At 38.0% G+C, this 117,964-nt stretch overlaps 13 protein-coding genes across 17 annotated transcripts; 9 read left to right on the top strand and 4 right to left on the bottom strand.

Annotated features, from left to right (window-relative positions):
- Positions 1–3,698: 3,698 nt before the first annotated feature.
- Positions 3,699–11,765, bottom strand: LOC131793635 (PAX3- and PAX7-binding protein 1). Its single transcript, XM_059111068.2, is given in 15 exon segments — positions 3,699–4,099; positions 4,102–4,126; positions 4,754–4,905; positions 6,108–6,254; positions 6,602–6,668; positions 7,038–7,114; positions 7,547–7,665; positions 7,767–7,914; positions 8,514–8,713; positions 9,330–9,467; positions 9,470–9,526; positions 10,009–10,135; positions 10,458–10,930; positions 10,933–11,722; positions 11,724–11,765. Coding segments are annotated over 15 exon segments (2,655 nt in total). The 3' UTR covers positions 3,699–4,006.
- An 80-nt stretch (positions 11,766–11,845) lies between these two features.
- Positions 11,846–16,369, top strand: LOC131793580 (protein DGCR6-like). The gene is given in 6 exon segments (XM_059111002.2): positions 11,846–12,099; positions 12,650–12,657; positions 12,660–12,809; positions 13,321–13,427; positions 13,907–14,005; positions 14,889–16,369. Coding segments are annotated over 6 exon segments (681 nt in total). The 5' UTR covers positions 11,846–11,887; the 3' UTR covers positions 14,994–16,369.
- LOC131793579 (CTP synthase 1) lies at positions 16,267–25,559 on the bottom strand. Its single transcript, XM_059111001.2, has 16 exons — positions 25,252–25,559; positions 24,073–24,243; positions 23,379–23,476; positions 22,331–22,447; positions 22,010–22,093; positions 21,391–21,471; positions 21,150–21,304; positions 20,705–20,837; positions 20,450–20,538; positions 20,111–20,205; positions 19,729–19,791; positions 19,541–19,584; positions 19,167–19,266; positions 18,848–18,903; positions 18,548–18,644; positions 16,267–18,322 (listed from the first exon to the last, which is right to left on the bottom strand). The coding sequence occupies exons 1-16, from the start codon at positions 25,415–25,417 to the stop codon at positions 18,096–18,098; spliced, it is 1,776 nt and encodes a 591-aa protein (XP_058966984.1). The 5' UTR covers positions 25,418–25,559; the 3' UTR covers positions 16,267–18,095.
- Positions 25,560–26,806: 1,247 nt separating this feature from the next.
- Positions 26,807–36,327, top strand: LOC131793640 (cGMP-dependent protein kinase). 3 transcript variants are annotated; one of them, XM_066172304.1, is made up of 15 exons: positions 26,807–27,387; positions 27,678–27,767; positions 27,935–28,010; positions 29,258–29,321; positions 29,694–29,778; positions 30,192–30,268; positions 30,456–30,492; positions 31,023–31,086; positions 31,173–31,283; positions 31,705–31,728; positions 32,244–32,362; positions 32,783–32,871; positions 33,360–35,068; positions 35,256–35,361; positions 36,254–36,327. In XM_066172304.1, exons 1-13 carry the CDS (start codon positions 27,005–27,007, stop codon positions 33,488–33,490), a joined length of 1,350 nt encoding a protein of 449 aa, XP_066028401.1. In that variant the 5' UTR covers positions 26,807–27,004; the 3' UTR covers positions 33,491–35,068; positions 35,256–35,361; positions 36,254–36,327. The 3 variants fall into 3 exon arrangements, with proteins under 3 accessions (XP_066028401.1, XP_058967056.2, XP_066028402.1); XM_059111073.2 differs by having other exon boundaries at positions 33,360–34,885; XM_066172305.1 differs by having other exon boundaries at positions 35,256–35,306; positions 36,254–36,324.
- A 6,111-nt stretch (positions 36,328–42,438) lies between these two features.
- On the top strand, positions 42,439–55,317 carry LOC131793732 (lebercilin). The gene is made up of 5 exons (XM_059111205.2): positions 42,439–42,564; positions 45,296–47,382; positions 51,225–51,727; positions 52,548–52,685; positions 53,498–55,317. The coding sequence occupies exons 2-5, from the start codon at positions 45,390–45,392 to the stop codon at positions 55,070–55,072; spliced, it is 4,209 nt and encodes a 1,402-aa protein (XP_058967188.2). The 5' UTR covers positions 42,439–42,564; positions 45,296–45,389; the 3' UTR covers positions 55,073–55,317.
- An 800-nt stretch (positions 55,318–56,117) lies between these two features.
- On the bottom strand, positions 56,118–61,179 carry LOC131793655 (guided entry of tail-anchored proteins factor 1-like). Of its 2 annotated transcripts, none has more exons than XM_059111100.2 (6): positions 61,072–61,179; positions 60,424–60,519; positions 59,582–59,651; positions 58,315–58,382; positions 57,460–57,574; positions 56,118–56,675 (listed from the first exon to the last, which is right to left on the bottom strand). In XM_059111100.2, exons 1-6 carry the CDS (start codon positions 61,156–61,158, stop codon positions 56,611–56,613), a joined length of 501 nt encoding a protein of 166 aa, XP_058967083.2. In that variant the 5' UTR covers positions 61,159–61,179; the 3' UTR covers positions 56,118–56,610. The 2 variants fall into 2 exon arrangements, with proteins under 2 accessions (XP_058967083.2, XP_058967082.2); XM_059111099.2 differs by having other exon boundaries at positions 56,627–56,675; positions 57,460–57,539; positions 61,072–61,165.
- Positions 61,180–63,114: 1,935 nt separating this feature from the next.
- LOC131793672 (uncharacterized) lies at positions 63,115–67,209 on the top strand. 2 transcript variants are annotated; one of them, XM_066172768.1, is made up of 7 exons: positions 63,115–63,314; positions 63,571–63,899; positions 64,148–64,269; positions 64,787–64,825; positions 65,211–65,373; positions 65,574–65,800; positions 66,932–67,209. In XM_066172768.1, the coding sequence occupies exons 3-7, from the start codon at positions 64,164–64,166 to the stop codon at positions 66,985–66,987; spliced, it is 591 nt and encodes a 196-aa protein (XP_066028865.1). In that variant the 5' UTR covers positions 63,115–63,314; positions 63,571–63,899; positions 64,148–64,163; the 3' UTR covers positions 66,988–67,209. The 2 variants fall into 2 exon arrangements, with proteins under 2 accessions (XP_066028865.1, XP_058967104.1); XM_059111121.2 differs by lacking the exon at positions 63,571–63,899.
- A 5,420-nt stretch (positions 67,210–72,629) lies between these two features.
- On the top strand, positions 72,630–76,327 carry LOC131793744 (uncharacterized). Its single transcript, XM_059111222.2, has 5 exons — positions 72,630–72,727; positions 74,494–74,583; positions 74,681–74,737; positions 75,385–75,562; positions 76,023–76,327. The coding sequence occupies exons 2-5, from the start codon at positions 74,502–74,504 to the stop codon at positions 76,267–76,269; spliced, it is 564 nt and encodes a 187-aa protein (XP_058967205.2). The 5' UTR covers positions 72,630–72,727; positions 74,494–74,501; the 3' UTR covers positions 76,270–76,327.
- Positions 76,328–77,369: 1,042 nt separating this feature from the next.
- On the top strand, positions 77,370–81,613 carry LOC131793665 (uncharacterized). The gene is made up of 6 exons (XM_059111112.2): positions 77,370–77,454; positions 78,876–78,965; positions 79,059–79,115; positions 79,765–79,942; positions 80,411–80,637; positions 81,335–81,613. Exons 2-6 carry the CDS (start codon positions 78,884–78,886, stop codon positions 81,412–81,414), a joined length of 624 nt encoding a protein of 207 aa, XP_058967095.2. The 5' UTR covers positions 77,370–77,454; positions 78,876–78,883; the 3' UTR covers positions 81,415–81,613.
- Positions 81,614–83,464: 1,851 nt separating this feature from the next.
- LOC131793768 (uncharacterized) lies at positions 83,465–86,665 on the top strand. The gene is made up of 6 exons (XM_066172609.1): positions 83,465–83,561; positions 84,044–84,105; positions 84,473–84,526; positions 84,654–84,813; positions 85,695–85,921; positions 86,554–86,665. The coding sequence occupies exons 2-6, from the start codon at positions 84,051–84,053 to the stop codon at positions 86,583–86,585; spliced, it is 528 nt and encodes a 175-aa protein (XP_066028706.1). The 5' UTR covers positions 83,465–83,561; positions 84,044–84,050; the 3' UTR covers positions 86,586–86,665.
- A 927-nt stretch (positions 86,666–87,592) lies between these two features.
- On the top strand, positions 87,593–90,611 carry LOC136283570 (sialate:O-sulfotransferase 2-like). The gene is made up of 5 exons (XM_066172617.1): positions 87,593–87,673; positions 88,390–88,472; positions 89,227–89,398; positions 89,893–90,119; positions 90,522–90,611. The coding sequence occupies exons 2-5, from the start codon at positions 88,400–88,402 to the stop codon at positions 90,554–90,556; spliced, it is 507 nt and encodes a 168-aa protein (XP_066028714.1). The 5' UTR covers positions 87,593–87,673; positions 88,390–88,399; the 3' UTR covers positions 90,557–90,611.
- A 756-nt stretch (positions 90,612–91,367) lies between these two features.
- LOC136283319 (uncharacterized) lies at positions 91,368–95,384 on the top strand. Its single transcript, XM_066171917.1, has 5 exons — positions 91,368–91,491; positions 92,667–92,746; positions 93,855–94,017; positions 94,387–94,610; positions 95,260–95,384. The coding sequence occupies exons 2-5, from the start codon at positions 92,692–92,694 to the stop codon at positions 95,283–95,285; spliced, it is 468 nt and encodes a 155-aa protein (XP_066028014.1). The 5' UTR covers positions 91,368–91,491; positions 92,667–92,691; the 3' UTR covers positions 95,286–95,384.
- Positions 95,385–95,942: 558 nt separating this feature from the next.
- On the bottom strand, positions 95,943–115,459 carry LOC131793767 (uncharacterized). The gene is made up of 20 exons (XM_066171916.1): positions 115,294–115,459; positions 115,075–115,161; positions 113,728–113,961; positions 112,561–113,115; positions 112,253–112,282; positions 111,960–112,145; positions 111,398–111,427; positions 110,798–110,955; positions 109,960–110,335; positions 109,269–109,310; positions 108,536–108,753; positions 107,745–108,120; positions 106,979–107,377; positions 101,889–101,987; positions 98,472–99,143; positions 97,809–98,360; positions 97,643–97,678; positions 97,200–97,547; positions 96,601–96,736; positions 95,943–96,089 (listed from the first exon to the last, which is right to left on the bottom strand). Exons 2-20 carry the CDS (start codon positions 115,157–115,159, stop codon positions 95,966–95,968), a joined length of 4,656 nt encoding a protein of 1,551 aa, XP_066028013.1. The 5' UTR covers positions 115,160–115,161; positions 115,294–115,459; the 3' UTR covers positions 95,943–95,965.
- Between the last annotated feature and the right edge of the window lie 2,505 nt (positions 115,460–117,964).

Here is a 117,964-nt window from a genome sequence, read left to right on the forward strand (position 1 = left end):
CTTTGAACAGTAGGATACTGGCGCGGTATAAATCTTTTACTATTATTATTATTATTAAAGTTTAATTGAGTTTGCTGTTGTTTTGGCGGAGAATTTCCATAATTTCACAGGCAAAAGGTCAACCAATCCAGTACCAATAACAAGAAGCTGACCTTTACGAGCTCAAAAAACAAATCTTTTGATGCCGTAGAAAAATACAAAGCTTTGCGAACAGTCTGCCATCTCTTGGATACAAAAGGTGGATAGCGATATATTTCAAAATCACACTTTTGATTCTCGAGTGTGGCGTGACAGAGGTGTGACTACTATAAACTTCCGGTGTGAAGTCACTTCCGTTTTGAATGACGTCATTGTCTCCAGTAACTTAATTCCTGAAATTATAACCTTACGTCATTTTTCTCGTATCTCTGCGATGCTGAATCATTTAAGAAATTAGTGACTAGTCCATCAAACACACTCAATATGCGTGTGTCTCTATAATTCTTGACTCCGAATCAAGCTCAATGGTGATCGCGTTACCAATGCTTCGCGTTTAGGTCACGTAATCTAGCTTTCGTGCTATCAAGGATACAGCCGGATGTGTCAGAACTCTAATCGTGTTTCTTACAAAATAAAAGCCTATTAAACAAAGTTGATCATAAAATGAACACCATTCTGGCGCCTGGAGAGAGTCAGGAACATATTACCAAGAATTGCAGTGCTAGTTTTGAAGCCGTGACTGGTAATTCTGGTCCATCCTCTTAAAATCGCAATCAACCGAATCACAAAGGGGTCAATGTTTTCGTAAAATTTTTTTTCTTAAACGAAAAATTGTCGCTAGTTGAAGCTTCTCACTCCAAGAAGAGTGTGTAAATCCGATACCACCTTCTGCGTTATTAACTGCTTCTTTCAGGATTATTTTGAAAACCGAAAAAGGGAAAGGTTGGAAGACGGACTAATACCGATGATAAATAGCCATGAGTGATTAAAATCAGGCCAAAACTCCGAGGTCGAGAGTTTAGATGTTAAAAAAATTTGGGGGGAAAAAAAAGAAAACAAGAATAAGAAAAATATTATGTGATCGGACGTTTACCTCTTATAGGTTACAGCTCTTTTGTTGTTTCTTTTCATTTCATTTTTTTTGTGTGTGTGTGGCAAACTTCAAACTATCTGGCTCTTCAGGGCAATTCAGTATTATCAATCGAGTTGATAGCGTAAATTGGTCATGCAGTGTAAAGAGTTTCAAAAATGACATTTCGAGCGTTAGCCCTTCGTCATTCATTGCTTCTGACGACACTTGCATCCAATATCGAACACTGGTGTATAAAATACCAGACTGTACAGACTGTCGTCTGAAATCGGACATTAGTGTCTAAAATCGGAAACTAGTGTCCAGAATCGAACACTATTATCCTAAATCTGATACCAGTGTCGAAAACTGGACACTTGGGTCAAAAGTAAGGCAATCGTGTCTACATTAAAAAAAATACTGAGTGAAACGGAAACTTGTGTCTAAAATCGGACCAAAGTGTCCAAAAACAGACGATAGTGTCTAAAATCAGACACTGGCCTCTAAAATCAGGCACCAGAGTCTAAAATCAGACACAAGTGTCAAAAATTGGACACGTGAGCCTAAAATCAGGCAACAGTGTCTAAAATCGGACAACAGTGTCTGAAATCAGACTCATCATCATATCATCATCATATCATATTTTATTTGCCTTATTTACACAATACAAAAAATTTATTTACAGCAGTTATAACTATAAGGCGAGGAGACCCAGGAAGCCACCAGACTTATGGGAGAGCCACCTCACTTACATTAATAAATAATGTAAAGAAAAAGTGCTGCGAATGTGCGGCTAGGCCAATTCAGTAATTATTTAAGTAAAAACTCTTGCATTTTCGTCCTAAAACTAAGAAGGTTTGACGAACGAGTGACTGAAACAGGAAGAGAGTTCCAAATTTTAGGACCTTGGTAGAGAATTGTAAATTGCTTGAGATTTTAACGACACAAATGTGTTTGATAATTACCGGCTGTTCTGATACCATAATTGCGAATTTGGCTATTCGTTACAAAAGGATTGAGAAGCAATGGAGGCAATAAGTTATTTCTATAATAAAACATGAATTTGGCGATTTCAAACGTATTGACTTGGAAAATATCTTAAATTCCTGGTTTGGAGAATAAAGGAGCGGAATGGGTTCGATAGTCTGAGTTGGTGATAGCCCGCACAGCTCGCTTTTGCAAGTAATAAATTCTGTTTAAGTTAGATACGTATGTGGACGACCAGGCGCAGTTACAATAGACGGATAAATTAAGGTGTAGTACAAAGTGAGTTGGGTTGTAGAGGATAGGAAGAGGATAATTAGACTCTATAGTCTAAAATCGGACACTGGTGTCTAAAATTGGACGCGTGTGTCGAACATCGGACACTAGTGTCCAAAATCAGACGCCACTGTCTAAAATCGGACACTGGTGTCTAAAAAATTAAATCAGACCCTGTTGTCTAAAATCGCACATTAGCATCTAAAATCGGAAAGTAATGTCTAAGATCTAAAATCAGACACTACTGTCTAAAATCTGAAATTAGACACCACTGTCTTTATTCAGGCACTAGTGTCTAAAATCGAACGCAAGTGTTTAAACTCTAAAATCAAACTATTTATTAAATCGGACACCATTGACTAAAAATTCTAATATAAGACAGTAGTCTAAAATCGCACTCTACTGTCTAAAATCATTATCTCAGGAAGAGGTCCATCAACGGCTTACTTGTGTACTCCCTCCTTCGACCTTCACCGTTTTTCAGTACGTAAGAAACTTGGATATTTCTTGAAACCATTTGCGTGGAACTTACTCCCTTTATGCAGAAAGGGAAACTTTGCGCAATTTTGGCCAGTTAGATAAGGGTGTTTCGGTGTTCCCCCCCCCCAGGTTATAGAAAGCGCGGGCAGTTTGGCGTTAAATAATGTGAAGTGACGGCAATTAGGAAAACGATGTACAATGACGGTGAATGATGTCTAATGACAGAATCATGCAAAATGATGTCGGGTGATTTTCAGCGACAGGTAATAACAAACAATTAGTCACCGAAGAGGAAATGAATCATGATTTTCGTATATACCACACAGATACCAAAAGGTAAGTTTACTTCTTTCGATAAGTTTACTTCTTTCGATATATCGAAAGCTCGCGGCCGTTCATCCGAATGGCCACTTTTGAATTGGGTATGGGTGAAGAGCGGGGAGACCTCCACTCTCCCACCCCTCCCCTTATTTTTCACCGTCGACCGCCCTCTTAGTACTAATTTCTTTCTCTCCCCACCCTTCCGCTGCCATCAGATTCAAAGGTAGCAGCCGTAATTTTCGATAAGAAAACACGGAGCACTCGCTCGCCAAAATTACGCCTGCTCTGCTGGTTAGAGAAAAAGGTGCGATGTCCGATTAAGTAATGTTAAATGACGGAAATGGTGCCGAATTATCAACTTTCGCTTAAATCGGGAACCGCGGTGAGTATACACAAGAGACTTTCACTGGTCCAAGAAGTGTACACGGAAAATGTTTGCCTGGCTCTAGTTACGCAAAAATGTCGATGTATTGAGACCTTTTTTAAATCTCTTCGCATGGTATTATAAAGATTGCATGACTTCCGTGCGAAATGCACGTTGTGTGAATTGCCAGTGTTCTTAATAGGTAATTCATCGAGAAAGAATTGTTACTAAGAGTATTTTACCGAGAAATATACTTTGTCCTTATACACTGCAGCATCTATAGCCAAGAAAATGTTTGCCAGGGACAGTCTCATATTGGTGAGAGTTTTATAAATATCCATTTAATCCTTCCAAAATGTGTGTCATGCTACCATGTCATGCTGACTCGGAAACATTAGGGGCTCAAAAGATGCGTAAGCAAAAACGGCCGCAGACAAGTCGCGAAAGTAGTTTTAAACAACAGGTCCAATACTAAAAGGGATTCAATGTCCAGATAGTAAAAGTGCTCAAAGATGCACCGATTCCAGCCTTTGTCAGACATCTTTGACAACGTCATCCATATTGTGCTCTGCCAGCTATCGCCCTATCTTTGCGTGCTTGTCCACTGATCTTAACTGAAGAGCGAGATTTGTATAACTTTCTTGATGCCGCTTCTTGAAAACAAACACAGCCCAACAAAACACATCAATAGACAATCGAGCCTTCTTTAACCCTGTCTTTTCCCAAGGTCTCATTGGTGATTCTTTCCTAATTTTACGTCTGCCATACAATTCTTAATATGTTAGTTCAGAGAATTTAGTACTTGACAGCAACTAATAATCCCCCTATAATTGATTATTTCTCTTCCTTTATTCTCGTGGGCACTTTTTGGTTTTCTGCCTAATACTCGAATTTGGATATTGTAAGGGAGAAATTCGGTCTTTGGTCACATATTTGTCCATATTGCTGGTCTCGTTATAAGATTACCAGTAGTACTCAATTCACAATCCCGATTTTTTTTCAGTTACTCAATTCAAAACAAATTTTGTCGGTCAGATTAGTGTCAGTTTTGCTCACTGTTTGCTGAGGAAGGTTGATCAAATTCTCTGACGACAGTCGCAAGGGCTGCCCTTCCTACATGAAGTTTACTATAATGAAAATAATATATACAATTTCCGGTTTCATCAACACTCGTCGAGACTGAAGTTGTTCAGCCTTCAATATATGCCACCACTAAACTGAATTGAAAGAAAAAAGAAAGAAACCAACCGCAATCAAATCAAATCAAAAGCTGAAAGTACCTTGCTTTCTTTTTCTCGGCCTCAGGGCACCCGGCACAAGATCCGCTGTATATTGAGTGCTAAAGTTGCAGGAAACGTGCCAGCGCTTCTAACGAAGGTACTGGTGTCTGCTGCTGCTCGTTAAACCACTGTTTGGGGAACGTGGCTGTGATCTGATAGAGAGCAAAAATTTGCCCTTATTTCCCTATAATCTGCCCTTAATGCAAGTTTTGGGAATTTGATGTTTATATTTCTTCAGTTCTACAGTATCTTCTTGTTGAAGAATGTTTTCACCCTGTTTACTTTCTTCCTTGTTGGAGTAACTTTGTTTTGGATCACGCTTCTATAAAACCAACTTGAAGAGGCTTAAATCGAAATATATGCCCTTGCAGTAGTGTTTACTCGAATGCCTTAGGGTATCTGGTAACCTAGCAAGGACAAGGAATAAATTAACAACTATCATTTTCATTAAAGCAGAGATGCAAATTTTAGTAATCTTCAACATGATATAATGAAGAGGGAGACGGTAATTTGAAAATCTTCCAGCATAATTACTCAGAGGAATACTGGAGCACGAAAGCGCCTTGCTGGCGCTCGAAATCACCAAGCAAGTGGGATTCAGACTAGCTCGCGAGAGCGAGAGATCACGCACACGAAGGACAGAGGGCGGATCTCTCGTACCTGTACTCTCGTTCTCGACACATGCGTTTACCTAAGCTGTGATAGTTGTTGTATTTTGTCGTCATCAGCGATCATTTTGATAGGCGCTTTGGTAATAGAACCGCCTCGCACGGAGCGACCACAGCAAGTAAGAGGACATCTATGAATACCATCCTCGCATTTCAACTATTTATAGTCAGTAGTTGGCCCAAACAAGGTCAAAAGATGAGCGCACATAGAAGAACAGTCGACTCCCGATAACTCGCACCCTCCGATCTCGAACCAAATCGATTATTCCCTTGGATTTCCGTCATAAATTTACTGCAATTTTACACTCGCTGACTTGAACCTTCCCCGAACTCAAAGTAATTGTAGTTTCTCTTCAGGTTTTTCTCTATATATTTTACCCTTGATAACTCGAACCACGTCAAACCACGTCTGTCAATACGTGATGAATAAAAACACAGTGTACTGCCGTCCAAAAATTTACTGTAATTTATTTTGAAGCAGACTTGTAATCTTTGTCCCTTTTGCATTACACAAAACGTGTCAGCGGCAGTTCAGGTTTCGTTGGTTAAGGGTACATCTACCTACAGTGCCTGTATCTTCGACTCCCGATAACTCGAACCCTTTTAACTTTCCTTGAAGGTCCGAATTATCAGGATTCGACTGCAACTCGTAAGTCCACGGTGTTAAGAATGAAAACGATACTTACAGCTTTCACTTTCTCCATGCTGTCATAGTAAAGATGAGAGTGTTGTAGCGCTAATAGAAGGTATCTGTTCAACAAACCATCTACTGCCAGTTGCTGCAGTCTGGCGGAGGAAAGAAGGCCTTCCCACCTCAAGATATTTCCCATGAGCTACAACAGAGGAGAGAAAAGAATAAACAATGCAGGTTTAACCCTTTAAACCCTAAGAGTGACCAGCATGTGATTTCTCCTTACAGTAATGCTGCTGAATTCTTCATTAAGATCATGAGAATAAAGGAATTATGATCGCCAACGTTAAAAGCTTTGATTGTTAAGCAAAATTCTCCTTGTAAGTGACATAGGAAATGTGAAGAGAGGAGTATTGAGAATATGAATACTGATGTTAGGGTGTACAGAGTTAGACATCAACTTAATTTGGTAAAAACCGAAAAAAAAAAAATGAATACACTTCTCAAGCTGTACTTCATAAGTGGCAAAATAATTTTAAATTTTAATACCTTTACACAACTCCAAAATTGTCTCTGCAAAAATGCCAAAGCCCCAGAAGATTTATTGTCCAATAAACTGCTCAAAAATTAAGAAAAACAAACCAAACAAATAAGGATTATGTACAACAATAAGTCAAATGGTTGTCAGAATTTTTTGATAACATGCAGGTGTCTTTATTAGTTAAAAATGTAAGTAGGCACTCATCTACTGGTATATCCCCGAATGGAAAGAACCCAAGAGAGTAAAGTGCCATGCCCAAGAAAATACTAAAAAGCATCAGTGAGAGAGGTGGCTGATTTAACCATATCTGCTTAGAATCCAAGCAATATCCCAACACAGAAGGTAACCAAAAAGTCAAAGTGGTTAGTGATCTTTGCCAGCAACCAGCTAGTTTCCCAGTTCTCTTTATTTTAAGGATGTAATTAAGAGCAAACCAACTTTTACCTTTTGGGGTAGAGAGGAACATAAACGTCATCGCTTACACATCGTCTTAAGCGGGTGGTTATTGCAGCAAACAGTGACTATACAAACAGGAAAGAAAGAAGAAAGACGTTCTCGTTGATCAGTGAAATGAAATATCCATTGATGATTCACTAATTGACTGAATAGAAATTTTGCAATTTACTGACTGCTGCTTGTTTTAGATTTACCTAAACAATAACTTGAAAGTCGCAACAAAGCAAATCATTGGATTTGATAACTCAAAATTCAATCCAGTGATTTACTAGCTAATAGATGGACTGATTGGCTAACTTACTGGACTGATTGCCTGACCTAACAAAGATTAACCTGTCAATTATTCAAATGATCAATCAATCAGTGAGCCAATTGCATGAAACATCTTTTCAAAGAAGATGATATCCATGTATGAACAAGCAACAAAACTAGCCACATATCAACAGTCTAAAATGATTCAGCTTTACAAATTTTTAAAAGTACAAGCTTAATCTCACTTGTGTTGATTTATCCTGAGCATGAAAGTTTGGGTAAACTTCAGCCATTCCCCTTATTAACTTAATGGCCAGCATTGTTTGCTTCTGCGAAAGAGGATCCCAAACATGTTCAAAAAGACCTAAAAAAATTTAAAGGTGAGTTAACATGTATTAAAAAATGTATTCAATGTAAATAACTTTTTTATTGATTTATTGACAAGAATTGGAGTAATATTATTACCAGTTAGTTTTGGAATGAGAGCCTTTTCTAGCACCATTGGGATAAGTTTGACATCAAGGTCGTCAGCATCAATATCATAGGGATCATCTCCACATCCAAACATACAAGACTTTTGTACCACGAAATCTTCAATCTCTAAACATTTCACCTAGAGGGAAAGAAAGAAAAGACATCAAATTGTGTACTGTCATGAGCAAAATACTATAACCATTTTTTTTTATCAGATCTGTATTGATTGTTTAATGCCTATGCTGCCAAAGATTAGGTTAAAAAATTTTGTTGTCAGTTTAAGAGAAAATTCAACATTACTCATATAAATGAGCAAAACTCAAGCTGCTCAGCTCAAGGACACTTGCATGAAATCAAACTATGAACATTTTTTTTGGTTGTTTCTAATCACAACTTCTAACTCATTTCACCGCTTAATGCACGATATGAAGGATTAGCCCCCAAACAGCACTGCATTGTTAAGATTCCGCCATGAAATTTATGCCTTTTAAGTGTTAAGGAAATTATCCATACAAGGAGCAATGTATTGAGTTCTTGATTGTCTTGTGCCACCAAGAAGCCCACAGACCATCATCATAGTGAGCTACTTTAACCTTAAATCTACACCAAATGCACATCTTGTGTAACCTGTTTCAGAGAAACTTTGGGTGTGGCAAGGTGCTCAGCAGGTACACCATATCCTTGCCAAGTTCAGTTGCCCTTTGTTCACAATGTTCAAAACAAAGGTATCAATTGTACCTCAAATGGGTTCCAGTCCAAAAGTTGCAGTCTAATAAATGGAGCAAACAGTTTAGGAAGACAAAGTGAAATGTATGCATTCTTATAACAGTCTTCATGTTTGTTCTTCCATTCTTCAAATCTTGATTTTATGGAGTCAATGGAACTAAAATCCTCCACAACATCTTCAAAAATAACTTTCTCCTCTGACAAAATCCTCTCTGAGGAAAAAGAAAAGAGGCAGTGAAGGGATTGGGTGTCATTACTCACAAAGTTATCAAATTTTACATCAATCAAATTGTTCTATTCCTCCAAAAATAAATGATTAAAGTTAAATATAACAAAATTCACATTGCTGCTAAATTGTAATATTGTATACTATGAATACTTCAAAGGAAACACTGTGAAAAAGTGAAGTATCAACATTTGGCCATTTCATGCAGACAGCCTGTTACACAGTGATGCCAACAGCAGCACATCAACCCTGCATAGATCACAACATTGTGATTCATATTCAAAGTCTTCACAAATTTACCATCAAACTCTCATGATTAACCCTTAAGTTCAACAAGTGAACAAGACAGAATTTCTCTTTACAATAACAATACATTATCAAGCAGAAAACTGATGAGAATAAAGAAAAATAACAATTAGGGGATTTTTAGTTGATCCAATACCAGTTCTCCAAACTACATAACTGCATGTATACATCACCAGAATAATATATGACAGATAGAAAGGGGAAGTACTACTGAGATACTGGGAGTGAAAGTTTTAATACTTCAATGCACCATTCTTAGACCTGTCTGATGATCTAATTGCAAAAGAAGATCTTACTTGTTTCTGCCCTAAACTTGACAGCATCTGCCTCAGTTTCTTCATCATCTGTTGATTGTCCTTCATGATGAGTGTCTGGTACGGAAGCTTTGCCCTTCTCCTTTTCTCTGTGTTTTCTCCTCCGTGCTCTTCTTCCTCTCGTTCAGCAGTGCGTCTCAACTTCCCCTGATCTGCTGCTTTAGCTGAGTTTTGGCGCCCTACATGGAGGAGACAAAATTTTTTCTTAGGCAGGGAAACTATAGAATAAGTTTATTATGCTGGACAGTACTGTAAAGGGGGAATTGACATCTTTCCATGGGCAACATAATGTTTAAATCAGCAGAGAATAATTCATGAGCAGAAAGTACCTCTAGGTCTAAACCCTTACACCCTAACATCATCTAGAGTCTCCATTATGTTCTCCATACATTTCCTGAGGTGTTGACAGGTAGAATTTGTTTAACAATCTCGAGGTTCTTTAGTTGGTGATCAATTCCTTTATTCTTGTGACCTTAATTAGGGGTCCAAAGGTTACCTGAGGCTTCATGAATTTATCATATTTTCTTAACCTCGGCTTTTGCTATGAGCCTCATACATGTGTTTCTGTCATAGTTGCTAATGTGACTGAGAGTATTCCATGCACACCATGTGTAAGGTGAAATTCCAAGCAACCTAAACATTAGTCAAATTAGAAAATTACCAGCTTGAGCATTAAGAAAATCCTCTGCTTGATCATTGACATCTGTTTGCCTCCTCTGGACCACTAAGCAAGCTCGATTCTTCAACAAAGCATGCATAGATGTTTCTAGCTCATCAATTGCAGGTACCTGTTCAAAGCAACAAAGTAATATCATCATTAGCAGTTTAGTCTCACCAATAATGTTAAATGTATGTTGTTTGCTTTACTACACTCTGCAGAATGTAATGATTTGAAAACTCATCTCTGTCAAACAAACTCACTCAACGAGATATCAAAATAACCCAGTCGTGACTTGACCATTCACACTTTTGTGTCCTTGAGGAAGTTTGTATATATACACCAGGCAGGCTGTAGTAATTTTTCTTTAGATAAAGGCAAGGTTTGGTTCAGCGACTTTCCAATAACCAACCAATATTGCAGCTCTGGTAATACATGCTTGTATCACCCACCTTGTTATTAAGGCATTCTATCAAGTCCCTGACATACCCCCTCATCTCTTGGAAAAAACTAAATCTCTGCTCTGCATTCCTTCCCTGTCGCTCTAACTTCTTGATGTTACTCTGAGCAGTTTCCAGCTGAGATGAAGCTTTCTCATTGTCCATTCTATGTTGACGATGTACCTCTTGAAGAGTCCCCAACTGCTGTTTCATCTTGTCACAGATCATATCTACAGTAACAGCATGTCGACTTTGTAATGAATTAGTTGTAAATGCAGGTCCATAAGTTTGATTTCCATTTGTGTGTGTATCATTATATCCAATTCCATATGTGTAAGGCTGCTGCACAGTTTGATAACTTAACGAGTTCTCTTCAGTGAATTGTTGTTGATACAATGAGCTTGTTGCCTCAGTTGTTTGTAGCAACTCTGGTTGGACCACAGGTCCTGAAACCCCTTTAACACCTTTGCGAATTTGTTCATTTTCCAGAGTTTGATCTCTTCATCATCCTCAGCTTCTTCATTGTCAGAATTCTCTTCAAGTTCTTGATTAGCAAGAGCAGCTTCAACCTCACGACGACGATCCAATGCAGGAAATCCTCTTTTCTTTGGAACAGAAAACGAAATTGGTCCCTCTTCCCCCTCATCATCACTTACATCATTCTCATCTTCTCTCACTAGCCGGCCTGTGGATGCAAAATTTCCCTCATATTTCTGTGTGTCATCCAAAGGGATAAAGTCTTGCTCAGTTTGTCTTGCCATTTCTCGCCGTTTGCGTGCTGCATGAATTGTTGCTGCATCTGGTATGCCAAAATCAGTTTTACTTCTTGAAATTATAGCTGGCTCTTTCTTGATAGGTCCTGATGCTACTGAATCAGTGTCATCTTCAGCTTCCTCCCCGTCATCATCGCCTGCAATTTGACACAGCTCAGCTCTCAGTGCAGCCAATCTTTCGTCGGTATCATCTTCGCCCTGATCAGTATTTAGATCATTCTTCTTCACAACTCCCCCTTTGTCAAATTCCTCTTTCTTTTTCCTCTCCTGTTCCAGTTTCTTCGCCAACCGACGGCTTTCTTTTGACTTGCGAATCTTGAAAACTTCACCCTCGTCTCCTCCTTCATCATCGAAGCTGAGCAATGAATTAGACGACGCGGTCTTGATCTTTGACTCGTCTTTCTGTTTTGGTTTAGAATTTTTGACCGCGGGTTTTGAAATCACAGGAATGTTCTCTATTTCCCGATCACCGCCAGTTTCGTCGTCTTCGTGGTCGATTTTTTTTCCGAAAATTTCGTTTGGAGTGTTTCTTGAACATGGTGGCCATGATTATGACAAGCGCGTAAAGTGTCACGGGATGCTATTCCCAGTGTCGCTCTTCCAATTGCGTTTTGCCTGACTGTTTTCATCTCCCTCTTGACCATCAAAACTCCATATTTCTCTTTCAAAATGTCCTACTTTTACGGCAGTAGTGGGGGACAAAGGCAACCAAAATGGAATTATCAAACAAATTTAGATCCAAATCTACTGGCCACAGTTCGAGATGAAATGCTTCGAAAAGAGGAGGAGTACCGGAAGGAACAACAGCGGATTGAAGCGGAACAAAAGAAACTAACAAGTTATCTGACCCAACTTCAAGCCATGGTTCGAGATCTGCCTGGGTAGAAATTCCCCCTTTTTGTATTTTTAAAGCTTCCGCTTTATTTAAATACGTTTACAATGACTTGTTTTCTCATTTGCTTTCCGATAAATAAAAAAGTCTTTATCATAAGACATTATAGTACATGAGTACACTTAGCTTGCCATGAAAAACTTTTTCGAGAAGAATATCCTCAAAACCCACTATAGTCTCTCGTAAAAGTTTCTCGCCAAAGAGAAATCTTTTGTGTAAATACGGCTTAATGTAACGATTTTATTCTCTGATTTAAAGCGCAGTGACCCATAATTTGCTTTGAAATACCTCGGAAAAACGGAATTGACCTTGTGCTCGTTCACGTCTTGGTCACCTTGTTCGAGTTGGCCTGATATGATTTTAAAGGAAAGCTTAAATTAAATATTCAATTAACTAATAACTCTGTTTAATTGTATTTATGCCATTTTTTGTTAAGTTTTTATGGCTATGTAGTAAAGGGGTGCAATGAAAGGAAATAATTTTGATGACCCGTTTACTCTAAATGTAATAAAGTAACCTGTTTTTGCCTTTCATTTTAGTACCTACAAAAACAATTCACTTATGATGTACTATCAGGAATTGCAACTTGTCTTCTTGATGGAACAGTATTTGAGATTGTAAAGGGACTGGAAGACATACAGCAACTTACTGAAAGAAACTTACTCAACAAAAGAATGAAATTAGTCAATTCGCAGAAAGGTAGATCACAATGTATATTTTGGATCATAAGAATTTGTATTTGAATTCTAGTAATTTTTATTTTGCGCAATTGTTGGTGGGAATTGTCAGTTTGTGCATGGGTGCACCATATAACAACTATTTTAACTGGTGTACCAATAACTAGCAATCGGAACACATACAATACCCAAGTGACTTTGGCCAAATCAGTTACCAATATTCTGGCTGAATCCTTTATTCTTTATCAGTCTGTTGGAGTGTGAGCATGAGTGGTCACACAGCATCTAAATATATAACCTCTTGCTCAGAGCAGCCTTCCGATAATAGTAGAGTGTAGTAAATCTTTGGATGGTTATCAAGAATTGTCATGGAAACCTGACTTAGGAGTATGGGTGGTACTAATCATAAAATTGAATGTGAAAGGTAATGACAAAATCATAAACATATATTACAATCATAGAAATATTATTATTTAATAGGATAAAATGTGTTAAATTATTGGTCTGTATTTGTTATTTACTTTGATCCTCAGCTCAGAGGATGCAGATGGCCAAGAAACATAAAGATGCCATTCAGCAATGTGAGCAACGGCCTCATAATCTGCCTCTGGTAGAGGCATCAAATACACAAGAAAAGAAAGTAAGCTTTTTTATGTTAATCACAGTGCTTAAGATAGCATTGAAAGTTTAATTTTTAACCCATCCCCTAACCTGCGATCATGTCCATTATCATCACTCCTATCTTAAAGGGCATCAAATACACCCTAAGACCTCCTTCAGCCTCACCTTTGTATCTTCATGAATACTTGATTGGTAGTGGCCATCACTGACTGCAACTTTCAGTGAAGTGCAGACTCTAAGGCCTCGTTTCTTACTTGCAGTTCAGCTCCATGCTACCATCAATTATTTTGGCAACTCTCAATTTACAGCAGAAACAAATAAACTGGAGCAAACTCCATTCTTCTCTTACCAGGTTCCTGAACACCTCTTTAAATAAAATAAATTCTTCTGATCAGTTTGCAACATAACTGACAGCAGAAAAAAATTGCATATTTGATGATGCCTGCATGTCCAACTCCTTAATCTGCATGTTGTTGAAAATAGTGCTAAAATTTCTAGGCTTTGGAAGAAAAGTTAGAGACAGAAGTGCTTCAAGTTGATCAGAAAGTAGTCCTTGAGTTGGACCAGATTGTTTGTGACCAACAAGCAACCCTCCAAGTAAGCTGTATTTTGTGCTTTAAATTTATTTTTCAATTCTAAGAAAATGGTTAACCCTTTAAAGTCTGATTGTTAATTCTCCCTTCTAGCTGCTACACATTTCCTTTTAAATTAGTTACAAGAATTTGGTGTTAGATCAAGAGAACAACCTTTACCTGATAATCTTGAGTATTCTCATTACCTGTTTGTTGTATAATGTATGGATATATAGCGGAGCCCGCATAGCCCCATAATTATACAAAATAGTAGTAACCCATCAAGCTGAAAAAATTTGGATGTACAACTGTATGACTGTACGATCGTATGACCGTATAAGGTGCTACTTTTAACGTGCATGGTCAACTGTAACGTGGGCATGCCAACGCCATGGCTTTGTCCAGTAGTCCAGTGGTCAGTGCACTGGGTTCTGAGTTGGACGACCTGGGTTCTAGTCCTGGCCGGGGCAAGGCATTGTACCCTTGAGATGTGTGAGGAAAAAAAATGCGAGCTCCGCTTTTAGGCTTGGCTAAATCTATATATTAGGGAGAAATTAGGTATCAATCACCTCCAGGAGTTAAAAGGTTAACCTCATTTCACAACAAGTCCATGCTATGTGGATGTTCTGGGTGCAAGGACAAATTTGCTTCCAACCCTGTCATTTCCTAAAGCACAATTTATCACTCTTTGCACTGCCTTCCTTACATTTCCTATTAACACGACATGCTCCGGTTGACAAAAAAAAATTTTGTGCTTTTGCAACTGTTTACTCAAGAATGCATTAATATTAAAACACATTTGTTACTCTTGGGGGTGAAAATGTATCTGGTTTGGAATAAATGGCACATTTCAGCTGTTTCAAGGCATAAGCCACTATGAAATAAAAATTTTTTTTTTCCTTGCACAGAGAGCTGGTGTGCCCATGTTTTCTATAACAAACAACCCTAATGAAGTTCGCCTTCAGATGTATATACTGGATTTTATACAGCGAATGGAACACACTCCCAGTTAGTGGCTACATTTCTTGGAAAGACACATTTAGAACATGTTTTCTTGGGATGACTAGTTGAGTTCAAGTTTTTCAAGTAGCAGTTCAGCTTTCTTTTTGCATCAGATACATAAAAGATGTTAAATTTTTGAGAAAACAAATGCTACCCACCCACACAGTATTCATTACATCTTGCCTGTCTGAAGTGCCACCATATAAAGCTCATAGTGAAAATCTTCTCATAGTGGTTTCCTTAGAATGATCTGAACATTGTAGTTCACATGAACTTGAAAGGAGAATTTCTTGGCTGATCTTTCTTGGATTCAAAAGAAAAAATTTGAAGCCTTCTTTCCTATACGTTCCTGTAACAGGAAACATTTTTTCCACTGCAAAATACACTCAAACTCACCAAATTTTTTTTAATAATAAGAAAAAAATGAGTGACCAACCTTGGACATTTTCATGACAACATTTCATCAACAACACTATTTGTATTTCGACAATATATTTTAATTCCAATGTAATGTAGCCTTTATACATATACACTACAGTGTACAAATAACTGCTATTGTTAAATTAAATAAATACAAATTAACCCTGAGCAAATTTACAAGTGCTTATTTAAGTAATTGATTTCAATTAAATATTGATATTAAAAAAATTTTTAAAAAAAAGCCAAAGGCTGTTGAGGCCACAAGGGAAAACATTCATATTGTTCCATAACCAAATTGTGATCTAGTAGAGTATAACTTTAGCAACAGCTCGACTAAGGTGTCTATAAGACATTGGAAATAAGAAAATCCAAGATGATTAGAGATTTCACTGTTTCCCAGCCATTTCAGATTTTGTCAAATATATCTGGAAAGCACCAGGTGTTTGTTTGGATGGATTACATATTCCAGTCTATGTGACTCAGGTGTGCTGGAGCTAAGCAAGTAGAAGAGCAAACTATTGATCTTGATCTTCAATGACTATTGAGCTCCGAAGAAAAGTTGGGTGCACCAGGAAAACAGAAACCCTTCCAAAGTTTCCCAATATCTTGCCAACCAGCCCAGACAACTGAGAATGTCTATAATTTCATGTTTTTATCAGTTGGAGAACTCTGGAAGGGTCTGGAAATGGTGAAATCAAAACTGCATGTCTCTGGGATTTTTTCCAAACTGAAGATGTCTATCATTTTGAGTTTCCATTAGTTGGGAAACTCTGGGATGGTTAGAAAACAGTAATGAATTCCCAGCTGACTGGGATTTTGCCAACACACAAAAGCCAGCCTTAGGTAGAATCCTTCCCCTGAATCTCAATGGCCCAAAATGTTATTTATTCAGATGTGGAGATTTACATCTTATTACTGCTACTTACAACTATTCTCCATCTGTTACCTTGTTGTTGTTGTTTTTTTTTTTAAAGAAAACCCTTAGCTCTACTTTTCCCTTGTATAAAGTAAAGAAAAAAATCACCAGTGGAACAACTTATCAAAAAGAATCTTGTCTTAAATAGAAATAAGGTACTTAGGGCAAGGAAAAAAAAAGATGTGGACTGTTTTCAAACTGGAATTCTGTGTCTCCTTTTTGAATGCTGTGATGTGTTCCTGTCCCCTTTTATATTTGCATGATCCCTTGTGGACTCTTACAAAAAAAAGAGCTATTGTCTGATGATAGTAGTGGCAACTGTAGAACATCATACAAGCCAAAGTAGTGCCTTTCAAGAAATTAAAGCATTAAATTACTTGTATTTGTTTTCAGTTTTTCTTTCCCAAATTTTAAAGAAATTTTTCAAATCTAAAAAAAAGACATTTTCATTGTTTTAACAGCAACTTATTCTACTGCAAGAGATTTCCTTTCACAACTTGTCCTCTTGGCATTACTGTTACACAAGAATAAATGGAGTTAATTTATTTTTTAAACTAAACTTTAAAAGATTCTTTGCAGTTTAAATTTTTTATCATTGCCTCTATTCTAGATTCTAGGTATAGAATAATCTGAGATGGCAAAATATTTTATCTAAGTACAAGATCATTTTTGTAAAATAGTTCAAATTCATTTCCATTTTCATTTGATCACAAGCAAGACCAAGAAAACTAACTTTTTGAAAAAGGAAATTTATCCTGTCCTATCTAAGTCTTGTGTGACCAGAAAAGGAAATTGAGAGATAATAGTCAGATAGTCTAGAGGTGAAAGATATATCAATTATAAAAAAATATATGAAAGTTCACTTGGCAACCAGGTGGACAATCAGACATGGTTTTATGCTACTCTGGTTTAAAGATTTAGTGAATGTAACCGAGAAGTTACAATTTATAGACCCAACATTTCAAGACTACTGTGTAGTGCCATCATCACAATTCAAATCGTGATGATGGTGGCTTACTTCCTGACACCTATTTACACCTCATCAGAAAAAAAGGGCAGCTAATTAGTGAGCGTATAAAAGGACCTCTTGTTGCAGCGTTTAGTTCACCCCTGAAGAAGGCACTTGACAGGAGTGTCGAAACATTGGGTCTATGAATTGTAACTTCTCAGTAACATTCATTAAATCTTTAAACCAGAGTAGCATCAAACCATGTCTAATTATAAAAACGTTAGTAGACCAGATTTAAGTTTTTCAAGACAACTTTTGTAGTGAACACTGAGGCAATACAAAGTTCATTAAATATCGCACAAATTGTAATTAAAAATACTGGTAAGTATGAAGGACCTTGTGTATGTAGATACATGATCCCAAAAGTCAGAGTAAAAAGCCACACTGTTTGTGATGTGGTTAACCTTCATCCTTGGTGTAATAACAGCATTCTTTGTTTTCTCTCCTTTTACACTACGATAATTTTTATCACTTGAGTATTTTAACAAGCAAGTAAAAATGGAACCAAGGATAAAATTAAATCACAACACAGAGCTTTAGAGAGTTGTTGTTATAAAATATTGTACACTGTTCAACTTAAACTTTAGATACAATACAATTATGATACTGATGATGCTATCAGTATGGGATATCCTTATTTTTCCTACCACATGTACATTGTATTAAGGACATAAATCTGCACCATTGTAAAGCCTAATAGCTTTAGTACAAAGACATCAGTTTCCAATGATAAAAAGAGTAACACTTAAGGAATTTTCTTCTCTTCACCTAAACATTGAAATCTGGGAGTTTTTCTGCTGCCATGTTTGCCAATTCCTCATCCTCATCTTCATCTTCACTGATGCTGCATCTTGGTGACAAGCGGCATCCTCTGGCAATATATGGGGTGAGTTTTCCTATGGCTGCCAAAATCAATCCCAAGTAGGGAGGGGATGGTCTGATTGGTCGACTTATGTATTCTGGGTGATACTGGACTCCAACAAAATAGGGATGGTCTGAAAATAAGTAAGGTTGCTCAGTTAGGTTAATTCAGTATGCAGGAAAATCCTGTCACCCAATGTTTTACTCACCTAAATAGGTTTACCAGCCAACTAATGGCAAACTATGGTAATCTAGTATTATCAAATTAGTTAATAATGTAAATGGGAAACCATAAAGAGTTTAAAAGTTGACATTTTGGGTGTTAGCCCGTCATCAGAGCAATTACTTCAACCATGTACCTTTGATCTCCATGATTTCCATTCGTTCACCTTCCACATCTCGGCCAACAAATTTCATTCCCTTTTCCTCAAATTGACTTACATATTCTGGATTGACCTTAATTGTAAAATAAAAAAAAATAAAAAAAAATAAAAAAAAAAACACTTGCTATTAGGGTACATTATGACTGCAACAAAAAAAAAGTGTCTAAATGAAAAAATTGGATACACTTACAACCATGCCATATAGAGTTTTGTGGTTAGATGCAGGAGTCACAAAATCACCATAAGTGATTTTCATTATTGAATAGCCTCTCTTACCTCATATCTGTGCCTATGTCTCTCTTCTACAAACTCTGCATTCTTGTAAAGCTTTCCTGAATAAAAGATGTGAAGGAACAAATGTGAGGAACTTGTAAAACTGCAAATGTTTACATCATTAGGGATTGTACTTCTCTTGGACTACAACACCAGCGAGGTAAAACCTCCTAAGGTTCATGTGAAAATAAGAATTTATCTCATACATTTAGATGCTGAGAAAACAAGTTACTTGTACTTCACTCTGTACAAAATAAATAAAGAAATAAATAAAATATACTAGACTTACACCATTTTGGAATAATATGTTACCAGTACTCACTTGTTATACTCTCATGCACCTTTGAAAACACTGTCCGTCGTCTTCCAAGCCTCATGGTCCCTCCAAGCTGACCTGGGTTGTGCTCAGGCATTTCAATAACCTAGTAATAATACTTATTAATTTTGTTTCAAGAAGCTTTTGTCATCTTTAACTCTTCAAAGAGGAAATCACAAATATAGAAGCCTAATTACTCAAAATACCAAGAGAAATGAGTGTAATATAAGTTTGAGATGCTGAGAAGTTCAGTTTGAATCTTTCTACAGAATTTAAAATTTTGAAATCATGGTTGTTAACAAACAAACAAACAAACAAACAAACATCTGGTTTTAGGCTTTTAGGCAAGCATTATGAAATAATAATACACCTGTACTTACCACTGGATTTTTGGTATCTGGTTCATTTTCTGTGGAGTTTGCATCTAAAAATTATAGAATGTTAGAGTTGATCAGTGATGTGGTTGAACCCAAATCAAGGAAGATCAAGACATGTCTGACCAGTATAAGATATTTCCGAGTTTAATTTCTTGAAGAAGACAACTTATATTAAGACACTGCACTCTTACCTTTCAATCCTAGAATGTTTCTGGCGAATTCAATGACAGCTAATTGCAGTCCATAGCAAACACCTAGTCCAGAAAGAAAAATGATCCTTTAAACCTTTGAATCCCTGAAGTGATTAATGTGTAACTTCAACCTTTAATATCCAATACATAATCCAGCAAATAGGCAATAAGAATACTCAAACTTATAATGCAGAATTCATTATCTTTATCTACACCAAACTCTCGTTACTATTTTACAAGAAAATGCGTTGTAGCTAGATGGAAGAATTAACAATCAGATCCCGGGAGTTAAAGGGTTAGGTCCCAATTCATTGCTAATTGAAAGGTCTAAAAAATAGATCACAAATTAAACTAAACTCAACAATCTAAGATAATAACATACCCAGGTAAGGTTTCTTCATCTTTCTTGCCCATTCAGCTGCTGCTATTTTCCCCTCTGTGCCTCTTTTTCCAAATCCCCCTGGTACCAATATACCGCTACAGTAATCATGAAAAACACAATCAGATTTTGTCTGAAACTGTAGAAAATAGGGATAGCACTATTCCTAAAAATTATTTCTTTGTTGCTGTTGTATTTTTCTGTCCTGAACATTCAAGATTTGTTACACCCGAGTAGACCTAAGAGTGTAGTGCAATTAGAACAGAGTACATCAACCACTTCTTAAACCAGAAACACACAATAAAATGTTAACATCAGAAAGATGTGGTCCAAGTTACTCACTCGCATCCACACAACCTTTGCCAAGCTTCATGGTATTTCACTGGATCTCTCTCTTGAACCTCCTTCTCAAGATTTTCAGACTCTACCCACTGAGGGATTAGAAACAACAAGAGTCCTTTACATCAAAAAATTCATCAAGTAGTTATACATGTATGCAGTCATGCAACCAAGTAAACGAGTCCTATAATTAAAAAAGTGCCTCTTTTTCAATTATTTCATACACCATAATTCTTAAACAGATTATAAGGTACCTACCACAACTTGAAGACGCCTGTTACAATGGAGGGATGCATGTTTCAGAGCTTTTAGAACAGAAATATATGCATCTTCTAGCTTTGTGTACTTTCCAACAAGAGCAATCTTAACTTCATCCAGGAGTCGCTCGTCTCTGATAACAAGAGAGAGAAAGAGAATTACCAAAATCTATGCTGATGAATAATTACCTGCCATATCAACATGATTAAATATGTCTGAACCCCTCATGAACTGATGACGTCACTACCAACTAACACATGGGTTACTTAGTCTTTCACCACAGATTGTAATACAATAGCCCGGGACTCTGGTTTACAGGGTTAAGTTCTTAACTTAAAGTTAAATTAAGTTAAGTATTCTTCCAAAAATATCAACATGGGTTTGTTTTTTTTGGGTCACTACTATATGTAGTACTTTGCACTAAGAGACAGTCTCACTCACTTACCTCTCTGCTAATTCTCTCCATTGCACCAAAAAATGTCTTGGTTTACGTGACTTGATTTCCAATTGAAGCCTTTTGGAAAAAAATGAAACAATTCCTTGGTTCGATAACAACACGGGAACCCTGTAAATGGATTTGCAGTCGTGGACATCTATCACCTGAAAAAAACAAATAAAATTTAAAATTTCCTGTTTGTTTAAAAAGAGAGGAAAGGAATCCCTAAGATTTTATGAAAAATTCTCACCTGCTCTGGAGGGACATGGCAGAACAAAGACACCTTCTGCTTGACAGAGTTTGTCACTGTATTCTTGCATCTACACATAATCTACAAAGTTATTTAAAAGAAAAGTTTCAAATTTATCTTGTGCACTGTACATACAAATGAAAAATCTGCCTTTCCCTTTTGCAAAGACAAAGTAGAGGAGATGGTCTTCTATAGAAAGATGTAATATAATAATCATCGTAAACATGCCACAAACATAGTAACATTATTGGTCAACAATAAAAGTGTTGTTACAGTTTCAAACTTTTGGTTTTCAGTGAGCAGGCTTGCACTGGTTCAGAGTAACGAGAATAACATTATACCAGCAGATATGACCCACCCACCTAAACCACAAAGCAGATCATAATACCTTAAGTATGGAAAATTTATCTAAGTTTTGCCACAAGTTAACCCTTTAACTACCAGGATGTGATTCTTAATTCTCCTCTCTAGCTGCTACACAATTCCTACAAGAATTTGGTGTTAAATCAAGTTAAAAACTTCTACTTGACAAGTTTGAGGATAACATATGGATATTATAGGAAAAAGTCACATGTTAATCACTTCTGGGGGTCAAAAGGTTAAGAGACCAGTAACTTACCAGATCAGGACTCAGGCCTAAACCACGCAGTTCTCGCACACTGTTTTGTGTAGGCTTTGTCTTCTGCTCACCTGTAGAATCAGGCTGAGGAATACAAATTTAATACAGCCTTTATTAACTTAAAGGAAAGAAATATTATGTTTATGCTTCATTTGAAATTTGAAATTGTTGCTTTCTGTTTTCCTAGGCAATTCGTTACAAGTCATGTAACAACTTAAGTTACATCTATCTTTGGTACCATCAACTCTCTGTTATGAAAACCCTTGGTGTACAAGAAAGGGGACTAGATATGTGCACAGATTCCTATGAAGTAAAGTATACCTCAGGCACCAAACTGACATGGACCACACAAAAATTGTCTCTTCCAACTCTAAACTGGAACTGACGGAAAGCTTCAATATAAGGCATACCCTCGATGTCACCAATTGTCCCTCCAAGCTTATAAAAAATACAACAGAAAAAAAATCCATCATTACCTAATGCTTGCATTCATTATACATTCAAGCATCTTATATTTTTGTAAGATTAAAACAGCAATTAACTGTCACACATTCATATACAATGAACTTCAGCCTTCAAACTCTAACCTCAAATTTTGTCTAGGAACAACATCGCTAACATTGTAATGCACATCTCAAGTAGAGACAACAGAGATAAATGTACAACCACATGTCAAAACTTCAGACTAATTGAACCTGTTTCCTGAAGAAATTGTAGAAAAATACATATCGAACTCCAGGGTCCACTTACTATCAAAACACAGTGCTCTGTCTCCAGCAGAGGTTACATGCTTTGACAGAATAAAACTCCAAGAAGAATTGTTCAGAGGAGTAAATGGGTCCCCTCACTGAATTTTGAAACATTTTAAAAATCTAGGGCCTCTGTTTCATTTGGGCTGGCTTTGCTCCTGAGAATTTGTCCAAGTTTTTTTTTGGATTCTTTTCTTCTTTTAAGCCAATTTTAGTCAAGGGATGTTGATACAAGAACCTTCGAACCTGATTATAGGCATAGGTACATGAAACCACATCAGAACAAACCCATGGCAATGGAATATTGACCTCTACTAAGTCTCAATTTTGCACTCTCACACTAAATCTAAGCAATGATCCATTGTTTCTCTGAGAACAATAATTTACTATTGGACCATTTTTCATTATAGTGTCAAAAAAACATACAAAAAAACAAGCAAATTGCTTGTTTTTGCATATGACTAAGTTGCAATTGTTTAATTAATTTGTTGAGATGATGGTGCAAATTTCAGAACCAATCACAGAACAAAGTTGAGGTTAACCAAAGCAATCACTGATTACTTTAGACAATCAGTTGGAAATTGCCCTAAATATAATTTGTTATTAGTAGATTACTATACCTCAATAAGACAAACATCAGCCTTGATATCCTTCTCAACAGGTTCAGCGGACACCTTTGTTACCCAGTCTTGAATAGCATCAGTGATATGAGGGACCACTGTAGATTACAAAAGAACAAATATCAGATAACATAGATCCATCACTTTATAGTATCAATTACACCACATATATATGAGTAAAGCCATATTTATTTTGGAATAAAAAATCTGATTCTAATTTCAATGAATACATATCATTATACAATAATTAACAATTATTCACCAAAGTGGAGGTGAATAGTGGTGAATATTTCCTGAACTATGAAGTGGCAAGGTAACTATCAATCACTATTCACCATAGTGAATAAATGTTACCATTGGTGTATACCACACAGATACAAAAATTTTTTTCTTTGTGGTGGTTTGTCTCTGCATAAGAGCCTTGGTAGCAGGAAGCAGAAGTCAAATGTGTAAATTGGACTTAGGGGCTATGAAAGGCATGTCCCCTTGAGATATATGGTTTATATAGTTATCTTTCTGAGATAATTGCAAAAAAGTTGCAAAAAATCAAAAAATATATGAAATGATAATATCAATGATAAAAATAATGATGATAATAATAACAACAACAACAATAATAATTATAATAATAAATAATAAAAACAATGCTTTAGTGATGCACGCTAAAAGTAAGAATTACTAAAAATTAACTCACCTTGAACAGTTTTACCCAGGTAATCCCCTCGTCTCTCTTTATCAATCACACTCTGATAAATTTTACCAGTTGTTATGTTGTTGCTCCGGTGAAGAGTTACATCAAGGAACCTTTCATAGTTCCCAAGGTCTAAATCTACTTCACCTCCATCATCCAAAACAAACACTTCCCCTGTAATGATGAAAGTTTAAAATATTGAGTTAATTACATGTAACTGTTACACAACAAAATAATTTTTAAAAATTATGATTTGTTATCACTGAAGTTTTCTCTGGCCCTTTTAAACTGTTAACAACAACATGCAACTGAAGCATGCAATTGAACATCAACAAATATTGCACAACAAACTTGTCATTATATGTTAAGTTTACCAGCTCATCAAAAGAAAAGCCAAACAGATGTCAAACCACAAGGAGGAATTTGTTTCTTTTCTGATCAATTTTTGAGAAAGGTTAGAAAAAAGCCTTAACTTTATGATATCCGACAGCAGTTTCTCTGTCCAACCATATCCATGAACATGTATAAAATGTGGACCATTTTAGAAACCAGGAAATAGTGATAATCAGATCTTGTATAACAGATTTGGCCTAGGACAATGGTATCATATAAATTTTAAGATGGAAATAAAGTAATGTGTTATTCAATGTCTCATAATCTACATTTTGAGAAAAATTATCTGCTTTTAAGCCTTGATTCGAATATTGCGTGAACCCACAGAATCGCCACGCGTGAAGCAAACTACAGGAAATCTGATTGAACAAGATTTAAAAGCACTTAAATTCTTTCCTGTTTAAATTCCTTTTTTATTCGAGGAAAGCATTTAAAATTGCAATGTATAGTGCGTACTTTAAGCCTTATATTTTCCAGTTACCAGTATGCTTGAAAGCAATTGATAAGTCATTCATTCACCATGTGCAGTTGTGACTACAACTTACGACGCATATTGCATTTTGGAATTTTTTTTTACGTAATGCTGCCAAAACTAGATTTCACAAAGCATCAAAATTCTCTTGCCACCAACACCTTGTAAACTCTCTCCTAATTCCAAGCTGATGTACCAACGAACTCGAATAAAAATGGCGGGACACGTTTGAACCATGCACTTCGCGCGCAAAAGATGTAACCGGGCGCTATCAGCCGCTCATTTGACAACAGATGTACGAAAAAAAAGGACTTTACCATGCTCGTAAGGAGAGAATGTCCCAGCGTCGATGTTCAGGTAAGGATCGATTTTAATTGAAGTAACGTGCAGTCCACATCCTTTTAATAGAGCTCCGATGCTGCTAGAGATAACACCTTTTCCGATCCCACTAATAACGCCACCGGTAACCAGAATATACTTCATCTTTGAGCAGAAGTATAGTAGCTTTTAAACCCAGTATCTAGGTTCCTCAAAAAATTGGAAAACAGGGGAAAACTTTTCTTAAAATTATTTTAACCCTCCGGGAGTAAGTGGCGCCCTGCTCTCTTCGAGAACTGCGCTATCAACTTACACGGCACGTGTTGGTTTTATGCGAACAATTGGCTCCTCATTGGTCAACGAGTAAGATGATGTCGATTTCATAAATTAACAAGTCATGACTAACAACTTGTCGGTCTCTCGGAAAAGTTCGGAAGAATTCGGAACTCGGCATAAGAAAGAGGTTGTTTCCCGGTGTCACAGTGATATGTGTACCCCCGTGATATGTGTACCCCCGCACACATATCACTAGTGATATGTGTACCCCTGGTAGGGATACACAAAACACTGAAGCTTTGCACCCGGGCCTTTTAGAGCTTCAAAGAAAACATGGTGGCTACGAGGAACAAATTTTGTGGTTTTATATTTTAAAGTTTCCGATCCAAAATATAAACGGAAGAAGATCACAATGCAACTGGACAGACAAAAGCGCTTGCTTTACCAAGGGATACACATATTGACTGCGATTGCCGCGATATGCGTATCCACATTGTATCCCCAAGATGTATTGGGGATACACATATCACTGAACGGCGATCGCAGTGATATGTGTATCCCCTGACTCGCTGTCGTCTGTCAATTTGGAATCAATGATACACTTACTAGCCATATATAAGTTAGCTAGTAATTTGCTAGAAAGACAACAGCGCTTGCTTTACCAAGGGATACACATATCACTTACTACGATTTCCGCGATATGCGTAACCCCGAGATATGTTGAGGATACACATATCACTGAACGAGAGATCTCAGTGATATACGTATCCCCTGGCTAGTACGATGTCGTCTGTGTACTTTTAAATTTGTCAATGACACATATGATTGGGAATCAATAAAAATTGCTGTCAGTTGGTGAAATATTTCATGCACTTACGTACTAGCCAGTAAAGGAGCTAGTAGCAAGTAATTTCAGTGCTAGACAGGCGACAAAGCCGATACGATTGTAGTCACCAGTGATATGTGAATCCCTAAGATATATTTTTGTTTAAATGACAATTTCGATTCCTTTATATTTCCAATAGATTGTTTGATGTTTGCTACTGGCCCATAAGAACTGTCGGACTCGCGAGTCGTGTCTTTACAGTTCTGATTGTGGAAGATGGTTCAGTGAACGATTTGCGTCCATTAACACAAGTTAGCCGTAATTATTTATTTTTTGGAGGGGAGGGGGGTGGGGGATACACATATCACTGGCCGCCATCTTGGAGGGGGTACACATATCACTAGTGATATGTGTGCGGGGGTACACATATCACGGGGGTACACATATCACTGTGACACCGGGTCTACGCGGTAAACACAAGATTAAAATGGCTGCTAAATTTTACCGTACCTGCATACGACGCCAAAGTTTATTAGTTCTTCTGTTTTGATTTCAATCATCTTGTGGGCAATTCGTTTATTTTGGGTTGGTTTAAAAACAGCAAAACTGACCTGATTGAACCACGTGGAAAGTACCCTGAACGAAAAGAAATGGGAAACAAACAGAGTTCCAATAGACGCGAAAGTCAGCTTGTACGCTCTAATTTAGCATCGTCCGTCAATCCTGCGCTTCCACAAGAAGCTGTTGTCGCACTTACTGGCTGTTTAAACAGACTGCCTCTCGTCCTAAACAAAAGTGTTCGAGAAGAAGTGATCAGACGAGTAGAGCTGATGGAAACTGGTGAAGCTCCAGAAATTCTTCTAAGTAAAGGCCAAGAGCCACTTGGAATATATGTGTTGGTGTCGGGTAGTGTGACTGTTTTCAGTGAAAACAAGAAATTTTCCCTGAGGGAAATTCAAGTCGGTGACTGCTTTGGTGAAGTTTCGGCGCTATTTAATATGAATTGCACTGCTGATGTGTGGTCATGTAACAGGTTGGTATTGATACAAAACGATCTCAACATCCAGATCTCAGTCTTAATTCTCCTCGCAGTCAGCCATAAATTTCGCACAATTTAAGCTCTGAGAATTTTCTGCATATCATTCAATAACCCCTAATTTATAATTCTGTTCATTTCCACTATGTGTCCTCTTAATAGTTTATTGGTATAATTTTGAGAAGAAATCAATCATTAGTCAGTTCGAGTTTGAAAGGGTTAACTTTTGGAAATGCCATGGAAGTAAATTGCATCTTCATAACATTTTTTTGGGTTGAAACTGCCAGGTGCATGTTGTTGCTTCTGAAGACCTCTGATGCCCGTCGGCTTCTCACATTTCCCAGTGAGGTGACGCTACTGCAGTGGTTTCAACAGAGGTTGGTGGAGGTCATGTTTAAATAATCACTCAGTTAAACCAGCTTTGTTTTTATTCCTCAAGCTTGTTTTCAAAGTTGCACTCTAAGGAATTTCAGTCTGTTCCTCTTAAATTGTTCAATAATGTGTAAAGATGATGGCTTTTAAAAGGAATTTTTTACTGTTATAGGAGATACCTGGACACCAGTAAGCTGTTTAATAACCACCAACTGTCAAGGGAAATTGCAGTAGATGTATTGCAAAAGGTTTGATTATCTTGCACTACTATATAATGATATTAGGACTGAGTGGAGTCCAATTTGGTCTGTAATCATTTAAGTGATCTAAAAAATTGGACAACTGCAAAGTGGGAGTCCAATTTGTCAATCATGAGTATGATTACAGACATAATTGGATGACATGAAGTCCTGTTACCAATTAATTAAAACTATGGCAAAATTTGAGAAAGAAACTAGACATCGGTTGTACTTTTTCATAAAAAAACAACAACAACAACAGTTTACTCAGTGAAATGCAAGACAACAGGGCACGCACAATGCGTTCTGTCCACTAACACAGGCATAACTGTCCCTTTAACTGTCCTATTACACTGTCCAATTACAAGCGCAATGTGTACACTGTCCTATTAGTGCTTAAATCAGGCTGGTGATAACAAATCACATTATTTTGAAAATTTTGTGATAGTTTTGACTAATATAGATATCAATAATGTAAATAGGCCACCATGAAGAGTTCCATGAGCAGAACTTTTGAGTATTAGCCCTTTTTTCACTTGCTCTGACGAAAGGCTTTGGAAACCCCTCCTGGTGGCCAGTTTATAATGATAATAGGCTCGGGTGGAATCCAATTCAGTCTGTAGTCATAAGAGTGATTAACAAAATTGGACAACCATGAAGGGGGAGTCCAATTTGTCAATCACAAGTATGATTACAGACAGAATTGGACAACAAAAAATCCTGTGAACCAATTAATTACAACTGTTACAATTTCTGAAAACAACAAATTCATTTAGGTCAAATATCTCTTGTAGAGACAATGTCTAAAGTGAAAAAATTTCTCCATTTTGGAAATTCCTCAATTTTTTTCAGGATAAGTGATTGTTGCTATGGTTATTGTGATCAATTCTGTGATTGGTGGATTTGGCTGAGTGGACTTAGTATAATTGGCTACTTCAACTGTCCAGTTACAGCCAACCGTCTGGTTACACTGTCCGATTACAGCTCTACAGAATGATTAGTGAAAAATAAAGCAGCTTATGCACCAATCACATTTGAGGAAATTGTAATGGTTATGATTAACATTATAAACTTATACCCCACTGATGCAACATCACAGTTTCTTCAGAAACTTACCCTCATTTATGTAGGTGTATTTAGTCTGATACACTGATTAAGTCAGGCAATATATATATAAAGTGCAACTGTGAATTATTGTTCTGTACTACTGTTTATGATTTATTTGTATTTGCTGTTGTTTTTTTTTGGTTTTTTAGTCTCCTATACTTCATGGCTGGGGAAAAGAATCTTTGAAAGCTGTAGTTAAAACTGTAAAGCCAGGTCAGTTAAAAGAAAACATGTGTGAAAGTCTCTTGATTTGGAGAAGAATGCTGTTCTAAATCAAACCAAACTAAAGCTAAAAATAGAGAATAAAGATGGAAGTGGTTGGTATTTAAATTCTTAGAAGGAGTCAACAAAGAAATGCATGGTCTTCAGTTTGGAGAATTAAATTTCAGATCTAGGGATGAAGGGTTGAACTGGTATTGTTCTAGGGAATTCTGAGGTCTATTCTTCTGCTGTATTAATAGTCTAATGTTCAGCTTGATTCAGTCCATTGGAAATTTAAAAAGGTTTTTTTTCATTTATTTGATGACTTGTTTGTTGTAATTGATTCCTGTGCTTTGTTATTTTATACAAGTGTTATTCTTGCAGCGGTTATTGTGTTGTATCCTCCCAACAGCATTATTTTCAAAGAAGGCTGGAAAGGACAGGAAATGTTTGTTCTAGTGCATGGGCGGTAAGTATGTTGCATTTTATTTACAGGCCATTATATAACCAAGTAGGAAGTGCAGAGAACTTTTATGACAAGAGGCCTGGGTTCAAGAGCCAGCAAGGTCTTTGTGTTGTTTTCTTGAATAAGACACTTTATTTGCACAGTGACTCTCTTCTTGAGGGAGTTCTGACAAAGTACTGACTGTGATGGACTGGTGTCCCATTTAGGGGTGTTCTAAGTGGCAATTACTTGCAGCTAATTTATGCTACAAAAACTGGGATAAGTTGGGATAAGTTTTCCTCCTAATTTCTCATAGTTATGTTCTCTTTATGAGTATGAACCCTTCCATTTTTGAAAGTTGAAGCTGTTTACCAATAATCTGTGATCAAAATTAATGGATGATTATAAAAATTATATTACTACTGTTCTGCATTTAGGGTAAACTTCTCCAAAAATAACCAGGATGTTGCCACATTTGATGCTGGAGAAAGAGGATTTTCCTTTGGAGAGGAAGGTATATTAGTGATAATGAGACACACTCAAACAATACCTCTCTTTCTCTTTTTTATTCAGTGGAAAAGTGTTTTGTAAGTAATTTGTAATGGTGCAAGATAAAACTATGTTTAGAATAAATCATAACTTAGTTGTAACACAACTTTATACGTCACAAATTTATCATAGTTCATTAATTCCCCCCTCAGGGTTCTTCACTGGTACAGAGAGAAGATCTACTGTAAGGTAGGCAAAATGTGCGCTTTTCATAGCTCTTAGTTAAAGAAAAATGAAGGAATTGTTGGCAGGTATGTTCTTCCCATACTTTGTCAAAATTGAATTTTGGCTTTCTCCTAAATCCCAGGGCCCATTTGTTTGAAGGCTAATTAGCGCTAACCCAAGATTAAATTTTAATCTGAGTTTCTTCATTCCTATATTCAAAAGCATTTTTGGAATAATTTCTTGTGTTCCTTTTAGAGCATCAAATAGTCGTATTCTAGACAAAAAGAATTCATCTGAATTTTTTTTAAAGCTATCAGATCTGAAATCAGATTTCACACTAACCCTGGGTTATCTTAACCCAGTTTTGAACAACCCGGCCCAGTTCTGCAATTAATCTTCCAACACAAATAAGTTAAAAACCCTTGTTTGTTGTTTGACTTCCTCCTAAGACAATTACAGTGAATAGTAATACATGTCTCAATTTCATTCTAGTGAGGGGCTTGATATTGATCTGTACACAACAGAAATTCACTCCTTGTAAATTATTTTCACAGGGCAGCTGGGCCATGCCAGATTATTCTCCTTCGTGAGGAAAACTTCCATGATGCCATTAACCAGGTTTATTTTTTTTTATCATTGAATTACGGGTAGTTTCTTAGAGGTCACTTAAAATTCCAAATTCAAGTTGAATTTTTTTTCCACAGTTCTCAGGGGAGGCAACATTACTCCAAGAGCTTAGTGTGAAATGGAAACAACATGTAAACCAGAGAGATAGCACACTGTATTCAAAGTACATGGGAGCATTAGATCTGGAGGTTTGATTCGTCTTGTGGATGTATGATACTAGTATCTGTATGTAACTTTTGTATCTTTCTCCCAGTCTCTAGCCTCCCAAACACAGGTAATTGTTAATACTGTTCCTCAGACAAGAGGAGATAAGTGCAAGCAGCAAGGTCTTTGTCTCTACTCCTCGAGGGGTCTTTCTTTTCACATATACCCTAACCAAGAAAAGCCTTAATGACTCATGGTATTGGAATTGACCTAAAAACCTTCGTGAACTTTGTTTTCAGATTTCTTTAAAGATTGATTCCACAGTATTAAATCTAGATGACTACCTACTAGGAAGGAATTGATTAAACAAGATTATCAAATCATTGTCTTTCACCAATAAACTGCCACAACGTTTTTTTTTTTCGATATAAATGAAAAAATTAAATCATTTTCTTTTCTCTTCAGATATTGAGAATGACCTTAAAACAGGTAAATGATAACTTCAAATTAGAGAGAAGTACTTTTACGTGTATAGTTTTATTGTAGTCCAAAGTCACAAAATATATTTTCCAACTTCCTGTACATAAATAAAATGAGGAACAGCACTTAGCTGTTAATAGCAGATCGTAAGATCTTTGTAACGAAAGCCCAGAGCCATAGATTTCTGTTCGAATTTAGCAATGCAGAATGACTGATGTTCAGCTCTCTCATCTGTCACTGATTTGCCAAAGGTTCAATGCTTAGGTAGATTCTCATGTGAGTTGAGATTGTTGTTGGTTGTAGCCCTTGTTGGAACTCTCCTTGCTGCGGTCCAGGTATTTTCCTCTCTCTACAAAAACCAACACCCCATGACCAAAATGCAATTATATATACCATATTTCCTTTAGCAAGTGCCTGGGTGCTTATTTAAATCTTCGGCTAAAAGGATAGGAGCTCGCTGGAAGTGAGGGAAATGCATCTTAGAAACTACTAACCTGAACTGATTCCGCTGATTCTCTCCACAGACAGAAGAGTTCAAAACATGCCCGGCAGGATTCCTTTACATTCTTGCGTTATCCATGACGATTAAAGAAGTTCCAGCTGGCGAGATTGTTCTTACAGAGAGAGAGTACCAAGATGGCAAGTGCGCTTTAGTATCAATGCAGCTTGATGATTTATATTAAACTAAGACCTGGATATCCGGTTGATTTTGATGATCCTAAAGGTGCTGCCGAGTTTTAAGGAATTCTCTTACTACGCAAACTTGGTTGATTTCAGGCATAGGACAGGCAGAAAATTTACGATGTTTTAAAACGCACGTGCAGGGCGCTTGTTATGCTCATCAGGCTTTTCGTTTCATCAAGTTCTCGTTTCCCTCTCTGTTGTAGTTTGAGTGAGGTCTCCAGAGTTAGGATAAGCAAGGAGCGCCAAAGAAACCACACATCTATCACTGACATAACTTGGTCTTTGCATTTTTAACGTTCACTTTTTAGATCGGAAAATGCTCTGTGATATCACGGCAAGATGGGCTCGACATTTTTTTTTCTTTGTTTTCTTTAGGTAGCACGTTATTTGTTGTTCTTCAAGGAAGTACAGTTGTAATGGAAGGTGACATGTCAACCTCTCACTCGGTGGAACTCAAACAAGTCTTTTGTAAGTGTATAGTTACTATTCTTTTTCTTTTTTTTTTTTTTTTTTTTTCTTTTTTCCTGTGCTACAAAAGGATTGTATAGAAATATTTCATTAAAATCATAGAACAGGCAGGATTACCATCCGCCGGTAGAGAAATAAGCGCACGTTACTCCCTCCGAAGTTCCTCCTCGGAAGGATCAACGTCAGAATCCAAGAAAAAGGCGTAAATCGAGCCTTGTTAAACCGCGGATCGAATGTTCGTGTTCGATTCTTTGCCGAGGATATTGTGTACTTGGGTACCAAGGACTATAAAGTGGGTACCAGCAAACCGTCACTGAAATCTTACAAAATGTTGAGGGAATCACTTTTGATGGTTGGCTTCTGATCCGGGGGAAGTTAGAGTGGTCTCAGTCGCTCCTGCATGAACTCAGTCAGTTAATATTGGCCAACCTTATTAGTGGAATTGTTAGAATAATGCTTTATCCTTAGTCTTATCTATCCTGCTTTAGGGAAGAACGACACAATGCCTGTGACTGGGTGGGTTAAGGCGGTAGAGTTATGCGTGGTGTCCTTTCTTCCAGAGGAGGCAGTGAGAGAAGCGCGCAACACTTATCCTGATGTAGCGCTGCTCAGACCTTGAGAGAAACCATTATGGCTTTAGAACTGGGAGTACACGTCCAGCTGTTTTCAGTCATCGTATGCCCTCTCAACTGCAAATGGAAATCATCTTACCGTTGTGACGCCAGCCGCGGTTTTAATTGTCTACGAAAGTCGGCCTCTGTAGAGATCCGTTGGACAATCAGCGCCCTGAATCGCGATCGTTCTGGTAGAAATAGCGAAAATTCTGGCGACTAAATTTGTAACAAAAGTCGCTAATTTTCCTCTCTCGCTTGATTTCCAGTGACAAGTGACTGAAATAAGCTGCTATGGCCACGAGCGTTTGGGATTACAAATCGTGTAATCGATAAATAGATTCTAAGCTGCGAAAGTGTTGGAAGAGACGCATCTGAGTCGGTCACTGATGTGCCAACCACATTTTGACTTCTCTGATCTATTACGGTACAGACCCGCAGCAACATGGAATCTATTTCTTTTATATGACAAAGAAGCAAAATTTGTAGATGGTGACAGCATCTATGCGTCTATCCTCTGATAAATCGTGTGTAAGAACCGATCAAAATGCGTACACAATTAAGCTTATACGGCTAAGTATCATTCGCAGACGACTGCGAGACACCTACCAGAATTTGCAAGCTGCGGTATCTCGCTAAAAAAATAGCTTAGGTAGAGATCTCGTTTAAATATCTACCAAAGTTTGTATTGTAAGCATAGATTTACACATGTACATATGAAAATAACGCGGTCAATATTTGTCATTCAACGTCATCACCTTTCATTCTTCGTCAACACCCATTTCTCGATTCCAGAGATTCCAACCCTCCCGGTTGGACCGGAACCTCCCATTTTTTTGAGATCTGTTCCGGCCTCCATTTTCTTTCAATATTCTCACTAAAAACGTCGCGATCAACATCCAAAGTGACTCCATCGTCAGACAAATGAGTAAAGTTCATCTCGTATCTTACACCACGATGAACAATAACTACATATTTTATTACAATATTCTCACTGTTTTTAAACTTTCTTCACAATTCCTTTTTTGGAACGATCTACTCTCGTTTTTCTGCAGTATCTTTGGCGCCCAAACTGCATAGGAGGCTGGCTAAAAAATTGAAGAGTAGCTGCAGGAAATCTAATTTAAGGCACAGCAACTACACCTTAAGCTAATTCGTATCCCTTCAGGAAAGCACATAAGTGGAGTACTTAACAAGTTTTTCTTATAGTTTGCTTTATTAGCCACAGCAGCGAAACTAAAAATCTTTTCAAGACCACCTAGCCCCTCTGTGGATGAAAAGGTTCTAGACAATGAAAAGGTTAAAATGTATACACTGAAAAGTAAAGATTGAAATTTTTAATCAACGAAGCCTCGAACCTTGACCAAACGTCTTTGAATACTTGTGCAACACTTCCACCACAAGTAAGTGCTATTATGATATAAGGGAGCCTCTGGCTATAAAAGAACAAAAGCCGCCATGCATTTTGCTGACGTTCCCACGCCAGTCACGCATAAAAACCATGCGTAGATAAGATGCGCAGTGCTAGATTCTGCTCTCTTGCAAATTTAAAGTGCAATCGAGAATTTAGACTATTACTGAATACGGTGAGGTGTTTTTCTCTTAGATTTTCCCTCAAAGATAATGAGGATCTCTGTAACAGCCATGCAGTTTGGATGGTGGTGGGGGGCGGGGGGAGTTGATCATGATCACAAAGTGTTATGATTTAAATCATGTGAAAGATGATTTGATGTTGATGCGTCTTACATGTGTTCTTTCAATCTTTGCCTTTAGTTCGACGGAACGTCGAAACCTGAAGGAGCGTGATATCACTACATCGTGAAGGTCAGGAAAATGTGAACAGATCAGTTTGACTTTCTGTCGAGGCTCTTTTAAAAAGGTAGAAGAGTTTTTGTACATTAAATCATTCTCTAATGTGCCTGCACATCATTTATTATGCATGCATGCAGCTAATTGTAGATTTGAGTCTGATTTGTAGATTTGACTGCTCGAGAGGAAATATATTCTCGTAAGTAATTGGGCGCAATAAGCTACTTAAACTCATAAGAGAAATCACTTTCTCCCAACTAGTGTGAGCCTCGTTCGATAAGTATGAGTGCGCGCTTGAAAAACTGGGTTAATGACAGTACAGGAAGTCGAGACTTGCTGGTTAAAGTTTCTGCTGCTTTATTTGTTTTGTTTGACATTTTTTTTGCTTCGATGCGCCTACCTAAAAAGTCACTGTAGTGGTGCGATGGAAACCCCAGAAACTACACATGAGAAAATAGGTACATATATGTCGGCAGATTGTTTCTTCGCTTTGCATCAGTTTTTTTTTATTTTGATGCATCAAATGATCGTTTCTCTACCGTCTATCGTTTACAACGATAAATATTTCGAAATATGAATATTTTACAGGTAAAATCAATAAAACTTACTCATACCCTGTGTATCCGTCATAGTTTCTGACGATTTCTGCCGTTTCAAGCTTGCTTTACTATCACTGTTATCCATGTCAAAAGACATGGATAACAGTGATGGTAAGTTTTATCGATTTTACGTGTAAAATATTCATATTTCGAAATATTTATCGTTGTAAATCGACCATATTTCGTTCCCCATACTATTCCTTATAACGTGTTCAAATTTTCAACGGTTCCTCCCGTAACTTAACACCGAGTCACACAACGCGTGACGCGTTCATGAATTCATCGTTGGCTTTTTCTCGAGACGTGAGCTTGGGCCGCCTGTGGGTGAATGATGATCTGATTATGTTGAGTCTTCAATTTCAGGTCACCTTTTGACAGGAACACGCTTAAACTTCCCGAACTCAACTGGGACGTGATACTGCTACAGCTTTAAGGTAAGGAAAATGCAGACAGAAAAGTTCAATTAACAATCGAAGCTCAAGCGACAATAGCCACTATTACCAGATGACACATACACAGATGTCCCCAAAACTAGGCTATTCTGGTTGAAGTACATTATACTGGTAATCATTAAACCTAATACAAACGTTGCTGACTACTCAGTGGAGCGGGGCTAGTCGAGTCTCGGGTTTTGCCTTGAAAACGCAGCTCTTGAAAAGTGACGCGTTTGTTTTCAGTATATTCTCTGTTCTGTAAGCTATGCCTGCGACTTTTTATGTTCCTGGATGCCAACAAAAGGGAGGAAATTCTTCCGTAGGAGAGAATGTTTGGTTTTTTAGATTCCTTGGTAGCCCATGGGGAGAAGACAGTGGATCCATGCAATTCGTCGATACGAAGGAAAGGAGTTTGCCACCGATCGTAGGGGGGAAATAAGTTTGTTCGCTACATTTTAGGCGAGCAGATATCAGAAAATCTTTAAACAGACGAGTTTATGTTGTCGCCGATGGTGTTCCAACAAGATTTTCTTAGTCAGTACCTTCCCCATAGAAAAGAAAAACTCCTCCTGAAAGACAACTTCAAAGTTGGCATCCTTCATTGAGGCCATTTTGTTGCTCCTTATACTTTCCCGGCCTGCTCTTCAGTGTAATGCTAAGGCATATTTTACGCGTTCTTATGACCGTATTTGGTTAAACGTCATAGTAGTGGAATAAAAACACATAGACGTCGCCCTTCTCAAAAAAATTGGCCTAACACATTCAATCATCCGAGCTCTACTTTTCGAGTTTTGGAGACTAAATTTGTCCCCTTGAAGTTCTATAAACGAAAACCAGAAGTATTTAATATATTGCGGCAAATTCTTCGGCTAAGGCTTTATCATCGTCGGAAATCTTGCAAAAAAAACACTGCCACTGCGCTTGCGTATCTCAATTTCCTTACATTTGCGTTGGATATGTGAACATCACTTGCAATTACATTTACGTGTGAATTTGCATCTAACGTGTGAACCAGGTTATATGATATATTTAGTCACCCTCTTTGTACGTATAATAATTATTATCATTGTCATCATTATTTCTCTATAGATCCTCGTTGCTCGCTGAGAAGGAATAATGGATCGTCCCTGGACCGAGCTACCGCGGTTTGAGGCCGCTCTAATGAAAAAGGGTCTCCAACCGAAAGAGTTTGAAAGAACTCTCCTTTCCAAAATTTCCAAGATATTTGAAAATGAAAGAGAAGTCGTAGATAGAAGTGTAAAGATATCTGTAGAATGTGTAAGGGAAAATGTATGTATTCGAGAGAATGAATCAAAGCCCGGTTTGGACCAAAGGTATAAAGTCGCCTTAAATAAATACGTCGATGACAAAATACTACCAAACAAGCAGACACCCCCAAAGAAATTGATAAAAGATACTGGAGGAATACGTAACGTAATTAGGTATGACAAGGAACTAATTCGTGATTATCACAAAGATCAACATGAATTATTTTCCGAGGATAACCTATTGGGAAGGGAATTTCGCAAACTTACTCCTGCGATCAAACTGAATGAGAAGGGCTACTTTATTCATGATAATGATGCACACTTCTCAATAGAAGATGCCTGTCGTGTTATCGATAAATTTACTTGTATGTTTCTTCAATACTTGATCCTAGTAAAGAATAACGGTCAAGTTCCTTCCGAAGAGTGGGAGCCGCAAAAACTCTTGAAGATTCTTTCACATTGCGAAAAAATAGTAAGGAGAAGGGTGTGTTTGGATTGGGGAATTGAAAATGATCAGCTGGACAACACGGGCTATAATGTATGGAAAGCTCACGTAATGATAGTCATGTCCTATGCAGCACTTGCAGTGGTTCTAGACATGATACTTAAGAAGCAACAGCCGGTGGCTCCCGTCGTAAAGTCACGGCTATGACCCTGGTGTGTGATGTCAGTATACAGTCTTTCCTAGATTAATAGGATTTGCCTTTGTTCATTACAGTCGTTATTAACTCATTGTTACAGTTCAATTTCAAGTTTGAATTGCACCCTTGTTGTTAGCGTTTGTGACGAATTGTCAGTGTAGAGAGGTGTCCTTTTTGTCTGCTTTATCCTTGTTAATGGGAACTTCAAATACATCACATGGGACCTCAATGCATGATCATAGATTCTAATGAAAAAGTTGTAATTTCTAGCTAGTTAAATCAGTTGCAAGCCATTTGAGAGTCGCCGGGTATTGAGGTTAGAGTGATATAGCGAAACCATTTTAAATTCTAATGTAATTTTGGTCAAAAGGGTCAACACGAAAACAATGTATAGCTTAGCGTTAGCTTATTTTATTTGTTCTTGGAGAAAAGACTGAGGAAATAATAAATTGTAGAATACTAAATAAAGTAAGGATGATTTTCGTAATCTCAATAGCCTTTATTTTTGTTCACATGATTAAATTGAGAAAGAGGGAGGACACAAAAATATCTTTCGTCTTGTTACGAGCGTGGGACAAAGAAAAAGTTCTGAGTTCCTATGAGGAATCGAACCTCAGATCTTTGGATTCCGCGCTCCGATGCTCTACCAAAATTAAAACAAAAACTTCTCCCCCTTTCTGTTAAGAACGTTTTAACGCTGAATGATTTAATAAGCAGGGCATGCAGGGCAACTTTGGCCTTTACTCAAAGAACATGTCTCAGTTTGCTTTGCTTTGTATTAGCTAAGTATTGTTTTCCTTAACCAGAGACAAGCTATTTCTCGATGGGAGGCGAGGCATAATGCTGTTTTAATGAGGGGTAAAAACGTTGTGGGAGCTTGAGTGAACAAAAATACCATAAAGGGCTAGGAAATTAGAGGGAAGAGGATCAAATCCGACTCATTGTTTGAACAAAGGGCGTCAAAATTGTCGTTGGTGACAAGGGTAAAGCAAGAAAGAGTTCTAATGGTCTCATGTCTCGTAGAGTATACAAATTTTGGTCAGTGTTGATGAAAACTTCTTCTTTTGATCACCGATCATACATGTTCCTCTCCTGAAAAAATTAAACGGCTTTTGACTGAGCTGTAAAATGAAGCGGAAATGTAGTTCACTTCGGTGTATTTTAAACACAATTCGTGAAATAGGAAATAGCTCTTTGTATTTGACAAAAAAGTGTTAATTTTTTGAACAAACAGAGTAGTTCTATAGTTACATAGAATGAATGGTTGAATGAGCAGCGATGACGTTGGTAAGTGTAAGTCCTGCTTAGCCACTGTAGAGTGACACCTTGAATTATGCAGCAAATTTGTTATCATTCATCGACAGAAAGTGAAAAGTCCTTTATAGGGGAGACCATACTCCAAAACCCTTTGCAAATGACAAGTTGTTATATTTTTAGGTAACTTAGAATGGGTAAAGGTACTCCACGAAGAATTTCAAAAGGCCTCAAATGAGCTGACAACAACCAGAATAACCCTGGAAAGGAAGTTTGCATCTCGCATTTGAAAAGATTGGCAATCGCGCAGGAAAAAAAGAGAAAAAAAGAAAGGTGAAAGAATTAAAAAAGAAGATTTTATAACAAAGAGCATAATTGCTGCTCGAAAAACTCACCTTAAGAGAACTAACTGGAGAAGTTTTGGATGCAATCAAAAATAAAAATAGTTTTACAAGCATCGCAACCATCAATGCTAAGTTTACCAGGAAATTGGTCAACATCTTCATCTCTACACTTTTCGATAGCTGCCAGAAAAAGGCGTTCTTGATAAAAACATTGCCCATAGCATGCAAGCAATGGTATTCACTTAAAACGAAAAAAGCACTAAATAGTCATCCTTCTGTTGTTGCTTTTTTTTCTTTGATATGACGGTGTGCTGCTGCGTCAATCGAACGTCCTCCTTGCGGGGATGCCTCCCAGTAATTGTAGAGATTTTGAAGCGTTGAACTTACTGAAGACTTAAAATTTTTCGAGTAGCACGTTTAAGACACAAGCACAACTATTGATAACTTCATTATATTCGATTGGGTCTGAATAAGAAAAAAGCTTAAAAATACAAGATCATCAGAAAAGTAGTAAATTTATCCCACCGCTTCAAAAATAATAATTTTTTCATCCTTTATTTTCATGGTTCCCCCCTTCCCTCCCTCCCCCCTCAGTGCCTGTCAATCAGGGCTGATCACCCCGTCTGTTCACTTGAAAATCATGTTCCCTCCCCAAATTTTTCTGCCTTTTCCTTAGTCTTCCTCAAAACGTTTGTTCTTGATGTCACGCAAGTCATTCTCTACCACACCAATGCTCTCTAGTAGTGAAAATTTAAGAATTTGTTCATGCTTAGCATACGTGTATCGAGTTATGGATGCACGCGGGAAGTTTGAAGTGCACGAAAAATGCGTAAGAGTAGCTCGAGGCGCAGCCGAGAGCAACTGTAGCTTTCTGAGTGCTCTCCAAACTTCCCAAGTGCATCCATAATTCGATATACGCACAGCTAAAAGCATGAGCAAGTTCCTTTATAACAGAGCGACAATGAACAGAAAATGCTCACGTCATCTTATTTACGCACGGGCGTGCGTAAATAAAGATTTTGTTCATAGCGGCTCAATGGGCCTTACATAGGGCAAGCACGCGCGCTATGTTATAAAACTTGTTTTCTTAATAGCTCGTTCCGATTCTTGCTCGTTCCTAAACAGTGCCTAGAAGAGGCTCTGGTAAAGCAAACACAATCACGGTCAATCAAAATGGATTTCTACAATTAATGTTATTACTTCGTTTTGAAAGGAGACGATGGTAAGTGCTATACTATGTTAACTGCTTAAAAAATGATTTTTTTCCTAGATTTTTTCAACAAACTATCAAATATACAATAGGTAAAGGCGAGTGGAAAAGCTCGACTACAGACCATCTCTGAAAAACGTAACACGTCACTGAGTAAAATGTATCTTTAGTGACGAAACTGAAAATCATAAATATGACTATTCCTATTTTTTTATTATCTGGACCACTCAGCTCAGTCCCCAGGAATCTGGATAATCAAGGTTGGACTGTTTTGGGACAATGCTGCCAGAAGTTTTTGACTATATCTGCACAATGCTGCCAGTGCTTCACCGCAAATTTTGTAAAAAGGGTTCAAAAGTTTTCTACGAATTTTCCCAAACCCCGAAGGACAGGCTTGGCTAATTGTTTGAGGCATCATCTATATTCTTCCACCTGTACTTGCTTTAGAAAAAACCTTACGGCTCACCGAAAAAAAAAGGAAAAAAATTGAAAGAAAAATAATGTGACGAAAATTCTTGAAATAAGTTCACTTTGAGTAAAGCGCTAGAACTAAATGCATGCTTTCGTTGATATGTTGACAGTACAGGATGATTCTAAATACTGATCAAGCTAGGAAATATTCACAAAAAATTAGACAAAAAAAATTATGTGTAGCATCTTTTCCGTAAGAACTATAGTAGCTAACTATAATGGTAATTAGCAAGATTCGAAGTCACGAAAGAGTGTGAACTGAATGACAATGGAACAGTTTATAAAGATATTTATTTGAATTTTTTCTGAGATTCCGTTCTTTTTCTTACATATAATTAAAACTACATTGAATATTATTCAAATTATGTTCGACTTTCGTCGAACATAATTTGAATAAAAGTCATGGTGCGGGTTAAGTTTAGAACTCTAATCTGTGTTTGTTATAAATTATTTATCATAGTGTTACAACAGTTCCATTATTAACTAACATTCGGCGCGTATTAAAGCCAGCATAACGAAAAGGCAGTCATTGAAAAGTTGCTATTTCAAGAAAGGCATACGTACCAGAAAACTTGTTTTGGCCGCTGTAAGCAATCTCATTTTTCGTCTCTCCTTACAGAATCTTTATCCGATTTTGCAGCATATTTTCTATTTTAATATAAATAAACAACCTTTACAACGTATCTGCAAGAGACATTGGTAAAATTATCTAAAAAAGAGTTTGTGGAAAAAAAACCATCTGCGAGTATATTTTGAACTAATGAGATTGGTTGTACGTTGGATGATTGGCATCTGTTAGCTGGCCAATGGCGGCCCTCGATTGTAATAAGGTTTGCACATTTCTCCGCTCCTTTATGTTTTGTTGGGTACCCTGGAAACTCGATTGAAACCCAGCAGCACGATTTTCAATAGATTTTTGCCGCAGAGGTGAACTGAATTATTAGATTCGGTATCAAGCTAGAAATTGAATTCGATAGCCGATCACAAACGGCAAGGAAACTCTAATTCTTAGAGAATTCATTTAAAATCAAAGACAGCTGCCTGGAAGAAAGGTATGAAATATGTTTGTGTTTCGAAGGTTAACGATATAATACAGATATTTCGCTTCATTGAAAATATCTTCATTTCGGAAGAAGTCTACACTTGATTTAGCTTGTACCCGGCAGTTATGAAAAAAAGCACTGGCAGGCCAGCTGGTATCAATTCGTTGGAGTAAAATCTGTATTTGTCAATCGACTTTCACTATTTTGTATCATGTATTCCTCAGAATTTATATAAATGATAACAAAGCATAGAGTTCGTAGCACATGTTTGACATATCAGTCAAAGCCGAATGGTGGCGACTTCTCGAATTGTTTACAAATTTTATAATCGTGTTAAAAGTAGTAGCAACTGGATCGGTGCAATCAATAAGTGTACGATTTATTTAGATTCAGTTCTTTCCATTTGTTTCTATATGTCTTTTTTAAACGGACGTTTGAGACAACTGAGAACTGAAGCTGATGTATAAGACAAGAACTTTTCACAGCAGATAACGTGTGGCTCCCGCAAACGTATTCCTATAGTCAATTTGAGTTCCCTTATCGACTTTTTAATCATTCACCGTTACACTTATCACATCGATTCAGTGGAAAAAAATGTAAGGTAGTGTTAATATTATTTTTGTACGCACTTTGCTAAAGTAACAGGTTAGTGTTTGGGTTAGTTTTGTGCTGAAAGCAGACTGAGGTGAATTTCACCAGTAGTACAAAAGCGCACACAAACTAGGATTTTTCGTTGCTATAACTGAGGACGATGATAAAGAAGTTTCCGTGGTCTCGTTGTCACGATTACTGTGTAATGATTTTAATTGACGCACTAAGCCAAGCGATTGTTTGAAAACTGAGCGGAAACCAGTTTGTTTCGAATAGAAAAGTCCAGCCACACCAAAATTTTAATATGAAGTCTTCACAGCGGGTAATACAGATTTCTCAGAGGGCATAATTCCAATTCTAAACTGAAAAAAAATAAACAACTGAATGGGAGAAGGAAAATACGAAGTTTTAGAACTTTTTTGTTGAAATGGTGTTTAGTTTCAGGAAAATTTTTTCATTATGCATTGTTGTTTTCAATGAATCATGTTTTGCATACAAAAGTATTTCCGGGAAGATTTTATTTAAATGCATTTAAATAAAAAAAACGTTTTAGAGTCAGTAGAAATAAAGTAGTATTTTGGTTTTGTTTTAGATTTCTAAAGGGCACGCATATATTTACTTAACTAATGAAAAGAATTTTTGCGCCGGGATTCACATGTTTACATTTTGAAAGCAATTTTTGTTAAATTAAGTCATTTCTAAACAGAAACAGAATGTTAATTGACTTCATTCTTATTCATGAAAATGCAGCAAAAAAAGCTGGGAAATAGGAGAAAATAAAAAATAAATTCGCTTTATCATAAAAAAAGGGATGAAAAGGAATTGAAATTTAAAATAAAATATGTGGAAAATTGCTCATACAGCCAACTCGAATATTTCACAGTTACCAAATTGCACTTCCATGAAATGCATTGTTTCACCAAATGTTTTCAATTCAGTCTTAAACTGAAAATATTAAGCGACGCGTGTTCCATTTAGTGAGCTATCACTTGCTCTGAATTTCAATATATAACTGGTGGATAATGACGAGATATTCGCAATTAAATGTCGACTGTTCGCAAGAAACGATACATTCACCACTCGGAAAGTTATCACACGGTTTATATCTCTCAATATTGAGGATATCAATATATCCATGGTGACTAACATTACAAAGAAGTTCTGAATAACATCTTAAGCTTCTCTTTATTCAGAATTTGGGAACACCTTCGAAAGTTCCTTTTGTAAGATAACCCGGTGACTGAAAAGACGTGTTCTTTGGTATTCAACACTTCATTTTTGAAAAATACCTGGTGTTATCCAGACTAATACACATACGTCATTTGTGCAATTTCAAAAAGCTGTATGATATATTGCTAAATTCGAAGCACGTAAATCCCAATTCTCGTGCATTCAGCTGAGAAAAAACTCAGGGGAATATCATTTAAAACCCCATGTACCTGTAGGCTTTTTGTTCATTTTAAGTTTTGATCAGAGAGGCACTCTGGTATGTCTTTAAAAGCTAGTTCATTGTTATCGCAGATTACGGCCTTGTAATATCCTTGGTAAATAGAAAAAACGCATATTTGATAAATTTCCGGGATTTGTTGATGGGATATTTAAAACGATCATCATGTCAGAGTGTAATTTAGTGGACGTATAAGCAATCCCTAGACAATAAATAGCGAACAGAATATTACCTGACAGCATCTGAAGCTGGCAACATCTGTGATTTTTGTTCACGCTGTGGAAGCCGAGCAGTTTGAGAGATCGAAATTGACCGATAACTTTTTTGATAAAATTGAAGCTGCTATTTTAAGCCAAGTTATTTACAATACAATCATCTTGTAAGAATTCAAGAGGAATAATTTTGCTATTGCTTTAATTTAGCATCAATCTGGTTGGCAACCTGTTAAATGTTATTGGCAACCATCGTGTTAGCGCGCGGAAACTTTAGAGGTTAGTTGCACGTTTGTCTCGGAGGATTCATTGTTTCGTCGACTTGTTTGCGCGCTTTACATATATCTGCCACGAGAAGTTCGCTTAAATCATTCTTTAAGTCAGCTGTCCTCTAGCATATAAAGTTAGCGAGCGAGGAAATTTCCTCTGTGCTTTAATGGGCACTGTATTCTTCTCATTTCAATTGTATGATATTTTCATCCTCTAATAGGAGTTCCCGCCAATGCCCAACAGAGAGATGTAGGAGAATGAAAGGGCTTTCGAAACGGGAATTCAGCTGCAAAATATAATCTATTGACTGAATTATGCTGACTCAAGTACACCCAGTTCCTCTAACGGAAGAAAATTTGAAGAAACACCAGAGAGAAACGACGTCAAATAGGATATCTTTGAGGGACACCAAAAGAAGATCCAAAAGTGGAAAAAGCCTTCGTTCTGCTGGCGACGGTGAGAGTATCAAGTTTTATAGGGAAGAAGCGCTAAATGCCTCACTTGATGAAAATCAAGGTTGCAAAAAGAAAAAAATTTCAGCAGGGGAATCACTAAGCGATTCTGCGACGAATTTTGCTGAAGACATGAATGAAGAAAGGAAGACAAACTCCAAGCCGGAAATTGCCGCCAAAGAGGTAGAGATTAAGCCAAAAGCTGATAGTTCAGCTCTAACTGAAAAGGAAGAATTGTCCGAAGGAGAGGAAGGCGATAAGCCTTCTGACAACATTGCTGCAAACGAGGCAGAAACTAATCCAAAAGGTGATAATTCAGCTCTTACTGAGAAGGATGTATTGTCTGAACAAGAAGAAGGTGTTGAGTTTTCTCAAAAGGAGAAGGGAAGCCATGAATACGACGGCGAGAACGCTGATGAATCTGAGAAGGAACTGGGTGAAAGCGAACAAGAAGGTGAGGGTGACGAAGATGATAATTCTGATGAATCTTCTGATGAATCTAGTTCGCTTGATAGCGAAAGCGATGTAGTTACGGCTGTAGCCAAAAATGACATTAAAAACGCTGAAGACACAAATGAAACAGGTACATCTACTCGATCATCTTCTCCAGTGGGTGATGAAGATGACGAAGACGATGACTATTCAGTTGATGACGACGATGACGAAACTGAGGACGAAGAGGAGGCTGAAGAAGCCGAAAAAAGTGAAGACGAGCTGACTCACTACAGTAGCAGCTTGAACGCAAGCGTAAGTAGCATCCCTACTCTTTATGACGACAGGGAAGAGAGTTCTGAATCACTCAACAGTTCCGCAGAAGAGTCACCTCGAGAAAGCCCCGGCCAAGAAAAAGGCGAAGGTGAAGGACAGGATCAAGAGACTGAAGCTGCCAGACATGTGGTAACTGAAGGAGATGAGGTGAAAGTAGATGAGGAAGAAGACCCTGTAGCTGAAGATTTACATGCAGATAAAGAAGAAGAAAGGAGTCATAACACCCCTCCGGATAGTAGACAGGTCAGCGGAAGGTCGGCAACACCCCGGACTGTTGCGGTAAGCGAGTTTGATGATGTAGAGAGCACGATATTTTATCGCCGAGAACTGAGCCGACAGGGCAGCAGCTCACGGAATGCTTTAACTTCATCTGCGAACAGTAGGAGATCTGATGTGTCAATCAAAAACTGGGCTGAGTTTGGTGAGCGTGGCCGTGTGACTAGTAACGTGGAAGAGGTGACAGAAGTTGTTGATTGTTCGATGAAAGACAACGTTCGCAAACGATTGATGACCAGAAAAATGCGCAATGCTAAGCAAGGAAAGACGAATATAGACAAAACAAAAGTAGTTAAGCAGCAGCCTGCTTTACAAAGAACGGGGAAGAAAACTGGTGATATTCATTTTAAGGGGAGACCTCAGTTAAAAAAACAGAGCTCGCACACCAGTGATAATTCCGACGTGTTAAACACACGACAACAAAAACTTATTCGCAGAAAACGAAGACCAGTGAAGCAGGTTTCCTTTGACAATTTTAACATTCAAAACAGCACCAAAATATCTACAAGTGATTCTGCTTTCTTTGGAAGTCGAACTGAAAGTAGGGGCGACGAAAAATCAAGCACAAAACCTCCAGAAAGCGAGCACAGTGGCAGAGTTAGCAGCCGGTGGACTGGTGCGGAAACCGAACGCGCTTCGTCTACAAGTACACGGCCTGTAAGTACGGTCCAGTCTCCACGCAGTAATTTATCGACAAGTCAGCGCTCTAGGCAGACATCTATAGTTGATGTAATGACAGCTGTCAATTATCCACCGGCTGTAATCTATGGAAAGAAGTCGCATCTCCCTTCTATGCGTCCTCGGCGACATGGTAAGGGGGAGACGTTTGATCCTTTTGATCATTAAATATTTCATCGGGCCAAGAGAACATGATTTGCTAGAAGTTACCCCTCAAATATACTCCTGTCTCGATTAACTCAATATTTTGGGATAAAAAAAATTAAAAAAGGTCCAAAAAATTGTCATGGGGATCATTTCTCGTTCCATGTTCTCTTGTTCTGAACCATTGACCATTGTTGGAACGTTGCTCACTTTTTTTATTCAGTTCGTCAGTCTCATTTTTCAATTTGAAGAGTAAGCAAGAATTAGAAAATACTATAGTATGATAAATATTGAATATGGCCTACAAATGGTTCTATTTTTTGTCTAACAAAAATACAATACAAAGGGAAAAACTATTCTCTCAGAGGTGCAACGATGAATTTAAGGATAAGCTTTCTTAATGCTGAGTTCGAAGAACTGAAGATATTAGGCGTAATACCATTTTTTTAGAAATTATTCCAAAAAAATTGTCGGACCCCTTTTGAAGCAACTGAAGCATCTGACCACACACACACGCGGGAAAAAAACAGTTGGTGCTAAAATTATAATTTGAGTCTTTGAAAAGATTGGTTAAGTTTTTTTTATCCGCAGTATCTATCAGAAGGTCACAAGATTGACCCCCGTCGAGAGATCTCGCCATTTGCAATCGCTTGTGTTCTACTACAGTCTCTTACAATCTCTTGTATGTTACTGAAAAAACCGCCTTAACTTAAGCGTTTGTCATAAACGATCAAGATTCTATGTGACTCTTCTGGTTTCTTCGTACGATCGAGCTTTAGTGTAGATTTGGTATAGGCTTAGTATGTATTTATTTTCCAAGCTAGCAACTAAAAAAAAAGGAAATAAAAACACTAAATTGAACGATACAAAAAGCGAAATAACACAAGACAAGGCAGGCATCTTAGCGGTTTTGTTTGGAACCGACAGAAGCCTGAGCACAAGTTAAGTTGTTTTCGTTTCCGTGACTACGCGGTGTTTTGGCAACCTGACGTCACGGACTCATAACATTCGACTGCCGCCATGTTTGTACTGCTCTGTTAACTACTCACTTAGTGACAGTGAATTTGCACGAGATTGCTGTCGATCGATCGAAGAATTTGTCCTTAAAATACTACAATCGGAACTCTAGAGTCCTGTTATGACTCTAGAATTTGAAAATCTACCGCTTTTGTCAAACATCGCTTTGAATTCGTCCTATAATAATGAGACAGATTTCGGAGCGTTGGATCGAGTGAGATCTAAGAAAACTTCAGTGATTTCTGTGACAAGGAGAGAAAGTCTCCACGCCAAGGAGAAACTACAGGAAAAACGTGAAATGTCCGGCGAATATTCTGACAACTATGATAGTTACGAGGATGATTTTGACAGCCCGAGTCCCACGAAAAATGCAACAAGATCTCGGAGATATTCTTCGAGACGCGAATCAAGAATATCAGAGAGGGCTCGATCAACTTCGAGATCACCGTCTGATTCACCTCCTAAACAACGATCACGATCGAAAAAGGCATCTACAAGGAGGGACTCATTTTCTTCGTATCGAAGTGCATATGGTACAAACAGAGGTAAATTTCCAGTATCCAACTTTTGTTTTCCTTTTTCGGCAATGTGTTTGATGTGGTTTTTAGTCTTATGAAGTCTTGATTTTTGTTTGACATTACTCATAACACTATCGAGTCTCAGAATATTGTGGAAAGTTATTTTTTTTGATTGTCAATACCTGCTATTCACAAAAGGTGTAGAAATCAGTATCCGTTGCAGGCTCTTGTCAATTTCTTGTAATTCAATCGATGTCTGGACGTAAACCAATTTTAAATGGTCCTGGCGAGTTTTTGATATCGAGACCATTAAGTTTACTTATGTTCGCAACTATAATAAAAGCCTCCATGGAACAGCGTTTTAAATAAAAAGGCGCTGAGGGAAATTTGAGGTGGAACGAAAAGCATACATTTTTGTTTGTTTGTACTCAGTACACAGTTTCTACAACACGTCTGACACCTTGCCATACAGTTTCAATATAAATAATTAATTGTAATCAAAGGAGAAAAAAACTCACAGTGTTCAATGCGTTCACAGCTTTTATTTTATAGTTTATAAGTGGCGATTTCATCCTTTCAGGAGACTTTTTGTGTTGAAATAAATTAACTGGTCATTTTTTAGTCACTTTTGTTGATTTCTTCTGTAACAAGGATATTTTATATTTGTGTGTACGAACTTGTCTTTGTCCAATATTTTTTACCCAAATTATTCTATACCAAGTTGTTTTAAGTTTTGCTAATCAAATTTCCAAAACACAAGCTTTGCTATAATGACCTCTGCCATGTGCCAACATACAGTTATACTCATAACTAAATTATTGAAGATTAAGGGAATTTTCCCTTGATCCTCTTACTGTAGGCCAGATCATATCATATTAGGTAATTTTAAAATTCTAGCATAGAAAGAAAATGGAGAAACTGACACAAGGCATCAATGGAAGAATATTAAAAACTTACATGTTGGTTTATCTGATAAAAATCAGGCTAAGTTTAAGGTTGATCAAATTGTTCTTTACTTAAGATACATCATGTACAAAAACCTGCTGATCTGTCTCTGTAACAAATGGTAAATTGAATATATCTAAGGTGTTATGACCTTTCCCCTTTAAGAACAAACTTGTTGTTTAGGTTGAGTTTTTACCTACAAATTTTTCATACATGTATCTATTTTTTTCCTAATGAATGTACATGTATAATTTTTTTTTTAATTCATTGGGTCTCAGCCACTTTTACTGTACCATGCTGTGATTAAAATTTTATACCAAGCAGTTATTTGCTATGTGAGCTATGTTTTAAACAGCCATCTATGCAGGTATAATCATCGAGGCCACAGGATTGATTTTATAGTACATCAAGAGCCTATTTTATTTCTACTTTCACTGAGAAGAGCTGAGTGAATTGAATCTATGACTTTTGCAAGATAGTGAATGAAGGGTGATGTTTTTCAGGAAGCTAACCCTAACCTCAGATTAAAGGAAGTAAAAATTCCAAGACAACTGTGAGAAAGAAATCAAGACTTTTAGACAGATTGAAATTTAAATCTGTGAGAAAATAAAAATTGAGGCGATTGGTCCAAAGTTTCAGGCTGAAATAGTAAATAGCTTAACTTCATTCCCATGCTTATTTTTTGCTACTCTGCATCCAAGATCAATGGTCATAGACTAGCTTGATTTTGTCATTTCAAATGTCAGATGAGGCCTTTTTTGAAATGGTAGTTACCTTCCACTTGCTTTTTTTTTTGTTGTTCTTTGTTTTGCTAATACGAATGGCTGAAGTGAGAAGAATTAGTATTCAAATAAAACCAGGCACTAACATTACTGATGTGTTGATAATGAATCCATAGAAACAAGGGTTGCATTCTATGATTGAGAGGTTGTTGTGTAGGAGATGGGATGTGTGATGCAATAAAGAAGATTTTACTTGACATTTTCGCGTTTACTCACATATTAACTTTACAAACCCCTCCTTTAAATTTAAGTCCTTTTATTTTAAGCTTAAATGGAACTTATCAAATCTTGCTCTTTATCTTGTTATTAATTAAGTAGAAGTACAAAATCTCTGTCTTCTATAACCCATAGACCTTTAAGAGTGATTAACATCTACTTTCTCCTTGTGCTATCATCCCTGAATCAAACATTAAGACACAAGAATAAAGGAAATGATCACCATCTAAAGATGCTCTTGATTGTTAAAAATATTCTCTTAGACATCATCTTAGGTAATGTATGGTGAAGAGAATGGAGAATATGCACACTGATGTTATGGTGTAAACATATTTTTTCTTTGTGTATTTTAGGTGCACCCAAAAATAAACCTAAGAAGAGCCAATCGGCTAGCTCAAAGATGACAACCAAAACCACTGGTGGGGAGAGTTCAATGATGAGACGCGTGTTGTCTGCTAACAAACACAAAGTTTCAAGACTTTACAATATTTTGGAAGAACTACAGCAAGAAGTCGAAGAACTAAAGGACGAGAATAAATCTCTGAAAAGAGTGAGCCATCGACAAGAGAAGCAAATTAAGAAAATCGACGAAGAGGAAGCAAGTTTGCCCATGTTGCTTCAAAGGCACAGCGCAGAGATGCGAACTTTGAAAGAGAGAATGAGAAAAAACCAAGAAGTTTTGCACAAGAAAGAGAGGGAATCTAAAGAAAGAGACGCCGAGATTCAGAAATTGCGTGACAAAGTCAAGAGTTTTCGAGTACTATCACAAGACAGGAAACTTGAAGAACGAGCGGCTTTGGCGAAAAAGTTAGATAACGTCCAGGACGAAATAGCGACAAAAGACAAAAAGATATTGGTAAGTTAGTTTTGAAGACTCAAGGGGAATAAGAAACGAAGGGGGCTTATCAGTGTCGTAAAACCGAAGTTAAGTGATCTAGAGAAATAATATTAACGAAGGAAAATGGTCGGCGTATTATTTAGATGACAGTCGAAAGCATTAGTTTATTCCTTTTGCCTCTCTCTGTTATTGGTCTTTAAACTCCCGCCACCTTCTTAGCCAATCAAATGCAAAATTAAAACTGATTGCGATTGGTCGCGCATGCTTTCCCGCGCTCTAGACAGTTGGCTTGTTTTTGCTTTCGTTTCTCATTGGTTCCCCGTGACATACACTATACATTCCTTCTCCCGATTGGCTGATTCGATCACTTGGAATATGGTTTTATGACTCTGGTTGTCATTGGCTCCTTGTGATATATTTTTTCCTTCGTTCTGATTGTCTGGTGTAGAAAAAAAAAAGAAAAGAAAAAGAATTCACCATTGAAGAATCTTAGTAGTAACTGTTAAGGTTTAAAATGCATGAAACCCAAATTACAATGTCCCTAAATATAATCAAACTATTAGTAATCTTAAAATAGCACCACTTTTATGCAAAGTTTGTTTTCCAGGTGCTTCTGGAATGTTTTTGTAAAATTCACATAGCAACTTTTCAACCTTAATAAGCGTTGGATCGAACAAATGACAAATCATGTCTCCATGACGAAGCTTTTGACAGACTAACTGCCCCCTAAAGCTTATTATGTCAATTGAATTTCTCCCTAAAAACGTGCTGTCATGAATCGTTAATAAATTAGCCATTAAAATGTATTACTCAGCTGTTTGTTTCTCACGGTTTTTAGGATCTAGAAAAAGCTATCGCTCTTAAAGACAAGGCAAGACAGCGAGAGATGAAGGACCAAAGAGAGCGCTACAAGCAGGCGAAAGAAGAATTAAAACGGGTCCAAGACGATTTCCGCTCGCTGCGAGAAAGATTGAAGGTAATTAATGTTTTTCCACATTCACGTTTTTGTCATATGAAGGTTTGCAGGAATTTCGCCATGTTTTAACGCTCTTGTCAGCTTGAATGTATGATAAAATTCTACGCCGCATTTCTCTCTTTGACTGAGAGCGCATTGTGGCAAAAAATATCATTTATGAAAATAAAATGTGTAGCATTTGGTTCATTTTATCAGCGTTGTAGACTTAGCACAAAAGAGGACGGCTTTACAACTTCGCAAAAAATAATCGTCATTAATTTGATGTATTTTACACAAGGAAAAGACCTAGGCAGAAAACTAACGTACAAACTAATCAAGGAAATCGCAATCTGTATGTGTGAATTTTTCGTGCCGCACATGTGGTGTTGAGAAGTGCTTTGTAATTTATTATAGCATTTGCCTTCGATTTTCTTAGCCACTTGAAAGCACTGAACTCTCACTTTAAGGCGGAAGTTGTTGTCGTTCTTAGTCGGCCTTGGTGATATACATGTAGATCGAACTAGTCTGTATTCAATATTCTATTTATCTTCTTCCTATTCTTTCTTTCCGAGGCATGATATGGTAATTGTTATGCAATCGATGCAACAAAAACGTGATTTCGTCAACAAATTTTTATAAGCTTCTGAGAATGGAAGCATTTTTTAAACAGTTGTGTCCCTGAGAATCCTTTTTCTTTGACATCTGAGACTTCATAGGTTTGTTCAGTGATGATGCTTCCTTTGTTTCTTTGCTGTCGCGTAGCTCCACGTGTCTTAACGTTGAGCAGTCTATTTTCCCAGTTCACGTGAAAGCTTTTTTTTCCTCTTCACTAGGAAAAAGAGAGAGAATTGGATGAGAAGAACATCTATCATCAACATATTGTACAGAAGAAGAAGAAAGTTCCAAATTTACCAGCACTCCCTGCGGGCAGCCAGGGCATTCATGCACCCGCTATCACTGCTCCAGCGGTTCACATTGAAAAAGCGCCAGATACGAAAGAGAAAAGAACAAATGTATTTTTGACAAATGCGGCAAGCGACTCTGGTTCGGTTGTAACGGATGAAGGGAGGGACACAGATGAGAAGTCTGAAAAAGTCAGCGTTAATCATGAACTTCCCGTGGTTTCTGAACAGACGAGACATGGTGGGGTCCTCCAAGTTGATGGAAAGGAAGACGAAGAGAAGAAAAGGAGAGAAGCTAAGGAGAGAAGGAGACACGAGGAGGAAGTGGAGCAGAGACGGCGCATAGACGAGGAAGAGCGCAGAAGGAAAGAAGAGCAAGAGAAACGAAAGGAAGAAGAACACGAGAGAAGATTGCGCGAAGAGGAGGAACAATTAAGGAAACAACGAGAGGAACAGGAACGAGCCATGAAACAAAAGGAAGAAGAAGAAAAAAAGCGGTTTGAAGAAGAAGCTGAGATCAGACGGAAGAAAGATATGCTGCTGGCGCGCATGCGAGCGATTGATGCAGGAAACGAGAAAACAGACACTGTTACTGCAACCGGAGGGACTACTGGTCCCCCTGTGGAAGACAAACCCAAAAAAGTTCCGATTTTCCTTCAGAGCGATAAACCTATGAAAACAGAGCAGGAGCCAGTGAAGCCTCCAAACGCGGCAAGTTCGGATGACGATATTCTGTCCGATACCAGTGGCGGCAGAAAGAAGTTCAGCGCCAGCTCGAGACAAAGCCGCTTCTCGTACGATTTCAAACAAACTGTAGAAAATCTTCATCATGGTCTTCCTGCGCATGCTGCACAGGAGGGCGTAAAACCAGAGGCCCAAAAATCGGACAAGAAAGACTCTCTGTCGGACGATCTAAGTTTTGGTACTTACAAACCTACACTGGGCAGAAGGGCTGCCGCCAAAAGAGACAATAAAGACGATTTGAGTTTTGGAGGGTATAATCCTTCTTTTGGTTCGAATAAAGAGACAGCTCGCAAAAATAGCGGTCTTAACTTTGGCACCGGGAAGAAAAACGCTACTGAAAAAGAACAAAACGGTGTCATCTTTGGGGATTATAACCCTTCTTTTGGAGGGTCGCGTGAGACAGCAACTTCCAGCCTACCAAACGGTGACATTGGTGGAAAGTCAAGTCCCCCACGTGGTCGCAGACCAAGAAATTATGGTGGTGGAACAGCATCTTTGTTTGACGACGATCTTTTTACAAATGAGGAAGTCAAACCCTCGGGTAATCCTCTGTTTGGAGACAGCTCCATAAAAAAAGACAAATCATCTTACCCATGGGAAAACAAAGTAAATGTTACAAGATCTAACGTATCTCAAGAGGATTCTCTACTGCCTCGCAGGAGACATTTGCAAAGTATCGGAAAAAGCACAGAGAAAAATGTACGCGCTGTAGATAATGCGCTGGATGATATTGATGACGAGATTGAGGAAGTTATTCTATAATAAAGAGTTTTACAAATTATCTAAATTATAATATACATAAGTATTTAAGAGACGCGTTACCTTCGCGCAGAAGATCTTCGGACAGTTTGAGAAGTTAGCCATGACATTTTTTTGTTGTTGTGACATCCATTTATAAGAACCTCTATTAATTTTCTCAAGTACTGTCCGTTATTGAGGCTAAACCCAAACGATGTCGTGTTTTAATCGATGACGCAAATCTTACTAATAAAAATATTTTCTCATCAGATGGGTCTGTCTTTTTGTAGCTTGACTTGGCAGATGTAGACTCGTTGAGCCCTTTTGCATGTGTGGCTGACATTTATGTCGAAGTGTGCTTTTAATGCGTTTACAATATCCAAACAGCAACGCTTGTCAAACGAACTCTTGATGGCTCTTTCCGTATCGTATCATTCAGGTTACATCACCCCTCCCCCTCTCCCCACCAGTTTATAGGTTTCGTGAATGTATATTCCTTATGAGAAGCCTTTTCTAACGAATTTTTGCCTTCATAACATCTCCAAATGAAATACTTGAACAAAAAGCACAACAACAGTGACGAAGATAAAGAACTTTGTTTTGTCTCCTCAATTGCTGTGTGACTGCAGTATTTTTTCCCATCCTAGTTTTAATTGTTTGAAGTTAGACTTTTTTCATTTGTGATTGTATGGAGATTTGGAACATTTCCTTCTCAGCCTCTTTTAACATATTTCTATCATTCTGCTCTAAAGCCCATCCAGATATATTCCAGCAAACACTACTAACACCATGTCTGTAAGTTTGTGGCTGATAACCAGGGTGTGTACAATTTGAATTCCAGTCCCAAGACAAAAGAGGTCAACATGTTCAGACAGGATCCACGAACTTATTCAATGATTGCATCAATTCTTAATCTTCCTACAATGCCTTGAGGAAAAAAATAAGTTGAAGTGCTCTAACACGCTCAAATTTTGTTGTTCACTAAATAAACTTTGGAACTTATTTCCATACGCTTTTAGTGATCTCAATCAAAAATTGAAGGGAGCACTAACAATTCAAAATAAACATTTCACTTTAATTGTCCATGAAAAAGAGCAGTCCTTTCTCAACATTTCAGCAATATTATTACTCTTTCTTATTAAATTTAGTGGCTGTGAGCCATTCCTCTTCATGAACTTCTTCAATGATTTTCTCACTCCTAGCAACACCTACAGCCAAGAGTGAATTATCATCTTTACTTGGCGATGAACACATCACAAATGATGGTTTTAGTTTTCTTATAAGGGCACTGTTACATCAAGATAGTATATGAAGTTCCCCTACCCCCCTGAATCTGGGTTCACCTCTTTGTACTTTCACTATTTACTGAAATTAGTCAGACTCTGTTGTTCTGGCTCTGGCTGCAGTGCATTTTCTCCATTGTTAAGCTCCAAGAAGACAGGTTATGTTTTCTTCCAATCTGATGACAGCCATGACTAGGCCAGCAAGTAGAACTGACATCTTTGTGGTCTCAGTTTTTAATGCCTCTTGCCACTGTCAGTGCAGGTATGTCCTTGCTCATCTCAAAACAGCACAGTTGAGATGATTTTATTTGATGTAACAATCCAGCATGGAAGTCCAACAGCCCCTGTGGCAAGAAAAATGTTGAAATTATCAGGATCAATAACAATGAAAAGTTAAATTATTTGGTGATTAAACTATAGAACTAAGTGTAATTAATAACACTTACCAATCAGGAGCTTGTTGATGAAAATTGATTAACCAAACATTGCATGTTACCCACACTCTTCAGCTGCATTTCTTCAAGCTTTCTTTAACCCCTTACACCCTAATATCAGCATACATATTCACCTTACTCCTCTTTTCACCTTTCCTACAGTTACTGACAAGGAGAATTTGTTTCAAAATCAAGGTCTCATTCAAATATTGATCATTTCCTTAATTCTTGTGACCTTAATGTTTGATTCACCTGTAAAAATGTAAACCCAAGTTTCACTACTAAGATTGGATTGTTAATTCTCCCCTCTAGCTGCTACACATTTCCCTGTACATTTGTTACAAGAATTTGGTGTTGGATCAATATCATATCTTGTACCTGATAAGTTTGAGTATTCTCATTACCAGTTTGCTGGATAATATATGAATACTATAGGGAGAAGTTGCAGGTAATCACTTCTAAGAGTTAAAGGGTTAAAGGATATTAGATGCAGCTCTCTCCCAGGGGTTAAAGAGATTACAGTTTGCTGGTACCCACAGCCTTTATACTCTTGAGTGGAGACAGACACTCTTACCAAGGAACACAATACAATCATCTGAAGTCCAACATGCTAGTCATAGAGCTATCATTTCTCTTTAAGGAAACTTTTGTTCAGTCTTAGTTTGCTTTGATATCATTTGATACTGTAGCTCACCAGGTATTCCAGTAGGGAAGGCTAAAATTCTGTTGAGTGGATAGAACCATTGCACAGGTAACAACACCACTGGCTCCTTTCTGTACACAAACACAAATGCCATATGACAGACTCCCTTTAAGATGAATCAAAGTGACACTATGGTGAATCTGTGGATATACTATGCAGAATATCACTAAAATATGCAGTACTTGTACAGTAATCCTGTGATTCCAAGAAACAGAATTGAGCCATCATATCCACAGAAGTCCTTGCCAATTGATCAGCCATAACTAACAATCAATCAGCCATCTTCAATAAGATGCATGCCCTCCCCTGACTCCTAAGGCTGAGCTAACCCCACAAAAATTTTCCTATTGAATTCCCACATTACTCATTCTTATGTTTTGCATATCCATGATCAAAAAATGATGGCACTATACTCCATCATGAGGTGTTCTAAGGAGTTACATTAGGCAACAAGATTTGTTCTTTTTGTACCATCTATGCAATTTTCTATTGAAAGTAGATTTGGTATTGTCAAATTTACACTTTTAATGTCAATGTATTGCTTCATGTTGAAAAGATCTCCAAAATTGACAAGGATGAATTTCTCTGCAAAATATCAATACAATATATAGCAGGAAAATGAGGAGAATAAAGAAAAAATTCTCCAAACTAACATTAATATGAATTATGTGGCAGACAGTAAGGGGAATTGCCAATAAGATCTTGGGAGTGATTTAGGGTGTAGGGTTACTAAGCATGTTTTGAAAGCAAATTGGTATTCAACTCTACTACTTCCTGGCCACCTCTGGAAGTGAAAAGGTTTGCACTTGAATTTACCATAACAGATACTATGTGGATCACACTTACCAGTAGTCCCATAAATATTGCTGTTAATATTTTACTCCTAACTGTAATCTTCTCACTTCTCTGTTTCACTAAAGAAATGAAAATGTTTCACAGATTGTGAAACAAAAACAAATTGGGATTAAAGAAAGGCAATTCCATAGTACTGCACAGTGTATTCCTGCTTCCCACATCATTTAATGTGCAATGAAAATGCACACATCACAACAAAGTAACTATTTCTTTGTGGTCAGAGCTTACAAGTGAGTTAGATCACAGGCAAGTATCAAAATGGTGAATTATCCCTGAGTTCTTCTGTGCTTATAGATACAGGTATTGCAAGTTAAAATGAAGTTCAGGTTAACCCTTTAAATCCCAAGTTCTCATCAGTACATCTCCTTAGTCTGAGCCATACAGTTCTTATGATGTTAGTTAGGAGTACTGGATCAATTAAAAATCCTCTCATTGATTTGTTTTCTATTCTCATCATTTGTCTGCTTCATATTTTATTGATATTATAAAGAGATAAACGTCTTGGTCATTAATAGGAGTAAGAGATAATGATGATGATGTATTCACATAAAGCATTTTCTATAGTTATAATATACTCCATATTAAACTCTACAGGGGACTTCAGCCAGCTGCATTGAGCAGCTTACAATTTTTTTAAAAGAAAACTTTGCAAATGATTTAAAACTAAGTTGATCTGTATCTCCTCTTGTATATGAGTTATCATTATGACAATTCATACTAATTTAAGATCATGTTTCAATCTATATTAATTTTGAACCACAACATGAGTCTTAAATACTTGATAAGAGTAAGACACAACAATCAAAGAGGAATTCTGTGCATTATTCCAAATAATTAAGGTGCTGGTGCTTCTAAAAATTCATTCAGCTCCATTTTTATTTCCAACTTCAAGTTTTTATAAAAGATGAACAAACAATACTTATCGACTGAAAGATGAAGACCTTATGACGTAAAAATGCTTAACCTTTTAACCCCCAAGATCTGAATGTTAATTCTCACCTCTGGCTACTACACATTTCCTTGTAAATTAGTTACAGAAATTTGATGCTAAATTAAGATAAAAATTTTCCACCTGATAAGTTTGAGAATTCCCATTACCTGTTTGCTTGATGGTGTATGGATATTACAGGAAGAAGTCACATTTTAAACTCTTCTAGGATTTACTGGGTTAATGTAATGTTCATAATTTCACTTTGTGAATCTTTCACTTGGTACCTATTTAGAACTGAAGCAATATCAACCACTTAACTTAGAGTACCTATTTGTGACAGCTCCTCATTCAATTTCTTAATTTTTCTTTCAAGGCGCATGTATTGAGCAAACTCATCCTGAAAAAAAAATTGATGTTACCCAGGAAACTTTGGCTTCCTACATAACACACTTCCTTATTTGAAATTTCAGAAAAAAGAGGGCACTCATGTGAAGAAGGGAGCTTAATTGAGGGGGGAGGGGGGGGGCACTTATTGCTCAGTGTAGCAATTGGACAAAAATTGAAAGAACAGATGACTCACATATGAGAACTCTGCAAGGCCATGTATATAGAAAAAACTGAAAAGGAAAAGAAAGTATTCCCCATGGTGATTGAAGCTCATAAAGTTAAAGATGAAGTGGCAAAAGAAATTGTTTTCCTTTTATCCACACTACTTAACCCTTTAACTCACAAGATCTGATAGTTAATTCTCCCTTCCACCTTTTACATATTTCCTTTTAAATTAGTTACAAGGCCTTGGTGTTAGATCAAGACAACAACTTCTAATTGATATGTTTGAGTATTCTCATTACCTGTTTGCTGGATAATGTAGGGATATTGCAGGGAGAAGTTACATGTTAATCACTTCTGGGAGTTAAAGGGTTAAGAAAGTGACCGAGGAGGTGTGGTGGTTATTTGAGGGGGATGCTTGTTTGAAATTATGGTCAAGGGGGTGGATGTTTATTTGGGGGGAGGATGCTTTTTTGGAGTAGGGGTGCTTACCTAAGGAAATACAGCATGCATTACAGTTATTTCAAGTCATAATATTGCATATCATTTTATTGCCGTTTCAGGCTAATGTTCATGGTAACATTTCAAAGCTGATTTAACATAAATAATCTCCACTTTACCTGAGCACTTATCTTCATTTGTTCATTCTTCAGTTGAATGATTGTGTCTTTTAGGTGACTCCCATTCTGTTCTTTACTCATCAAGAGTCTTGGTAACTGTTTTTGAAATATAATCGATGCAAACTTACTTTGAAAGTGGAACTAACTACAAAGGAATTTTATTGAAGCTGATCCAATACAATAAATGCCATGTCCTATAAATTTGGTTTGTAGTAGCGGTAGTAGTCAACAAATTGAATTTTCCTTCACTTGCTTAAGATCTAACAAAATCGATCTTGATCAATTAAGTTTTATCAGACATTTATCTACAGGGATTTACTTACCTCTTAAAATTACTACAACGGCGATTCCGTGATCAACGTTATTTACTTTTCTTTTCTTTACTAACTTGTAGTTTCGCATCGATACGGAATTCAGTGCAATTAAATCTTTTTAATTTACAACTAGCCCGCTGCATTCTCTTCCGATACCTGCACCAGGAATTAGAAAATCGATTGATAACCCTAAATACGAATTAAACTGCTCTAAATAATAGGTACGAACGCCTTAAATTCTCGGAGAAAATCTAATCCTGCTGAGGTTAAGTACATAAGCATAGTGTACTAAAAACACGCAAACGAAAATAAACTTAATTCACTAATTTCTCACCCAGTCAGCCAGAAATCCGGACGATTTGTAAAGAATTCTCATAACAAATACATACGCGAGCACGAACACAACCATTGAGACCGCCATCTTGTTTATTGACTCGTCACCAGTTTCTCACCGCCTTTATTGAATGGGCCATGAAAGGTTTCATATGTCCACTGAGTATATGTAGCTGGCCAATATGGCCCTGGAAAGCGGTTACGTATAGGACGAGGGCACGTATCGTATTACTTTAACTTAACTTAAGAAAAAATATAACTAAAAAATGCTCAAATCTTTAATCGAGCTTCGTAGGGACGCTCGAGGCGAAAAATTCAAGCAGTTTTTTTTTTCTCTTCTAATTACCAAAACTGCATCATGGTCCCAAACGTTCCTTGCGGAGATGCTGGAAACTGGGGTTGAGAATCGCGAGCCAACAAGCGTGCCAAAAACCTCACCTCGGGCTCCCGGCGTTGTAAGATTGTTCTTAAACGCAGGCTATTTTTTTAGCATGGGAAGGCAGAATACCTCACCTATCTGGAGTCCCCCACTTCATGCAAACAAGCCCATAAAGGGAAGACGGTATGAATCCTTTAAACTCGTGACCTGCCAGACAACTTGTAACTGCGTGACTTTGATCTTGACTTCCAGGTTTTGGCATGACAGAAGCTCTTGCCACGCATTTACAGCCTGTAGGAGAAAGCAAACCGGGGAGTGTTGGTGTACCTCTCCCTTATTCGGAATGTAAGGTACCATCAGATGATTCGCGTTCCTTCCAATAAGCACCCCCTCTCTAATGAGAGCCTCCCTCGAACCTGTTTTGCCAATAAGCGCCCCTGTTCTATTAAACACTCGTATTAAGTAAGCACCCTCTTTCCATAAGCGCCCTTATTCTGTTCCAGTAATAGCACTGCTAGAGCGCTTGTACATTGAGATTATGCTCAAAATTATGCTCTTTTTTTGCTATTGACGCTACATTTTTTAAGTACGCTTTTGAAAAAAAAAAAGGAGAAAAACCAAACTCATATGTCTACTGTTAATAAAGCATGATATCTTCTTGATCCTAAGTTACACATTTGCTCTGATAAAACACAGTTAATTACAGTACTTCCGTTCCAGACTAGAAGCAGTGACTCAAGGTGTCAAAATGTACGATACTAATATCGCGTTTGATATTTTCTGATGATCAGAACATAATGGTGATACTAACGTTCTGACCCGTGGGGTGGCTGTTCTTCTTCTCGTATTTGTAAGTTGCACAATGCTATTTAGTTGCTTGGGAAAGCGGAATGGGACCGACACAATCTAGACGACGAATGACGCAGTATGGCAGTTACCTTCTACCCCAAGACATGGCAAAATTGATAATTGACTGAACCGTGGACCGGACTTGAAAATAATCATAATCTTAGAAACTAAGCAAGTCATGACTCTGGTAATGTTCCCTTAAAAAAAACTTAAAATATGCTGATTATGCTATCTGTGCTACTTTTATAAAAATTGAAAAACACTAAGCTTGTTTTTCCAAATTATGCCAGACATGCTAACACAATCTATAAGGGCCTATATACCGGCACCATTTTAGGAATCTCGTGCCCAGAGTCCTTGCTCCCCTTGATTAGACAAACGTAACGGGGACTCTGGGTACAACTTTGCGATTTCAACCAAAGTTATTTAAAGGTTTACATTTTCATATCCGTTTTAAGAAATCGGACAGTTTTCACTAATCGCGAAATTTAATCATAGCGGCATGGAGGTGTTTAAAGATAAATAGTTCATTGTTGCTAGTCAACTGGCTCAGAAGAAAAGGTCTACAAACTAACTTTTAAAGTTTAGTCAATTTTGCCTCGTACAAAATTGGATCCAAATTAGTGACGCTTATAGAATACGTGGGGGAGAGGAGTCTTGGAATAAATGGCTTTTATTACGTAAATTAGCGCAAATAAACGAATGAAAGTCAATCAACAACTTATTAAAGAGTGGAGGTGGCTGGATTTCTATCATTTGCGTCAACCTGTCAGAATTTGGATTAAAGTTTAATAGCAACAAAGGCGGTGTCTGTCTTCGCTCGCATATAGATTACTTTGTAATGCCTGCATTTTAATACCATCTTAGATTTCGTTAACTAAAGTGCACAGATCACTTACTGCTTGTGGAAAGTTTTGAGGGGTAAATGAGGTTTGAAAAGAACGATACTCATTTTAACTCGTTGGGTGGAATCAGAGGGAGGAAAAGGACTCTTGTTTGATAGTTCTTAGGAGGAGGTTTGTACGAATCCTTTCAGGCGAATTGAAATGCTTACGGACCCTAGCAACCTGGTTTATTATGTGACTTATAGAATGTTTTTGATTAGGAAAGGAGCCATACACCTATGACATCCGCTTCCTTCGATTTTTCGACTTCGAGAAATTCCTTGGTCGAGATATATTCAAGGAAAATTTCAATACACCACATATGCTCATTATTTTAAAGATCCAGTTCTTCACACGTTAATTAAAATTTTGTTTACTCTTCTTGTAGACATTTAAAAAGAGAGGCTGGTTTTAAATGCAAATCACAATTTTGCATTCTTATCTTGCCTTGACTGTTTTGAATGTTTTTGGTTGTAATTGCCAACAGCCACTGGCGCACAACAAACTTAAAGAACCATGGTCTACTACTGAGAAAAGCTGATGTATGATTCTCCACTTGGGTTTTCCCACCCTCGCGAGAAAATGTTTGAGAATTGACTGTAATAACATGCAAGCTGACCAGAAAACCAAATAATTTTTTTTCTTCTGGTTTTACGTTTGGAATGTTTGTACTCAGCTTTATGCTTTAACGTGTTACCTTCTTACACCCTAAGATCGGTGAGAATATCATCCCTACTGACTTTTCTATACATTTGGTGATGATGAGGAAAATGTGTTTAACAACGAAGAGCTTGTTGATAGGCGATTGCTTACTTCATCCTCGTGACCTTCATGTTTTGATTCATTTAGTATGTCTTGATTCATGTATTTGATTCATCTCGTAGACGTCACTCCTGGGGATTAAAGGTTTAAAATTTGACTTGGGCTAGCTTGAATGTGTTTTTCTCTGTTATTTTTTTCACTAGTGCATATTAAACCCCCATGGATAGACATATATTTCTCTGTGTATTTGTATGTCTATGGACTGTTCAAATCACTGGCCTTTACGGTGAATTCATCGAAGAGATATCCACAGGGCATGATTTTGGTAGGTAAAGAAACGTGGCCGCTTCACCTAGATTTAAGCACTAAAGTTGCTATTTTTGCCTCAGGGATGCCGGTTGTGAACTGGCTCTCGTGGCTGTTGTTTGAAGGGGGAAACGGAGGGTAATAAAAGCCCAAGTCACGAAATTTTGGTAGAAGAAAGAATTCCTTTTCATGTGATAAAAAGTCAAAGGAAATCGTTTGTTTGGTCAGAAAAGGAAGGGAAAGGGACCGGAGGCTGAAGTAACTGCATTCTGGTATCATGGAGGTTATGGGCAAACATGCTGTTATTTCAAAGAGAGAATAATAAGCCAAAACAGAACGAAGATATGGTGAGGATTTACATGGGATGCGCACTTGAAAACTTGGGTTAAATTTCGCAATTGAACGCAACTCGATTTCCTTCGAAGTGAATAGTTCAGGGACCCCTGCTGTGCACTGACACAATTTTAGTTTTTGGTTACAGTTGGTAAGGAAATGACAAATGTAACATGTAATAAAGTCATTTTTCATCTGTATAGGTTTAAAAGACGTCCCTCGCGCAAAAAGACCTTTGTCAGGTACAGATTTTGATAAAATTTCTTTCCTCGTAGGTGAGCTATTTCGTGAGGCGAGTAACTGAAATATAAATGAGTAGCCAGCGTGCCAACTCATCGTCTTCAGAGAGGGGTGGGGGGTAGGAACTTTTGATCCTAGAGTTGTGTAGGCTAATGTAACCTTATCTTACCGCATTTAACTAATATGTTGAGCTAAACTTGAATTGCGTCCAAATGGCCTTTCTTTGAAAAGTGGTTTATGCTACGATTTTCGTTGAGTTCCACTATCCTTTCCTGAACGAGTTTGCTTCTTCTCTACCTCTTGGCTAGCTAGCGACTTATTTGAAATGGCAAAATTAAATTGTATATTTTGCAATAAACTCTGATTTCAGCACTTTCTATCGAACAGATTATTCTTGCTCAGTAAAACACGTGAAAGCTGGCTGCTTTAATGATAAGAGAAACCCATCATCGAGGGCAATGAATGAACTGTTGTTTCAAGATCGATACAAAGGAAAAGGGTTCAGCGGTCAGAGAATAGATTGGGAAAGTTATGACTCGTACCTTCCTGAGTAAGTATTTATTTGTTATACGTGGAGCGTATTTGAAGCGAGCTTTGTAAACTCAAAAGTGTAGAATAATCTCTAGGTCGTTGATGCCACAGAAATCAGATATGCGGCTCTATAGGCTTCACCTAATCTGAAATCCACATTATGGCGTGATTTACTAAATACCAACGAGTTTCCATCTATTCATTCCGATCTTTTTTCAGTCTCGTTTGTCGATGTGCCACGGCTGCAGCCAATAAAGGTTATTCTTTTTTTGGGATTCAGTTCTACGGAGAGTGCTGGAGTGCTGCAGACGCAGCACAGCGGTTCAACATTTACAGTAAAAGCGACAAATGTGTTGATACAGAGTACAAGGTCGGATGTGACACCATTAGAAACAAGCCGTGTGCTGGAGTGGCTCATGTGAACTTTGTTTATCAAATAGTTCCAGGTGAGATAACCGTTATGGCGAAAAGAAGAGTGCAAAGGAAGAAAAGAAGCATACTTCATTCCTGTGGAATGAACTACCTCTTATTATAAAATAATTCAAATAGTACGCGCGCTCTGATTGGCCATAAAACCATTTTACATGAGCGTATGTAAACACGGTTTTCGTTCCTCTTTCATAATTATTTTATAAAAGAAATGTAAAATGGTTTCCGTGTTTACATAGCCTGATGTAAACACTTGGGAGGTTGGGAGAACACTCGATAAACTGGAAACCACTCCGCTTCGTGTCGTGGTTTCCTACGCTTATCTCGTGTTCTCCCAACCTCCCGTGTGTTTACATCAGGCTATGTAAACACGGAAACCATTTTACATTTCTTCAGTATAAGAGAGTCAAATACCTTGTCCATCTTTAGCGAGAATTTGATGGCCTTTTGTCATAATAAGTTTAATGTGGATTTTTTAAAATTTTACACTGTACTTTACTTAATCATTAGTTCATTTATAATAACTTTATGGATAAGCGTTCATTTCGCATGTCTTATTTATAACTGACATGTTACAATAACGACTTTTTAGATAATTTTATTACTCAATTAATTCTGTAGATGTAATAATAGGTGGCTTATTTTTAAGGAGTCTTGCATTCGGTTTTAAGCTTACCTCAGATTTGTCATTTTACTTGTAAATCTGAAAGTTGATTAAAGTTTATATGAAGGTGCTGCAGGCAGCCAAAGGCAGCCAAATCAGAATCTGAGAAGAAACGAGAGCTTAATGTTCGCTCTTGAACGTTATAATTGTACTCATCAAAACTTGCGTTTCTCACCCTCCTTTCAGCTTTGTGCACTAATCGCGTGTAAGTCTATACGTTTTAAAAATTCGCAACCCTCAATCAAATTCAGTGACCACATCTAACCTACTGCCTCTTTACAAAACCTGTTGTTGCTATTCCCGTAGTACCTCGCGCTATTGCCTGAATCTCAGACAGTACGAAGTCACTTGTTTAACCGGCCCTTCACTTGCAGGACTCTAGACGTCGGACTGTCTGAGAATCAGGAGCAAAATGCCTTAGAGGAGCTGATTCAACTAAATGGCCTAAAGAAATGTTTTTTCTCTACCTCTCTCTCTTTCTTAGGAGATAATCCAGATGGGAGTGGTGTGGGGCCACCAATAAACCCAGAGGAGTACTGACGCTTAAATGTTCGCCGAGACTGAAGAAAGTGCCATGTTCAGAAACATTAAGATCGTTCTCCTTCATTGATCTGTGTTTGGGAGACAGAGAAACAGCAAGCCATTATACAAATTAGCAAAAGTTATATCAAGAGGCATATGAATCTTCAGTCAGGGCTTTTTTAAAAATATTTTCCTAGTGCACTGTATGTTTCTTGAAATAAATAGCACCATGTTATCAGTGTGATGTTTCATTAGTTTTTTTTCGGACAAAAACGAGGACATCATAGGTTCATGTTCTTAATACTAACGATAAGGTGTAGACTATGTTACGGCAACACTTTTAATGTCAGTGGTCGAATCCGTGCTTTACTGGGTGGGTCGAGGGCTAATTGTGAACCCTTTCACTCTCAAGATCTCATTAGTAATTCTCCTGACTGTCTGCTTAAAAATCTTATAATGTTAGTTTTGAGAATTTGGTATTGGACCAACCAATGATCCTCTATTTGATGTTTTCCTTTATTCTTGTCACAACTGTGCTTGGTCTGGTATTGATATAGTCAGGAGAAATTCTCTATTAGTCACTCGTGAGAGTTAAATGTTGATCAAGTCTAGGGCAACAAATCCGGCTCTTCAATTATTCACCGCGTTTGAAAAATGACAAAATTTTGAAAGAAGCATACTGGTCAGTTGAAAGGTTTAAAAATGACTTATGGAAACTGAACATTGTTCCGCTTGAACTTTCCTTTTCTCCTGAGGTATTTGCCGTAGCTGTCATGTTGTGAAGACTAAAATATCAAGGCTGCATCCGGGACTTGGTAATACTTGAGACCCCAGCAGTAGTAAAAGTTGAATCGTTAAGTGAAATATCTCCTGAGAGAATGTTTGTTCTAGGAGACCGAAAAATTAGCATGAAAATGGTCATAAGATGTCATTGAATAGTTAAACAGGTCGATCACGAAAAAAATAAACGCAGAATAATTTTATTTCGGAAAGATTTTCCCACAAGAAAAAATTGAGATCAATGCAAAGAAAGTTGGGCACTTTGGTTGAGAATGAACGCAAAAAATCAAAGGAGAAATATCAGCTTCTCCAGTGAAGAATTTAAATCTATTGAAGTACTTTTAAAGGTAAACCCTTTTAAGTAAATAGAGGACTTGAGCTCGTTAAGCATTAACCACACTTTATTAAAGCCTATATGTGGATTTAGCAAACACGGGGGTGGAAAAACATTCCTGCATAACGAAGACAAAATCCTGCAGGAGTTAGGAAACCCCTGCTTCGAGCGGTGTGCAAGGTCCTTGGTGCCATTTGCCTCGTGTTTTGGTTAAATTTAAGCCTGCTTCATTCTTCGGGTACCTTATTCGACTGTCACTCGAAGAACATCCAAGCGTTGGATAGAGGTAACTGTAAAAATTCTAGTTATCTAGAATTTTGAAACAATTGGACGGGTTTAGAAGTTGGGTAGGAACTCACGCACCGGTAGTACACCAAATCATATTTGTAAATCAGTGTAATTCATATACGTACTTCTTAGAAACAGCCTGTGCGTACATATTTAAATGCTGTGAAACGCACGTTGAGTCAAAACCTCTTGATATAATGCACACATATTTTTTTTATCTCAGGTCTGACAAAGATTGACCTCTCTTCTCTGTGAAGCAATCAGCGAGTACATTCTTTGAACACTAAGGCAGACACGGAGTTTTACATTTCCCCTAATTTTACTCATCTAGCTCGCTTAAAAATTCTTTACCTTCAAGAGAATCTTGAATCACTCATGACTTCGAATAATCAAAGGTACCGTTTCGTACAACTGGAGAGAATCATTTTTCGAAGAATTAGCAGAGAGAGGCTAGGCAATGAACTATTGATAAACCTTGCCGGTGCTCTTTTGACGAAAACAAATAAACTTGATTGTCATCAGTTCTTTGCCTGAATGTAGCTAGAGGCAATTTATCATTTAGCACGTAAAAAGACAAAAACTCTCGTGGAGAACTTTTTTGATCCATAATATTGGGTGCTGGGATGCTAAGCTCGAGATTTGAGATCTACGTTTTTCACATTTTGTTAAGATTTTTCATTTACAAGGTAAGCATGGATACAATTACACAACCCAGCCCTACAATGAAACTTGCGGATGAGGGTTGGGCCCATAAATAAGATTTTAGTTTACTCCAAGGTAATGAAAACCAGAAGCTAACTAGATACTAGGCTTGTGAGATCAATTCCCAACCAAATTTCTTCAGTTTTGCGCAAAACGTTGGGTTTTTAATTTTTCGTGTCACAGGTATGTTTGCTTTTATCGAGGATTTAAATTATTGATTTTTAATTGGGGTTTTAAGTTGAAGTATCTCTTTTTTTCTCTGGCATGCATTTCATTAACATGCTATTCAGGGAAACAATCTTCATCAGACCTAGATATTTAAACAATTCGCCTAATGTGTTATAAAGTTTAAATGAATCCCTATTTTACCATAAAAACTGTTAATGATTGAAAAATGTCCTCTTTGAATCTCTGTAGTAAGTTTTTTTCAGGGATTTTGTTGATAATTAAGGCGTACATGCGAACTGAAAACTTAAGAAATTAAACAAAACTGGATCCTTTAATGGACACAGCTCTCAAAACAGCTCAAGCCCGCGACTTTACAAGTATATTTCGTAGCATGTCATGATCTAACTGAGATGCACAATGAAATAATATACAGGCTAATATCACCTATAACATCTCGGAGATTAATTAAAAAATATAAACCTGATGATATAGTTTGCTTTCAAATTTCTCAAATCTCTGTGATAAGTGAGGAAAAATATATTTCTTAACGTTATTTTTGCCACGTTTTCAGCGTCCAATGAATTGCTATTTTTTTCTTTCCTTCTTTACCTCTCTCTCAGCAGAAGCTAAGATGCGCACACCGTTGATATGTTTTGTGCTTCTCATTTGTGTTTTGGGAATGGAAGCTAAATCCATATCACTTCAGAAAGGTGAGGCAATCAATTATAGATTCAATCTTTTTACTCCCAAACGAGTTCCAAGTATTGCACCATTGTGTTGGGACTCAAGTATAATTTTTTTTGTTTTTGTTTAGAAGAACATAAAACCGACGCCGAGGAACTCGAAGAAACAATGAGGGATTTGAGAGAGTCAGGTAAGCCAAAGCTGTTTTAAAAATTTAGCAGACGATATGTGAATCATTTCATTTGATGTGCATTGACTCAAGAGTAAGTGACCTTCTTAATTCAAGGAGGGCTGGGTTGGAGTGCAGGGGACCCAAAATCTTGAAACTGTGTTGGGATTTACCATTAAGTCACACAGACTATGAAGCACGTGAAATTAAGTGATCAAAACAATAAGCATGAATAATTGATTGTGGCTTTACTTGAAGGCGCGCAATTCCTTGAAAGGCAAAATGTTCTTCAGGGAATAATGTGAATTGCACCCGGCGCTGACTTGCTCGAATATTTTGGTAGAGAGCGATTGGGCGCTGACGAAATGTCCACGTGAGAAAAATGAGTGACGTAGATTGACTAGTTCTACATTCTCATGGGAAAACAGCGATGATCGAAAAATGACTGTAAATACATGAAAATTATACATGTAAACTGCGGTTGAAGAAACGAATACGGGAGCGATCCTCGAAGTTATGAACACTACTTAGAATGAATTAAGAAAAGCTCTTTATTGAGATCAAGTCTCTTAGCTTGATATTTCCTTAGTACGATCTAACTTTTTCAATTTGATTTAATCTATTTAGAGCTAAACCTCCATAAAGGCCCTGCAAAAGATAACTATCAGGAGCAATTGAAAGCGCTCACTGAGGAAGGTATGTTCATCAGACAGTGAGTTATATCCAATCAAATGACAAAGACAAATGAAATGAAGGGGGCAATTTTCTTAGGAAACTGTGGTGCTACGTCGGTGGGAAAGTATAACAGGGTCATTTAGTATTATCAACTGAGTTCAACTGAGTTGGTAACGTAAGTTAGCCACTGTGACAAAGATAGTCCAATTTTACAAGATGTAAATGCATATTTTCATTCAGCACAGTCTGAGTTTCTTTAACCGGTCTTCAAAAAACACCTTAAGGGAAATCCAATGATCAAAATTGTAGGTAGATGATTTTCCTCAAGCTCAGATTTGTTGTTTCCTTTTGTTTCAGAATCTGATGCTCAAAGTGGAAATGGTGAGCTCAGACCGGAAGAATATTAGTCAGCGACTATAAACTGAGATCTGAGAATGTACAAATATATAACAAAATAAGATTTAGTTACTCGTCACACAAACTTTTTTCTTCGTTTAACAATTTTTCTTTCATCTTCTTTTATCTTTTTTGACAAACGCACAATATGTCATACATTCCTATCCTCATCATCATTGTTTCTCTACTCGTTAAAGATCTTGCAGCCGTCTCGGACATTATGTAGCTCAAGTACAGTAAAAGTAGATAGAATCATTTTATTGAATTTTTTTGCCTAGTCGTCTCAATAAAGCTTATTTAGAGTGTAAATTTATTATCTGTGTTGCATGAAGGTGGGGGAACGACTCAATTCGAGCGTGCGCTGTATTCTCTACCAGAATCTTATACTATTTTAGGCCTGGAAAGTTTAAGTTTTTTTTCATGTTTGAATTCAGCATTATTGATTTTAACTTGTAGACAAAAGTGAATGATTGTTATAATGTTCGGTTTAAATCCCATACATTCTCAACACTGCAAGCTACGATCCTTGAACCGTTTTCGTTTATTTCAATGTTTATTCACTCTTTTGCCGCTTCTATTTGTAAATATTCTCAAATAAGTCGAAATAATTTTGCCTCATTTTAATATGCTGTCATTATCATCTCTCTCTACCAGGTTTAATTGCCTTAAAGTTTGTTTATGCAATTCTTTGATTACTGGCAAGTGAAGCGCATTTTTTTTTATGAGTATTTTGTTATTGGCCCTATAAGTTCTCCATACAGACGTCAAGATTATATCACTGATTCTTCCCGAAAATAACGAGTTTGAAGAAGGACGGTCGATAGTGGAGATGTTATAGGTCTCAAACTAAAGTGAACGGTCGCAATCTAGGAATCGGAAGTTTACCCTCAAGTCGGAAGCCGAATGTAATTGGACTTAATTCATCTGGCAACCGATTGCTGAAGGTAGTGGGTTACTTCTAGAAATGCAAGGAAAAAAATTATGTTTTTGGATTAGCTCCGCAGTTCCTTTTATTTGATCGTATATGAATTACTTTGCTATGTACAGCAAAGTTTAACGTAAATGAATACATATCCTACTCATTTATTATGCATCCAAAGCATAACGCCCTGTGCCCCCACCCCACCCCCGTTTTTCCCGGCTCCAAGCTCCCGGGTCATGCTGGTAATTAAACGATGATCGAAAAAAAATTGAACGAGGAATTTTAAGGTGGGAGTATGGATTAGTTACTCCCACGATTCACGCAGAGACTTACTCAAAAGTCCCCTGCAGTACTTTCAATTTCTCATCCTTCTCATGATCAGGAAAAATGGGAACATACACTTTTAATGCTAGTTGCTCTTAGCAATAATTATGCTCAATAATGCGGGTCATCTTGACGGGTTTATGGATTCCCGGTCATGTTTGTCTTGTGGTGACAAAATATATGACGTCTTCGTCAGTCATTCTTAGTGCGCAGATCAAGTTTGCTAAAAGATAGGTATTAACATTTGAGTAAAGGCTACATTCCTGTATCGGGAAGGTCAAAGGTTTTGCGGTAAAAGGAGTCTGAAAAGGAGGGAGTAAGTAGTTTTTTCTTCGTTAGAATGAGACCATACTATAGTCAGGAGAACTTTTTACTTTAGTGGGTAGAATCTTATCCGCGCTCGACTAAATTTCTCTTTTTCCCTTAAAGTGTGTTTTGCGTTTTGTTTACAGCATCTTTGTCTCATTTGAAATTTACAGAGAAATTGTCTAACCTAATTCTTAAATCCTAGGGAGAAAAAACTCACTTTGCCATCCAATGGATATAAGATTTCTTTTTTATTGTTTCATTTTGTCAGAGGTTTTTGCGTTGCCAACAGTAACAATATGGTCTGTCTCAAACATTGCCGAATAATCTCGGTGAAACCTTCACAGACAAAAAAAAGTTACCTTTATTCATATCTGGAGTAGCGCTTCGAAATACTTGTGGGCGTCACATTTTCAACGCCCATGCATCATTAATTTCGTCGAGTTGACTTCTCCATGTAAAAACAGCTTGATATCAAGTTGCACTGAAAATGCTTACCACCCCTCAAATGTAATCCACATAGGCCACCTTTAATTTTTCAATTCCTATAGAGTGCGAGTCAGCCATGCGTTGATTTAGCTTTGAAAGTATGAAACAAATGTACAAAGATTTGTATGTAAGAGGGTCACAATTTATATCTTTGAGCGTCATCTATCTCGTCATAAAAAAACTTGGATCTCTAAATAAGAACCCTTTCAGATCTCTACTTATCATTGATATCGTGAAATGTCTTGCTGTCAGTAGACCTTTTCTCCTTGTTGTTGTTGTTGTTGTTTTTTTTAAATTTTCATTTGGACGCTATTTTTGGAAAAGAGTATCTTAACTTTTGTACATCTTTGAGACTGATCAAAGGTATTTTTCCTACTGGTCAAACTTCATTATTTAGCGTTGAATGCAGAGAATCCAGAATAAGAAATTTTCTCATGATAGATGATTCGAGAAAACAGAAACATTTATTATTGTATCAAATAGGAGAAGTATTAAACGCGTCTAGATTAGGAGTTCGGCAAGATCTTACTCAATTTGGAGAGAAATGCAATATCGTGGATCAAAAACTTGTCCACTTTAAAAGGGTTCAGTACTGTCCTGGATAAATGTGTTGGATGTTTTTTGTGAGATATCTGACTGCATAGTATGAACCGATCTTAAATTATTACGAAAGGAATGCAGTGACACAAGAAAGCGACCACATATCTCAGCCATTTCAAATTTAAATATTCAAACTTAGATACACAAAGTTGTGTGCTTTGCATGACACTTTTGGTTTAATTTATGAGAGTCAGCAACAGTCATCTTTTGACAGTTCAGGAATTTTAACAGTATTTGCTGTAAAAGTAGCGCCTTCGTATAAAAAAATCACTTGTTATAAAACTATCTCGATACTTAGGGTAATTTAGTGTGAACAACTGAGTTGATAGCGTAAATTGGCTGCCATAAAGAGTTTAAAAGCTGACGTTTCGAGCGCTAGCCCCTCGTCAGAGCTAGCTCTTCGCGAATTGCTCTAACGAAGGGCTAACGCTCGAAACGTCAGCTTTGAAACTCTTTACGGTGATCAATTTAATTTAAAAACTCACTGAATTTGGGAACGAAATTACAGCGTACGAAACTATTAGGTACCAAATGAGTGGATAGCTTTTTCTACAACTCTACAGCGATCGACATGGGGCGCCTTGAAGGTGTTACACCATTATATCAATGACTATAACTACGACTAACATTGTGTCCAAATATACTATACAAATGGTTGTTGTTCTAATGATAAATTATTTCTAACAGTTCAAAATATGCAGGTAATAGCCTCTTCCTTACTGTTGCTCTCCATCATCGCTGTGTCACACGCACGGCTTCAACGTAATTCAAAAAGAGGTGAGATGAAAGTAACAAATCTTTCAAGTTCCATTACGCGTTAGCAGTGCTGCATGAACGTTGAAATGCACTAATTCACCTTACTTTGCTATTTTAGAAACCAAAGATGAGCGAAAAAAAGTGAATACGCTTTTTGAGGATTTAGAAGAAGCTGGTAAGTTAAACGAGACAAAAATTCGTATCCTAGTTTCGTCTCAGCTCAAAGATATGATCTATAATCCGCGCTAAATCGGTCGATGTCGGCTATAGGTTTACAAACTACATGAGGGCGTTATTCCAGACTTCTAAGTGGATTATTACGCTGGTAGACCTATAGAAAAATGACAGTCTATTGCTGACTAGAAAACTTTTTCATCATGTCGGGTGCGCTTTTGTCCTTTTTCCGACAACCTTTCTCGAAATAGCTGTATAAATGAAATAGTGTTTCGTGGTAAATTAAATGTAACCGTTTTTTTTTTCAATTTCCACTCGTTTTACCTGAGTTAACTTACATTACATGTCCAACCACTTTACTGAAGTATCAGGCATGGATGTTGATCAATTCTTTTAAATTTTTCTCTGATTATTTCCCGTCGTAGCTAAAATTCCATTCATAAGGTAAAGGAAGAAAGAAACGCTAAATGTACTCAGTCCTCAAAAATCCAGGCCCTGGTTGTCAATATATATTAGAGAAACTCCTCACTCTCTATCCCTCTACTTTAAGATTTAAGTCTCATTTTCTTCCATAGCCTAGCTAAGTAAACAGAGAAAAAAAAATCATAACTCCCAGTATTACATTTTTTTTTCGCCTTGGTTATCCAGAGAATCCTATCAAATTACACAGTATCTGCGAGGTTAACTATGAGAAAGTCGGATGCTTCAAAGAAGACACCAACAACAGAACACTTTCACAGGAACTTTTCCAAGACAGGATGTCAAGCGGTCCAAATTACAGTGGACAAAGGGTAGACTGGGCCAACTACAATACATACCTCAAGAGGTGAACATTATTTAAATAAAATATTTCAACAACTTCATCGTGTTTGCCATAAATTGAAAATATGGTCATGATCATCGGAGAGATGCCATAAAGTTAAATACGGAGTTTTCAGAGCTTTACTTCATTATTTTTACCTCTGCACACACATGCAGTTTGCGTGTTCGTGTTTGGGCGAGATATATTTTTTCCAACTTAAAATTCGTATGTCATGTGAAAACGAGAAGTCATTCAAATTTTCTTAAGAGGTCTTAAGATGAGTCAATAATTAAAAACGTTTCAACACAATTTGACTTAGAACAGAGGAAAGTTTCATGCTTTTTTTCTGCGTCGTTTATCGAGTACTTTATGACGAGAGTTCACGAGGTGATTGTTTACATTCTTTTATAATCTGTCCGCTTCATGAAGTTGTAGCTCCCAAAACGACGAAAAACTACTAAGTGGCTATCACTATCTCTTACAGTCTGGCATGCCGCTGCGCCAAAAGCAGTGCCCAGAATGGTTTTACTTACTTTGGTCTTCAAGACTACGGACGATGCTTTAGTGATCCACATGCCTCTACAAGTTACAGCAGGCATGGAAACTCGAGCCATTGCTTTAATCAATACTTCTACTCGTGTGATGACAATGCTTACGGGCAGTGCATAGGAAGAGGCAAAGAAGTGAATTACATATACCACATCAGCGTGGATGGTATGCAAGACGCTTAAGTGTACTATAAGTGTTCGATCTAAGGTTTTCAAGTACGGTTTCGCCCAGTCAGTGGGCCTCAGGTACTCTCTGTAAGAGGGTTGATTGAAATAAATAAATAAATGTCCTTCCACTCACAGCTCTCGGCCCCCTTGATACTGTTCACAAAAACAAATGTCCAGATAAAGGTTCAGCTAAATTGAGGATTGAACTTGTTATGCATCTCGATTCGATTCAAATATTGAACAGAAAATTAATGCAACTCGGCATTGCCCAATAGTAATCATAATTATCGTCATCGTTTACGATCTTGCAGCCGTCTCAGACATTTTGTAACTACGGTACAGCAAGTTGATATAATTATTTGATTGAAAATAACGAATTTGAAGATGGACGTTGGATTAAGATGATGTTAGAGGTCTCGAACAGTTGAAGTTGACGGTCGCCGTCTAGAAATCGGAAGTTTACCCTCAAGTCGGAAGCCGAATATAATAGGACTCAATTCATCTGGCAACCGATTGCTGAAGGTGGTGGGTTACTTCTAGAAATGCAAGGAAAAAAAAAATGATGTTTTTGGATTAGCACCGCAGCTCCTTTCATTTGATCGTAAATGAATTTGTTTGCTGTGTATTGGGGTCGGTTAGCGATTTTTTACAGCAAGGTTTATTGTAAATGAAAACATCTCCTACTCATTTATTATGCCTCCAAGGCATAACACCCTGTGCCCCCACCCCACCCCCGTTTTTCCCGGCTCCAAGCTCCCAGGTCATGCTGGTAATTGAACGATGATCGAAAACAAATTGAACGAGGAATTTTAAGGTGGGATTAAGGATCAGTTACTCCCACGATTCACTCAGGGACATACCGAAAAGAGTGTGTAAGACGAAAAAACCAAAGTGCCGTATAATACTTTTAATTTTCCAACCTTCTCATGATCAGGAAAAATGGCAACATACACTTTTAATGCCAAATGCTCTTAGCACTACAATAATTGTACCAAACAATATGGTTCATCTTGACGGGTTTATGGATTTTTAGTCATGTTTGTCTTGTGGTGACAAAATATATGACGTCTTCGTCAATCATACTTAATGCGCAAATCAAGTTTGTTAAAAGATGGGCATTCACTTTAGAGTAAAGACTGAATTCCTGCATCGGGAAGGTCAAAGGTTTTGCAGTAAAAGAGGTCTGAAAGGAGAGAGAGAGTAAGTAGTTTTTCCTTTGTTAGAATGAGACCATACTATAGTCAAGAGAGAATATTTTGCTTTAAAATGCTTTTTCATACCTTTTACTCTAGGTTAGAATCTTATCCGCACTCGGCTAAATTTCTCTTTTTCCCTAAAAGTGTATTTTGCCTCTTGGTTAACAGCATCTTTGTCTTATTTGGAATTTACAGAAAAATTGTCGAACCTCATAGCTCTTAGATGCTTGGGGAAAAAAAACTCACTTTGCCATTCAACGGATATAAGATTTATTTTTGAAATATCATTTTGTCAGAGGTTTTTTGCGTTGCCAACAATAACAATTTGGTCTGTCTCAAACATTCCCGAATAATCTCGGTGAAACCTTCACGGTATTTTTCTTACCAGTCAAACTTCATTATCCAGCGTTGATGCAGGGAATAAGAAATTTGCTCATGATAGATGATTCGAGAGAACAGAGATATTTAGTATTATGTTAAGTGGAAGAAGTATTTAACGCGTCTAGAATATGACTTCGACAAGATCGCACTCAATTTGGAGAGACATGCAATATCGTACATCAAAAACTTGTCCACTTTAAAATGGCTCAGTGCTGTGCCTAAATGTGTCGGATGTTTTTGTGAGATATCCGACTGCATATTATAGACCGATCTTGAATTATTACGCAAGGAATGCAATGGCACAAGAAAGCAACCACATATCTGCAGCCATTTAAAATTTAAATATTCAAACCTAGATACACAAAGATGTGTGCTTTGTATGACACTTTTTGTTTTAATTTGTCAACAACAGTCATCTTTGACAGTTCAGGAATTTTAAAGGTATTTTCTGTGAAAGTAAGGCCTTCGTATAAACAAAATTACATGTTAAAAAACTATCTCGATACTTAGGGTAATTTAGTGCTAACAACTGAGTTGGTAACGTAAATTGGGAGCCATGAAGAGTTTAAAAGCTGACGTTTCGAGCGCTAGCCCTTCATCAGAGCTCAGCCCTTTGTCAATCGCTCAGACGAAGGGCTAACGCTTGAAACGTCAACTTTGAAACTCTTTTACGGTGACCAATTTACTTTAACAACTCAGTTGATGATACTAAATTACCCTGTTACACTCTCCCACCGATGCTGCACCACAGTTTCTTTAGAAACTTACCCTCTTTATTCATTCTCTCGATATTAAGTAAGAGCGTGGATTCTTGATGAAGAAACCTTCGCTCCCGTTTTTTCAAGGAAATACCAGGCCTTTTCAATCATCAATTACTGGTTTTTCGTAACAAAGATGGAAGGGGGGGGGACGCCCTTAAAACTCCCCCGTCAATTTTTACGCCTACTGTCTAGATTTTTGGCGTTTATTGTTTATTAGGACTAACATGGAGTCCAAATATACTTTACAAACGGTTGTTGTTCTAATGATGAAGTACTTTAACAGTTCAAAATATGCAGGTAATAGCCTCTTCCTTACTGTTGCTCTCCATCATTGTTGGGTCACACGCACGGCTTCAACGTAATTCAAAAAGAGGTGAGATGAAAGTAACAAATCTTTCAAGTTCCATTACGCATTAGCAGTGTTGAACGTCGAAATACACTAATTCACCTTACTCTGCTATTTTAGAAACCAAAGATGAACGAAAAAAAGTGAATACTCTTTTTGAGGATTTAGAAGAAGCTGGTAAGTTAAATTAGACAAAAATTCGAAACCTAATTTCGTCTCAGCTCAAAGACATGATTGACAATTCGCGTTAAATCTGTGTCGGCTATAGATTTACAAACGATATGAGGGTATGATTCCAGAATTCTTAGAGAATTATCACGCTGTTAGACCCATAGAAAAATGATGGACAGCCTATTCCTTGGCTAGAATATTTTTTCATTATGCCACGTGCACTTTTGTCTTTTTTCCGACAACCTTACTAGCTGTTTTCATGAAGTAGTGTTCCGTGGTATATTAAATTTAACCTGTTTGTTTGTTTGTTATCAATTTTCACTCGTTTTACTTGGGCTAACTTACATTACATGTCCAACCACCTTACTTAAGTATCAGACATGGATTTTGATTAAATCTCTTTTAAACTTTTCTCTCACTCCTTCCTTTCGGGGCCAAAATTTCATTCAAAAGGTAAAGGAAGAAAGAAACTCTAAATGTACTCAGTCCTCCAAACTCCAGGCCCTGGTTGTCAATTTATATTAGAGAAACTCCTTACTCTCTATCTCCTATACTTTAAGATTTAAGTCTCATATTCTTCCATAGCCTAGCTAACCAAACTGAAAGAAAAATGATAACTCTCAGTATTACAATTTTTTTCTTCTTGGTTATCCAGAGAATCCTATCAAATTACGCAGTATCTGCGATGTTAACTATGTGAAAGTCGGATGCTTCAAAGAAGACACCAGCGACAGAGCGCTTTCACAGGAACTTTTCCAAGACAGGATACCAAGCGAGCCAAATTACAGTGGACAAGAGGTGAACTGGGGCGACTACAGTACATACCTCAAAAGGTGAACAGTATATAAAGTAAAATATTTCCACAACTTCATCCTGTTTGCCATAAATTGAAAATATGGTCGCGATCTTCAAAGAGAGACCAAATAGTTAAATACAGGGTTTTCAGAGCTTTACTACTTTCATTTCTTTTCTTTTTGTACATCTTTACACACATACTTTTTATATTTTATGTTTTGGCGAGGCATTTTTTTCAACTTAAAATTCGTGTGTCATGTTAAAATAAGAAGTCTTTCAAATTTTCTCCAGAGGTCTTAAGATATATCAATAAATAAACGTTTTAAAATAGATTGGCTCAGAACACAGGAAGGTTTACTGCTTTTTTGCTGGATCGCTTTTTGAGTAGTTTGTGAAGACATCCCACGAGATCGTTCTTTATATTCTTTCATAATCTCTCCGCTTCATGAAGTTGTAGCTCCCAAAACGACAAAAAACTAATGAGTGTATATTGCTACCTCTTACAGTCTGGCATGCCGCTGCGCCAAAAGCAGTGCCCAGAACGGTTCTACTTACTTTGGTCTCCAAGACTACGGACGATGCTTCAGTGATCCACATGCCTCTACAAGTTACAGCACGCATGGAGACTCGAGCAGTTGCTCTAATCAATACCACCAGCCGTGTGATGACAATGCTTACGGGCAGTGCGTAGGGAAAAACCAACAAGAGAATTACATATACAAAATCATGGATGGTATGCAAGACTCTTAAGTGTACTATACATATTCTACCTAAGGTTTTATGTACATTTTCCTTTCTGTTTTTCAGCCGGGATAGAGCTGTTTTATTGTTATACTAAAGAGAGAGCTTGACTGTTTCAGAATTCTAAGTGTAGCGAAACCCAACTGGGCCGGTTACTTACAAGAGGTCTAACCAAAACCAGGGTTTTACCCAGTCAGTGGGCTTCAGGCATTCTCTGTAAGTGGGTTGATTTAAATGAATAAATGTCCTTCCACTCGCAGCTCTCGGCCCCCTTGACGCTGTTCACAAAAATAAATGTTCAGATAAAAGGTTTAGCTAAATTGAGGACTGCTCAGGACGCGGTTTTGTTAGACAACGGCTCAACTTTGTTTAAATAACCAGACTATATGGGTCTATAGGATTCAAGGTACAGGGCGATTAAATTACAAATGATGTTATATCCATGAGTAAGCTTGTCTTGAGACCTCTTCCCAGATCTCTCATAAATGAACTGAGCTTCTGCATTTTCTTGCCTTCCTGTCAAAATATGTGAAAAATATACAGAGCAAATATACAAATTAATATCTAAACAGATAAACAAACAAAGAACTCAAGCAAGTAAAATAAACCCTTTGAATTACACTACCCATCATGTACGTTTACTTTTGCGTTGCATAAGGATTATTTTTTTTTCTCACACTACTTTACAGATGGCAGTGGTAATGGCGAGATTGATTACGGCAACGCGTACGACCAAGTGGACCTCAAAGACTTGAATACTTACAATTAGCCAAATCCTGATGGTAGATAAACCCTCTTAATTACATTGTTATCCTCCTTTTGTTCTTAGCCAGGCATCGAGCTATTTGCATTCTGGAATGTTATTTTTTTCATTTACACTGGTGTTGACGAATGACTTTTAAGATCATTCAATCATCTCTTTGCTGTGTAAGGATGTTTAAATAAACAGGAGGAAAAAATGTAACAATGATACTCGTACGCGTTATGTTCGTTGCTTTTAACCAAGAGTTAACTTATTCTATTAATAACGAGGAATATCGTTTCAGATAATGCCGATCAACCCAGAATGTGAACAGTTCAATTTTCGTTCCCTTGATAAGCTGTTTGGGATCCAAGCTAGAAGGAGGGGTGTGGACGCTCTTGAAAATAAATATCGCGAACAGTGTCGAAAAACAGCAACCTTTCCAAGCTATTCTTCTTAATACATCGTTTGCAATTAAAAATGTCATGAATTGTTTACTTGCTAGATTTTACATCGGGACAATTACCGCTTGGATTTCGTATCGCGTGTTAACGTGTCTGTTAATTCTCTAGACCTATCTCGGTTGCTCCGTGTTCCATGCCCACGTTACGCTAGACCATTAATCCGTGCGTTCACCTGCCTATAAATGATCTCTTTGGTCCATTAATTGATCGTTTTGAGCTTTTAAATGATCTTTTGGTCCTTCAACTGAACTTTTTGGTCCTGTAATTGTCCCTGCTTACGCCGCATAAGCAGCGTAAGCTCATTTACTTTCTGTTCATAGTTTCTTTGTGGTTTTGAATTCGCGGAAACCTTGTTTGACGTTGTAGTTTTAGGTGTTCAGTCATGTGAAGGCTTTAATTTGAGCATGTAGAAGCCGTGGCTGAGAGGTGTTAGGGAATGTATTAATTGTCATACGTGGTGCTTGGGCTAATACCTACTGGCTGCAGTTGAGTGCTTCGATCAATCGTTCAATCTGGCCCCAGGACTTGGTGATCCCTCGATAAAATACCTCAGCATGTCTAACCCACTAAATAGCTCGTACATGTCCTTGATATAATCAAGAGATTATAATCTCTGGACATAATTCGACAATAATCCAGTGGAACCCTGAGGTGGGCTCCATAGTAGCATATCGTCTTACCAGAGCTTGTTAAAAATGCAGAAAGTCTCCTCGCTCTTCAGCTGGTAATTCGACCATGAAAGTTTCCAATGTACCAGCAGTTCAACAAAGACAAAAACAACGCTAGTCATGTTCACTATTTATTTTTTCGACACGCCAATTGATCACAAGAAGAAAACTAATGGTAAAACGTCGAAAATTAATCGTAAATATTCTTGTATAAAAAAGGAAATTATTGTATAATTGCATAGTTTTGCTTATAAGACAGTAGCAGGCACCATTAATAATTATCGTCTAGCTCTAAAAAACCTTCCATTCAGCTCTGTTTCAATTCCCATGGCTCATAATAGCAGCGATTCAACGTCCGTTTACACTGTAAAATCATGCTGAACAATTATTAAAATTGGTTAGTGTTTGAGTTAGCTTCGTCAATTATTGACGCCCGTTTTTCTATTGCTTATTAGCACGAAATATGGTTGGTTATTTGTACAACTGCAGACAGTAAAAAAGGCAGTGCTTGCCATATAGCTCGTTCGATACCTCATTATCCTTTTATACGTAAAATATGATAAGAAAAGCAGAACCTTAGGCCACATATTCTCTTTTTTTACGAGAAAACTAGACAAGGAGACCTTTTCTAGCTATCAACTGTTGTTACCCCAGCAACAAACTTTTTGATTTTCTACTTAAAAAAATTTGATATCTATAGCTAAAGTCGATTTCATTCGCTTCAAAATTCTTTTCATCCTCGGTTTGAAATCACCTTAATCTGAAGAGGCCTCTAAGGTTGTATCAAATAAGGAAAAATATCAAAATTATAAAGAGAGAATTTTTTTTAATTTAAGGGGTTCGTTTTTGTGTTTTGATGATCTGAGAAAAATCAATTGTTTACTGAAAGAGACAACACAGCTGATCCTGACAAAGGGGGTGAGATAGATATAAAAGCGAAATCTCCTTGCATACGTTGAAATTTGCCTTTCGTGTTTACGTCTATAACCAGCCGATCTTAGGTGCATTGAAAAGCCATCCCATTCCAATTTCAAAATCAAAGGTAAGTGTTTTATTTTTGAAGCTTATAGTAAAATTGTACCGGCATTTCAAGAAGGACATCTTGAATTGTGCTCATAAAATCTCTGGATTCTATTTGTCTTTTAAAAATTGAAAGACACCGCATCCTTACAGACATTTTTCTGTCAGTTTCTTAACGAAGGAAAAGTGTATCGAGCTCGATCATTTATTTTAACGAAAGTCATTTTTCTTTACGTACTGACTTATTCTTGATTTGGTGTCTGCTAAGGGGATTGGTGTAGTCTCAAGTACCTCAAGTACACTGAAAAATAATTTTGAGTTATCTAAACTAGGAAATTGAAGATTAAACTAAAAATAAAGGCTCTTGTGCACGTGTAAAAAAGTGTTAGGCAGTAATTGAACCGCTATTTTGACATGCATTTTCTTTCTGCTTGGTTTTACATTGTTGTAGAAATTTAGTGTTGCGAATGAAAAATCAACAGCCATCATTTTTGTTCTTCCTAGTTTATCCATGCTGATAACAAAGATTTTTTTGGTTCTTTTGACTGTGGAATCATCGGTCACGGGTAACTAAGAGCCATTATTGTATTGGTTTATTTGCACAATATTTAGGGCTGATTTCCAATTATTATCGATTGTTCTAATCGTTTCTAAACGTGGAACAATCGGAACGATTGATTTGCATTCCGACTAAGCTCTATCCGAACGCTACTTAAAGTACAGAAAGAGTTTCCTATATATTCTACCGCCAGCCTCTGCGTATATTAACATTTTTCAAACATGCATACCAAAATTTCTGCACGCCTGTTGCCTGAGGTTGTACAACGAGTGCATTACTAGTAAATTCAAGCTCAGGATCCCTCCTTAAGGATCTCTGATTTGCTTGTATCGTCTAACAATACGCATAATCAAAGATTTCACGTTTTTTTTTAGGCTTGGGCACCGACGAGGAAATAAAACGGATGTACCGTGCATTTCTGGAAGACGGTAAGCTGAAATATCAATTAATCACTTCTCTTAGCAATTTCAAGATTAATAAGTTTTCGAGATGAGCTTCATCCCGTGTTTGGACGTTCTTTCTACCTCAATCGATTTTTACGTTTTTTCGTTTCAGAGAATCTTTCAGATGCAGCAGTAGAAGAATGCGACGTAAAATATGAAAAAGTCGGATGCTTTTCTGACAATCCTAAGAACAGGGCGCTTCCAAAACTGATCCTCAGTGATCGAGACAAAATAAACTGGCAGCCTGGAGAATGGGAGAAATATTTAAAGAGGTAAAACTATTGAATGACACGCATACACAAGATATAATACTATACAATAAACTTTGTTGAGCGACTGGGAAATTAGACGCGAAGGAGCTGGAGTCCGGATTGAAAGGTCCTGCTTGAAGCGCATGCCGGGTCATTTTATCGTGTTCCTGGGTAATGAACGTTACTCCCATAGTTCATCTCTTTCTACAGAAACGGATTGCAAACGATAAACGGATGCCTTAAACCGTTAGAAAAATCTAAGGAAAAACTGGGTGTAACATGGTTAGCGAGCTTAGCTTGGAAAACCGAAATAAGCTTAGGGGGGTACAGGTATATTGGTTTTAAAGCCTCTCCAGTGCTATTAACATTCAACGGGGAGGTAAGGGGAGAGGAGCGGGAAAGTAACTGGCCCCTGATTTCAGGATTGTTTTATGGGCAATTAAAGAGGAAAGGGGCCAATCTCGTTACCAACTCCTTGCACTTTTATTCATGGGTAGAGCCTTGGGAACTAGGTTGGAAAGGGTTTTAACAGAGGATACTCACTCACGATTTCATTAGGCTCAACATCTAAATCTTAAACACGAGAAAGGTTTTTTCCCGTGGCCATAAATAAGGAGCATGAGTCAAGACTATTAAATATCAAACTTTGCTGCCTCTTGGCAACCTGTTTTATTTTTGGTTATGGGTTTTCATTTTGGGAATTTTTGCTTTGACTGATCATAACTTTTTAGTAGTATTACCATGTTCCTAATGAATTGTGTAATTTCTCTGGTTTTGGTCTAACGATAACAAACTGGAAAAAGCTTTTAAGAAGATTTTAGATAGAGTGCAGTGTTCCGTTTAGCAAAATGCGGAAAAGTACATCTGATGCTTTTTGATTCGCTTTGAATATTTACTTTTAGGCTTGCTTGCCGCTGTGCGGAAGCATCAAGCGGCGAAGGATACAATGTGTTTGGTCTTCAGTTTTACGGTGAATGTTGGAGTGGTTCAAACAGGCCTCCTCTTGGGTCTGATAGCTATAGAGAATCCAAAAAGTGTATTAGTTTTCAATACGAGAAATGCCAAAACAACGACCCCAATGAATGCGTCGGAGAAGCTATGACTAATTACGTGTACCGCATTATGGAAGGTAAAAAAAAAGATAAAAACAAAGATAACCGTTATGTTCTTATGCATGAGAGCGGACAGGATATTCGTTGTTAAAAATAGACAAATGCTAAAAAATCCCTTACAACAGCCCTGCCCCTTTGTAAGCACTTTTAAACATGGACCCGTCGTATTACGACACGCCGTGCAAAACTATCGTCCAATCAAAGAGATATAACTAGAGTAGAACCAAAGGAAAAACAATTGAGAGATTATTTATCCTCAGGGAAAGAACGATGACGCAAAAATGTGGGGAAAATTACCACAAACGGATCGCAAAACCGCGGGTCAAAGTAATGATTCAGCATGCTCATTTTATGACACAACCCTCTTTAGCTATTTGGAGAATCTTTTAGCGCTGTTTTGAGAAAAATGATCGCATGCCACATGGCAATTCTAGTGCGCGAAACGAGTACGGCAATGACGCATGGTCGGCAAACGTCTCAAAAAGGAAAAGAAAATGGGAATTCTTCAACATGTAACAATTGTGACGAGAATGCTAATCAATATTTTGATATAACTTTGCTTACAAGTATCTGGCAACTAAATGAATGGATGTTTTACAAACAATTTTTTTGTCCTTGTTTTTGTTTTTGCTTTTTTTTTTCTTTTTAGGAGGAAGCGGAGGTGGATCCCCTAAAGCATGAGGAAGAACTAATCCATTTTTGACTCATTACACGGTCGCTTCAGTTGAAATATATCTCAAATAAAATACAAGTTCAACAAAGCCCACTACTCTTCATACATGACATAAAATATTTCACCAACACCGAAACCACGAACTGGGGATTTTCAGTCATGTAACCATCACCAGCGCAGAATAGAATTGCCCTCGCAAAATTTTTCTTTTACGTGGTCTTTTTACAAATCGCCTCACCATGATCAAGTTCGACGAAATGAACAAGAGCTCATGACTTATGCTTCGTAGAAGATCGACTTATAACACTCTGGAAAACCTTTCAAGGTTGAATAAGGGTTTATATTTATAAAAGGGTTTATACTTATAAAAGAATTGGGGGAAATTTTTTAAAAGAGATATGCGCTTTGTTTGGTATACAATGACCACCAACCCACCTCCTACTTTAAAAATGCTCTTCTGCCTTCCTGAGTCTAAGACTAAAATATTTCCTTTGCTATCATGACAATAGCGAAATGCTTTTAAACGGGGCCACGCTATATTCCGTTGAATCATCACTCATTTGCAAAATTTGCACAACTGTTTCACTCACACGTAAAGGATAAGTATACCCGAAATTTTGAAAAAGCAACGTGATATGCCTTTTTTGAATTGCCAATCATTGTGTCAAATTTAAAGAGGGGTATTTCCTTATGAAATAAATTGTGCTATCGAAGAATACAAATCGACGAAAATTAATTATCGGTTGGGTGAAATTTGCAGAGAGGCAGTAATAAATGCTTGGGGAAGAAGTGTATTTCTTTCGCTCATCATGACAATTTTAACACCACAACAAATGTAGTCCACTGATTTGAATACAACTCAAATTTGATTAACTTAAAAACACGTCTAAATTTACTAGTGATTGAGCTGGTTGAGAAAAGAACAAACTGTGTTTTTTTAAGCTAACACAACCGGAAATTTAAAACGTGAGCGTCAGTTTGTTTTTTTCTAATTTGCATCTTTATCCTGACAGCTTTCGTGATATGTAATGTTACTCGCTACACTTTTTGAGGAAGTAATCCTGTTCCCATAAAATATCTTCTATCCGCGAACAAGGTATTTTATGTTATTTTGATATCTGATTGAATCTGATAATGTCTTCAAATTGAGAACGTTTTTTTTTTTATTTTTTATTTTCACCTCATAATTAAACAAAGGTGTTTTTGTCTTTACCTTGCTATTCGTGTTTCAGAGACAGAGCACAAAATTTTCCCAAATGAAAAAAGACGAAAATTTCACGGGTCTTTGTATATACTTGGCCTTTCGCCATGAGCGAGGGAAGTTATTAAGTTGTATTAAGACATGCGCCTTCCTCAGAACTAACATCAAAAAAATATTCGATCCTTTTTGAGAGCAGAATCTGGCTTTAAAATTTATTGCTCATAACAACACCCAAGCACATCCAGGGAAAGCATATTGAATAGATGTTAATTGTTAGCGATTTGATTCAAGCTCGGGAACGCAGCAAATGGGCAAGAAAAATGAATTCACATTTAAAAAGTTTTGGAAAAGAAAAAGTCAAAATCTTAAATTTATTGGCGCACTTCTGGTTCTTGTTCACACTGAACTGAGTCTTCTCTGCAAGAAAAGTAGTGCGACGCCACATAGGGGAAACCTTCTATTCACTGTATTTAAACTGCTATTTAAAGGCCTGAGGTATCTCGCCATAGCTGTTCCAAGTTCCGGAGTAATTTGTTCCCTGCTAGTGTTCCGAGTGAAGTGTTCTTGCATATCGATTTTAAATTGTTTTCACGGGATTTTCTTCCTTTCAGATCACCTAGTATGAAGCTGACTTTAACAAGTCCCTATCTGATTTTATTACCATTGATTTGTGTACATGGATTTATCATGGAAGGTAATGAAAATGCTTTGCTGTCTGATGTTCGTTAACTGCGGGCGGTAAAGGGAAAGAGACATAACGATTGCTTTACAGTCCTAACGATGATATGATTTAAGCAACAAGGCAGTTGTAAAGCGTACTTTAGTGTCGAGGATTTCATCATTTAACGTTTTAATCACTTAGCATGAAGTGATTATAGCAGTGACGCTAAACAGATTGAACCTGCCACGATCGGCTTCTTGTTTGAAATTTTAAGCCTGTTTTACACTTTCTTACAAAACAAACATTGACACGATCAGTATTTATTAGCTCGTTTTATTCAGTTTTTGCTTCCGTTAGTGGATAGTCGATACTGAGATAGTCGCCCGATGGTAGATCGATTCTCTTCCGTTACTTGACCGATATCTCGATCGACATGTCGGCCGACAATCGCCCGATCATCGGTCTATCATCAGTTCGCTATCGACAGAGTATGGAATGGCTATCTCAGATGGGTCGACTGAAATGTCGACCAAGGATACACATGTAGAAGCAGCTACGATAAAAACAGCAAAACCGACAAAAATAAAAACAGGAACAACTTTTGTTACTTAAAAGGTAAGACGAATTCCATTTGACCAAGTGCGAAAAAATATTCCCAGTCCCTTCAGTCTCGCGAAGTGCGACGTAGTTCAAAGTGGAGTTTTTTTAGACAATCACTTCCCTCTCGATCTGCCAAATCTATGAGTAGATCGATTTGTCATGAAGAGTTATCGTATATTTGTCTTAGATTCAGACCAAGATGTTCCTGTGGGAGGGCTGAAACCTGGCTGTGAAGTGAAATTTGAGAAAGTTGGATGCTTTAAAGACAAAGTTGACATACGGGCTCTTCCTGAATTAATCTTCCACCAAAGATACAGTATCAGTTGGGATCTTGGTAAATGGGGAGATTATTTAAAACAGTAAGTTTTTCGAAAAAACACAACACGATTTTAATAGGTTTTCATACAGACTTACGCAACGACGATCCATTCTCTTATAAAGATTCCCGAATAAAATGGCTGAAATAGCAATTTTAGGCATCAGTTTACCTTTGGAAGGTTTTTATTACTTTTCGTTTTTTTAATTTACAAATCATTAACTTTCAGGTGCAGTCGTATCGGTTTACAGTCACCACGTCCCACAATCAACTAACTCACTCAACGAAATACTGATTTAAGAACTTAATGCTTGGACAAGCAAACTTACCCCCCCTTTTTGATAAACAGAGATGAGGGGAGGGGAGGTAGGGACGAAACTGTGTTTGGATCCCATACGAAGGATCAAGAGTAATGCTCAGCAGACCGTCAGCGGACTTTTAAAATCTTCTCAGAAAGCTCCTCTTTAAGCCAAATCAGCAAGTTTAATTATGAAAGATAATCTCGTTTCGTGATAAGATATTTTTTTTCAACTTTAGGCTGGCTTGCAAATGTGCCAAAGGAACGGAAGACAGAGGTTACAGTCATTTCGGTCTTCAGTTCTATGCTGAATGCTGGACGGGTCTCAAGGCTGCTGCAAGGTTTGATATCTACGGCAAGTCAAAGCACTGTAAGGATGGTCGCTTCTTAAAATGTGATGACGGAGATAAAGGAGAGTGCGTCGGTGGAGGTCACGCCAACTACATTTACCGTATTATACCTACAGGTAATGACAATAGCCTCGGTGTACAAGCTTTGCGCTCTGCGCTAAATTACGGATTATCTTTGCTGCGAGCGCGTCGATAGCCTAAAACGTGCGTTTCAGGCTATGCATTTATGATCTATCCTTCCGTTCCCAACATTTCCAAGATTATTTTTTTGAAGAAATTCTTACTACATTTGACTTGAGTCACCTCTGCCGTCTTCGATCCTATTTCAATAGAGAACGCTCAGGCTGAATACCAAGAGGCTTCTCGTAGTTAATTCTAGTTAGCCAATGCTTTCTTTGTTTATTTAGATTACATTACCAGTGTGCATGTGTGCGACTTATTTACAGACTGAGACAACCCTACAGAGGTGAAAGAATCAAACAATAAAAAAATTAAAATTGTGTTATTTTATTCAACAGAAGGCGGAAGTGGAGTAGAACCCATGCTTGATTGAGAGTCTATGCGCACTTAAACACCGAAAAAGTTAATAATAAATGAGTATTTCAGAATACGTGTGATTTGTGTGACTTGAGATGATCATTATCAAAAAAATACACAGGGGAAGGACAAAAATTCTCCTTGAAGCAATATTTAGTTAATGAAAAAGAGTATTTTGCTCCTGGTTAGGTAGCCTGACACCTGCTGACAAACTGTTCACCCAACAGATTATATCCATTGATTCATTTGCTTAAGACCACCCTCATTTATGGAAGAAATCACAATGCAATTGATCCAAATTTGAAACAAGCGATGGTTGCAGGAGCAACTGCATAGTCATCGTTCATATGAGTATGACACGAAATTTGTCTTGAATGAAAAATGATAATAACCATACCAGTTAGTCTCTGTAAATTATTCGATTGTCGGATATGAATTTTGTAGGAAATGTTTATTTTTAGTAAGAGAGTCTTTTATTTTTTGTTTATACATCATAATGGTATGTCATCTGAAAATACATTTTGATTTTACAAAAAGAGAATGTGGACTTGAAATCACCATTTCTTTGAGCTTAATCAAAAGCTGAAAACTGGAGATTGTTCTGTTTATTTGACTTCGTGCGCACAGCCAATTATGAAATGATTATAGATTTTTAAATGACTGACTTTTTTTGGTCAAAAACTTTGAAATTTAATTTCATCAGGATACAGAGAATTATTTCGTTGTTTCTTTCATTGTCTGGCTCACACAACTGAATTCTCCAACTAAATTTCTCTCCGTGTAAGGAGACAAATGTTGGTAATTGGTTCGTCGACGTGTGAAAAGTGTTTTATTGTAATGTAAATCACTGCAGCTTTGAGACAACAAAACTTCACATGTGAGTTTAGTTTGGCGAACGCAAACGGATATCATCGTTGAGCAGAATTTCAAATCGTTTAACTAAAAACTCAGGTAAGTATGAATATATATATATATTTTTTAAATCCCATATCATTTTTTAAAATAAGTCAGTATCTTTGTTAGCTTCGATGATGACATAGTAATGACTGACTCCTCAACACTTGGCCTAGTTTGCTTATATCGTTATACTGATTTTAAATATATCATCTGCAATATATCATTACTGGTTTTGAATGAAAACACCATACACACCAAGTCAACCACTCCGCTTGTCATTCTTGTCATCTTTCTCGATGATAACTGCATCCTTAGATTATACTTTTTTAGTTGCCCTTCGTTTGTTGCACATTTGGATGGATGTTTACAAGTAAGGAAAATATTCCCGATGTCCAATTTCTCTGTTGACACAAAGATTCGAGAACCTTTCAGAATTCTTTCAGCTTTCTGAATTTTCAATTTACCAAGGAACCGATATTGAGGAAAAAGCCTTTATCATGCCGTGCATTAGTTAAGGAAGGAAATTAAATTTTATTGTTTAACATCGATAGAGGGTGAAGTATTGTTATAACATAGCGCGCGCGCAAGGCCTATCTATTTCCTCAGTAAGGAGCTAGCATGGTAAAAATCGCTATGTACAGTGCAGCCGTGCATCTATTACATGACATGTGCGATTTCTCTTCGGCTGAAAGTTCCCGTTGAGTTTAGCCGCGAGGATTCAAAACCTTCACCCGCTCTATTTTGATTGAGATAGACCTTTTGGAGCTCAAAATAGAAATAAAACTTGCTAATAATACTCTTTTCGAAAAACAATGAGTATTTAGTTCTTTAAAGCGACGAAATAAATTTTGGAGTTAACGATACTTCATTCGCGATGCGAATATGGATGAAAACAAACCTAAGCTCTCTGACTTCAACTGAGGCCTTGCGATTTTGGGTAACCTTCATTAAACGGTAAAAATTATTTTGAGGTGTTGATATGTCCTGCGCCTCGAGCAACTTTTACGCTTCTCTCGTGCACTCCAAACTTCCCGCATCCTCGATAGACGCGTGCTGAGCATGGAAGAATTTTCTATTAATGCAAATTTTGACCTTTTAAACGCCATCGACAATGCGGACACAATTTTTATTATGAAATTAATGTCGGATATGAATTCAAATCAGTATATTTCCATGTTTCATAATTCCGGAGTGTACTTAAGCTCTCTTTTTCTGTCACTTTCTGTTAGGAACTTCGTTTCAGGGCTTGATGAGATGATGAGGCTGTTTTTCCTTGCATTCCTTGTTTTCAGAATGTCATTCTCTTCAGGTAGACCCTATAATTTTGTCTTTTGCAGTTGCCACGTAAAGGGGTTATCTCGGCACTACATTTGTAAACCGACCGGCTACTGGCATCAAAATTACGGTGGTGACACCATTTAGATCCTAACATCATTTTCAGCTATGCCATGTCCTTCCTTTGACCCCTCTCTCCATGAACGTTTTTTTTTTTAACTCGCTTGTTGTTGTTCTACGTTATCGCGAAATTAGGTAAGGGGAAGAAGTTTTTTTCTTGAGGTATGAAAAGAGATTATATTCTCTTAGGTGTGATGAATTAGTCAGTAGACGAACCCCTTAAGGCGGCTGGTACGTCCATTGACAGTGTCCGCGTCTGAGAGATTGTCCGAAAAATGAAAAGTTGGCTGAGAATCGAAGCTTCAAGGGCAAACATGAAATTCTGAGGACAATCTCTCAGCCAAGAACATTATCATCCGACATATCAGCCAGCCAGAAGGGAGGCTATTTATTTTCTAACCCTTCCGTTCATTTTCGTATCGCGCGTTGACAAGAAATTCCGTTGAGTTTTTGAGTTCGTTACTCTTTCACGTGAAGTAAGAAAGACGAAAAAGCAAAACTCTTTTTCCCGCTGGCTTTGTTTGTTTTCGACGGAAATAGTCAGGGGATAAACATCGACGTAGATAGGGGTTGTTGCGTGATAATTGTTGGCTGACTATGTACCATGTAATGTAAAGTAGCAAATAGAATCTCGTGGAAATTAATGGAAGGGTAAAAAGGGGCGATAAATCGTGATAACAACAATTCTCGAGTCGTTCCTAAAAATTGGTCACCTGATATCTAACTATGTATAACTAATTTTTTCCCGCTGGCAGCTTTCAAGCATCATAGAATAAACCTGATAATCGTAGTTCTATTGACTACATAACTTAAAATTAAATTAGCTTAAAAAGGGAATTAGCGGATACAAGGATCTACTTGTTTTACGACGACGACGGCGTTTTTCTTTTAACCGAGTCCTACTAAAAAAAAATGAGGTGAATTTTGTTGTAGCTAATTTGGCAGATTGAAAAACATTTCCCTTTCGAAAAGGTTCAAATCATTTCCTTTACTTTGACCAATTCGTTCCTTTTCTTGACTAGTGCATGGTCAGCATGTCACATGCGAGCGATCCTTCTACAAGTTAGGATGCTTCCAGGACAGGACATGGTCCAGATCCATGTCTAAACTGCTTATCAATGACCGCGGCAGGTCATCCCAAAGTCAACAGATCGATTGGAAAAACTGGGAAGCTTACATGCATGGGTTTGTACAGTTCATGAATACGAATAACTTGATATAAATGTGGGAAAGCATAATTATCGGCATCTTGACTTTCTTGCGAAAGGTATGTTTATGCGTGCGCTTTTGAACTTTTGAGCATTTTATTTATTCCTTGTAGTCTTTGTCTTGAAATTCTCTTCAAGTCTGAAAACACTCTCGCAACCTTTGTCATGAAGTAAGCATTGTCTTTCTTAAAGTGGCTCTCAGTTAATTAACATTCATTCAAAGTTATATATCTGGTTCTCAGGACAAATTAATACTCTGTAATCTATGCTTTTCAATTTTCCCGCATGGATTTAAAATGTGAATCTTCATTTCTAAACTTGACCGAGAAAAATAATCATTTCCTAGCCTAGCCTGCCGTTGTGCCCAGACTGCCTCTCAGCATGGATACACTATGTTTGGTCTTCAGCATTATGGAGAATGTTGGTCGGGTCCAGGTTCATGTGACCAGTATTCTCTTCATGGAGAATCCCAATTGTGCATCGGTAAGAACTTCACGATGTGTAATATCAATGATGAAGGCGAGTGTGTTGGGAAGGCCAACGCCAACTTCGTGTACCTCTTGCTAGAAGGTGAGTATAAATAAAATATAGAGATTCGTGATCTACTCAATTGCTTTTCATGATTTATCACTTGATCGGTCCATCTTCAGTTTGGCTCTAGGTTTTGACTGATCTTTACCTTTGTTTTCCTTTATCTCTCTAGCGTCGGCCTTGTTTATGTTAAGAATAAGTGTTACGCGGAAGGTTTTGGCACTCATAAAATAATCTTATCAACTCAAGTCAATTTTGATGCCGTCCGTTAGTTATAAGTAATTACGTGTGTCAGCTTAATGGATGTACTTTATTTTCAGCCGGCAGGTCGGATGAAATTTATTTCATTACAAATTGTGATCAGATATCTCCACGGGGAAAGAAGAACACCATTTAATTTTCCATGCAACCAACGTTTGGCTTCTTAGTTTCGGTTAATAATAGCGCCCAGCTAGTATCTGGGAAGTGAGGGTTCGTATCCTGTCGATGCCTAAAATATATTTCAAGCTTCTTTTTTGCAATTGCTAGATTGCAGCTAACCTTCTAGGGTATTACTTTTCTTGACTTGTAGTGTACCAGCTTAATAGTCAAAAAAGGCAAGTTTATTACATTTTTATGATTCTCTCTTCTGAGTCTTTTTAATTCCACATCATTGTGTTTTGCGGTGTTACCTTTGTGTTTCTTTCAGAACCAGAGAAGGAAGTGGGCATCTAATAAATGAAGAAACTTCTTCACAGCGCTTTAAAGTATCGTAGACGTTAAAGTTTTCTCAAAGCTGTAATCGAAGCATTCTAATTAAAAACAAGTTGCACCTTAGACATTGTATTTGTACTGACTCTTCGATAACCACAATGTGATACCAAAGATGATCGACCCAACTTATATTTCTGTAAAAATGTGCAACAAGCTAGTCTGCAAACGCCAGCTATGAAATTCAGAGATAATAAAAGGCTGCAATGATTTCAGTCATTTCCCTCATTAGAAGCTATATATCATTTTCAAAAGTAAAGCGTGGCACAGGTCCGTAACAAATTTGTTGTAATGCTTAAAGCCTAACATTTGCACCGAGTAGATTTTGGATTATTTCCTTTTTCAGTAATTTGCTTCATGTAACAACACGAGATTGTACTCTTGAATGTGTTTGTCCTGTCCTTAAGTATGTGCACATACATGAAGTACATTTCTAAACAATTTACATGGAGAAAATGGTTTAGCTATATAACCGTCAAGAGTTTGCAACAGCGTACAGGTAATACCTGTATGTGTAGAAACATCTAGATAGTTTTCGCATCTCCAAAAGAGGGTGATTAAAAGGGTGGGGGGAGGGGGGACATTAACAAATCTTCTTTAAAAGAAGTGTTCTTTTAGAATGATTCTCTACTGTGACCATTGCGTTACAGTTTATTTAAACGGTGCTTCAGGCGGTTCGGTTTTTGATCCTTGGCGTTTTCAATTTCTTCTTTCTTATAAAAAGGATCTCTTTCGCTAAGCTCGTACGTATCCTGTTTTTCTTTGGGCCTTCAAAATAAGGAGAAAAAAAAGCACAATCAGCGCTTTCAGAATACAATATCTTCGACAAAGATTGTTTGTTCGATGAGCTGTGTTACTTTACAGTTGTGTAACGTAAAATAGTTTCTTGGGCGTGCATTAAGATGCAATATTGTTCATAACAAATTTCTTTAAAAAGCCGACCGAAATTAAAAAAAAAATTGTATAATGGGAGAACAACTCTCAGAGAAAGAAGGTGAATGATTCATACCTGAGCATTTTATGTCGCTGATCATGAAACTAAAATTATTGAAGAAAGGCAGTCTGTATTTGCACGCACTTAGAGACATTGTATAACTTACACACTCAACCTTGAAATTGAAAATTTTCGCCTGAAAGAAAAGCTGCCCGTGATGTATAAGAATACTTAGCTTGCTCTGGTACGAATTACCTTCAAAGGCGCCGAAGGATTTTAACTAGGTGTTTCTTAATTATCTTTAGACTAGTTACTGGGTTAAAGGCAGCGGATATGTACACTCACATTGTATTGGATGAGCATGTACCACATGCTCTCTTACACATCATGTTTATGGTTCCTATGCTGGCTGTCGGAGCATACTCACTACAAAAACCACGTGACGCATAGTCGTTGCAGTCATCTGAGTAGTCCTTGCAGTCTGTCATTATAGAAATAAATCATGATCCCACTTTCATTATTCTCCGACTAAAGCTACCTCCACTTCGGAACGGTACAGATAGAAAATTATAATTGGTCGTAGACTGGATCATTTATTAGTTTAATGGTTATTCATTCCTTTTCACATACTAAAATATTGAAAGGGTAGCGAATGCGTTTATAGATCCATTTGATTAGCGATCAGTAAACCAGGCCAGTTTAAACTGTGAGATAACCAAAGTCGCTCGCTTGGTTGACCGTGCTGGCCTCGTTTATTAGACGGGTGGTAAATATTCGAATACCAAGCGGCAACAAATAATACTTGATTATCTTAAGCCTAAGATCTAGAAGAGAGTCCAAAATTCTTGGAGAAATTTCATTTGTCAAAGAAATTTTTGTTCACGTGTAAACCGAATTGATCTTAAGTTATTGGCAATTCTTTATACTTCCTTAGGAATACTTACCATTGTCTTCCACGGTCATTTTTCCGTCATCAAATTTGTATTCACCATAATAATCTGTGTCAGGATTTGTCGTGGGGTGTACGGCATCATTGGTGTTGCTAAATGAGTCAGCGTTATAGCTTTGCTCTTCATGTCTTTGTCGGCCCACAGCTAGTTGCTTGACTTCATAATCTCCACTAATTTTGGCAGTGGGTCGTTTTCTCTTGGAATGTCTCCGCTCACCATCAAACGGTTGAACGTGGACTTTATCATGCCTATGATGATGATGATGGTGACGCTTGAAGCCCTCTTCCACTTCATCGTCATCTTGAAATTCACTTGGACAGTAATCACACAGTTCCTGATGCCCTATGACACATGTACACGTTCTTTACATGCATTAAAAAAAATCATAATTTACCTCTGACAAGGAATTTCCATTAAAATGTTCTTATCGAACTCACCGTCAAAGCAGGGTCGACAGAAGTGAACAGAAATGCCTGTTTAAGATAAATGTACATTTTGTTAGAATCGGTTGAAACGTCGCAACCCGTGAAGGAAATAACTTCAACAACGAGACAAGCAATTATTATTCATTTCACAAACTGATTAAAAAAGTGTCATTCTGACCTTTTAATATTTTGGTGACTACTTGTTGTGCAGTTCGCCCCATTTGTGAGTAATCACCCCTGAAAATGTGTTCACTGTGTGGAAAACTTGCCATTGCGTGAAGTTGTAATTTACTGTAAAGGTTACCGATACCCACGCAAAACATTTCCACTCCATTCGACCTGATATCCATAGACGGTGTGATAACATCATCAATAGATCTTCCGGCAGCAAGAAGAACAATGGCTCTCGGCACATGTCCTCTTCCTGAGGCACTGAAGAGGTAGTGCTTTGCAACGAGCAAACCCCGTCCTATGTATGTTCCTGGACCATCTGTTCCAGGATATTGCACAGAAGACAATGCTTGATCGATGTTTTGTATATCAAAGTATGTGTGAAAGTTAAAGATGACAAAAGCCTCAAGAGAAAAAACAACAACTCCGACGCGAGTCATGTCGTGATGGATGGAGAACGAATGCGACACAGCGCTAACGAAGTTGAGTAACTGCTGGAAGTTTTGTTCGTTTCCAACAGCTGAAGACCCATCGACCAAGAACGCCAAATCCAATACGACTATAGAAAATGACAAGAAAGAAGAATTAACCAGTTATACATGACTTTTGTGTCTAGATATTAAAATCAGAACAACGAAATCATGGATTTAAGGTGTTGTTACGTGCTCACCTTCCATTCCTCTTGCTCCTCCTACACTTCCTGCTCCAGCTCCACCCATATTAGCTCCACCGATGCCTCCCCCGATACCTACTCCACCGCCAGTCCCAATACCACCGATACCCCCACCTATTCCACCGATACCCCCTCCCGCCCCTCCTCCCATGCCTCCACCAACACCTCCTACTCCAACCCCAACCCCTCCACCTATGTTCCCGCCAGCACCAGTCACACCTCCGATACTTCCTCCCATACCCCCTCCTACCCCTCCCACGTTTCCGCCAGCACCACCTCCTACCATTCCGCCACCACCCGTCATCCCACCGACTCCAGCCATACCACCACCCGTCATCCCACCGCCTCCGACCATGCCTCCACCCGCCATTCCGCCGCCTCCAACCGTGCCACCACCCGCCATCCCGCCACCCCCGACCATGCCTCCACCTGTCATCCCACCGCCTCCAGCCATCCCACCAGCTCCAACAGCGCCGCCTCCACCCATTCCACCAGCTCCAACACTGCCACCTCCTCCAGTCATACCTCCAGCTCCAACACCAAGTCCACCCCCTATATTTCCCCCTCCGACTCCAATATTTGTTCCGCCTGCTCCTACCATACCCCCCGCGCCTCCGATGCCACCTCCAATGTTTCCCCCTACCCCGCCAGTAACTCCTGTTGACGCTCCTAGGGAAAATTAAAAAATAAATGAGAACAACAGATTATAATTTCTCGAGCATCTGTTTAGTAACAGAAACTTATAACGACAAAATTTGATTTTTTTTCTTTTTCTTCTTTTTTTCAATTTTATTTTACCACGCATATTAATTACTCGGAAATTCATAAGAAAAAAACGACTTTGCTTTCAAATCAAATATCGCTTAGGACCTGAAGAAGTAGCTTATAAATGCTATCTATGTGAGCTAGAAAAAATAATAGCCTATTTATCTTAAAAAATTCAAGCATTTTTTATTGCGTTTTGGCAAGCGAAAAACAGCATGTTAATTGCATATCAGTGAGAATGAGGTTAACGTTATATTATTATGAAACCGCAGCAACATCCTCTTTAATATGCACAAACCACTATTTAGTAAGAACTGTATTCTATCTTCACACAAGGGTACCTTTATCTTATGTTATAAATATCGCTTAGTTTACAGGTGTAAGCAAATATGCTTTTATTTTTATGGCTTGTCTTGAGGTAAGTACCTAGCTTTTCATCGTTAAATTGGAACTCACTAAACAGCAAACGGCAGCACACGAATTTATGCGTATTTTATTTCAGAGTCTACTTTCATGTTATTTTAGTTTTCTTTCCAGATATGCTGATATTAAATATTGATGGATTAATCAGTGCATTTGTTATTGCATTATGGCAATATAATGGAGAAAGTATTTTGGGGTTTTTGCGAATGCGTTAGAAAAAACGTAGACGAGAGCCAAATTTTGCATTTGCAGCCCAAGGTAACAAGCGATATTATAATTCAAGTTAGAAGCAATAGTAGAGTTGAAAACTTTATGCATCTTGGGTCTTCTCTTGAATTCAAGTAGAAGAGAGTCTCATGCGTTTTACGCCCAGTATGTTAGAGGAGTCTTGTCAGCCACCATGCAGTCATCGCTTTGAGAGTCCATGCGCATGCTTCTCTCACCATCTTATCTTACCATTATCACCTAATTCACTGATGCCCTCTGCAGGAATACTGGTACCAACCGCATGAATGGTACCAGGCGGTGATTCAACACCAACCCCAGCTGGCGTTGTGGAGCCAAATCTTTGGTTAGAGGGAACAAGGGGAGGCGGATTTGGCACCACCTGGGCGGGAGGGGGCATTCCATTTCCGACTGCTTGCTGTGTTCCTGGTGCAGACTCAATTACCATGCCTGTCGGTGAACTCGACGCTACGTTTGAAGAGGGTAAACTTTCCATTCCCTGAGAGCAGTCCCTCCCGCCTGGTAGACGAAGATTTCCTGGAACTCTTGTTCCGGTAGTAGGCAACAGGTCCGGTTCAGGCTCTCCTCCGAGGCACTGAGGACCAGTTTGGTGCATTGAAGGTGGCTCAATACTGTTGACTGCTCCTGCGTTGTTGTTCATTTCGGCTGTGTCCACACCTTTCATTGTTCCAGGAGGAGATTCTACAGAAGTACCAGCAGCAGTTGTGGATGCCATATCTAATGAAGAGGAAATTCTTCGGCCACCTGTTGGCTTTAGCGCTTCTGATTCCTTTTCTTTCAATGCATCTTTTATGTCGCTTCCAAGTAACTTGGTCAAAAGAACTTTCATAAGGCCATTCGTTTGAAGCCCCTTGCTCTCCGTTGTTATGGAAACTCCCGCCGTATTTACTTCTGTTCCATTTTTGTTTTCTTTGTTGCTCGTTGCCTGTATATGTAACTTACCCAGGTTTTCGTCCTCCTTGACCAGATGTTGTTGCGTGCCATGCGAATCGTCATCTTTTACGTTCTCATTATTTAAACTTATAAGAACTGCGTTCTCTTTTTTACCCTTGTTTTCATCCAGTGAAGGATCCGCTTTTTGTGATGTATCGTCAATATCCTTTAAAACTTCTTGAAGAGAAATGCTTTCAGTAGGCTGATTAGTGGACTCTTCTTTGCTAGTTTTGTCACCATCCAGCTGAATACCTATTCTAAGCGGATTCAACTTCGCCTCCAATAACACCTTCGAATCTGTTTTACCTTCCTGCTTATCCGGGTTTTGAGCTGATAAATCAGAAGCCTCTTTTTGTTGTGGTACGTGTTCACTGCTTTCATTTGAAGAACGCCCATCAAAAGAAATTTGCTTGCCGCCGTATAAGTCGTTAAGTAAGACGTCCTTTTCGCCCGATCCCCTACCGCTGACTTGAAAGGAAATGGGAACGTTTGCTCCCTTCATGATATCTAAAGATTTGCTCCTGGCATTAGCTCCAGTCTCTCTCATATTTCCCTGTTTAAAATCATTGGTTACAGACAGAACTTGGGGTGTTTCGCCACTTTGGTTTCGACCGTGTTTTACAACTGTTATCCGAAGGACCGTATGTTTCCTCGTGTCTGGATGTTTGAGAGAGTTGTTTGCATTGGTGGCATTCACCTTTCCCCGGTCAAATATTAGTCTCTCTGTTCCATTGGATATCGATATGTTGTTTTCGACAGAGTATATTGCAGATCTTCGTGGTTTTCTTACCTCAGCCATGGCATCACCTATAGGTGGGCGCCAGTTTCCAGGAGAAATTTTTTCAAATGACATACACATACGTCCTTTCAACGTCTCTTATTGTTATCGCGAGGTAAAGCCGCTGATATTAATGCAGAAGTAACTTGCAGATGTGAATGTCAGCCGTCAGTTGTTTTTCTGTAAACATTGTTGGTAATTTTTCAATCTGAATATAATTGATTTTTACGATTTTTTTCTACTATGGTTAGGTGGCATAAAAAGATTACCTTCGCCAACGTTTTGCGTTCCGCAAATGGGCGCTAACGGCTGACATCCACAGAGGTGAGGCAAATGAAGCGGTCTTACAGAACAACCAGGACCTACCCCTCCTACTCCTGCATAATAGAATTAGAATTTGACAGCTAGTTTTAGTGCAGTTTGTAGACTCCGGGTCTCAAAACATGAATCGTTCATTATTTCCCATCTTGGAATGCGGTTGAATGAATCACTACAGGTTGCAGTGAGAGTGTAACGGTTACGGGCATATTTCGACTTGCTGGCGTCGCGCACAAATTACAAAGTGACGATTCGTGTATCGCGAATCCGGGTCTACATACTGGCAGTGCCGAAGTGGACTGTAAATTGTTATCCTCTCCCCTGAAGGTAGATCATATTTACAATGGCTAAGTTTCTAAAACACGAAAAACAATGATCATTGAAAGCTTTTTGGATCAGTTATCTGTTAAAAGTTTCCATTTTATTTCTCCTCTGACCTATTCCTTGAATATTAACCAAGGACGACTTACGGGGAGGCCAAGTGTAAAGTTCTTGGCCAGTTTTCTGATACACTCAGGTACACGTAAGATACCCACGTATACATACACAGGGTCGAGGCAGTCTGAGAGTACTTAAACCCGTCAAGTTTCGTCCTTAGATTATTTATTGACTTGTCGGAGAGTATTTAATTAACATCTAATCTGGATGGATAAATAGGATCGCTCATGGAGGAAATAGGAGATCGTGAAATTAAAAGGAAACTTTTATAATCTGCAACTGTTTGACGAATCAAAAGTTGAACCTTTTTTTCGCCTGTATTTATAGATTTATTTCGAGAATACAGTTATACGTGTTATATATTCTTGTGACTGACTGATTTGATCTCGGATAAACTTAGACGAAAGTTTCTGAGAAAACAGCCCTAGAAAAGGATCCACTCGAACGAAAAATTGTTCCTTGAAAGATTGAAATAAGCAGTTGCTCAACTCACCTCCTCCTCCACCCATGGCACCACCGACTGCACCTGTGGAGCCTCCAACAGCGCCTGTGGAGCCTCCAACACCCATTCCACCGACTCCACCTGCAACTCCTCCTAACAGAAAAATAAGAAAATGTATCGTGTCGTTTCTTTTTTTACACTGCAAAGTTTTTCTTGTTTTTTTTTTTTTATATTTTTAGAGTGAAAGGATTGACAAAACGAAATGAACAGTAGTGCAAATCAGGGGAAAAAAATGATTGTCTCCTAATTACGGGTTGCACGCCAATACCAACTGAGAAACAAAAGCAAATATGGCAAGGGAGGCAATTATTGATGAATTGTGAAAGTGTGTAAAGAATATCATACATTCTTAACATACCACCCCCTCCTATTGTTGCTCCACCTGCTCCAATGGATCCTCCAACGCCTATTCCTCCAGCTCCACCAGCAATCCCACCTGAATAGGAGAGATGAAAGCGATGGAAAACATTCAGTGCACTCAAAAAAAGTTAACCGTCTCTAATATGACTATTTACCGAAAGACCACCAAATATTAATCAAGACATCACTAGATACACATGCAAAATCGGTCGTTTTGATATTGAGCTCAATTTCCCATTCCTTATTCTGTTGTCTGAAAGGAAGCAGTTCAAAATTGGTTTGATGGACTCTTTAAACTTTCAAAGTCAATACCAAAGCTTTAAAACTTCTCAATGCATTTTCGAAAAACCTCATACGAGTGTGAGGTTCATGTGCTATGTTACTAAAAACCAGATCACTACACCCAGGATACATAAGAAAGTTCAAATAGAAATGAACACAACTGCTCCGATAGGCTTCACCTTAAATTTAATAATAGTTTTGTGGTTGTCAATTCACCTGAAATTCCCCCTGCTGCTCCGGCAGCGCCAGCTCCACCTGCCATCCCTCCGGCTTTATTGAATAAAAGATATTGTTATTACGGGACGGATTTATCATGCCCTTTAAGTGTCCATAAGTTAAGTAAAACTGATTAAAATGTTTATAGATTTTTCTATATCAAATGTCTGACTGAAGTAACCTACGCAGCTTTTTTACGAACACTCCAGGACAATAAAAGAAGCGACTTCGCCCCTAAATGTTTCAAAGCGCACAAAAAACGTCCTGGTAATTACTGGGTACGTTATTCGATTATACTGTATTGCAATGTTAAACTCTGAAATCAATATCATGTTGTCTTGTAATGTTTAAGTAAGCCATGTAAAGTCACGATGAAGCTAAACGTTATGTTATATACTATAGTGAAATGTCACGTAACGTTGCAGTGTTGTAATTTGTAATTCTTTGTCGTAGCTGCAATTGTGTTCGGAGCCGCACTCGCTAGATATTGCTGCAGGGGTTTTGTTAGAAGTTGATTTGGAGGATATTGTGCATTAGACTTAGTTTCTATGCATTCTGCATAGGCATGATGACCTGCTGTGACAGTTTTAATTTGACCTTTTTGCATCAGTACAAATGTTAAAAATGCAACACTAGACCATTCTCATATTCACTTTGAGTATCGGAAACGAAGTTTTCATTTTAACGTTTCGTTTCCAAGGACATACTCCTAGAAAATTTGTTTTTATTTCTCCATCATTGAAGCATGAATTCAAACGTTTGTCATATTCATTCATCATTCATTTTCTACATGTTCCCTCACGATTCTCTCGATAAGCCTCCCTGAAAAGACCTTACTAACTCCATATGTCGCAGACGCCGATTCAAGCCAGAACTGTAACGAGAGAGTGTTCTAAACAGGCTAGGATTCAAAAGAAACACCGAGTGGGACTTCAAGTTGTTACTTGGAAGAGGAGAGGGGAAGAAGGGAAAATGATCATCGTTTTGTAAATGATGTTGAGAATAATGCAGAAAGTGGCCATGAAAATGAAACAACAAGGCAATATATTGTAATATTTCTCTGCAAAAGAAAACTTTGATTCCGACTCCGCCTCCACCTAGGATAGGTCTGGGAAGATCTGTGGCTGTTGCAACTTCACCTACTGTTGCTACAGCGGTCATGCCTGTACCTGCAAGGGACACTCGTTACGTTGTCTCCAAGATGCATATATTCCGTGAAACCCACGCCTATTCCACCTAGGCTACCTGTCATTTCACCACTGAAGCTCAGCCTGGTGACAACCTAGTAAGTCCCGTTTACGCCGTCTTCCGATCCAATGGTCCTACCACCCTAGTGAGGAACTTTTATTGGGTATGATTCCTAAGTGCAGTTGTCCCTCTGCACCACCCGTAGTTCCTCTTCTCGTACCTCATCCAGCAAGGACATCCACTCTCCTACCTTCTCCAGGAATGAATGTCAAGGTACCTGCAGCTGCATTATTGCCTACCCAAGTACAATTCTTCCCTCTCTTTTTTGTTCCATCGGTCATTCCTGCACCTGTGGTGGTAGCCTTGCTACTATTTTAACAAAAATAGTTTCCAAGTGTTCCCCTTTGCTATAAATCCTGAATATCCGCCCGCTATTTTGCTCATGGCTGCTTTTGTGTGGCACCAAGCCTAATACATTTGTCACGGACCATGAGATACCCTCAAACACATATCGTTCACTTGTGGTATGGGTTACCAATGTAAAATCGACTCCCCTCCTTTACGGTATACTTTGTAAGTAGGTACAAAATTTACTTACCGGCAGCTACCTGACCAAGCAGTGATAAAAAATGACTGGACAATGATACTAGCTGACTATAGTCGGGTGCTACTTGAATGTACGATTCTGAGTTAGCCATTGATATCAGCTGAGTTCTTTCAATAGAACTTCCTATCCCGAGACAGAAGATCTTGACCCCAGAACTTTTCAAAGCTCCTGCTACGCCTGACACGTCATCTGTTGATCTTCCAGCGATCATCACCAACAGGACTTTGATAGCATTTTGACGTGATTGGGCGAATAATTGAGTTTGACATGTACTTAAACCTTGACCAGCAGCACACGCTCCACCAATCATTTTCATTCCTATAATAACTGCGTCAATTTCAGATGCTGAGCTGTACTTGCTGAAGTCAAACGACACCGAGGCGGACGCGCCAAACAAGACCAATCCTATGCGAAATGCCGCTGATGAAATGGTAACGCCGCTGTAGATTGCTCTAACAAAGCTTAGACACCGCTGGAAATTTGCATCATCACCTACACTGCTAGAGGCATCAAGCATGAAAGCCAGATCGACTGCTCCTTTAAAAAAGCATGTTAATTTGTTTTAAAACAACGATTTTTTGAAGCCGTTATTTATCAGCATCCTCATTGACAAGATAAATGTCAAGGAATAAATATCATATTTTTTTCACGTCGTAACGCGAGCCTCTTGTACTCAGACGTAGGAAGGGGATACTAAGGAGTATTTGTTATCATTCTGTACCACGGCCTGCTTCTTCTTGTTTTGCCATTCTGAGAGTCGTCTTACGTGGAAGCAGACTTGTTTGAAAGCCCTGCTTACCTATTTCGCAAACAGAGTTACAAAATATTGGCCATTTAAAGCGATACGAAGAGTTTCATATCTTTAGCTGTTATGTATGTTACAACACTGAGACCATCCAATGCGTTCATCGTCTGACTAATTCACAGTCTTGACCAGTACATACAATACTATCACAAATTCTGGTGTGTCGACACCCACCTTAGTAGTTAAAAATGGCTAACGCTCCAAAATGTATGTTGATCTTGATGAGAATGCTATAAAAGTCACCAATTAATACTGCAAATTCGAATTTTTCTTTTTGATGCAGCAGGAGAGAACAGTGTATCCAGAATGCAATTTTCACATTCAGTTAGTTGGAATTTTAGTCACACGTTTTTGGTACAGTGAAGCTTCGTTTCATTTTGAGTACAAAGTCAAGTTCGTTCGAGCTGTGATGTCAGAAAATGTCTCGTATTGTAAAAATCTTGTCAAATGTAAATATGGCTTTATGGTTGGCGTCAAAATCAACCTCGTTAGCACACCTACCCTGAATGGCACACTACCCGATATAATTTGTATCAAAACTCATATATGCAATGTGAACTAATGCACCTACCTGCTGTTCCCCCAGCTGTTCCCCCAGCTGCTCCTCCAGCTGCTCCTCCAGCACTTAAACCGCCAGCTGCACCGGCGGCTCCTCCAACTGTTCCGGCGGCTCCTCCAGCTGCTCCTCCAGCTAATCCTCCAGCTAATCCTCCAGCTAATCCTCCGGCGGCTCCTCCAGCTCCACCGGCAGCTCCTCCAGCTAATCCTCCGGCGGCTCCTCCAGCTCCACCGGCAGCTCCTCCAGCTGTTCCACCGGCAGCTCCTCCAGCTGCTCCTCCAGCTGCTCCTCCAGCTGCTCCTCCAGCTGCTCCTCCAGCTGCTCCTCCAGCTGCTCCTCCAGCTGCTCCTTCAGCTGCTCCTCCAGCTGTTCCTCCGGCGGCACCTCCAGCTGCACCGGCAGCTCCTCCAGCTGCTCCTCCGGCGGCGCCTCCAGCTGCACCGGCGGCTCCTCCAGCTGCTCCGCTGGCTGAAATTCCTCCAGCTTATTTAAGATAGAAATTAATCACATACGCCTTAATCTGTTTTGGAAAAGTTTAGAATACTTTGGCAGCCTTTTTAGACCTGACTGAAGCTGACTCTATAAGATGCCTTTCCAGACGGAAACCACGTGGAAGACAACTATTTTGCTTCTCAGTACACCACTATCTTTCCAAAAAAGTCTTATTTTATATTATTTAAAAAATTGCCGCAAATATGTAATCCTTACCTAATCACGATTTTATAAAGTGTTCCGGGACAGATAACAATTGTTTAATGTGTTGTGCGATGTTTTGCGAACAGCGTTGGTAATCTTATCGAAATGGATCTTTATTACTTTGTGTTCGCAGTTAATCATATTCCTTTCTCACCTGATCCAATTAAGCTGATAAACTGCTGCGAGAACCCAGAGAGTTCTGCAAACGATCCTACTGAGACAAAATACTCGGCGGAGGAAGCCATTTCTTTCATCTGACCCGCATCGACGCTTCCTCCCATTCCAAGACATAGGATTTTAATACCACTTTGTTTCAGTGCATCAGATGAGCTTGAGACGGAGTCTGTTGATTTTCCTGCCATCATTACTACAAGAAGGCGCGCAGAAACACTCGCCCCAGCTGCTGCCCCTCCACTTACAGCACCACCACCGGCAGCGGCACCTCCACCTCCCCCAGCGCTTGCAAACAAAGACGATTGACATGTGGAAAGCGCTGCTCCCGCGGCACAAGATCCTCCGACGAGTTTAACCTATAGGTTTAAAAAGAAGAATCAACAGTTATCTTTATACGCAGGTATTACAAAGCGTTTTAAGCTGCAAGACGATAGCACTCAAAATTTTTCTTATTTTTAAAAAAATCCCTTCCAGTTTGATCACCTATTTGTCAAAGTTTATCTATAAGATATTTCCCTTTTAAACCCGGTCTCTTACTTTGATCACCTCTTTGACTGGGATTTATCTCCTGTGAGACATTCCTTACCGCTTTCGGAAGGCCAGGTGTCCTTATTTGATCCGTAGTGTTTTTAATTTAATCTGAATTGTACGCGGGTATATTTATCCTTGAGTTTCACGACAAGTGTCCTCGTCATTCTCTCGCTAAATCAAACTAATTTACACTTTCAGATGCAGTGTTATGGGATAATGCAAATAAAATAGTACACATACCTGACCAAGGGCCGTTTCAACTTCAGAGATTGAAGAATATTTGCTGAAATCAAATGCAACTTGAGCTGAACTTCCAAATAGGACTAAAGCAAAGCGTATACCGCCACTCATACCAAAGGCACGAAATATTACCAAGATGAATTCAATACACAACTTGAAGTTTGCTTCCCCTTGAATGCTGTCCGAGGCATCCAACATGAAGGCTAGATCACAGGAACCTAAAAAGTATGAAAGTTCAACCAGTTTTTAAACTGGAATAGCAAAGGCTTGAATCAATATCTAACTCGTAGAACTTTTACGTTAAACTTATTATTACTATGACAAGCAAAATAATTGTAATAGTGGAGTGCTGGCGTTTTGCGCATGCATCATGTATAATTATGATGCTTTTTACCCATGCAGCGATTAAAGAGGAATAAGAAAATAGAGAAACTTCAATAGATCCACGACTAGCCTATGGGAATAAATTTTATCTTCAATGAAGTTCCGTCAACCGTAACTTGATTTTTCAGGCCCTCTAGTTGGGTTGATTTTCGGATGTTAATGGAGTCTGTCTTAAAGCATGATGTCTATAATAGAAGTACGATACCGTCAGTTCAGTTATCTAGCTAGTAAGTTAAACAAAAACACCAGATAAGCAAAACCACAAACAACATCAACAAAAACAACGAAATCAAAACAAACACGATCGAGGATGGAAGGGATGACAAGCATAATTCGTATGAGTCCATACCTCCGGCACCTCCGGCACCTCCACTAGCGGTAATGCCGCCGGCTATAATTTCAAGATTGTATCAAATCAGTGCACGACTAAGCATAAAGTTAAATACTTCAGTTCTAGCAAACGATAATTCAAAGATAAGGAAAAGGAGGGGTTGCAGCGTTGTAGCATATCATAGGCTGTTTTCAATGATATTTTTGTCGGATTCATGTAAAATCGATGAAGTTTTAAAAAAATCCTTTTGAACATATGTGCATATCAAAGAACACGAAATTCTGAGAGAAGCTTTAAATTTGTTTTTTCGATGATCCCTTGGTTCATAGTAACCCTGCTTGTCTGCATTGAGGGAAAGCCTAGAAGAAATTAAAATCAGGGTCGAAGGGAAAGTGAATAAAAGGGGAAAGTTTCTGAAGAAATTGTGGTGCTGCTTCGGTGGGAGAGTATAACAGGGTTATTCAATATCATCAACTGAGTTTATAACGTAAATTAGCCACCATTAAGAGTTTAAAAGTGACGTTTTGAGCGTAAGCCATATGTCATTCGCTCCGACCAAAAGCTAACGCTCGAAACGCCGCTTTTAAACTCTTTAAGGTGGCTAATTTACGTTATCAACTCAGTTGATAATACCAAATTACCCGAAGAGAAAGTGTCCCTAAATTAGAATCGAAGAAACAATAAAGAATAGGGACAAACTCTCAAAAACCTTGAGATATTAGTGAGGTAATGCTTCCGGTAATGCCAGCTAAACCTCCATACGAAGCGGCGGTAAGGACATAGGATGAAGAGAATGCCATGGAAGTAAGTTGTGACTGAACAAATGAGCTGCCCATTCCAACAGCAATTATTTTGACTCCGGCTGTTTTCAATGAGCTAGCGGCGCTTGAAACGTCATCAGTAGAACTTCCAGCAATTAGAACAATCAGGACACGTGCCTTCCCTCCGGCGTCACCCTCGAAGAGAGATGACTTGCACTGAGAAAGTGCAGCACCTGCAGCACAGCCACCGCTCAATAATGTGACACTGCCAACTGCCGAGTCTATCTCTGAGATTGAGGAATACTGGGTAAATCCAAAGACCACCTAAGGTAAAAAGAATTTTGCAAGGTCATGAACTTACTAAACTAGGATATGTGTAATTTTCTCACTTGAGCAAAAAAAGATTACATTAAATAGAAACACTTATTCATTGAAGCCCTACAACATCACTTGTTGAATCCATGCGTTTGATAATTACTCGAAACTAAAGATGGCCGTCAGTTACACTCGTATCTATCGCGATGACGTTATGCATTTAGAATCCAACCTCTCAACAAAGTTTTGTATTTCACTTAGCACACTTGGAAAATCAACACTATGCTTTCACGGTTTTGTTTTTGATTTCCTCGAAGACACCTCTTGACGGCGGCCACTTGTATTCTCGTGGGTAAAATTTACATTCAACAAATGTTTTGGCAACTATAAAATCTTTTGCTCCCTTTTTTAGATAAGGGTGCTTGACTCAATGTATAGCACCTTTAGAGGGTAACCTTAATTCACTTTTACCTTAGCACTGCTTCCAAACGTGACTAGACCATAGCGTATTCCACCGCCAAGAGTGAATGAGTGAAAAATGCTAATGACAAATTTCATGACGAGTTGAAAGTTTGCATCGCCACCAATACTTGATGAAATATCCACCATGAAGGCAAGATCACATCCTCCTGGCAAAAAAACAAAAAAAAACGGTCAGGAAGATTAAACATTTTCTAATTGCTTGATTGTTGTATAATGTTCTCACCATCCTTCAGTCGATGCTGCCCGGTTTGCAACGCAACTATAACATCACATAAAACCTTAATTCAACATAACTTTATTTGAACAAGCAAAGGCTTTCTGAACATTTTTTAATACCAAAGTCAAAACTCATAATTAAATGGTGGCATAGAACCGTGGCATTGAACGGGAGGATCGAACAGTTTACGCCCATACTCTTAGATCCACGAATGAATTGTAGAATGAATATCATGAAAGAATGGAAAAGGGTAAAAAAAATGAAAATACCTCCAGCAGAGGGCAAAAATCAGACGTGAAGAGACTCGCATAACGAGCTCTAGTTTTCTTAGTAAGACCCAATTACTGTAATTTTTGAAAGAAGCTACACACCTCCTCCCGAGGCACCAGCAGCTCCCCCAGCTGAAAAAAAAAAATGAAATTGGTAGGTAAAATTAAATGATTATCAAAAATAAACAAAAGAAATATACAACCGAATTAGACAAACCGATGTCACGTATTATACATCTACTTAATGCACAGCATTGTTAGCTTGACGAGGGAGTCGCAATATCAGTGGTAGGGTATGTTGGGTTTTGGTCATAGCTGTATCGTCTATTGGCCTCTATTTGTTCCTCGTCCACTGTCATGGGCTGATGAGATGTTTATATGATCCATTAGGATTCCCTGTCCAATGTAAACATGTCACAGATTATTTCCGTTATCTGTGCGTCATTTGTATGGTGCGATACCATGACGATATCCTAGGATCCATTGTCAAGGAACGTGTCTTGTCTCAGTTGTATTTCTGCGTCCCTTTAATATATGTTTTGTCGTAATGTAGTGTGATCCACTTGCCCAATGTGGCGGGATAAAGTTTGAATTCTTCATTACTTCGTTGTGAACGTAGATCATCTTGCGTCAAATTCTTGTCTTGTCACGGAAAGTTACTCACCGCCGCCTCCGGCTGCACCTGATGCACTAGCAGAGCCTCCATGAACGGAACCAGAAACAGAACCACCTCCAGCAGACATTCCTCCGGAGGAGCTGCCTCCACTTGTAGTAGTGGTCTGAGACATTGAAAAACCACCGCCTCGTCGGTTGGCAAGGCTCTTCATGAAATCCCTCTGTAAGTCTCTTACTATACGTTGGATGGAAGTGTTGCGGGTCAGGTTTAAAAGCTTGAAGTTTTCAGAGTGGGACTCGACACGATTGGGGAAGACTGGGGAAAAATTGAAGTATACTTACTTGTTCCCTCGGCGGCAGCCTTTACAGCAGCTGTATGAAATTACAAAAAACTGTCAATAATAATGTTCAAATTGAAAACTTTATACTTCAAACAGAAATTTGAAAATTCTAACATTGTCACAAGGTCTGTTCTTAAGTCAGTTAACCAGTCTGTCTCTCAGTCTATTTTTCAGTCATTTAGTCAATGTAAGATGACAAACCGTGGAGAGAGCCCAACGATATCAGAATCACATGATTTTATGGGCCAGCCACGTGTTACTTCCATTTCTTGGAAAATGGCGAATTCCAAGCTGTAATTCTTTTCTCACCTTTGCACAACGTTTTCTGCATTGCTGTAACTATTGTGTCCATTTGGGGGAAATCAACTGTAAACACGTGTTCCGCTTTTGGCTCACTTGCCATCGCATTTAGTTGTGCTAATCTAAAATGTGTCCCCAGGCCAACAGAGAATATAACCACCCCTGCGTTTCTAAGTTCTTCGGACGGTTTAACTACGTCGTCGTTGGATGCGCCGTCAGTTAGGACAACAAGGACGCGTGGCACGCCTTGTCTAATGTCATTAAATAGTTTGTCTGCCGCCATTGTGAGTGCGGCGCCAGTTTTTGTCCTGTAACCTGGATATTTTATGCGAGTTATCGCAGCTTCTAAATCTTGCTGCGTGCTATATTGTTTGAAGTCAAATTGAAGTTCACTTCGAGACGAAAATACAATTGCTCCAACTCTTGTGTCCGTGGGAGAAACGACAAAAGCTTTCGTAAGAGATTTCACAAAATCCAAACATCTTTGAAAATTCCCTTTCCCGTACATCTCTATGCTTCCAGAGCCGTCTATAAGGAATCCAAGATCTATTTGGGTTTTACAGGCTGGGCAAAAGATAGAAGGTTAGTGGAACCATAACTTCTGACGGCTTAATTCGATCTTCACATATTAAGCTTTTTCTCTGGTACACCTGACAGCCTTTTGATCCCCAGACGTAATATTCTGGCTGGGGTGAAGCACTTTAAGAGCAAAATAATTTTTGTTTAAAAAAGTACACAAACACCGGGTGGCCTAAAAAAGTCATATTACAAATATTTCAATACCAATCTCAAGGTATGGCTCAAGGAGACAAAGTTCTCTGGCCTTCGGTGATAGAAAACACTATTTTTACGGTGGAATAAACAACCCAGTGCCTCGAAATTCTAGTCGAATAATGAGGCTGACGTTGAAGGGATTGAATTCTGCTTTGTTTGTTCTGCTGTGTTTGTCATATTCGTTTTATTTTTTTGTCTTATATCGTTGTCACAGGTGTCTTCTTAATATGTAGCATTCCTGGTATATTTATAACTTTCCAAATAAAAACAACAATTTGATTAAAACTGCACTTCATGTGGGCTTCTAAAATGTAATCTGAACTTCATTTTAAACGCAGTTATATTCATATATAATGCATGATGATAACTGCCAACATGTCACTATTTATATTGGCATTTTACCTTTCACTGAAGATACATCAAAAGGTCGTGGAATCAAACTGTTTTGTGTATTAAATTGCCTCTTTACTCCCACATGACCGGATAATGTTTGAAAGTGAGATTTTTCTTTTGAGTGTTGCTTTCGTCTTCTCCCCAGAGGTGATGACTTAATGTGAGGCGGTTTGATGGAATAAGCGGCTTTCAAACCAATTCTTTCGATGAGAAACCTGCTCTCGGCGTTCTGAGCTTTTAGAGCTAAAAAAAAAAAAAAAAAAAAAATTTATCAAAGTGGGATACACTCTCATCATCCCGCAGAGCATATAGCCAACAGCCAACTCCCCAGACCAAGCAAGTTTCCTCTGAAGCTTCCAAATACTATGATGTGCGATCAGTACGATTAGTTCTTTTATAACACTTACCAGCAGGACCTTTACAAAACAATGACTGTATATTGAAAATGCGTGGGTTCCTAAATTATAAGGGAAGACTAGACTTATACTTTAGTTCTTATGTCAAGGCGGAAGGGAGGCTACACACACTACCTTAGCTAACGATGGCATTTCGAATGAATTCTTTAAGCTACCAACATTTTCTTTTTTTCTTTTTGAATCAAGTATCAATTTTAGTCCGTAGTTAGCTTTTTGAGGAGACACAAAAACGATGATGAAATAAACATAAAAAAGCCTGTCGCTCGCTGCCTCCTGTTCAGAATTCACGGATCCTGGGAGGTACCACATGCTCTATAAGGAATTTGGTTAAGGTCAGATGATTCACCAGAAAGCAAACCGAAATGGATGTGCTCGCTTGAAACTGCAACAATTGAGCTAGTACTAACAGTACTTTGCAGCGATTGTCTATTGTTGCGAAAACAGTTGAATCGACAGGTCTAATTGGGGTATACGGAACACTAATGCAACCTTTTTTTTCCAATTTCTGGTTGCAGACAAAAGAGAGCCTTTATCGAGGTATAATTTCAATTGACGTTGGTCGAAATTTCGTTGCTTATCTGAAACGCAGTCCTAATTAAAACCTTTCCTGTGATAAGATCATACACTCCTTTAGATCTAAAAGCAGTGACACAGATTTAACATATACCGGCAAGAGAGCATAATCGTTGCGCTTAACTAGTGGCGTCTAATTTTATTTCTGAATATACTGTAACAGTAAATGGCACCAGCGGTAAAAATTTAGCCATTATGGCACAATAAGATTAAACCTGAAATTAAAACATTCAACAGCTAATCATAAGTCAAATAGTTGTAATTTGATACTTTTCTCTTTATTGAAAATTAAGCGTGTTGTTACTTATTAAAAAGTAATTACAGAGCATTTCGCTGAACAATAGTCGCTTTAGAATCTTGACCTTACCTCTTTTCAAGGCACTAGAAACTGTTGAGATCTTAAAGATGACAAGGACGTTCCACGCCAATACGAAAAAAAGGTTAACATTCATTCCTGTTGAGAGAAAATCAAATAACACCTTTCCAAGACTAAACAAATGTTCGATCGAAGATGAACGAACAAAGCATAGTTAAAATTGGCTAGTACCGGGTATCATTTTATCACGGAGAAGATGAAGCCACTTACTTGAACTCAAACTAAGCTCACGTCGATTTAAAAAATTTCCTCTTTCGTTTTAGAGTCACAAACAAGATTAGGTTACGCCATGTTGAAGGCTACCCTGACTGTTGTTTTGTCTTCATGGACCTAAAGTACAATAAAGATTCGAACAACGATGCATATTTGATCAAGGCCGTATTTTACAGAAGACGGCACCGGCGCCTCCCTAAGTACAAGAGCATTTGATATAGTTGAAGACTCAGCGATTGAGTGGCTCTTGCAGGTACATGAAATTCAATCGGTTTTGTCTTTGTGAGGTGGTCTTTTATTACTGTTGAAGCGTGTGTTTACACTTCACGGGTGGTTAACTTCCAAACTCGCTCCAATTACTCACAAAGCGGTTCGTCAAGCAGATATAATTTAATAAAATTAGCTTAATTTAAGATTCCTTTGACAATAAAAGGCAATTCATGATTTTGTTATCTTTGATGCGGTGAGTTTCTTATTACATAGCAGAAAAAACTCAACTTTAAATAGTATTTCTTTTAGATAGTTTCTTATACAGGAACTTCATTGCAATTGTTTCTAATTTCGATGACGGATCTTCACTTTTTATTGGATTGTGACTGGTTCAATTGTATGCTATTTCAGGAAATGATGAGATAATGATGAAAATGACAGCTCGATTAAGAAATGTGTGAATTCTCTGTCGACCCTTGTTTTCCAACCTCTTTGCATTTTCAAATCACATTCGTTTGCATATCCTAAGTAAACAAGCCCCATTCGACTAAATACTTCCACTTCCACGATATAACATCTCGAAGTTTAAGATGCCATGTTATATTCACAAACGATCACCGTAGAAAAGTTGGCGGACCAACAGGTGCGCGCGGCCAAGCTCAGAGTCGCTGGCAGAATTGATTTTGGTATCCGATACTGAAATCTCATCGTATTTGAAAGACATAACGCATTTTCATCAAGACATCCTTTTCGAGGGAGTAATGTAATAGATGTTACCCGGTACTGAATAGGATTCATTTCCTCATAAATGATTTCAATAGTTTTACGGTGGCTTCGTTCTCTCCTCAATCTGCTACGGATGGCTAGTACTAATTGTTAATTACAAAGCGGTCTCCATTGTCATAGACGGTCACACGGCGAACTGGTACTGACTACTTCTGCTCGGTCATTTTTACAAATTGCAATTATGAAGTATATAAGAGGTTTATTTCGTTGAACGAAAATCACTTTTGGCTATGATTAGATAACTATCATGTAGCTAAAAAAATTGCTGTTCCCATGACAGGACAAGGAACTTTCAAAGGGCTCACTGGTGAAAACACTTTCAAATCAGTTCGACGAAAATTATTAAGGAAATAACTGTTTGAAATTGAGTCCGTATATTAAGAAAATGTTTCCAATTTTGCCATCAAATTCTCTCTTCAGGCTTGTCTCGTAGCGCTGGTTTCTATCCGGGTAGAAGGGTTAAATAGGATTTCACTTGCGTCAAGTATTTTGAAGGACGAACGGCGTCAACATTATTCAAGCTGCGCGTTCATCCCAGACTCAGCAATAATTAATTACCTTTTCGTTAGCCATTCTACCGCTTCTTATACTCAATTGTAGTGACTAACAGTGTGATCAGGCGCTGCATAAAGTTCAAGGGCTTTGTTGCTCACCCTTTGTGGAATAATGGTTTAATACGAGGAACCTCCATATTTGTCCGTTTGTTTGTTTGTTTGTCTATCTACTTGCCTGTTGGCTGGCCCGAGAGATCGACTTTATCGCTCAAAGAGCGCATCTGATTGAGTATCAGATAACAAGACCAAAGTACATGTAATCACAACAACCAATTAAAGCAAAAGAACTATTGCAAAGAATTCAGAGTGAATTGAATAACAGCCTTAAGCGCCGGAAAAATACCAATGACCAAGTTAAGATTTGTTTTAGTCTTGAATTTTGAAAATTGATGTAAAATGTGATATAAACTTAGCGGATGCATTTATTACATTGTTCGAAAGGAAAGCATACGCATGGTAAGTACACGTAAAATAAATAAATAAAATATTAAAAATAATAATAACCTTACAGGATTGATTTTGCCTAGATAATCCTGTGATCTCCAGAAATGAAAGAAGTCGCAAAAGAACTATAGATGAAAGAAGTTTCATCACTTATTCTATGAGCGCGCAGTGGACATTAGATAGTAGAGCACCGATTTGCCGATAGCCACTATCGCATATCCAACTAGCGTGAATGGAATGATTGTTATACTAAATTCACCATGCTTTGGGAAATAACCACGCTATACGTGCACCACTTTAGGACCGGGTCTGTGTTAGCATTCAAAGGAAAAAGATTTACAATGCCAGGTTGAGTATTGAAACTATATACATGACTTTCAAAATCTAAAAAAGTTTCAGGGTATTCCTCAATTACATCATTTCGTAGCTAGCTAAACTTGTATGTTGAGTTCCAGCTCATCGTCAATCAGACATAAGTGTCATGTGGAATGGAGAGAGGGAAGCGATGGAGGACGACTTTCATAGAACAGATGTTCGTATCAGGTGAAAAACTATTAATCAACCAGCTGGAGAGAGGTAATCCCGAGGAAAATTGCGAGAAATTTAGAAACCAACCTAAACTAGTCACGGATTCAAGGATTTCAGGCTGAGACTTCTATGTTATAAATTTAGAG

The sequence above is a fragment of the Pocillopora verrucosa genome, chromosome 9 (genome assembly GCF_036669915.1).
Source record: "Pocillopora verrucosa isolate sample1 chromosome 9, ASM3666991v2, whole genome shotgun sequence".
Lineage (NCBI taxonomy): Eukaryota > Metazoa > Cnidaria > Anthozoa > Scleractinia > Pocilloporidae > Pocillopora > Pocillopora verrucosa.

What these genes read in the sequence shown, in the direction of transcription:
- LOC131793640 (XM_066172304.1), top strand. Translation starts at nt 27,005, where the DNA reads ATGGGAAACAAACAGAGTTCCAATAGACGCGAAAGTCAGCTTGTACGC. An exon ending in GATGTGTGGTCATGTAACAG is followed by an intron (nt 27,388 to 27,677) that starts GTTGGTATTGAT and finishes TGAAACTGCCAG; the next exon opens with GTGCATGTTGTTGCTTCTGA. An exon ending in AGAGAGTACCAAGATGGCAA is followed by an intron (nt 32,363 to 32,782) that starts GTGCGCTTTAGT and finishes TTCTTTAGGTAG; the next exon opens with CACGTTATTTGTTGTTCTTC.
- LOC131793744 (XM_059111222.2), top strand. Translation starts at nt 74,502, where the DNA reads ATGCAGGTAATAGCCTCTTCCTTACTGTTGCTCTCCATCATCGCTGTG. An exon ending in TCAACGTAATTCAAAAAGAG is followed by an intron (nt 74,584 to 74,680) that starts GTGAGATGAAAG and finishes TTGCTATTTTAG; the next exon opens with AAACCAAAGATGAGCGAAAA. An exon ending in TACAATACATACCTCAAGAG is followed by an intron (nt 75,563 to 76,022) that starts GTGAACATTATT and finishes TATCTCTTACAG; the next exon opens with TCTGGCATGCCGCTGCGCCA.
- LOC131793665 (XM_059111112.2), top strand. Translation starts at nt 78,884, where the DNA reads ATGCAGGTAATAGCCTCTTCCTTACTGTTGCTCTCCATCATTGTTGGG. An exon ending in TCAACGTAATTCAAAAAGAG is followed by an intron (nt 78,966 to 79,058) that starts GTGAGATGAAAG and finishes CTGCTATTTTAG; the next exon opens with AAACCAAAGATGAACGAAAA. An exon ending in CATATACAAAATCATGGATG is followed by an intron (nt 80,638 to 81,334) that starts GTATGCAAGACT and finishes ACTACTTTACAG; the next exon opens with ATGGCAGTGGTAATGGCGAG.
- LOC131793767 (XM_066171916.1), bottom strand. Translation starts at nt 115,159, where the DNA reads ATGAATGTTAACCTTTTTTTCGTATTGGCGTGGAACGTCCTTGTCATC. An exon ending in TGCTGGTGCCTCGGGAGGAG is followed by an intron (nt 110,956 to 111,397) that starts GTGTGTAGCTTC and finishes TTTTTTTGCCAG; the next exon opens with GAGGATGTGATCTTGCCTTC. An exon ending in TTGAAACGGCCCTTGGTCAG is followed by an intron (nt 108,121 to 108,535) that starts GTATGTGTACTA and finishes TTAAACCTATAG; the next exon opens with GTTAAACTCGTCGGAGGATC.
- LOC131793655 (XM_059111100.2), bottom strand. Translation starts at nt 61,158, where the DNA reads ATGGCGGTCTCAATGGTTGTGTTCGTGCTCGCGTATGTATTTGTTATG. An exon ending in CCGGATTTCTGGCTGACTGG is followed by an intron (nt 60,520 to 61,071) that starts GTGAGAAATTAG and finishes TTTCAAAAACAG; the next exon opens with TTACCAAGACTCTTGATGAG. An exon ending in CTTCCCTACTGGAATACCTG is followed by an intron (nt 56,676 to 57,459) that starts GTGAGCTACAGT and finishes TTCTTGCCACAG; the next exon opens with GGGCTGTTGGACTTCCATGC.
- LOC131793768 (XM_066172609.1), top strand. Translation starts at nt 84,051, where the DNA reads ATGCTGATAACAAAGATTTTTTTGGTTCTTTTGACTGTGGAATCATCG. An exon ending in CCGTGCATTTCTGGAAGACG is followed by an intron (nt 84,527 to 84,653) that starts GTAAGCTGAAAT and finishes TTTTCGTTTCAG; the next exon opens with AGAATCTTTCAGATGCAGCA. An exon ending in CGTGTACCGCATTATGGAAG is followed by an intron (nt 85,922 to 86,553) that starts GTAAAAAAAAAG and finishes TTTTCTTTTTAG; the next exon opens with GAGGAAGCGGAGGTGGATCC.
- LOC136283319 (XM_066171917.1), top strand. Translation starts at nt 92,692, where the DNA reads ATGATGAGGCTGTTTTTCCTTGCATTCCTTGTTTTCAGAATGTCATTC. An exon ending in CAGAATGTCATTCTCTTCAG is followed by an intron (nt 92,747 to 93,854) that starts GTAGACCCTATA and finishes TTTCTTGACTAG; the next exon opens with TGCATGGTCAGCATGTCACA. An exon ending in CGTGTACCTCTTGCTAGAAG is followed by an intron (nt 94,611 to 95,259) that starts GTGAGTATAAAT and finishes TGTTTCTTTCAG; the next exon opens with AACCAGAGAAGGAAGTGGGC.
- LOC136283570 (XM_066172617.1), top strand. Translation starts at nt 88,400, where the DNA reads ATGAAGCTGACTTTAACAAGTCCCTATCTGATTTTATTACCATTGATT. An exon ending in ACATGGATTTATCATGGAAG is followed by an intron (nt 88,473 to 89,226) that starts GTAATGAAAATG and finishes TATTTGTCTTAG; the next exon opens with ATTCAGACCAAGATGTTCCT. An exon ending in TTACCGTATTATACCTACAG is followed by an intron (nt 90,120 to 90,521) that starts GTAATGACAATA and finishes TTTATTCAACAG; the next exon opens with AAGGCGGAAGTGGAGTAGAA.
- LOC131793579 (XM_059111001.2), bottom strand. Translation starts at nt 25,417, where the DNA reads ATGAAGTATATTCTGGTTACCGGTGGCGTTATTAGTGGGATCGGAAAA. An exon ending in AAACATTCTAGGATTGAAAG is followed by an intron (nt 19,585 to 19,728) that starts GTAAGAGTGCAG and finishes TATAATTTTTAG; the next exon opens with ATGCAAACTCCACAGAAAAT. An exon ending in GGTGCATGAGAGTATAACAA is followed by an intron (nt 18,904 to 19,166) that starts GTGAGTACTGGT and finishes TCTTTTATTCAG; the next exon opens with GAAAGCTTTACAAGAATGCA.
- LOC131793672 (XM_066172768.1), top strand. Translation starts at nt 64,164, where the DNA reads ATGGATAGACATATATTTCTCTGTGTATTTGTATGTCTATGGACTGTT. An exon ending in ATCCACAGGGCATGATTTTG is followed by an intron (nt 64,270 to 64,786) that starts GTAGGTAAAGAA and finishes TCATCTGTATAG; the next exon opens with GTTTAAAAGACGTCCCTCGC. An exon ending in TATGACTCGTACCTTCCTGA is followed by an intron (nt 65,374 to 65,573) that starts GTAAGTATTTAT and finishes ATCTTTTTTCAG; the next exon opens with TCTCGTTTGTCGATGTGCCA.
- LOC131793732 (XM_059111205.2), top strand. Translation starts at nt 45,390, where the DNA reads ATGCTGACTCAAGTACACCCAGTTCCTCTAACGGAAGAAAATTTGAAG. An exon ending in CAAAAGACAAAAAGATATTG is followed by an intron (nt 51,728 to 52,547) that starts GTAAGTTAGTTT and finishes CACGGTTTTTAG; the next exon opens with GATCTAGAAAAAGCTATCGC. An exon ending in CGCTGCGAGAAAGATTGAAG is followed by an intron (nt 52,686 to 53,497) that starts GTAATTAATGTT and finishes CCTCTTCACTAG; the next exon opens with GAAAAAGAGAGAGAATTGGA.